The sequence below is a fragment of the Neofelis nebulosa genome, chromosome 15, assembly GCF_028018385.1.
Source record: "Neofelis nebulosa isolate mNeoNeb1 chromosome 15, mNeoNeb1.pri, whole genome shotgun sequence".
In the NCBI taxonomy this organism is placed as follows: Eukaryota; Metazoa; Chordata; class Mammalia; order Carnivora; family Felidae; genus Neofelis; species Neofelis nebulosa.
The window spans coordinates 1590847-1735025 of NC_080796.1; the positions used below are offsets into that span (position 1 = coordinate 1590847).

At 39.1% G+C, this 144179-nt stretch overlaps 3 protein-coding genes, 2 long non-coding RNA genes and 1 pseudogene across 5 annotated transcripts in view; 2 read left to right on the forward strand and 4 right to left on the reverse strand.

Annotated features, from left to right (window-relative positions):
* Nucleotides 1-5400: 5400 nt before the first annotated feature.
* On the reverse strand, nucleotides 5401-7013 carry LOC131495969 (uncharacterized). Its single transcript, XR_009254224.1, has 2 exons — nucleotides 6962-7013; nucleotides 5401-5555 (listed from the first exon to the last, which is right to left on the reverse strand). It is a non-coding gene; the product is annotated as an uncharacterized LOC131495969 (long non-coding RNA).
* Nucleotides 7014-11631: 4618 nt separating this feature from the next.
* On the forward strand, nucleotides 11632-12155 carry LOC131495991 (uncharacterized). The gene is made up of 2 exons (XR_009254246.1): nucleotides 11632-11946; nucleotides 12030-12155. It is a non-coding gene; the product is annotated as an uncharacterized LOC131495991 (long non-coding RNA).
* A 547-nt stretch (nucleotides 12156-12702) lies between these two features.
* Nucleotides 12703-46253, reverse strand: LOC131496445 (ankyrin repeat domain-containing protein 26-like). The gene is made up of 7 exons (XM_058701995.1): nucleotides 46102-46253; nucleotides 42145-42215; nucleotides 41721-41814; nucleotides 15660-15950; nucleotides 14903-15120; nucleotides 13429-13657; nucleotides 12703-12726 (listed from the first exon to the last, which is right to left on the reverse strand). Exons 1-7 carry the CDS (start codon nucleotides 46192-46194, stop codon nucleotides 12703-12705), a joined length of 1020 nt encoding a protein of 339 aa, XP_058557978.1. The 5' UTR covers nucleotides 46195-46253.
* Nucleotides 46254-46359: 106 nt separating this feature from the next.
* LOC131496446 (ankyrin repeat domain-containing protein 26-like) lies at nucleotides 46360-70125 on the reverse strand. Its single transcript, XM_058701996.1, has 5 exons — nucleotides 70011-70125; nucleotides 50948-51161; nucleotides 48704-48881; nucleotides 48333-48470; nucleotides 46360-46548 (listed from the first exon to the last, which is right to left on the reverse strand). Exons 1-5 carry the CDS (start codon nucleotides 70123-70125, stop codon nucleotides 46360-46362), a joined length of 834 nt encoding a protein of 277 aa, XP_058557979.1.
* On the forward strand, nucleotides 55079-57953 carry LOC131495876 (dnaJ homolog subfamily C member 10-like; annotated as a pseudogene).
* Nucleotides 70126-84751: 14626 nt separating the features above from the next.
* Nucleotides 84752-144179, reverse strand: part of LOC131495881 (uncharacterized) — a 199036-nt gene continuing 139608 nt past the window's right edge. The window contains exons 25-28 of the mRNA XM_058701054.1: nucleotides 123875-123947; nucleotides 91232-91361; nucleotides 90862-90923; nucleotides 84752-84920 (exon numbers count right to left, since the gene is read on the reverse strand). Coding sequence (XP_058557037.1) covers nucleotides 84873-84920; nucleotides 90862-90923; nucleotides 91232-91361; nucleotides 123875-123947 — 313 coding nt within the window. The 3' untranslated portion in view covers nucleotides 84752-84872. The remainder of the gene's footprint in view (nucleotides 84921-90861; nucleotides 90924-91231; nucleotides 91362-123874; nucleotides 123948-144179) is intronic.

Below are 144179 nucleotides of genomic sequence, written 5' to 3' on the forward strand. Positions count from 1 at the left end.
GAAGTCTCCTACTATTATGGTATTACTATCGATGAGTTTCCTTATGTTCGTGATTAATGGATTTACATATTAAGGTGCTGTCACATTTGGCGCATAAATGTTTACAATTGTTAGGTCTTCTTGGTGGATAGACACCTTGATTATGACATAATGCCCTTCTGCATCTCTTGATACAGTCTTTATTTTAAACTCTAGATTTTCTGATATAAGTATGGCTACTCTAGCTTTCTTTTGTTGACCATTAGCATGATAGATGGTTCTCCATCCCCTTATTTTCAATCTGAAGGTGTCTTTAGGTCTAAACTGAGTCTCCTGTAAACAGCATATAGATGGACCTTGTTTTCTTATCCATTCTGTTACCCTATGCCTTTTGATTGGAGCATTGAGGCCACTGACATTTAGAGTGAGTACTGAAAGATATGAATTTATTGCCATTATGACGCTTGTACACTTGGAGTTTCTGGTGGAGTTCTCTGCTCCTTTCTAATCTTTGTTGCTTTTAGTATATATATATATATATATATGTATACATATATACATATATGTATATGTATGTATGTATGTATGTATATATATATTTTCATCTTTTCTTCCCTCAGAAAGTCCCCCTTAAAATTTCTTGCAGGGCTGGTTTAGTGGTCACAAATTCCTTTAATTTTTGTTTGTCTGGGAAACTTTTTCTCTCTATTTTGAGTGACAGCCTTGCTGGATAAAGAATTCTTGGCTGCATTTATTTTTTTTATTTGTTTAATGTTTATTTATTTTTGACAGAGAGAGAGAGAGAGAGAGCATGAGCAGAGGAGGGGCAGAGAGAGAGGGAGACAGAGAATCCGAAGCAGGCTCCAGGCTCTGACCTGTCAGCACAGAGCCCGACAGGGGGCTCGAACTCACAAACTGCGAGATCATGACCAGAGCCAAAATTGGACGCCTAACCGACTGAGCCACCCAGGCGCCCCTGCATATTTTTCTGATTCAGCACACTGAATATATCCTGCCACTGCTTTCTTGCCTGCCAAGTTTCTGTGGATAGGTCTGCTGAAAACCTGATCTGTCTTCCCTTTTAGGTTAGGGAACTTTTTTTTTTTTCCTTGCTGCTTTCATGATTCTCTCCTTGCCTGGGTATTTTGTGAATTTGATTATGATATGCCTTGTTGGTCGGTTTTTGTTGAATCTAATGGGGGTCCTCTGTGCTTCCTGGATTTTGATGTCTGTGTCTTTCCCCAGGTTTTGTAAATGTTTTCCGCTATCATTTGCTCACATAACCTTAATAACCCTATTTCTCTCTCTTCCGCTTCTGGGACCCCTATGATTCTGATGTTGTTCCTTTTTAATGAGTCACTGGTTTCTCTAATGCTTACATCATGCTCTTTTGCCTTCATCTCCCTCTTTTTTTTTCTGCTTCGTTATTCTCTATAAGTTTGTCCTGTATATCACGGATTCTCTGTTCTGCCTTGTCCATCCTTGCTGCCACTGCATCCATCCGGATTGCAGCTCAGTTATATTATTTTCAATTTCATTCTGGCTATTTTTTACTTCTTTTATCTCTGCAGAAAGGGATTCTAATCTATTTTCGACCCCAGCTAATATTCTTATTATCGTGATTCTAAATTCTGGTTCAGACATCTTGCTTGTACCTGTGTTGGTTAAATCCCTGGCTGTGGTTTCTTCATGCTCTTTCTTTTGGGGTAAATTCCTGCTGAATTCTGTGGTTCAGGTTGTGCAGATTGTTGTGTTAGTCCTCCGATCAGTGTTCTAGGTGTGTAGGATGGTTTCGTGTTGGCCTGGCTGTATTTCATGGATGGGAGACACACACACAAAACTTCCATGTTGTTCCGCCATCTTGGCCCCTCCCCCCATTCACAAATATTTTAAAAACTTATCTCAGGGTACCTGGGTAGCTCAGTCGGTTAAGCATCCAACTTAGGCTCAGGTCATGATCTCACAGTATGTGAGTTTAAGCCCCACGTGGGGTTCACATTGGGCTCGCCACTGTCAGCGCAGAGCTTGCTTCAGATCCTGTCTCCCTCTCTCTCTGCCCCTCCCCTGCTGGCTTGCTTGGTCTCTCTCAAAAATAAACAGTTAAAAAAATTATCTCAATAGATGTGAAATAAACATCTTTTAACATTCAATATTCATTCATGACAGAACTTAGAAAACTAGTATTATAAGGGAACTTCCTTAATATACTTGTAGCAGAAAGACCCTAAGTGACCCCATAATATCTGCCCTTTAGTGTTGTCACCTTTTCTTTATAAATCTTTTCGCTTAAGATCTGTGACTTGACTCTAGCTATTAGAATATGGCACATGTAAAGGAAAATTGCAGACATAATTAATTCAGTTAATTCAGAGTTAATCCAAAGGAGGATTATGCTAGGCAACCCTGATCTAATCACGTGAACACCCTTCAAGGAGGACTGAGCCTTCGCTGAAGTGACATTCTCCTTGCTGGCCTCCTAAACTAAGCGGCCGTATTGAGGAAGTCTGCGTGGCCAAGAACAAGGAACAGCCTTGCTCTAGGCTGAATATTTGTGTCCCCACAAATTCCCAAATTCATGTGTTAACTCTTAATGTTCAACGTGATAGTATTTAGAAGTGGGGGATTTGGGAAATGATGAAGTCACGAAGGTGGAGCCCTCATGAATGGGATTAGTGCCCTTATAAAGGAGGGCTGTGAGAGCTCCCTTGGCCCTGTGCCAAGCAGGAAGACCAGCGTCCATGAACCAGGAAGCAGGCCGTCGCTGTACACTGAATCTGCCAGTGCCTTCATTTTGGACTTCCCAGCCTCCAGAACTGTGAAAAATAAAACTTTTTTTTTTTTTTTCATAAGCCTATGGTATTTTGTTAGAGCAGCCCAAAAAGACTAAGACAAGTGTCTGGGAACGCTTAGGACCTAAGCCTCCAACTAGCCTCCAACTGGCAAAGAGCTGTGGAAATGAGTCCAGTCATACGGTCACAAGGAAATTCTCTTATAAACAAACTCAATGGGCTTGGAAGCAGATTCTTCCCCGTTGAAGCACCCAAATGGGGAAGCGCAGTCTAGCAGACACCTTGAGTACAGCCTTGTGAGAACCTGAACAAAGGACCCAGCTAAGCCATTGCTTAGCTTCTGGCCCATAAAAATGTGAGATAAATGCGTGTGGCTTTAAGACACTGTGTGGATGGTGATCTGTTGTAAACGGCAAGAGCAAACTAAGAGACTAATAAAAGACGCACACTTTTAAAAACCCCACTATCTACATAGTTATAGAAAACTACTTTTACATGTTGCAATTTCAAGAAGACATGAACACTCACTATCCTCACATTTACTCAACGTCATTCTTGTAGTAGGAAAGAAAAAAAATGAAAGCTCTAGGAATTGGAAACAAAAATGCCACTATTTATAGATTATATGTCACTGCATGTACCAAATCCAAAAGAATCTGCAGAAAAAACACTCGAGTAAGAAACAATATATTGTGGGGAATAAGCTTAGATAATTAAAAGACTAGTTGTTTGGAAAAATCAGTATAAGAAATGTCTTTCCTTACAAACTGTTGGCCGATTCGATGCAATTCCAATGAGAACCGGCTTTGGAGAGCTTGCCAAGTTGATTATAAAAGACCCGTGGAGCCCTTCTTCCTTTCTTCTTTCTCATCCCCAACATTTTAGTTCCCAGTCCTAGAAACAGAGGCATGGAGTTGTGCGGGTCCAGAGTGAGGTGTTAGAGCTTAGAATGGGGAAGGCATTATGTGTAGGACAGTCACCCTGCACAGTGTTGGAGCTCAAGTGAGAGCATCCCTGAAAAGTGAATGGTATAGAATAATGAAGTATCACAGACTGAACAGGGTAGGGAGGCATCTGCACAGGGGAAGAATAGCCCAGTGGGGGTTTTCAGAACCTGCAGGGGGGCAAGTCATCTGCAGAAGAGGTGGCCTGGCACAGGGTGTCTGAGAAAGGAGATATTTACATGTCTCAAAGTACTTCCCCATAAAATACTAAATAATTGGAAAGTGGAAAGTTAACATTCCAGGCGAGAAACCTGGCAGATACTACCTCCGGTGGCCAACATTAACATCACCAGTATGGGGACAAATCAAAATTGTAGGTCACATGATAGGATGCAAAGAGTAGGTTGTAGTGATACTCTTGCTAAACATGTATGGTCTGAATTTTACCATAAGGAAGCCTAAGAAAAATCCACATTGAAAGACATTCCACATTACTGGAATTTACCCGTCAAAAGGTTAAAAGTCATGAAAGTCGAGGAAAGACAAAGGAACTGTTCTGGAGTGAAAGAGACCAAGACACACAATTCAATACATGGCTCTAAACAGGACCTTCCTTGGTATAACGTATACTACAGATAAGTGACCAAACTTAAAAAGAATTATGAGGAATAAATGATAGAATTATACTGAACCCTTGAACAAAAGAGTTTTAATGGGTGCACTGACTACACACAGATTTTTTTTTTCAGTACTGGAAATGTAATTTCTTTTATAATTTTCTTCATGGTATTATTTTCTGTAGCTTACTTTAAGAATATAGTATGATACGATAATATACAAAAGATTACTGGTAGTAGTAGTGGTTAAGTCTTTGGGGGTCAAAAGTTGTTCATGGCTTTTTGACTGTGGGGGGGCGTGGTCAGAGCCCTTAACCCCGTTGTTAAAGAGTCGAGTGTATTAGAGTTAATGTTCTGATTGTGAAGGTTGTGTGGTAGTTATGTGGAATGTACTGACTTGTAGGATTTAAATGCTACAGGAATCAGGCATCCCATTAGCAGTTTACTTGCAAATGGCTCTGGGGCGGGGGGGGGGAGGTTTTTTTGTTTTGTTTTCTCTAATTTTTCTTGTCTCTAACTTTGTTTCCAAAAAGCAAATCAAAAATAAATGAATGAATAAATAAATAAATAAATAAATAGAAAAGTTGAAAAGCCTTAGGCAAATTTTATTTCTCCATGTGGAAAGAGCTACGAATCAGTGTTTACAATTAAAATTATAGATAGGTTTTATGGTAGTATAAAAAAATTGTAATATGTACAAACATTGGCAATAGGCATAGCAGGAATATATCAACATAATGTCTAAATCTTTAGGCCCACATATAGTCATAAAAATTGGAAAATACAAAAAGCCATCCATGAACACTACTGAAGTATTAATGACAACTTGGTTGTTTGGGTGCTGTTCAAACCGCTGGTAGTGGAGTGGTCTGATGTATGTAAAACCCTCTAGTGCTGGTTTCCACGTACAAAATGTGCTTAAAAGTTAATGAGATGCCAAGAAACATAGTTTAAAATATTATAAAGATTTTCATTACACACATATGAAACAAAAATATTTTCCTTTAATCAAGACTTTGCTGTATAGTGTGTTCAATTGCGAAGCAATGAAAATGTTTTGTAAGCATCCAGTAAATTTTTTCTATTTATTTTTCAAATTGTATAATTTTTGTTCAAAATCTGTACATATTCTCGTGACGCTTTCCATACTGGATCTTGATTTAGAATTGAATCATCAGTAGATACTAAAGGATTTCTACAGGATCCTCATTCAAATTTGGTAGCAGCTGAAAAGGAAAAGAAAGAATTATCTTCTTTCTCCAAAATACTTTTCACTACAAGTGATTAAAAAAAAAGAAAAGAAAAGAAAAGAAAAGGAAAGGAAAGGAAAGGAAAGGAAAGGAAAGAAAATAGAAAAAAAAAGTTGGGGCCTTTATGAGTGTTAAGAAAAATGAAAAATACCTATGTACAACTGCAATATGAAACCCAAGATTAGTATTAAATATATTTTGCTCAGGGTTGCACACTGAATTAATTGCTATTGTGGATAAATGTCAGAGTTTCTGTTTTTTTCATTACAAGACGAAAGTACAAGATGAGGACACAGTCCACCCTGAACAATCATAAACTATAAACCGAAAAATCAAACAGGCATTTCCAAACAGAGCCAAGTGTACAGATATAAGTGACAGGTATGAAACACAGCACTACTGGAACATACGGAAGGGACATCCCAGTTTTGTGTCAATATTGTCTGCTCTTTGGTGAAGGTGATATGTCAGCTGATACCTGAAGGATAAGGAAAAAGTATGCTAGGTAGAGGGAAGAAGCACATACAAAGAGCTAGAAGTGAGGAAGAACACTTGTGCAATTAATTATGAGTAGTTTAGTTTGACAAGGTGCTAGAGCAAAGCAGCAGAGTAGGGCAAACAGTGAGAGACAAGGCTGAATCATCTGGCAAGAAGCAAACTGATTTGGGTGTTTTCATTCCATGCTAAGGAATTTGAAGTTTTACCCAAGGGCAAGAGCAATGACAAAATCAATGAGTGAAGATTGAAACCCGTTACCTGTCAATGACAGCTATATGACCTCTAATTACTTAACCAAGCATTACTAAGATTACTTTGGCTTTTGGGTCTTCTATCACTAGCAGAAACAACAATTTGATAAAGCAACCTTTTCTGAGACTTGTGCAGGTTGACAGTTCCATAGGGATGGCACCAGTGAAGGAAGATTATCGCCAGAAATAATAACAGATATATAGACTTACGGAGATTGAAAAAACTTCTTTAACGTTTATTTATTTTTGAGAGAGAGACAAACCACAAGCGGGCAGGGGCACAGAGAGAGGGAGACACAGAATCTGAAGCAGGCTCCAGGCTCCGAGCTTTCAGCACAGAGCCCTCTGTGGGGCCTGAACCCACCTGAGCTGAAATCAGTCGCCCAACCGACTGAGCCACCTGCTTGCCCCTAGACTTGTGGGAGATTTTAAAAGAGCTATGACACATGAGGACTAAATGAGGAAGAAGTGTGTTCTTCATTATGCTCATGCTTTTACATTTTTTATTAGCTATGTACAAAAAAATGTGAATGTAGTATCTATTATCCAAACAATGGAAAGGGATGCCATTTACTATTTATATTTTATTTCAGAAATCAATGATATCTAACTTCATACATTTTGGCAACATACCTTCTTCTAGTGCTCTGGTTATTCTTTTCTCCAACTCCCGCTGCGTCTGAAATAAGGCAAATATTATTTAGAATGTGCAAGGTAAGCAAAAGACATGGTAGGAATTATATATAGCTTAGGACATGTGGTCTTGAAATAATACTTGTAGAGATTAAACCAAAGTTAGGGATTGCTTAAACAGAAAAACTATCACATGAATAAAATAAATTCCTACCTATTTTATTTTAGTTTTAGATAACGGAGAACAGATACATACATACACGCACACACATATGTATACATATATACGTGTGTGTGTGTGTATACGTATATAATGTGTATGTTATATATATAATATATTATGTGTATTATATTAATATATATAATGTGTACATTATATATATATATATATATATATATATATAATGCTATTTAAGTGAGTCTGATAAAAAGCACAATTAATATTGATCTATTGAATATGTATAATCTCTGAAAAGTGATGTTGGATATTACTGGTACAAAAAAGTTTAAATAAGAATCATATTGTATACTGAATTATTACTTGGAAATGATTAGAAAAACTGCCATTTATGAAAGTTTAATCAGTTTTTTACCTTAATGAATTGTTCCTTAAAATGGGCTTTCCATTTTTTCACTTGTAGAAAAACAAAATTTTTTTTTCCAACGTTTTTTTATTTATTTTTGGGACAGAGAGAGACATAGCATGAACGGGGGAGGGGCAGAGAGAGAGGGAGACACAGAATCGGAAACAGGCTCCAGGCTCTGAGCCATCAGCCCAGAGCCTGACGCGGGGCTCGAACTCACGGACCGCGAGATCGTGACCTGGCTGAAGTCGGACGCTTAACCGACTGCGCCACCCAGGCGCCCCTAGAAAAACAAAATTTGAAGGAATGCTTTTTGCTGTTAATTTTTCAGGACTGACTCTTAAATACATATAAAATGAAGAAAGTGGGACTGTCTTACTGTCATGTGGAAATTCTACTGGCAAAAATTGAGTAAAAACGTTTTGGTATCTGTATTATGACTAAAACACTTATTTCCTTTCATATGCACACAAAGATTTCAGAAAATCTCTTTGAAGAAAGGAAAAATAGAGGGTTACAACAGTTTCCAAATTTAGCTTCTGATTTATAACTTTCTCCATTAGAGATAAGGAAAACAGTATACAATTTTCAATTGTAACTTTGTTTCCTTTCTCCAAATTAGGACCAAGTTTTGAAACACTTGACTTATTAAAGTTATGGTTATCCACTTATGAAATGTGTACGAATATTTCCAACTACAGGTGACCCATGAATAACACAGGGGTGCGGTACAGTCAAAAACCTGTATATAATTTTTCATCCCCCCAAAACTTATTACTAATAGCCTACTGTTGACCGGAAGCCTTACCGGTAACATAAACAGTCGATTCATACATGTTTTGTACAGTAGAATAAGCTAGGGCAAAAAATGACATTGAGAAAAATGGAAGGAAAAGGAAATACACTTACAGTACTGTACAGTATCCAAAAATAATCCATGTGTAAGTAAAGTAGACCCGCACAGTGCAAAACCATGCTGGTCAAGGGTCAACTGTATATTACAACTGTTCCTGTCGAGAATGGTCTTATTTAGATCTTTCTTAGACAAGGTAGCCTCTCCCTGAATGCCCCAAACGGGCTCCAAAATAGTGTATAGGACATAATCAACAATGCGGTGATAAGGATTCAAATGTCTACAAATTCGGGTGTGAGGACAAATGTTTTGGCTGACATGTTTCCCAATATTTTCAGAGACTGTTTTCCCTAATACCTTTTTTTAATTGAAGTATAGTTGACATAACAATGTTACACTAGTTTTTCAGTATACAAATTCAGATTGGACAATTGTATACACTATGCTATGCTTGCTACCATATGTGTAGTTACCCTCTGTCACCATACAACATTAATACAGTATTATTGACGATATTCCATATGCTGTATTCTTCATTCCTGTGACTTATTTACTTTATAACTGGGAATTTGTACCTCTTACTCCCCTTCATCTATTTTGCCCATACCTCTCTACCCACCTCCCCTCTAGCAACCACCAATTTGTCCTCTGTAGTTATGATTCTGTTTGTTCACTTGTTTTGTTTTTTTTATATTCCACATGTAAGTGAAATCAGATGGTATTTATTTGTCTTTCTCTGATTTATTTCACCCAGCATAATACCCTCTATGTCTATCAATGTTGTCACAAATGGCAAGATCTCATTCTTTGTGATAGCTGAGCTATATTTCATTGTATACACATTACACATTGTCTTTATCCATTCATCTCTCCATGGACACTTAGGTTGCTTCCCTATTTTGGTTATCGCAAACAATATTTCCATAAACATAGGGATGCATACAACTTTTCAAATTAGTGTTTTCATTTTCTTTGGGTAAATACGCAGCAGTGGAATTAATGAATATCTATTTTTAAGTTTTTGAGGAACCATAACACTTTTCTGACAATAGCATTATATTCAGGCCTTATAAAATGAATGGGACAACATTACTATACCAGACTTATAAAATTAATAACTCAATACCAGATGATGGGGGAAGGCTTTATTCAAACAATTTTATATTACATTAATAAATACGATATAAAATATAAACCACGTTTTTTATATGACATGACTTAAGGAGCTACCAAGGTAATGTTGCATCTTTTCCCCAAAAGCTCTTTTCCTAAATATTTACCTCTGTGACCTTTATCTTTATATCTAGGTAAAAACTGTGTTTCGATGGTGAAATAGCTTTCAAGTCCATGAATAAGAACACATGTGTACTTTTATGTATACCTTTCCATTGATCAGAAATATAAGAGTGTGAGAAAATTACACACAGAATGACTATATATCAGCAAATTTTAATTCAAAGAACATTTTTAAAGGATTTTTAATTAGAAGGATTTTCTCATTAACTGTTAGCATTCAAATATGGCCCATAGAAATCTAAGGTTCGGTTGGGGACACTGCAGGATTGAGGGGCAAGGAAGTCACAGCCGTAGTCTCCATCTCTCCTTTAGTTAGACAGCTCTACTTCTCTCTGTTTTACACAATACAGTTTAATGCAAAAAAAATACATTCTATTCTTTGAAAAAAATTATTTTGAAGGTATAAAAGTCACCAATTTAGTCAAAGTCCCGAATTTTGCATAATAGACAAAAAGGGCTCAGAGAGAATGCACTTTGCCTGAGGTCATGAATCCAACTAGATGCAGACCAGGACTACACTTGTGGTCTTACCAAGCCTAGAGTTCTATGCCAGTTACTTCCTCATAGTCAGGAAAAATATGTGTATTTTAAGTATAACTCAGAGAAAATGAATGCATAAAACGTTGCCATGTGGCTCAGTAATGCTTAGGTATGAAGCACACAATAGTAGCTCTCTAACTAAATTACAAATTTTAAAGTCATGAGTGAAAATAAAGGAACAGAAATTATGTTAACTCCTTTTAGTAGCTGTCAATTTTTAAGCACAACTTTTTAATTTTTTTTAATTTTTTTTAACGTTTATTTATTTTTGAGACAGAGAGAGACAGAGCATGAATGGGGGAGGGTCAGAGAGAGGGAGACAGAGAATCTGAACCAGGGTCCAGGCTCTGAGCTGTCAGCACCGAGCCCGATGCGGGGCTCAAACTCACGGACCCCAAGATCATGACCTGAGCCGAAGTCGGCCGCTTAACCGACTGAGCCACCCAGGCACCACAAGCACAACTTTTTTAAACCACAGGACAGAGAACTTTAAAGAGAAAATCTTTAGGTGAAGCAAGCAAGCTGAAACTGAGTAAATTCTTCCTGAAAGGATTATTTATTCCTTCCAAAGAAAATTTGATTTATCAAAATCAATCAACAAATGAGTGAACCCATGGTGTGGTTATTTATAGCAAAATTTGAAACCCAACACAGATTTCTCTTTCCCTTCTAGCATGCTTCTGCCTAACCTCTCATCATTCGTTGGTATGTACAAAAGACACAATTCACTTTATTTATATTTTAAATCCAGTCGGAATTTATAGGTGAACCTTCACTTCTCACGTGTGGACTTATCTCTCTCTCCCTCCCGACGGGAAGGGAGACTTACCTAACGGGTGAATTTGGGAGAAGGAGCTAAGCAGTGCTTATGTGTTTCTGAATCTCCTCTTTGAAAAGATGTGCCTGCCCACAGTAACATGAATTTGGGTCTTCTCTCAGCTCTGTGGTAAGCACCCGGCCCCTGGGGTGGGGGTCAAGCATTTGTTTCCTCAATTTACAAATGTGTGGGGAAGTGCCCAATTTGGGAGGAAGCCCAAAGTGGCTAACATAACCTAAATCATATCCTCCAATTTGTTAGTGTGTATTAGTAATAAAGCTACTAAGTTTATCTCCATCTCCCTGTCTCCTGTGTTCTGAATTTAGAAAGAGAAGAGCAGGGTTACTTGCCGCCTACCCAGTGTCACCTGTCACAGCTCCACCGAGAAAAATGACTAGACAACACTTACAGAAACATTCTCTTCTTCCTTGACTTCATAACTAACGTACATTGTTCAAAAGCAACGCCCACTCGAAAGAGAGAAAAAGTTGAAAGGAACCATTTTAGGAACAAACATAGAAAGTCAGACAAACCGAGGACACAGAGGAGTACATTCCAAATGAAAGAACATGAAAAAACCTAAGAAAAAAAAACTAAGTGAAACAGAGATAAGTAATGTACCTCATAAGAGTTCAAGGTAACGGTCATGAAGATGCTCAGTGAACTTGGGAGAAGAATGAATGGATCCAGTGATAACATCAGAAAGAGATAGAAAATATAAAAAAGAACCAATCAGAGCTGAAGGATACAATAACAGAAATGACAAATACACTAGAGGGAATCAACAGCAGATAAGAAGATGCAGAAGAACAGATCAACAATTTGCAAGACAGGGTAGTAGAAATCATCCAAGCCGAAAAACAAAAAGAAAAAAGAATTTTAAAAATGAGGCTAGGTTAAGGGACCTGTGGGACAACATTCAGAAATCATCGAAGCCGAAAAACAAAAAAGAAAAAAGAATTTTAAAAATGAGGCTAGGTTAAGGGACCTGTGGGACAACATCCAGTGTAATAATACTTGCTTTCAAGGGGTTCCAGAAAAAGAAAAGACAAAGGGGCAAAGAACTCATTTGAAGAAATAAAAGCTTCATTTTAAAAATTCAAATATTTGCTTGATTTAGCTATTTATAAAATGGTCTACAATCACTCATCAAGATAGTTTATAAAAATAGAAACAAAGGTGGTATAAGTCAAAAAAAAAGGAAAAAGAAAAAAGAGTGCCATACATAAGAAAGCAATTAAAGATGTATTTTCGTGTAAGAAAGTAGCAACACTTTTAACTTAAAAGAGAAATTTACCTTTTTAGTGTTACAAGTTGATTTAATTCATAAAAAGGACTTACCATGGATTCTTTTTTTTTTTTTTTTAGAGTAGCCTCCATGCTTAGCGTAGAGCCCAATGCAGGACTTGAACTCATGACCCTGAGACCAAAACCTGAGCTGAGATCAAGAGTTAGACACTGAACTGACTGAGCCACCCAGGCACCCCCATGGATTCTTTTAAATAGTAAACATTCATATGTCGTTAAGTGTTTGGAGGACGATCATTCACTGACATACAGGGTTGGACAAACTGGATTATAGCAAAACTTTCAAATGTTAGTGAACCACTGCCAACTGAAAATAAGTCCAAGCATCTAAGTGTACCTGTGGTTAGCAGGCAATAACATTTACTTTCTAAAATCAAGTTTAAATGAAAGCTTTTCAAGAAATTTAACATGGGTAAGTTTAGTTATATTTACTGAATACAGTTAATGCTAGGTGTCTCTTGTGGCACACCTGGGTGGCTCAGTTGTTTTTAGTGTCCAAATCTTGATTTTGACTTAGGTCATGATCTCATGGTTTTGAGACCGAGCCCCACATTCGGCTCTGTGCTGAGCATGAAACCTGCTTGGGATTCTCTTTCTCCCTCTCCTTTTGCCCCTCCCCTTCATGCATTCATTCATTCTCTTGCTAAAATAAAATAAAAATAAGTATCTCTTAGAAATGAGAGATCAAGGGACTAATATATATATATATATATATATATATATATATTAATATTATATTAATATTATATAATTATAGAATTAATATTATATATTAAGATTATATTAAATATTATATATAATATATTATATTATAATATATTATACATATTATGTTTTATTATATTAAAATTATATTAATATTATATAAATATAATATTATATATTATACTATATATATATATATATATATATATATATATAATTTACCTCAGTTCTTTCTTAGCACATATAATGCTGACTTTTACTTCGTATGGGCTAGTTACTTAAACAACTCAGAATTTCGCCAAATTAAAAGCAACAACTATATCTGATATCTGAAACCCAAACTAAAACAGATAATATAACTAACCTTCCACAAAGAAGTCTCCCTGTCGTCATATGACGGCCGTGGGTTTAAGGTAGGAATCACTAAGTTTCCTCTTGGAGTAAGGTTTCCATTGAGCACTAAATTATTTTCAAAATGTCCACAATATGGTGGTTCCAGGCCTGGGCTCATAGTAAGGGTCCTGAGTAAAGTTTGGTGCTGCTGTCTCTCCACAAGAAGTTTTGTATTGCTCTCTGACAGTCTCTCATTAGTCCTGTGAAGAGTAAAAAACACGAATACATTTTCTTTTTCCCTAAATCATTCCTAAATGACATACATTTTTTTAAGTTTCCATAATAGTAAATAGCATTTGCCATTGAATAGTGTTTTAACACCGAACATGTGACGGAGCACACGTACTATCTAAAATTATACTTTTAAAATTGTTCTAAAGAAATACTTATGTTTCCAGGGGGATTCCTTACTAACAATTCAAATTAGGGAAGGGAGAGAAGTGGTTATCAGTGATGTACATGGCTTAACAAATAATACTTGCTGTCTTCTGGAGTGGCTGTACTGACAGGATCCTTCAGGATGCCATTATATATACATACTTATATTTAGTAAACCTGTTTACAGATATAAAACTAAACCATCCCTCAAAGACATTTTCAAGCGTTTGCTTTCACCACTCTTGTACATTTCACTTATTATCTCAAAGAAACTGAGCATTTGACACTGAGGAATCATTGAGACCAACAATCTCTAGGGGAGATAGTAGATGACAGACGTGTGATCAGAAAGAACTAAAACAGCTACAGAGGCAATTAGCTTATAACAGTTACCAAGGCACTGGAGGCAGAATCTGCCCTTTCTGTCTTCCGTCTTCCACATGCCTCCCTCCCACCATGGTGCTCTTTTTAGCCATTTTGGGAATTATACTACCCTTCAGGCCTGTGTGAGTCTTTCTGTATTTCACCTGGATGCCTTTATGTAAAGTATAAAAAGCATAAAGGATGGTTTGCCTCAAGGCCCACTCTAGTAATCATACCAAAGATCACAATCAAGAGAATAAATGTACCAAGCTGCCAGGATGAGTAGTAGTAGTACTTGACCTTTTAGGTTAAAGATGTAATCTTCCAAAAAGAAACTCATCGACATTTCTATTTAGGGTAATTCGGACAAGCAATTTTATAATAATATACTTCTAAATGAGAAAGCTTCGAACAATCCACTTAAAGACTAGCAGATCCGATCAATGGAAAATATACAAGGCGGGGAGTGCGGGGGTGGGGGTGGGGGAAGAGGTCCTGTAAACCCGAAAAAAAGAGGAGGGATGCAAACTGTCCTGGACTAACATTTCAAAGGTAAGTTCACTTAGAAACCTCATTTTCCAAAATGACACGATCTAGTTGGCTTTCACTTCCTACTCATCTCATGATCTTGGCTCCACAGAAATTATGCTTTAGAGGCAAATTAATAAGCTAAATTTCTTGTCTATGATTCTGTTTTGACTTACCTGTTCAGCTTATTTCTCAAGGACTTTCTAACTTTTAATTCTTCTAGGTAGAGTTGCCTGTAGGTTTCCAACTCTGTTTTAGTCGAATCTTCTTGAGACATCTTCATTGTAGAGAGCTGAGATTCCAGATCTTTAATTCTAAGTTCCATTTGACTTCTCGTTGAAGCATGAGCATTTTCTCTTACCTGGTCCAAATTTTCTCGAGCTGCTGCTTGTGCCTAATGAAAAAAAAATTTACAGGATAGTTTCAAAATAGGTATAATCTGAATAATTAATTATACCTGTTTCCTTTAGTTCGGAGTCAATGTTTCAGAGAGAAATTTTAAATGCAAAAAAGCTCAAGTGTAAAATATTTATCATTAATGTCAACTGAATTAAATATGATTTATAAAATTAAAGTTCAATCATTCCTGTATTAGTATTCACACAATCTGATAATTCAAATAATAGAATCAATGAGAAAATTTTAAAAGTCAACAATAAACTTAAGAATAATCCAAGTACAGTGCAATTTTTAAATCATAATTTTTCTTTTCCTCTTAATAGTGAGACTAGTTGTTTAAATCATCATTTTTTCTTATCCTCTCGATTTTGTAGGAATAATGATGAAAACTGAAATCTTTAAAGGGAGGAACAAATGCCTCCAGAAATCTACAAATTACCATAAAGCAAGTAGAGGAAACCCCTACAATACATCTATCCAAAATGTAATTTGCAGTGAAATGAATTACAGCACATTACAGATCAATTAATTAACCTGTAAAAACAGGTTGACTTCGTGTAATTTTTCTTCTATGTCCAGTCGTGCTCTTTCTTCAATCTCCCGTTTATACTGTTCCACTTGACTGCGTTCTACCATATTCATTTCCATAAATTGTTTCAATTTTACTACTTCTTGCTGTAACTTCTTGTTGTTGCTCTCTAGTTTTTCACGTTCTTCTTCGAAAGCTTTCATTGATAATAACTCTTGTTGAAGAACTTGATTTTTTGCATCCATGTGTAGACATTTTGAAGATGTAGTTTCCAGTTCTGTTGTAAGGACATCAGCCTGCATGAATAAAACACTATAGTTTTGAGGGGAGTGAAAAGAGTCTAACTCAAAACTACTATGAATTTTTTTTCAGATTTTAAGTAATCTCTACGCCCAGTGTGAGGCTTGAACTCACAATCTCAAGATCAAGAGTAACTGAGCCAGCCAGGCACTCAAATTTTTAAATAAACTCATTTGCAATGAAATGTTACTTGTCTTAGAATGTGGAACCTTAAACAACTCAGAAAATCAAGGGCCAAGTTAAAGCCATCAGGTGTTACTGAAATAGATCTTTGCTATCATTCTCTTTTGTACACAACATTTGCACTTGATTCTATACTTTTATTTTTCTATGATTTTTTCATATCTTTCTTTCATAAAATAAGTCCCCTCTTAGGAGAAATTCTCTTAGCCCTTCCCCCATCTTAGCACTCTATAATTTTAAAAGAATTTTTAGCAATATAATATTGACTTATGTATGCCCAAGTCAAAAAGTACGTCCCAAGATAAGACTCTGGAAATAAGACTCTAATTCATGAATCTAGAAGTAATGATTCTAATGCCACGACCTGTTTCTGAACTGCAAATGTTTTATGCTAATTTGAAGTGCATTCCCAGGAGAAATGATTCTCCAGGATGTGTTAAGAAATCACATCTCCCAGTATAAAACTTTAATTGGATGATCCACATATGTTTTTGAGGCAAAAAAAAATAATTCTATACTGTTATCTTGTAATCCTTTGTTACTTTCTAGAAAATAAGAGATCATACTAAACAAAAACAACAACAACAAAACTGGCTGGAGTTTCAGTGATGCTGAGTTGGGAAGGACTTCCATCCATTCTATATGACTGGTAAGACAAGGGGAGTGGATGTGGTGGTTTTATAAATTCGTTGATACTTCTGTGAAAATCACTCCCCTTAAATATATGCTGGCTTCAGTAACTGGTTTCTAGTGAACAGAATATGCAGAACTGCTGTGATTTTAAAGGCCCGCTTAGAAAATGTGATACAGCTTCCATCTGACTTTCTTTCTCTAGGGAAGCTCACCCTTAGAACGCAGCCACCACGTTGTGAGGAATCCCAGGCTACCTAGTGAGTCTTCGTGTAGATACTCCAGCTGAGACTAGCCAACGTCCTAGCCAAAGGCCAGCCTCAACAGCCAAACACGTGCGTGAACAAGCCTTTAGATGATTCTAGTCTCCAGCTTCCAGTTATGCCAGCTGATGCCAAATGAAGAAGAAATGAGTTGCCCTACTCTGCTTTGCCTAAAATAAGATTGGTGAACAAGAGAAATGCTGTTTTGAACTACTGGTTTTGAGGTGGCTTAGTATGCGGCAGTAAATTGCTACCACAGATACTGACATTAAAATGGTGTGCTGCTATTCAAAAAAACCTAAAACTAAACTTCCTTTGAACCAGGAGGTAGGCTGAACCTGGAAAGATGTAGAAAAGCATAAGAATGAGACCCAAAAAGGGCCTCCACAAGACTCTTAGTGGAAACCTGATGGCCTGTGAAGAGGCTGACAGCAAGGGTTTCTAAGCAAGTGAAGAAAATGACACTGGAGGAAAGGGAAGTCATGCTACAAAATACCTGAAAGTAAAACGGATAGGAAAGAGAAACTAAAGAAAGACTATGCAACTTAAAGGAACCAGGACTGACTGGGTTCAAGTATCTGTTTCTCATTTACAGCCTCTCTACATGTTGAACTGTCAAATAATGCTAAAATAAAGAAATGGCTTTTGGGTTAAGAGAAAATCCAGGGTGCTACCAGGAAAACAGAAAGATCTAAGGTATGCCTCCAATTTCTTTAAGGATCTTAAGAGTATAAGATTTTTTTAAAAGTGGGTTCCACACCCAACATGGGGCTTAAACTCAGCACCCAGAGATCAAGTGTCACATGCTCTACCAACTGAGCCAGCCAGGAGCCCCAGGAGTAGACGAATTTTAAAGGCATTGTCCTAAAAGAGCTTCACAGGAAACCTGAAGCAAAAAGCTTATCTCAAAAGGACTTGGGAGGGTCGCTTTGCTAAAACACGGCATGAAATCCAGTAATATTTACAGAAAACTAAAAAAAGGTAAGAGATTTATGGTAGCAAACATACTATTTGCTACCTTGGACTAAAAGAGACCAAATAGTGCAAAATGAAAAGAGGCCTTTGGGTCTTAGAAGTCCCACAGGGAGGAAGCAGGATAAAAAAACGGCTACAAATACACCTTATGAAAAGGAAGGAACCAAGAGCTCAAGGAGTAAAGAAAGGGAAGAGACAGGAGAAAGTATTCCCGTGGTTAGGATTAAGTCCTAACATAAGAACTGACAGCAGGCATCAGGCTATATTTCCAAACTCTTATGGACTAGGGTGCTTCCCATCTTCTTTTTCTGAATGGGTGAGTCTTCAGCAGTTGACTAGAATGTTGCATTTGTGAGTGGTAAATAACTGTCGCTTTCATTCTCAAGTCCTCATATTGAGAACACTTGCACTCAAGGGGCTATATTTTAGATACCATAACCCAGGCAGCTTATCCCCACTGCACCTGATTAAGATGGTAAGATCTCGGACTCAAGCCCTGAACCTGAGGCCATGATAACTGAGACTTGCAGGAGGTATTGGAGGGGGAGGGGAGTGAATGTATTTTTCAGGTGGGAGGAATACAAACATTTGTGGCCAGTGGGTAAATTATACTGCTTTTTCAAGGTGTCCATAGGTTTTAAATATTAATTCCACTAAAAAAAAGACCATGGAACAACTTTAGTGACTTGCTCCTAATGAACAGAATATGTGACTATGATCCTGTGTGTATTCCAAGCCTAGGTGACAAAAGGCGATTCTGCCTTGCTCTGTATCTCAGGCTGCTTACTTGGAATCTAGCTCCCCATTTAGTGAGGAAGCCTAGGCCACAAAGAGGGTCTAGGTGTGTCAGTTTAAGTGTTTCTGCTGCCTCCTGAACTGAAGTCCCAGGCAACAGCCAGCATCAACCACCAGACGTTAGTGAACAAATCTTCAAGTGGATCCAGCCCCAAACCTTTCAGTTGCCCCACCTGAAGCTGAGCGGGGCAGAGACTAGCTGTCCTGGCCACACTTTTCCTAACAGATTTGTGAACAAAAGAAATCTAACCTTTGGGCAGTTTGTTAAGAAAAAAAACAAAAATGATAAATTGAAATGTGGATGAAAAAAAAAAAAGAGATAAGACACATAAACTTGTATAGGAGAAATTGGTCTCCATTAAAGTAGGATGTAATAAATGTTAAGATTAATTTACTAACAACCAATGGTGCTAATGAGAAGAAGCAGATAACTAGAAGCAAGATCTAAGAAGTTTTTCTCTCAGTTTTTCCCCAGCTAGGATCATATTAGCTGCTCATTTTCCATATATGGCCTTTATTATGTTGAGGTATGGTTCCTCTAAGCCTACTTTGTTGAAGTTTGTAACATAAATGGATGTTATAGTTTGTCAAATTATTTTTCTGCATCTATTGCAATGATATGACTTTATGCTTTTTTGAAAATTAATATGATATATCACATTCATTGATTTGCAAATATTGAACCACCCCTGGAAACCAAGGATAAATCCCATTTGGTTATAGTGAATGATTGAATGAGTTTTTTAATGTTTATTTATTTTGGAGAAGGAGCACAAGCAGGGGAGGGACAGAGAGAGAGGGAAACACAGAATCTGAAATAGGCTCCAGGGTCCAAGCTGTCAACAGAGCCTGACACTGGGCTCAAACCGACGGACCATGAGATCATAACCTGAGCTGAAGTTGGATGCTTGCCTCACTAAGCCACCCAGCTGCCTCTGCCCTCGGTGAATGATTTTTTAATGTAGTGTTTAAATGTTCAGTTTAATGTAGTGTTTAAAAGTTCAGTTTGCTTATTTTGTTGAAGATTTTTGCATGTTCATCAGAGATGCTGGCCTGTAATTCTCTCTGTGGTGTCTTTATCTGGTTTTGCTGGCATAGAATAAATTTGGAAGTTTCCCTTCCTTTTATGTTTTTCTGGAACAATTTGAAAAGGACAGGTTAAACTTTTTTTTTTTTTTTTTTTGTATTAGCTCTTCTTTACATGTTAAAATTTACGTCTGAAGGCATCTGGTCCTAGACTTGTGTTTGTTGAGAGTTTTTTTTATTCCTGATTCAGTTTCCTTGCTGGTTATTGATTTTTTTTTCAAATTTTCTATTTCTTCTTGTTTTACTTTGGTAAGTTATATATTTCCAGGAATTTATTCAGTTCTTCTAAGTTGTCCAACTTGTTGGCATACATTTTTTCACAATATTCTCTCATAAATGTTTGTATTTCTGTGGTGTTGGTTCTTATTTCTACTCTCACATTTGTGGTTTTATTTATTTTGGTCTTTTCTATTTTCTTGTTGATTACTCTGGCTAACACCTTATCAGTTTTATTAATTTTTACAAAGAACCAGCTCTAGGTTTCATTGATCTGTTTTAGTATTATCTGTTTTTTTGTTTCTCTATCATTCATTTCTGCTTTAATCTCTTTTTTTAAATTTTATTTTGAGAGAGACCACACATGAGTGGGGGATGGGCAGAGAGAGAGAGAGAGAGAGGGAAAAAGAGAAACCCAGACAGGTTCCATGCTGCCAGCAGAGAGCCCAACATGAGGCTCGATCTCACAACTGTGAGATCATGACCTGAGCCAAAATCGAGAGTCAGACACTTAACCAGTTAAGCCACCCAAGGGCCCCCTGCTCTGATCATTATTACTTGCTTTCTTATGCTGGCTTCAGGCTTCATTTGTTGTTCTTTTTCTAGCTCCTTTAGGTGTAAGGTTAGGTTGTTTGAAATTTTTCTTGCTTCTTGAAGTAGACTTATATTGCTATGTACTTCCCTCTTAGGACCACTTTTGCAGCATATCAAAGGTTTCAAACCATTGTTTTGTTTTGTTTTGTTTTTTTTCATTTCCATTTGTATACATGTATTTTTTTAAGTTTCTTCTTGTATCTCTTGCTTAACCCATTCCAGTGTAGTAGCACGTTATTTAACCTGCATGTATTTTTTTTTTGATCAATTCTTGAGAATAGTCCATGTACAGTGGAAAACAAGGTGTATTCTGTTTTAAGATGGAATGTTCTGAAAAAAAATCTCTTAAATCCAATCTGGTCCGCTCTGTCATTCAAAGCCATTGTTTCTTTTTCTTTTTTTTAATTAAATATATTAAATTTATTGTCAAATTGGTTTCCATAGAACACCCAGTGCTCATCTCAACAGGTGCCCTCCTGAATACCCATCACCCATCCTCCACTCCTTCCCACCCCCCATCAGCCCTCAGTTTGTTCTCAGTTTTAAAGCGTGTCTTATGCTTTGGCTCTCTTCCACTCTAACCTCTTTTTTTTTTCCTTCCCCTCCCCAATGGATTCCTGTTAATTTTCTCAGGATCCACATAAGAGTGAACACATATGATATCTGTCTTTCTCTGTATGGCTCAAAGCCATTGTTTCTTTGGTGATTTTCTGTTAAGATGTATTTTTTGGTGATTTTTTTGTTAAGATCTGTTGATGTAAATGGGGTGTTAAAGTACCCTATTACTGTCTTATTATCAATTAGTTCCTTTATGTTGGTTATTGTTTTATGTACTTGAGTGCTCTCATGGTGGGTGCATAAATATTTACAATTGTTAGATCTTCCTATTGGATTGTACCCTTTATTATGATACAGTAGCATTCTTTGGCTCTTGCTACAGTCTTTGTTTTTGTTTTATTTATTTTGAGAGAGACAGAGTTGGGGAGGGACATAGAAAGGGGGAGAGAAAATTTCAAGCAGCCTCCATGCTGTCAGCCTGGAGCCCAACATGGGGCTCAAAGCCACCAGCCAGAAGATCATGACCTGAGGCAAGACCTAGTCGGTCGCTCAAATGACTGAGACACCCAGGTGCCCCACAGTCTTTGTTTTAAGGACTCTTTTGTCTAACAAAAGTATCGCTATTTTTTCTTTTAACGTGATAAATTTTTCTCCATCCCCTCGCTTTCATTTTTTTTTAATAGAATTTATTGTCAACTTGGCTAACATACAGTGTGTATAGTGTGCTCTTGGTTTTGGGAATAGATTCCCGTGGTTCATCACTTATAGACAACACCCAGGGCTCATCCCAACAAGTGCCCTTCTCAATGCCCACCACCCACTTTCCCTTCTTAGCCACCGCCCCCCATCAACCCTCTATTTGTTCTCTGCATTTGAGAGTCTCCTATTTTGCCCATCTCCTTCTCTGTTTGTAACTATTTTTCCCCTTCCCTTCCCCCACGGTCTTCTGTTACGTTTCTCAAGTTCCACATAGGAGCAAAAACATATGATATCTGTCTTTCTGTGACTTATTTCACGTAGCATAAAACCTTCTAGTTCCATCCACATTGCAAGAGATAGCACGATTTCACTCTTTCTCCTTGCCAGGGAGTATTTCAGTGTATATATAAACCACATCTCTGTATCCATTCATCAGTTGATGGGCATTTAGGCTCTTTGCACAATTTGGCTATTGTTGAAAGCACTGCTATAGACACTGGAGTACATGTGCCCCTACGAATCAGCACTCCTGTATCCTTTGCATAAATTCCCAGTATTGTTATTGAGGGGTCGTAGGGTAGTTCGATTTTCAATTGTTTTGAGGAACCTACGCACTGTTTTCCAGAGCGGCTGCACCAGTTTGCATTACCACCAACAGTGCAAGCATCCCCTCACTTTCAATGTGCAGGTGACTTTATGTCTAAAATGAGGTTTTTATAGGCAGCATAGAGATGGGTCTTGTTTGTTAATCCATCCTGTCACCCTAGGTCTTTTGTTTGGAGTGTTTATTCCATTAATATACAAAATAATTATTGACAGGTATGTATTTGTTGTCATTTTACTACTTGTTTTGTGGTTGTTTCTGGAGAGTTTCTCAAATCCTTTATTGTTTTTCCCTCTTTGATGTCTTTCTACTTTGCTTTAATGATATATTTGGATTTCTTTCTCTTTATTCTTTGCATGGTTATTAGTGGGTTTTGGTATATGATAAGCACTAATTTGTATATCACCTCTTCTGCGTGTAGCAGTCTATATTAAGTTGATGGTCACTTAAGTTAGAGCTCATTTTTTTTCTCCTCCCCATGTTTTGATAAGCTATTATATTGTATATCCTTTTTTGGGGCATTCCTTGACGATTTTTTTTACAGAAATATACATTTTTTACTGCTTTTACATTTCCTGCCTTTATACTGTCACTTTTGATCTCTCCTTTCCACTCAGAGTCCCCGATAATATTTCTTACAGGCTGATTTAGTGGTCACAAACTCCTTCCATTTTTGTTTGTCTGAGAAATTCTTTATCTCTCCTTCTATTATGAATGATATCTTACTGGATAGAGTATATTTGGCTGCAGATTCTTCTCATTCAGCACTTTGAATATATCATGCCATTTCCTTCTGCCTTGCAAAGTTTCTGTTGAAAAATCTCCCGCTAGCCGTGTGGGTTTTCCCTTGGAAGTGAATGACTTGTTTTGCTGCTTTTAAGATTTGTAGCAGTGGGGCGCCTGCGTGGCTCAGTCGGTGAAGCATGACTTGATCTTAGCTTAAGTCGTGACCTCGCAGTTCGTGGGTTTAAGCCCTCCAGTGGGCTCTGCACTGACAGCACAGAGAGTGCTTGGGATTCTCTCTCTCTCTGTCTCTCTCTCTCTGCCCCTCCCCTGCTTGTGTCTGCGTTCTGTCATGGAAATAAAAAAAAAAAAACAAAAAAGAAAACACTAAAAAAAAAAGATAGCAGTATATTTTGCAAATTTAATTACATGTCTTGGGTATTGACTTTGATGGAAGTTCTTTGTGCCTCCTGGATCTGGATGTCTGTTTTCTTCTCCACATTATGGATTTTTTCAGTTATTGTGTCCTCAAATCAATTATCTGTCCCCTTCTCTCTGTCTTCTTCTTCTGGGACTCCTGTCATATGAATGTTTTTACATTTGACGGAGTCACCGAGTGCCTTAAGTCTATTCTTGCATTGGATAATTCGTCTTTGTTTCTTCAGCTTCACTACGTTCCATTACTTTGTCTTCTAGGTCATTAATTTGTTCCTCTGCTTCTTCCAGGTTGCTGTTCATTTTTACTTCCCTGTTCATCTCTGATTCTTCAACTCATATTTTATGTCTGTGGTAAGGGTCTCTTGGATGTCTTCCATTCTTTCCTCAAGTCCAGTGAACATCCTTATGATCATGGTTTTAAATTCTCCATTAGGTGTGTTATTTACATCTGTCCCATTTAGGTCTCTGGCCATGGCCTTATCCTGTCCTTTCATTTGGGATAAATGCCTCTGTCTTTTCATTTTGTCTAAGTATCTGCCAGCTTCTGTGTGTTAGAGAAGCCAGTTATGTCACCTGCTCCCGAAAGTAATGGACTTAGGAAAAAGATGTCATGTAATGCCCAGGGTCTAGCACTTCAGGGAGTGTCACCAGTGTGTGCTGCATGCGTTCTGCTGTTGTGTTCTGGCTATGCTATCCTTCAAGCCAGTCGTCTGCAGAGGCTCTCCTTGCCTGGTCTTGTGAGTGTTTCATCCCTGGCCTGAATGAAGCGGGTTTTAACTAGGTGTGCTCTGGTCTGCTTATGAAATGAGACCTGTCACCACCTCTCCTGGAACTGAGGCCAAGGGAAACTCTCTGGTTGGGAGATGTGGTGTGGGCAGGCATTTGTCCTGGTCTTCTGGGGGAGGGGTCTGCTGTGCTGGGACTCAAGCAAGAGTGATTGAGAAAGGTAGTTCCACCAGAGTGCAAGGGGGTGGCGTTTGGTGTAAGCAAGTTAGGTAACCTGTGTTAGCAATGCACTGCTTCTTACAGGTGGCTTTATGTTTGTGGTGAGGGGCAGGAGAAGGAGATGGTGCCAGCCAGCGGCTTTGTTCCTACAGACAGGTCTCTCTGAACTTTGCCTCTGAGGGACGTGCTCTGAGAAGAGCAAATAATCTCCCCACTGTGTGCCCCAGGCACTCTTCAGACCACTGTACCCATGCTATATGCTCCCACGTTGTTTGCCTGCCCTCTTCCCAAGAGCAGTGCAGTACCTCAGGGCACTAAACCAGCTAAACCGGATGCCCTTTAAAACTCCAGACTTTACGCACTACTGATTGCAAGAACTCACGAAATGCAGCCCCTCATTTTCCAAGCCAGTGGCTATGGGGAAATGTTCTCTTTGTGCATTCCCCTGTTCGTTTCTCTCTCTCACCCTTACCCACAACCTCGACTCCCTCCCCTCTGCAGCAGCCAGGATCTGTTTCTCTTCTAGATGACATTTCTGCATCAAGGACCTTCTTTGATGTGGCCTCTTCTCTCCCTTTTGTTGTGGAGTTTGTTCTGTCAGTCTTCAGGTCGATTTCTGGGGTATTTAGGGTGAGCTGATTGTTATCTAGTTGTATTCGTGGGATGAGGCAAGCCTAGAGTCCTCCTACTCCTCTGCCTTCTTCCTGTCTCTAAGATCTTTTTCTAAGATTCCCTTCAACTCCAACAATTCTTACAAGTATGCAGGAATGCCTCTTTAGAATGTCCCCTCAAGTTAAGGTAGAAGCACAGAGACATACGATTTGAAGCACAATAGTTGAAAAACTAGAAAGAGTCAATTTGATAACCAAAATTGGGCCTTTGGTCTGATTTCAATTAAAGGAAATAGGCAGCTTTGAGTATTTTTTAATCCATTGAATACTCAATCTTCATTCTCCTTTCCTCAGTGAGGAAATAAAGAGAATGTCATGGAATCATTTTTCATCTTTTCAGTAGCAAAACAAATGTACTGTCCTTTAGCACTACTTAAATTAACTCCACATTCTCCTTTACCTTACTCCAACCTTCTTTGTGTGGGGAGGTAAGATCACTCCATCTATGTGTTGTCCCACAATGCTTCTCCATATCATACAAGATGGCTTCAAAAGTTTGTTGTCATTCAAACTACCAATCTAGTATTTGTCTCTGATAAATCAACTTAATACTACCGCAATTTGTACAGCTGTATTATTTGAATGATATAATGTTTATTCCATTAATTATACGCTGAGCTAAAACATATAGCTAAGCATATCTTTCTATTCAATTGAAAGAAGGGGAAACAGGCTACTGTGTTTTCCAAGAATGTAGGATCTGTGCCAAGAACAGGATTAACACCAGTGTTACACACAAGAACCAGGTCAGAAGAGGATCTCATTGTGAATTGCAAGATGCTGGGTTAGCAAGATTGCTTAACAGGAAAGAGGAATAGCCTAGAGTTAATCTTTTCCTTCCTAGATGGTGAAAACTATGGATGAGTCTATGCATTATAATGAGATAATAAAGTATAATGAAGTAAACGGTAGACTGAGTCAAGAGATCCTATGGCCAAGATTTGATGGAAATGAAAGTGGGCAGCACTGACTGAGACACTAAAAGTTTGCACAGGCGGGGAACCTGGGTGGCTCAGTCAGTTGAGCCTCAACCTCTCAGGTCATGATCCCAGGGTCATGGGATCAAGACCCCTGTCAGCCTCCACACTAAGTGTGAAGCCTGCTAAAAATTCTCTCGTCTCTCTCTCTCTCTCTCTCTCTCTCTCTCTGTCTCTCTCCCTCTCTCTCTCTCTCTTTCTTTCCCTACACACCCCCTCATCCTGCTTGTGCCCGCTCTAAAAAATATATAAATATAAATATAAAATAAATAAATAAATAAATAAATAAATAAATAAATAAATAGAAGTCTGAACACACTAAAGAAAGAGCATTTTATCTTTTTGAGCCTGACTTCACATCGAGTCATGGGGTCAGCAAGGCAAAGGCTGGCGAAAGGGTCCTTCAAGAAACAAAAATCTCTATAGGAGCAAAGTTCAGTTCTACTACATTGACTTTTTATTATTACATAAGTGACTGGTAATTTGCAAGATAACACAGAAAACGTTTTCATAAAATTTGTTATGGTACTGGCATAAGGACAGACATATAGATCAATGTATTAACATTGAGAATCTAAACATAAACTCTCACATTATAGTGAACTGATTTTCCACAAGGGTGACAGAAAATTAAATGGAATAAAACTAGTCTTTGTAACAAACGGTACTGGGACAAATGGATATCCACATGCAAAGCAATAAAATGAGACCTCTACCCCATAGCATATATACAAAATTAACTTAAAATCTAAGAGCTAAAATGATAAAACTCTTAGAAAAAAGCTTATGTGTGTATGTTTGTGACTGGATTTGACAATGATTTCTTACACATGACACCAAAAGACAAAAGCAGATTAAGTTTACTTCACCAAAATTAAAAACTATGCTTCAAATATCACCATCAAGAAAGTGAAAAGGCAAGTGACTAAATAGGAGAAAATACCTGAAAATCCCATATCTGCTAAGGGATTTGCATGTAGGACATTTAAATAACTCTTCCAATAATGAAAAGACAATCCAATATAAAAACGGGCAACAGAATGGATTAGTTCTTTAAAGACGATACAGAAATGAACAATAATCACGTTAAAAGGGAGATGTTTGGGGTTCCTGGGTGGCTCAGTCAGTTAAGCTTCTGACTTGGGCTCAGGTCATGATCTCACGGTTCGAGGGTTCGAGCCCCGCATCGAGCTCTGTGCTGACAGCTGGGAGTCTTGAGCCTGTTTCAGATTCTGTGTCTCCCTCTCTCTGACCCTCCCCTGTTCACGCTCTGTCTCCCCTGTCTCAAAAATGAGTAAAACGTTAAAAAATAAAAAAAGAAGATGTGATATATATATATATATATATATATATTCCATGAAGTATTACTCAGCAATCAAAAAAAAAAAAAAGGAATCTTGCCATTTGCAACTACGTGGATGGAACTGTAGCGTATTATGCTAAGTGAAATTAGTCGGAGAAAGACAAAAATCATATGACTGCACTCGTATGAGGACTTTAAGAGACAAAACAGATGAACAAAAGGAAAGGGAAACAAAAATAATACAAAAACAGGGAGGAGGACAAACACAGGAGACTCATAAATATGGAGAAAAAACTGAGGGTTGCTGGAGGGGTTGTGGGAGAGGGGATGTGCTAAATGGGCAAGGGGCATTAAGGAATCTACTCCTGAAATCATTGCTTCACTAAATGCTAACTAATTGGGATGCAAATTAAAAAAAAATAAAACTAAAGATACAACAAAAAGAGTAACACCCCCCACCCCACCAAAACTTTTCTCAACCCAGGAAGCCTCTGGTTGGGGATTTAGGAGATAAGGACCTTCTAGAGAAGTCAGAGCTATGGACTGAGTTGTCTGAAAGCTATCTAAGTTTTTGTTTCACAGGGAAGACCTTAAAATGGCAGATAATTTCATGCCATAACCTTAATTCCTTTCTATAGGGATACACAGAAAATCCCTCGTTATTGTTTAATAAGCTTCATCAGTTTTGGATATCCTTACAAATTTTAGTTTTTGAGACCTTAAAGATTTCTTTAGGACACAGTAGCAGGACAACGCCTAGCACTCTCATTCATAGAAGACTGATCAACAGAGAGTCATGTTACTCGCATGAAAAGTTCCCTGTTACTATGTGACTCATTTATAAGACATCTGAAAAGAAAATAATTTTCAATGTCTCTTCAGCCACAAAAAGGACCAGTCAACAGAATGTTCTAATTCCCCTGACGGGTATAGCTGTCTAATGAAACTTGCATGTATATTATATAGCTTTTGTGACTGACAGAAACGAGTTGGTCAGTGTATCTACCTCATTGCTCCCACTTAGGATTTACAATGAGAATCCTACAAAGGAGGGTGAGAGTGCGAGGACATTAAGTGTTCTTCTTGGAAAACAGTTGGGGTTTCACTACATATCAATAAATGAGAATCCTGAGTGGCACATTAGTCTTTTCTGAGATTGAATTGTGAAATCTCTGAAAGGCTGATTAACTCAAGTGAGTGGAAAAAGAAAATGAGCTTCTGAACTTGCAATGGTAGGAGCACTATGTTACTAGGTAAGACCTTGACAGAGCAGCCATTTCTCCTTTTTCACTGCCATTTCTTTTCCTTTACAAAATCCAACAAAGAGAAAAGTCCATTCCTTTGAGAAGGACGTTTGCATAAAGACCTGCTAGTCATTCTTGATGAAGAGAATAAATTGCAAACTTGTAATTACAAATTACAACAAATCATCATTAAAATAACCCGTTCTCAAACTCTCACTGAAGGGTTGAGACTACAAGAGAAAGTCAGAATTCAAGATGACATGATCACTCAAATTGTGCGGAAGTTTGAAACACGCTGAAAAATATTAGCAGGGACTCTCACACATTTGTATGCCAACGTTCACAGCAGCATTATTAACAGTAGCCAAAAGGTGGACTAAACCAAACGCTCACTGTAGTATATATATAATGTTGCTTTTTTAGACTCTCACAATGTTTTTATGAAAATCTCACTATAAACATCATTACTTTATGAGTTCAATCAACTTTATCTCTATAGAAAAATTCCATTGCTAGTAGCCAGCAGGAACAATATCAACCTAATATTTTGATCAGTGAGATTTTCCATATGATCCAAAACATTCTTATGTACTACACCTATTGAAATAAGGATTCCTTTTCAGTAGGACAGACATCAAGAGACTGACTTACTAAACTTGTCCTTAATAAGTTTCTCGGAAGATTGTGAATTTGGGCCGCTTGCTGATTGATGGTTGCTTCTGGCCTGGCATGTTGCACTTCTAGCCTAAAATGCAGATCTTAAGGTAATTATTATCATACATAAATTTACAAATATAGCATACAATTTCTGAACAAATGAGGGGATTACAGAAATTCTTAAAATTGTATCAAGAGGAAGATTTGGCAATTGAGCCATTTTCTCGTTGTCTTTTGTGGATAAGGTGCAAAATTGAGATAAAATGTGCCACAATTCTGCATTTCCAAATAACTCAAAGCTGGAATTAGTATCCAGTTTAACAAGGATATACTGGCATAACTAATACATTTATCATACTACATTCCTTATCTGCTTTATAAAAATCAAGCTATTTTCTTTGAGGATTAAATTATACTTTTCCATATGATCTTACGTCTTCTCGGCATATCTTATGGCCTCTGCATGTTGATCCTTTGCTTCTTGCAACTAAAATAAGGAAGAAAATATAATTTTAACTACTGACAATCTAGTAGACCACCATCACCTGTTTCTGTAACTAAATGTTTTTTTTTTTACTTTAGAAGAGAGAGAGAGAGAGAGAGAGAGAGAGAGAGAGAGAGAACACGCACAAGTGGGGAATAGAGGCAGAGGTAGAGACAGAGAAAATCGTAGGCAGGCTCCAAGCTCAGGGTGAAGCCTGATGTGGGGCTCGGTCTCATGACCGCTCTCATGATGTGGGGTTTAGGATCATGACCTGAGTGGTCACCGTAATTCTAAAGCACGGCAACTTCTGACATTAAGTCCTTGCCCCTTGCTATCTGTGTTTTGAATTGCTCTTAAGGCTTCAAAACCAGATTCTCTAATTCACATTTCCAGCTTTGGCCCCTTTACCTAGGCCATGTGTACTTTTTGCTCTTCCATCTAGATGCTCATAGACAACATCCTCAACCGCACACTCAAAAATCATTACTTGACATGGAGTACCTTTGTAGACAGCTAATCGTGTACATTTTATTTGACGTCTTTTCAGTGTTACTTTGAGTGTGTCTTTCTTTTTGAGTCTTAGGGGGCACCCTTACCCTTAGGATGCTGACCAGCATACTTTGTCTCGCTTTTCTTTATAACACGACATTTATCACAAGGGCTGGATGATCACTTGTTTGTCTTTGTTTCCTTTTGAGTAATTTCTTAGTACATAGAGATTTCAACATATGGAAGTCTTCTGAAGTTCCTTTCAGACGCATACTTGACAATATTGTTAGGAAGGTTAAGTTGGCTAGAGCTACCTCTTCTTCCCAATCCAGATTCTTCACCTCAAAATTGTGTGCATCAAATGTCTTCACCCAGGTATCCCCTGGTATGGGGATTCAGGAGATGATAAGGACCTTCTAGAGAAGTCAGAGCTATGGACTGAGTTGGCTGAAAGCTATCTAAGTTTTTGTTTCACAGGGAACACCTTAAAGTGGCAGACAATTTCATGCCATAACCTTAATTCTTTTCTATGGGAATCTACAGAAAATCCCTCGTTATTCTTTAATAAGCTTCGTCAGTTTCAGATATCCTTACAAATTTTAGTTTTTGAGACCCTAATGATTTCTTCAGGACACAGTAGCAGGACAATGCCTAGGACTCTCATTCATAGAAGACTGGTCAACAGAGAGTCATGTTACTCGCATGAAAAGTTCCCTGTTACTATGTGACTCATTTATAAGATGTCTAGAAAAGAAAATAATTTTCAATGTCTCTTCAGCCACAAAAAGGACCAGTCAACAGAATGTTCTAATTCCCCTGACGGGTATAGCTGTCTAATGAAACTTGCATGTATATTATATAGCTTTTGTGACTGACAGAAACGAGTTGGTCAGTGTATCTACCTCATTGCTCCCACTTAGGATTTACAATGAGAATCCTACAAAGGAGGGTGAGAGTGCGAGGACATTAAGTGTTCTTCTTGGAAAACAGTTGGGGTTTCACTACATATCAATAAATGAGAATCCTGAGTGGCACATTAGTCTTTTCTGAGATTGAATTGTGAAATCTCTGAAAGGCTGATTAACTCAAGTGAGTGGAAAAAGAAAATGAGCTTCTGAACTTGCAATGGTAGGAGCACTATGTTACTAGGTAAGACCCTGACAGAGCAGCCATTTCTCCTTTTTCACTGGCATTTCTTTTCCTTTACAAAATCCAACAAAGAGAGAAGTCCATTCCTTTGAGAAGGACGTTTGCATAAAGACCTGCTAGTCATTCTTGATGAAGAGAATAAATTGCAAACTTGTAATTACAAATTACAACAAATCATCATTAAAATAACCCGTTCTCAAACTCTCACTGAAGGGTTGAGACTACAAGAGAAAGTCAGAATTCAAGATGACATGATCACTCAGATTGTGCGGAAGTTTGAAACACGCTGAACAATATTAGCAGGGACTCTCACACATTTGTATGCCAACGTTCACAGCAGCATTATTAACAGTAGCCAAAAGGTGGACTAAACCAAACGCTCACTGTGGTATATATAAAATGTTGCTTTTTTAGACTCTCACAATGTTTTTATGAAAATCTCACTATAAACATCATTATGAGTTCAATCAATTTCATCTCTATAGAAAAATTCCATCGCTAGTAGCAAATAGCAACAATATCAACCAAATATTTGGATCAGTGAGCCTTTCCATGTGATCCAAAACATTCTTATGTACTACTCCTAGTGAAATACGGATTCCTTTTCAGTAGGACAGACATTAAGAGACCGACTTACCCAACTTGTCTTTAACAAGTTGCTCTGAAGGTTTTGAATTTGGGCGGCTTGTTGTTTGATGGTTTCTTCCTGTCTGGCATTTTGCACTTCTAGCCTAAAATGCAGATCTTAAGATAATTATTCTCACACATAAGTGTAAAACAATACCATATAATATCTGAACAAATGAGGGGATTACAGAAATTCTTTAAATTGTATCAAGAGGAAGATTTGGCAATTGTGCCATTTTTCTCGTGTTTTGTGGATAAGGTGCAAAATAGAGATATAATATCCCCAATATTGCATTTCAAAATAGCTCAAAGCTGGAATTTGTATCCAGCTTAACAATAATATACTGGCATAACAAGTATATTTCTCGTACTACACTGCTTATCTGCTGTATAAATAAGGTATTTTCTGTGAGGTTTAAATTATACTTTGCATATGATCTTACGTCTTCTCCGCATATCTTATGTCCTTTGCCTCTCGATCCTTTGCTTCTTGCAACTAGAATAAAGAAAAAAAATAATTTTAACTACTGACAATCTAGTAAAACACCATCACCTGTTTTTGTAACCAAATGTTATTATTTTTTTTTTTTTACTTAGTGGGGCACAGAGAGAGAGAGAGAGAGAACGCCCAAATGGGGAAGGGAGTCATAGGGAGAGACAGAGAAACTCGTAAGCAGGCTCCAAGCTCAGGGTGAAGCCTGATGTGGGTCTCGGTCTCATGACCGGTCTCATGATGTGGAGTTTGGGATCATGACCTAAGCAGAAATTAAGAGTCAGGACGCTCAACCAACAAAGTCACCCAAGTGCCCATGTAACTGAAATCTTATTGGACCCAGCCACACTCGCCCCTACACGCTGATTGATGGCTACTTTTAGGTCATAACAGCAGAGTGGAGCTGCTACAACAGAGACTGTGGCCTACAAAGCCGAAAATGTTTCAATACTCTTCCAGAATAGTTTACCAAACTTACTCTCTTACAAAAACATAACGTTGTTAATGTTTATAAATTATATATGATCAGATAAATATACAAATGTATCTACTGGTCAAGTGGAGGAAATATAGGAAATTACCTTATGGTAAACATTTCTGTTCTCACATTACAAGCACTGCATCAACTATGATTTTAAATATTCACATAGGTGAATGACATTTCTATTCTCGTGATTATGAAACTGAATATGCTATTTTCAGTGACAACGAGATATTTCAGGGAAGAGTTTGACAAGCAGTATCCTAGTAGGAGCCAGAAAGCCTGGGTCTGAATTCCCAATTCTGCTGGATATGAGCTCTATGACCTTGAGCACACTCCCTAATATTTCCATGTCTCAGTCTTTGCATCTGTAAAATGAAGGTAATGACAGCACCTACTGGGGCACCTGAGTGGCTCAGTCGGTTCAGCGTGTTGCTTTTGATTTCTGCTCAGGACATGATCTCAGGGTCATGTGATTAAGCCCCACATCGGGCTCTACGTGGACAGCAAGGAGCCTGCTTGGAATTCTGTCTCTCTCTCTCTCTCTCTCTGTCTCTCTCCCTCTTTCTCACTCTCCCTACCTTCCCCTCCCCACAATCTGTCTCTCTCTCTCTCTCTCTCTCTCTCTCTCTCTCAAAATAAGGAACCTTAAAAAAGTGATCTCAAAATAAATAATAATAGTATCTACCTAACTGGGATCTTGGTAATATAAATTTGGGAAATAATACATGAACAACTTAGAAGGGTACGTGGCACATAGTCAGCTCTAAGTGTATGCATTTAGCATGATTACTGTCGCTGTATTTTGCGTTCCAATACAATGAGATAGTTTAGGCAGGTGGCATGCCAATACAAGTGGTCCCCTAGACAAATTATACTGAAGTTATTCTTCTTCATATCACCGCAAGTGGCAGCAAATGGGGAGGATGAGGCCCAGAATCTCTCCTCAGTACTTCACACAACTTTCGCCAATGCCACTAGCAAACAGTACTTTTTTTTCCTCTTATAATACTTTCAACTAACATCCTCTCTATACCCTCAGTGGACAATGCTCACGAAGTACAAATAGCACCGCCTAGACTGAGTAGTAGATGCTTTACATGACCATCAGAGGGAAGGGAAAGCCACTGATATGGAAATAATGGAGTCTTGCTAAACCAAAGTTCCTCGGGGCGCCTGGGTGGCGCAGTCGGTTAAGCGTCCGACTTCAGCCAGGTCACGATCTCACGGTCTGTGAGTTCGAGCCCCGCGTCAGGCTCTGGGCTGATGGCTCAGAGCCTGGAGCCTGTTTCCGATTCTGTGTCTCCCTCTCTCTCTGTCCCTCCCCCGTTCATGCTCTGTCTCTCTCTGTCCCAAAAAATAAAATAAACGTTGAAAAAAAAAAAAAAAAAAAAAAAAAAACCAAAGTTCCTCAATCATTTCATGCCCATACTGTTTACATTAGGCTGCTTTAGCAGGTACTCTGGTGAAGAGATTAAGGCTTTGTGGTGATAGCATATCAGAAAAGCTGGCCCCAGAGCTTTGCATCTGGTAAAGTGCTACACATCTGTAAATCCCAGCACCAGCTGTATAAGGAAGAAAGATTTCAATTTCTCCTTTTCTATTAACCATTTGCTTAAGTTGGAATCTTTCTCCATCTATCACGCTGCTTCTCCCCTTGCAGTGGACTCGAACATTCTTTAATGAATCATCTCATCTACAGATTCAAGTTTTCTTCACTTATTTCCTTCTTTTACACTAAAATCTAACTTTCAATCCAATCATTCCACTAAGAAAATTTGAGGGTCATAAAGGACCTTTTTTTAAAAAAAAATTGTTAAAGTCTTTATTCTGCTTCACTTCTCAGCAGCAGCTGAGAAAAATGATCATGCCATCCCTCTGCGCTTCTATCCCCACCTTATTTCTGAAGGACGGCAACCCCTGACATTAAATCCTTGCCCCTTGCTATCTGTGTTTTGAATTGCTCTTAAGGCTTCAAAACCAGATTCTCTAATTCACATTTCCAGCTTTGCGCCTTTACCTAGGCCATGTGTACTTTTCGCTCTTCCGTCTAGGTGCTCATAGACAACATCCTCAACCGTCCGCTCAAAAATCATTACTTGACATGGAGTACCTTTGTAGAAGGCTAACCGTGTACATTTTATTTGGACTCTTTTTGGTGTTACTTTGAGTGTGTCTTTCTTATTGAGTCTTACGGGACACCTTTACCCTTAGGATGCTGACGAGCACACTTTGTCTTGCTTTTTTTTATAACACGACATTTATCACAAGGGCGGGATGATCACTGGTTTGCCTTTGTTTCCTTTTGAGTAATTTCTTCGTCCATAGAGATTTCAACTTACGGAAGTCTTCTGAAGTTCCTTTCAGACGCATACTTGACAATATTATTAGGAAGGTTAAGTTGGCTAGAGCTACCTCTTCTTCCCAATCCAGATTCTTCACCTCAAAATTGTGTGCATCAAATATCTTCACCCAGGTATCCCCTGGTATGGGGATTCAGGAGATAAGGACCTTCTAGAGAAGTCAGACCTATGGACTGAGTTGGCCAAATGCAATCTTCAGTGTTTGATTCACAGAGACCTTAAAGTGGCAGGTAATTTCATGCCATAACCCTAATTCCTTTCTATAGAGATGTAGAGAAAATCCCCCATTATTCTTTAATAAGCTTCATTAGTTTTGGATATCCTTACAAATTTTAGTTTTTGAGACCTTAATGATTTCTTTAGGACACAGCAGGACAATGCCTAGCACTGTCATTCATAGAAGACTGATCAACAGAGTGTCCTATTACTCGCATGAAAAGTTCCCTATTACAATGTGACTCATTAATAAGACGTATAGAAAAGAAAGTAATTTTCAATGTCCCTTCAGTCATAAAAAGGACCAGTCAACACCATGTTCTAGTTCTGCTGATGGGTATAGCTGTCTAATGAAACTTGCATGTATATTATATAGCTTTTGCGACTGACAGAAACGAGTTGGTCAGTGTATCTACCTCATTGCTCCCACTTACGATTTACAATGAGAATCCTACAAACGAGGGTGAGAGTGGGATGTCATTCACTGTTCCGCTTGGAAAACAGTAGGGGTTTCACTACATATCAATAAATGAGAATCTTGAATGGCACATTAGTCTTTTCTGAAATTGAATTCTGAAATCTCTGAAAGGCTGATTAACTCAAGTGAATGGAAAAAAAAATGAGTTTCTGATCTTGCAATGGTAGGAGCACTATGTTACTAGGTAAGACCCTGACAGAGCAGCCATTTCTCCTTTTTTACTGGCATTTCTTTTCCTTTACCAAATCCAACAAAGAGAAAAGGATATTCTTTGGGAAGGACGTTTGCATAATGACCTGCTAGTCATTGTTGATGAAGAGAATAAGTTGCAAATTTGTAATTATAAATTACAACATATCATCATTAAAAGAACTCTTTCTGAAACTCTCACTAAAGGGTTGGGTTTACAACAGAAACTCAGAATGCCAGATGAAATGATCTCTCAAAGACTGGGGACGTTTGAAACATGCTGAAAAATATTAGCAGGGACTCACACATCTGTATGCCAATGTTCACAGCGCCTTTATATACAATAGCCAAAAGGAGGACTAAATCAAATGCTCTCTGTGGTATATATAAAATGTTGCTCTTAGATTCTCACAATATTTTTATTTAAATCTCACTACAAACATCATTACTTTATGAATTCAATCAACTTCATCTATATAGAAGAATTACATCACTAGTAGCAAGAAGAAACAATATCAACCAAATATTTTGATCAGTGAAATTTTCCATATGATCCAAAACATTCTTATGTACTACTACTAGTGACATAAGGATTCCTTTTCAGGACAATCATTAAGAGATCGACTTACCAAACTTGCCTTTAGCAAGTTGCTCTGAAGATCTTGAATTTGGGCCGCTTGATGTTTGATGGTTTCTTCTTGCCTGGCATTTTTAACCTTTAGCCTAAAATGCAGATCTTAAGATAATTATTCTCACACATAATTTTAAAACTGTATCGTGTAATTTCTGAACAAGTGAGGGTATTACAGAAATTCTTAAAATTGTATCAAGAGGATGATTTGGCAATTGTGCCAATTTTCTCGTTGTGTTTTGTGGTAATGGTGCAAAATTGAGAGATAAGATGCCAAAATTTTGCATTTCAAAATAGCTCAAAGCTGGAATTCGTATCCAGCTTAACAATGATATACTCGCATAACTAATACATTTCTCATAGTACACTCCTTATCTGCTTTATAAATAAACAAGTTATTTTCTGTGAGGTTTAAATTATACTTTAGCATATGATCTTTAATCTTCTCAGCGTATCTTACGGCCTCTGCATGTCGTTCCTGTGCTTCTTGTAACTAAAATAAAGAAAAAAATAATACTTTCAAATACTGTCAATCTAGTTGAACACCATCACCTGTTTCTGTAACTAAATGGTTTTTTTTTTGTTGTTGTTATTTTGTACTTGAAAGAGAGACAGAGAGGGAGAGAGCACACACAAGTGGGAAGGGAGTCAGAGGGAGAGACAGAGAAAAAGGGAAGCAGGCTGCAAGCTCAGGGCAAAGCCTGATGTGGGGCTCGGTCTCATGACCAGTCTCATGATGTGGGGTTTGGGATCATGAGCTGAGTGGAAATTAAGAGTCAGGACGCTCAACCAACTAAGCCGCCTAAGCACCCCTGTAACTAAAATCTTATTGGACCCAGCCACACTCTCCTCTACATGCTGAATGATGGCTACTTTTAGGGCATAACAAAAGAGTTCAGCTTCTACAACAGAGACTATGGCCTACAAAGCCGAAAACATTTCAATACTGGTACAGAACAGTTTACCAATCTTACTCTCCTACAAAAACATAACATTGTTAATGTTTTTAAATTATATATGATCAGATAAAAACACAAATGTATCTACTGGTCAAATGGAGGAAATATAGGAAATTACCTTATGGTAAACATTTCTGTTTTCATATTTCAAGCACCATATCAACTATGATTTTCAATATTCACATAGGTGAATGACATTGCTGTTCTCGTGATTATCAAACTGAACATGCTGTTTTCAGTGACAACGAGATATTTCATGGAAGAGTCTGACAAGCAGTATCCTAGTAGGAGCCAGAAATCCTGGGTCTGAATTCCCAATTCTGCTGGTTATGAGCTGTATGACCTTAAGCACACTACCTAAAACTTCCGTGTCTCAGTCTCTAAATCTGTAAAATGAAAGTAATAACAGCACCTACTGGGGTACCTGAGTGGCTCAGTCGGTTCAGCGTGTTGCTCTTGATTTCTGCTCAGGACATGACCTCAGAGTCACGTGATTGAGCCCCACATCCAGCTCTGCGTGGATAGCGAGGAGCCTGCTTGGCATTCTCTCTCTCTCTCTCTCTCTCTCTCTCTCCCTCTCTCTCTCTCTCCCTACCTGCTCTTCCCACAATCTCTCTCTGTCTCTCTCTCTGTCTCTCAAAATAAAGAATCTTATAAAAGTGATCTGAAAAATAAATAATAATAGGATCTACCTCACTGGGATCTTGGGAATATAAAATTAGGAAATAATATGTGAACAACTTAGAAGAGTACGTGGCACATAGCTCTAAGTGTATGCCTTTAGCATGATTACTGTTGCTGTATTTTGTGTTCCAATACAATGAGATAGTTAAGGCAGGTGGCATGCCAATACAAGTGGTCCCCTAGACAAATTATACTGAAGTCATTCTTCATACCACCGCAAGTGGCAGCAAATGGGGAGCATGAGGCCCAGAATCTCTCCTCAGTACTTCACACAACTTTCACCAATGCCACTAGCAAACAGTACTTTTTTTCCCCACTTATAATACTTTTAACTAACTCCCTCTCTATACTACTCAGTGGACAATACTCACGGACTACGGTACAAATAGCACCTCTTACATTGAGTAATAGATGCTTTACATGACCATCAGAGGCAAGGGAAAGCCACTGACATGGAAATAATGGAGTCTTGCTAAACCAAAGTTCCTCAATCATTTCATGCCCACACTGTTTACATTAGGCTGCTTTAGCAGGTACTCTGATGAGGAGATTAAGGTTTTGTAACAACATATCAGAAAAGCTGGCCCCAGAGCTTTGCAGTTGGTAAAGTGCTACACATCTGTAAATCACAGCACCAGCTGCATAAGGAAGAAAGATTTCAATTTCTCCTTTTCTATTAACCATTTGCTTAACTTTTGAAGCTTTGTCCATCTATCACGCTGCTTCTCCCCTTGCAGTGGACTCGAATATTCCTTAATGTATCGTCTCATCCACAGATTCAAGCTTTCTTCACTTATTTCCTTCTTTTACACTAAAATCTAACTTTCACTCCTGTCATTCCACTAAGACATTTTGAAGGTCATCATGAACACCTTATTTTTTTTTAAATTTTATTAAGGTCTCTATCCTGCTTACTTCACTTTTCAGCAGCAGGTGAGAAAAATGACCATGCCATCCCTCTGCTCTTTTAACCACACCTTATTTCTGAAGTACGGCAACCCCTGACATTAAGTCCTTGCCCCTTGCTATCTGTGTTTTGAATTGCTCTTAAGGCTTCAAAACCAGATTCTCTAATTCACATTTCCAGCTTTGGCCCCTTTACCTAGGCCATGTGTACTTTTTGCTCTTCCATCTAGGTGCTCATAGACAACATCCTCAACCGCGCACTCAAAAAATCATAACTTGACATGGAGTACCTTTGTAGACAGCTAATCGTGTACATTTTATTTGGACTCTTTTCGGTGTTACTTTGAGTGTGTTTTTCTTATTGAGTCTTAGGGAGCACCCTTACCCTTAGGATGCTGACCAGCATACTTTGTCTCGCTTTTTTTTATAACACGACATTTATCACAAAGGCGGGATGATCACTGGTTTGCCTTTGTTTCCTTTTGAGTAATTTCTTCATCCATAGAGATTTCAACTTACAGAAGTCTTCTGAAGTTCTTTTCAGACCCATACTTGACTATATTGTTAGGAATGTTAAGTTGGCTAGAGCTACCTCTTCTTCCCAATCCAGATTCTTCACCTCAAAATTGTGTGCATCAAATATCTTCACCCAGGTAGCCCCTGGTTTGGGGATTCAGGAGATAAGGACTTTCTAGAGAAGTCAGAGCTATGGACTGAGTTGGCTGAAAGCTATCTTTTTGTTTCACAGGGAACACTTTAAAGTGGCAGATAATTTCATGCCATAACCCTAATTCATTTCTATAGGGATCTACAGAAAATCCCTCGTTATTCTTTAATAAGCTTCATCAGTTTCGGATATCCTTACAGATTATAGTTTTTGAGACCTTAATGATTTCTTTAGGACACAGCAGGACAATGCCTAGCACTCTCATTCATAGAAGACTGATCAACCCAGTATCATGTTACTCGCATGAAAAGTTCCCTAATACAATGTGACTCATTAATAAGACGTCTAGAAAAGGAGTAATTCTCAATGTCTCTTCAGCCACAAAAAGGACCAGTCAACAGAATGTTCTAGTTCCCCTGACGGGTATAGCTGCCTAATGAAACTTGCATGTATATTATATAGCTTTTGTGACTGACAGAAACAAGTTGGTCAGTGTATGTACCTCATTGCTCCCACTTACGATTTACAATGAGCATCCTCCAAACGAGGGTGAGAGTGGGATGACATTAACTGTTCTTCTTGGAAAACAGTTGTGGTTTCACTACATATCAATTAATGAGAATCCTGAATGGCACATTAGTCTTTTCTGAGATTGAATTGTGAAATCTCTGAAAGTCTGATTAACTCACGTGAATGGAAAAAAAAAATGAGTCTGAACTTGTAATGGTAGGAGCACTATGTTACTAGGTAAGACCCTGACAGAGCAGCCATTTCTCCTTTTTCAATGGCATTTCTTTTCCTTTACAAAATCCAACAAGGAGAAAAGTCCATTCCTTTGAGAAGGACGTTTGCATAATGATCTGCCAGTCATTGTTAATGAAGAGAATAAATTGCAAACTTGTAATTACAAATTACAACAAATCATCATTAAAATAACCGTTCTCAAACTCTCACTGAAGGGATGAGATTACAAGAGAATGTCAGAATTCAAATTCAAATGATCACTCAAAGATTGGGGACGTTTGAAACACGCTGAAAAATAGTAGCAGGGACTCTCACACATCTGTATGCCAACGTTCACAGCAGCATTATTAACAGTAGCCAAAGGTGGACTAAAACAAATGCTCAATGTGGTATATATAAAATGTTGCTTTTTTTAGATTCTCACAATGTTTTTTATGAAAATCTCACTATAAACATCATTACTTTATGAGTTCAATCAACTTCATCTATATAGAAGAATTACATCACTAGTAGCAAGTAGGAACAATATCAACCAAACCTTTGCAGCAGTGAGATTTTCCATGGGATCCAAAACATTCTTATGTACTACTACTAGTGAAATACTGATTCCTTTTCAGTAGGATAGACATTAAGAGATCGACTTACCAAACTTGTCTTTATCACGTTGCTCTCAAGATATTGAATTTGGGCCGCTTGATGTTTGATGGTTGCTTCTTGTGTGGCATTTTTAACCTGTAGCCTAAAATGCAGATCTTAAGATAATTATTCTCACACATAAATTTAAAACAACATCACATACTTTCTGAACAAATGAGGGTATTACAGAAATCCTTAAAATTTTGTCAAGAGGAAGATTTCGGAATTGTGCCATTTTTCTCATCGTGTTTTGTGGATAAGGTGCAAAATTGAGAGATAATATGCCACAATTCTGCATTTAAAAATAGCTCAAAGCTGGAATTTGTATCCAGCTTAACAATGATATACTGGCATAACTAATACATTTCCCATACTACACTGTTTATCTGCTTTATAAATAAACAAGTTATTTTCTGTGAGGCTTAAATTATACTTTTGCACATGATCTTTCTTCTCCGCAGCATATCTTACGGCCTCTCCATGTCGTTCCTGTTCTTCTTGCAACTAAAATAGAGAAAAAATAATTTTAACCACTGAAAATCTAGTAGAACACCATCATCTCTTTCTTTAATTTTTTTTGACTTGAGAGAGAGAGCATGCAGAAGTGGGGAAGAGAGACAGAGGGAGAGACAGAGAAAATGGTAAGCAGGCTGCTAGCTCAGGGCAAAGCCTGATGTGGGGCTCGGTCTCATGACCAGTCTCATGATGTGGGATTTGGGATCATGACCTGAGTGGAAATTAAGAGTCAGGACCTCAGCCAACTAACCCGCCCAAGTGCCGCTTGTAAGTAAAATATTTTTGGAGCCAGCCACCCTCTCCTCTACATGCTGATTGATGGCTACTTTGAGGTCATAACAAAAGAGTTCAGCTTCTACAACAGAGACTATGGCCTACAAAGATGAAATGTTTCAATACTCTTACAGAATAGTTTACCAACCTTACTCTCCTACAAAAACATAACGTTGTTAATGTTTTTAGATTATATATGATCACATAAATGTACAAATGTATCTATTGGTCAAATGGAGGAAATATAGGAATTTACCTTATGGTAAACATTTCTATTTTCATATTCCAAGCACCACATCAACTATGATTTTACATATTCACATAGGTGAATTACGTTCCTATTCTCGTGATTGTGAAACTGAACACACTGTTTTCAGTGACAAGATATTTCATGGAAGAATTTGAGAAGCAATATCCTAGTAGGGGCCAGAATGCCTGGGTCTGATTCCCCAGTTCTGCTCATTATGAGCTGTATGACCTTGAGCACACTACCTAAAACTTCCATGTCTCAATCTCTGCATCTGTAAAATGAAGGTAATAATAGCACCTACTGGGGCACCTGAATGGCTCAGTCGGTTCAGTGTCTGGCTCTTGATTTCAGCTCAGGACATGATCACAGGGTCATGTGATTGAGCCCCACATCGAGCTGTGCATGGACAGTGAGGAGCCTGCTTGGGATTCTCTCTCTCTCCCTTTCTCTCTCTCCCTACATGCCCTTCCCCAAAATCTCTCTGTCTCTCTGTCTCTTTGTCTCTCTCAAAACAAAGGACTTTAAAAAAGTGATCTCAAAATAAATAATAGTATCTACCCCACTGGGATGTTGGGAAGATTACATTAGGAAATAATAGATGAACAACTTAGAAGGGTACGTGGCACATGGTCAGCTCTAAGTGTCTGCATGTAGCATGATTATTGTTGCTGTAGTTTGTGTTCCAATACAATGTGATAGTTTAGGCAGGTGGCCTGCCAAAACAAGTTTTCCCCTATACAAATTATACTGAGGTTATTCTTCATTCCACCGCAAGTGGTAGCAAATGGGGAGCATGAGGCCCAGAATCTCTCCTCAGTACTTCAAAAAACTTTGCCAATGCCACTAGCCAACAGTACTTTTTTCCACTTATAATCATTTTAACTTACTTCCTCTCTATACCACTGAGTGGAGAATGCTCACAGACTACGGTACAAATAGCACATCCTTGACTGAGTAGTAGATCCTTTACATGACCATCAGAGGCAAGGGAAAGCCAATGACATGGAAACAAACGAGTCTTGAGAAACTAAAGTTCCTCCATCATTTCATGTCCATACTGTTTACGTTAGGCTGCTTTAGCATGTACTCTGATGAAGAGATTAAGGGTTTGTGGTAAAAGCATATCAGAAAAGCTGTCCCCAGATATTTGCATTGGTAAAGTGATACAAATCTGTAAATCACAGTTCTGGCTGTGTAAGAAAGAAAGACAAATTTAGCATGCTTTTTCATAGTGAGAGGGGAAAAAAAACCTAAACATTTGATTGAACATTTCTCCTCTATTTGATTAAGTGCTTTCATTAATAGTTTTACTTCTATAAGTGTGTGTGTGTGTGTGTGTGTGTGTGTGTGTGTATAGAGATATACACACATTTTTTAACGTTTATTTTTTGATACAGAGCACGAGTCTGAGTGGCTCAGAACGTGAGGGACACAACGGATCCAATGCAGGCTCTGCTGACAGCAGAAAGCCCGATGCAGGGCTCCATCTCAAGAACATGGAGATCATGACCTGAGCCAAAGGCAGACTCTGATAGGACTGGAGCCAGCCAGCACCCCTCAATTTAGTATTTCATTTCTTAGCATACATTTAGAATAAAAGCTTTGTTATACCAATGTTTCCAAGAAGAATTTATTGATACGGCATAAAGTACTTAATTTTATCGGAAAAACTGTTAGGTTAAAATATTTTCAATTTATACAAGGATAAGTACCACACGTATCAAATATTACTATCCCTTAAATTTATACTTAGGAAGACGGAATTACCTGTCATGAAAAAATAAAAATAATGTCAAATAAAGGACTAAATTGTTCTGCACAGGCTAGATGACAAGTGTCAAGAGAGTTAAAGCTAATGGGAGTTAGAACAGTCAGAGAAAGTTCATTGGAAAGGAGACTGTGAGCCAAGTCTGAATAACATAGGTTTACTCAAGGGGAACAGAAACTAAAAAGACAGTAAGGACAGCATGAGTAATGGCTGAGAGATGGTGAAATCAACCCAATTAACTCAGAGGATAAAATCTGATGGCAGAGACATTAAAAACGGATGTCCACACAAGAACTACATAAATGTTCATAAGCAGCAGTATTAATAGGCAAGAAGTGGACACAACCCAAAGGTCCATCAACTGATGAATGAACAAGGGCCTTAACCCACAATGGAGTACTGTTGACAATAAAAAGAAATGAAGCACTGATATAAGCTGTAATCAACACAGATGAACCCAGAAAACATTAAGTAAAGGTAGCTAGTCCCAAAGGACCACACGTTGTGTGACTCCATTTATATGAAATATTCACAAGAGGCAACGCCATTGAGAGACCAAGTAGTAGACTGGTGGTTGCCTGAGGCTGGGGGCAACGGGGAAGGGTTTCCTTTCAGGGTGAGGAAAACATTCTACTTGATGGCAGTGATGGTTGCACGAGTGTACACAGAGACAGTGAACTGTGCGTGGCAAATGGGTGATTTTTATGGTATGTGTATTGTACCTCAAAATAGCTTTAAAAAAACCCAATGGCAGGACACAGAGAATGTTCTTAATTCTCGCTTTTGGGTGTCCATACTACACATGATCTGAATATTTCCGTGCTTTGACAATATGTCTAAAAGGCAAAGAAAATGAAGGAAATGCCGAAGTTCAAGTGGTTTGTTAAGTGATCTTTCTGTACATGTCATCCTGAAATCAATATGCATTCTTCTCAAAAGTGAAGATGAGAACTAAGACAATTATCTGAAACATTCCATTAAACATTATCTTCTGATTTGATCCAGCTTGCCTCATCGTAATAGAGATATCATTAAAAAACATTGTTTAGTAGGGGACAAAAGTCTCTTAGGACACCTGGGTGGCTACGTCAGTTAAGTGTCCAATTCTTGCTTTCAGCTCAGGTCATGATCTCATGGTTCATGAGACTGAGCCTCACACTGGCTCTACACTGACAGCATGGAGCCTGCTTGGGATTCTCTCTCTCTCCTCTCTCTGCCCCTCCCCTGTTAACACACACGCACACACTCTCTCTCACTCTTTTTCTCTCAAAATAAATAAATAAAATGTAAAAAAAAATTTAAATTAAAGAAAGAACGAAAAAAGTCTCTCAATTTCTGTGAGGAAGGATACAAAAGCCTCAACTTTCCTAAAAGTATTATAAGAAAATAATGTATAACACAAATAGGAGAAGGAAAGGCAGAAGTTTACAAAATAAATGCATTGTAAAGATACTAAAATCATAATAAATTAATTATAATGAAAATACCAAAGAAAGCGGTCCATGGAAATTGGTATCCTAAAACACTTTATATTATTTAACCAGCTATAAGTTAGCTGTTGACAGGTTACATTTACTACATACCTGACTTCTGATTTGAGCTAATTTCTTCTTGAGATCCCGTGTTTCATCTTCCAGACAAAGATATGATGCAACCTCTGGGGAAGCCTCTGACATAGACTGTTTCTTCAGAGTATCAGCCAGTTCTTGTTGAAGTTGTCTTGCAACTACCTAATAAGACATTTCTGTTACTGATTTTCTAAATCATCTTATCATTAAATTATGTTAATAATAGACAACTCTCACATACGTACTTTGAGAAATATCAACACACACATCAACTCACCGTCTTTTTGTAACACATACACATTCCTGTTCACTGAATTCAGTTAAAGACACAAAAGGTATTATCTCCCTGCCTAGTTCTGATTTTTTTATGGTGTCTCTTTCCAGTCTTAGCACGACAATTTCATCCTGCAACATGTGGTTTTTATGTAACCGATCTTGTGTTTTCTCCTGATTATCAGAAAGCTAAGTAAAACCAAGCACATTTTCAGATAGCACTCAATAAAATGGCAGTATCATGATTTTCTTTGAAATTAAAGTATAATCTGTGTTTAAACAATGAAAAGGTTGCAGGGGGTGCCAGTGTGGTTCAGTTGGTTGAGTGTCTGACTCTTGATTTTGGCTCAGGGAATGATCTCACATTCTGTGGGTTCAAGCCCCGCATCAGGCTCTGTGCTGACAGTCAGGAGCCTGCTCAGGATTCTCGCTCTCTCTCTCCCTGCCCCTCCCCTTCTTGCATTCTCTCTCTCTCTCTCTCTCTAATGAATAAAGAAACATGAAAAGAAAGAAAGAAAGAAAGAAAGAAGAAACAAAGAAAGAAAGAAAAGAAAAGAAGGAAGGAAGGAAGGAAGGTTACAGTAAGTGAATATCCAACTGGAAAAAAATAAAGTTGGCTCCAAATCTCAAATTTTAGACAAGCATAAGTTCCCAAAAGTTCAGAACTTTAACTGAAGATAATGAAGGCATGAAAGTTAAAAAGTCTTTGTGAGAAAAGTGTTCAGAATCTCAGAATTGGAAAAGCCTTTCTCTGATTTACAACAAACCAGAAGGCCTAAAATAAAAGATTAATAAATCTGACTATACTTAAAAATTGAGTTTACAGTAGGTATCGAACACAGCGACCCCACAGTACAATCCTTAGCTCTGCATATACTCGGACAGATTAAATTTCCTAAAAGTCTTCTTTCCTGAGAATATTTCATAGATATCTACTTTGCTACCATTTCTATAGTCAGTTATAAGAATTATATCTATTGATAACTGAAAAATCTAGGCACTGTACTATAATAGAAACACTTCTACATACATCAATGAACTCATTTGGTTATCACAATTCTAGAATGGAGAGATTAAAACGGTGAGCTGCAGGACTCTCCCCAGGTCTTCTCACTCCACAACTAGTGTTCTTGCACCAACCACTGCCACTTCTCTAGTGTAAATACACAAGTACGAAAGAAGTCTTGTATTTCAAAATACTCATAGGAAATAAGGTGAAATTTATACATCTCTTAGAAAACCATGAGATTATTTACTGCTGTAATAACTTGCATTTCCTCTTCATGTTGAAAACAGTAATAAATATAAAAGAGGGGAAATACACTCAGCTATTTTATTAGGAATAAAATACCTATCAATAAATTATCATTAAGTATATACCACAGCATACCATTGTTATCAAAAGTTCCTTGTAATGAAATAGGATGCTACTTGAAGCAAAACTGTTACTTTTCTCAAAAGTAGGAGACTTGATACCGAACATATGATCAGTGAACTGGCTACACTTGTCCTCCTGTCCATTAGCAGAAGTGTTCAACTAACCTATTAATATATCAAGGCAGTGAAGTAACTGTTCAAAACTAAAACGCATGTTGCTAGTAGCAATAGTATTGAGATTAGGGAAAGCTCATCGATTCCTACAGAAAGTAATAAAAGCCTCTCCTTTGGATGAGGACATTATGAATGTCACTAATTGTTGCAGACAAATGCATTTAATCAAGAATATTATTTTATCCAGCGAAGCAGAAATGCCACCATCCCCCATGCCCCTCCGCAAAATATATGTGCTTTTAAAATCCTCTATAGTTTCCATGATGAACAGAGTTCAGTTTCATATATATATATATATATATATATATATATATATATTTATTTATTTATAAACACACACGGAGTAAAAGTAATAATAACTAAAACATAGAATGTATACAAATACATACACACATGTACTTCAAAATAACTAAAGAAGATACCTTAGAACTAGTTTTCTTATGAGCCATTTCTAGCTCCTTTTGCTTGTAAAGATGATTGTTTAGACTTCCATCTGGTAAGACTCTGGCCTTCTGATCTGGAGAAAGTTGCCACTGAGTGTCACTGCGCTCTTCTACAACCTGGAGACACATTTCATTATGATTCTGGTCTCATACCGTTAAAAAAAAAAAAGGTCAAAAGCTGAAGTGGAGAACTTTAAAAAAAATGTTCAAAAGAACATAATCCCATGTTTTAATTTATTTTAAACCTAAATAATATATCTTGAGTCAAAGGGATACTATAAAATATATGTGTATAATATTACACTATGTAATATGGATGGAAATACAGTTTTTATCAAAAACTGATTTACCTGATTTTTGGTGGCCTTCAATTCCATGTTTAGCGTTCTAAGAGCGAGTTCAACTTGTTGTTTTGTTTCAACTTCTTTCTTATATTCGTCTTCTTTTCTTCTTAACTTTTCCCTAATATTTTCATATAACATATCAGCATTTCTTCTTTCTTCTTCTTCTTCTTGTTTTAAGGTACATCTGCAATTACATGTGCTTCTTTTAAAATTTGCTTTGTTAGACATAAAAAGTTCATTTTATGATCTGGTTCCACATAAGTTGGCTTATTATCCAAATGAAAAATTTCTATGTTTTCCGATTGTTTTCCTTGTAGGGCTCATGTTTTTAATTTGTCACTTCAATCTCTTCCAAACCATATATACAGTTGAAAAAAAGCCAGGAGAAAGCATTATGCAACTTCGTTAGTTTTAGTCAGTAATAACTCTGGTAGATGTTGTAGGAAAGGAAGTTTGAAATTATTCAGGAAAGTTAGAGTTGAAAATTACCCCCTTTCCCACAGGTATAATTATTCCTCCATAGGACAGATAATTCAGTTTCTCATTAAAAAGAGAAGTTACTGGGGCGCCTGGGTGGCGCAGTCGGTTAAGCGTCCGACTTCAGCCAGGTCACGATCTCGCGGTCCGTGAGTTCGAGCCCCGCGTCAGGCTCTGGGCTGATGGCTCGGAGCCTGGAGCCTGTTTCCGATTCTGTGTCTCCCTCTCTCTCTGCCCCTCCCCTGTTCATGCTCTGTCTCTCTCTGTCCCAAAAATAAATAAAAAAAAAAAAAAAAAAAAAAAAAAAAAGAGAAGTTACTGTTTATAAGCAAGTTTATCAATTCACTGGAAATAAAATTTCCACTTGACGGAACCTTACAGGTACCTCCAAAAATGATGTGCAGTGTAAGAGAGCATCTGTGGATGTTGTTTACACAACATACACGTGCAGATTACTGTCATCCAAGACTATGCTGACGAGTCTAATATCTGTTGCCTATACTTTTTGTTTCTTCTTCCACAACACTTGCAACTTACCTTGTTGAGGGTGATTACCTACTTTACGAATCACTTAAACATCCCTTTTAGAACAACACAGGATACGTATTGATTAAGTAAACAATAAAGAGTAATATGACCTTTCAGCATACACTCTTGAATTAATGTTATCTACCTATGACAGAGATGTTGAAAAAACTTATCAGTAATCACTTTCCGTGATTACTTTTTTTTAATGTTTATTCATTTTTGAGAGAGAAAGGGAGGGCCCATGCAAACAAAGGAGGGGCAGAGAGAGAGAGAGAGGGAGGCAGAAAATCCGAAGTGGGCTCTGCACTGACAACACACAGCTCGATGTGGGGCTCAAACTCACGAACCCTGAGATCATGACCTGAGCCAAAGTCGGACGCTTGACTGACTGAGCCACCCAGGGGCCCCCATTTTACTTTGTTTAAATTTTTTATTGAGAGAGAGATGACTCAAGTGAACGAGGGCAGAGAGAGACAAAGAGAGACAGAATCCCACGAGGGGCAGACAGAGAGGGAGAGACAGAGTGAGAGAAGAGGAGCTCACCCGAAGCGGGGCTCCTGCTCACCCAAAGCAGGGCTCGAGCCCACCCAAAGCAAGGCTCAAACTCACAAGATCATCACCTGAGTCAAAGCCAGATGCTTAACCAGCTGAGCCACCCAGGCACCCCCACTTTACTTTTTAACCCCTGCATGTTAAGAAGAAAACGGATTCAATTTTGGCAAATTTTACTCTCTTGAGAAAAAGGACCATTTTATACTCTGTTAGTAGGTACAGAAAGTAATATAAACTTTCCTGAGAACAACTTAAAAATATGGATCAAAGACCTTTTTAAAAATGTTTACACTTTAACCAGATTACACTATATTGAAGAATTGATTCCAAGTAAGTAAGCAGACATGTAGAAACAGATTTATATAAAAGACATTCCTGACAGCATTAATTAAAATACTGAAAGATGAAAAACAAGCATAATTCAATCTCTTAAATAATGATGTTTCTTGGACTATGGTGGACTTTTATAGGGCCATTAAAATTGTGATTTGGAATATACATTAAAGTATTAGAAGTATTCACTGTTAAGAAGTTGCTGTGTTATTGCCAAGAATCACACACCTCACAACACTAAACAAGTATTCTTTCCAGGAAAATCCCATAAGGTAAGTCAGCAATTAGAAAACTGCCCCTACACATCTGTAGTATAAAAGGAAACAGTTGAAATATTTCCTTAAAGCCAAGATGCTGTACCTCAAACTGCAGAATTCACGTTCCCATTCCACTTTTTGATGTTCTAACCGTGATATCATGTCTTTGGCTTCTCGTAGCTCGTTTTGTAGTGCACTAACCACTTTGTCCATTTCTGTCATTTTTCCCATAAGAAGTTTACAGTGATTTTTGTTAAGTTTCCTTAATTTCTCATAAGAAACACATATATCTCGGATTTTCAAGAAGCCAGCATAATCTGCATCAGAGAAGAAACAGAAATAAAATAGATGAGTACTTTTTGCATATACAGGCCTGTGCATCTTCAATTCACTCATTCACACATTGAATAAATATATACCTTCCATGGAAGATGTTATACTCAGCTCTACAGATACAATAGAGAAGACCCCTGGCTCTCGATTAGCTTAAAGTCTAGTGAAGGAGAAAGACAACTCAAATGGTAATTCTAAATTCAGATAGTTCCTATTAGAAGACAGAGTTCTGTGATCATAACTTGATCTAGATTGGGCCCAAGGAAGATAGATGTCCCTGAGGAAGAGATAACTATACTGAGGAATGAAGGATGAGCAGGAGACAATTAAGCAAAGGAGGAAGACAAGCACTCTCGACAGTCTAGAGCATGTGCCGAAGTTCCACTGTAATCTGCTTCTGGCCAAGATGGGGTAACACGTACTGATTGATCTTCCTACCTGAAGCAAGCAAAAACAAAACAGACAAAATACAATTTTAACATGATTTTCAAGACACAGAACTTCAGACAATGAAGGACAATGATCCCTGAAAACAAAACACGTTAGCCTAACGCGTATGCCCAAGCTCACTGCCTTGAGGGAGTTTTCAGGCTACGACACAAGAGACATATATTATTTAAGTAGATTTCACCAGAGTCCTTGAGTCAAGGTGGCAAAACTGAGAGTCTGGTGAAGTCAAGGCAGATAGAGACGACAGGTCAGCATCCAAGAGAGGAGAAAGCAGGACACAGAAAGAACCCTGGGCATCTGCACAGGGTCCCCTTTGGCTATTCGGCAGAGTAACAACCAGTGCATACATGGAAGGAAGTCATCAAGGGAAAAAAAATCTGAAAAGAGTAGAGGAAACACTGCCTGGTGCTCCCACAGCACGAGGGACAGTATCTATTCACATTAGCTAAGATAGAAAAACTCATAATTTGCCATAGGCTGATCACCACTCTGGATTCAGCCAATAATTCGTAAGAGCAAGACTAAAGGATCCAACTGTTTGTAAGTAACTTAACTATATCTCCAAACAAAGCATGAAAAGATAACTAGAGGCATGGAAGGTATTGATTTAAAAACCAAATAGCACTTACAGAGATGTAAATTATGTTAGCCATGAACAATACGATGGGTAGGAATAAACACATATTAGACCTCACAAAACAAAAGACTGAAGTTTAACATAGGAAACTTGGGAGAAAACTTCAACTGGGAAATATACAATTGCCCAAAGAGGCAGGGGACAAGGACAGGGAAAAAAAATGGCCCAAATCTACCTAAACCTCAGGAACACTATAATCCCACTGACCCAGGAAGGATATGTCTAGGAAAGAAGAAATGGAAGTCAACTCTTGTGATTTGCCTAAACTCTATGCGATGTGGTATAACGTTACTGGAAGGGAGACTGTGATGCTGAAACCATAGACTATAAACCCTAAACCGACCACTAAAGCAGCAAAACTGAGAAGTTCTAGCTAGGAAGCCTAAATAAATAAATGAATAAATGAATACATGAATGAATAAATAAATAAATAGATAAAACTGAATCATAAAAATTACTTGATTAAAAGAAAGCGGAAAAAGAAGAGAACGGGAACAAGGAGCAGATAGGACAAATGCAAATCAAACAGCATGATGACATATTCAAATCAACTATCTCAAAAATCACAGTAAATGGCCCTTTGTAGCAACCTGGATGGAACTGGAGAGTGTGATGCTAAGTGAAATAAACCATACAGAGAAAGACAGACACCATATGTTTTCAGTCTTATGTGGATCCTGAGAAACTTAACAGAAACCCATGGGGGAGGGGAAGGAAAAAAGAAAAAAAGAGGTTAGAGTGGGAGAGAGCCGAAGCATAAGACACTCTTAAAAACTGAGAACAAACTGAGGGTTGATGGGGGGTGGGAGGGAGGGGAGGGTGGGTGATTGGTATTGAGGAGGGCACATTTTGGGATGAGCACTAGGTGTTGTATGGAAACCACTTTGACAATAAATTTCATATATTGAAAAAAAAACATCACAGTAAATGAAAACGGTCTAAAAGCCTCAACTAAAACGCAGACTGGCAGAATGGATAAAAAAGGAAGACTCAACTATATGCCACCTATACAAAATGCACTTTAAATGTCAAGACAGAAATTTGTTCGAAAGACAGAAATATGATATACCACACTAACACTTGACCAAAGAAGGCTGAGCTAGAGTGGCTATATGAATAGCAGACAAAACAGTTTCAAGCAAAAAAATTATTACCAGCAATAAACAACAGGTCATTGTATAATCATAAAAGGGTCAATTAAGAGCAATCTTAAATGTTCATGTATCTGTTAATAGCTTCAAAGTATATGAAACAAAAATTGATACAACTGAAAAGAGAAACAGGCAAATTCACAATTATAGTCTGATATTTCAATAGGCTCAACATCAGCAAGGGCATAGTAGACTTGGCCGCCACTATTCTTCTCAAGGATCTATGGAACACTTACCAAAAAAGACTATGTTCTGGGTCAAAAATAAATCTTAATAAAAGGAAGAAGTCAAGAGGCCTGAACTCATAATAGTGTGTTCCCTGACCACTAAGCAATCAAATCAGAAATCAAGCACAAAAATATCTCTGGAAAATACTCAACTATTTGTGAACTACAGAACACATCAAAATATCCCCTGGGTCAAAGAAGTAATGAAAAAAGAAAAAAAAATTAGAGAGGATTCTTAACTGAATGAAAATGAAAACATAGTAGAATTTGTAGAGTCCTGCTTTAGTAGCACTCACATGAAGACTTATAGCACTGAATGTATACATTAAAAAAGAAGAGGGAAGTGCGGTGCTCCTTGCTGCCTTTGTGGCTCCTCCCCCAGCTTCCCAAGGCACCCTGCCCTGCCCCGCCCCACCCTGGCAGTGGCTGGAGAGCAGGTGCTTTGTTCACACGCCCACAGCAGGACTTGGGTGGGTGGGGGCAGGGTCCGCTACCTGCCGGGATTTGAAGGTGGGGGAGTAGCTGTAGGAGGCGACCCCATTAGACTGAGGTGGGCATGGGCCGGGCCCCAGGCTCTGCTGGAGCGGGAGGTGGCGGCGGTGGCAGAGGCATGGCCCTTCTGGAAGGGAGAGCCCAATGCCTGTGCACCTGTCTCCCCTCCTTCCTCTCTGCCCCTGCCATGGGTTTTGTGTTCTAGCTCCCCACCTTTTTCTCACTACCTACATCATCAGCCTTCTGACTTCGCTTCCCAGCTTCTTGCGACCCTTTCTCTTACTTAAGCCTCAGTTACTCGGGCTCTTTTCACCCTAGTCCTGCCGGAGACTTCATATGCCAGCAGTCTCTTTCATGGGATGCCCCCATCCTTCCCCTCTCCCCACATCCTATTCTGGGCTGATGGCAGCCAGAAATCCTTCCTATTGCATTTACCGGCGGTTTCTACCTGGCTCTGAAGCGTGGCGCAGATCAAGTCCACCACACCCATGCTGAGAACGACCCCTAGGAGAACCACTTGTCCCATGGTGGTATTGGACAATATGTTCTCAATTTTCCTCTGGTTGCTTATTTTAGTCTGAATATTTGTTACCTCCACCTCTATACTTTACAAACGTATGTTTTGGTTGCATGACAAGGAGTTAGAAATGAGCCAGAGACCATTCGCAGGTAAGGAGAAGATTTAGACATTTAGGATTAAAGGAAGAAAGGAGAAACAGAATGTTAACAAGGTTAGATTCCTGAAAGTATTTTGATATCTTTTGTGATCTGAGGAAGTGGAGATTACTGAGCCTACACAGATTGACATTTTGGGAAAATTTCATGATGATTGATTCGCTCTTGGGGTAACGCGAACACAAGTTCTCAAACCTGCATGTTCTCTCAGTTGGAACCAGCTGTATATCTGAATGTTCACTTTCATCAGAACATGTATCAGAGAAAGAATGGGAGTCTGCTTCAACGAAAATGACTACCTCCGGGACCTGAAAAGGGTCATTCTGTTTCCTAATAGTGTATATGACCATTTTAGTGGGCACAGATCAGGAATTTTACAGTTTACTTGGAGTATCCAGGACTGCAAGCAGTAGAGAGATAAGGCAAGCTTTCACGAAGTTGGCATTGAAGTTACATCCTGATAAAAAACAAAAAACAAAAAACAAAAACGAATAACCCGGGGCGCCTGGGTGGCTCAGTCAGTTGAGCCTCCAACTTCCGCTCGCTCAGGTCATGATCTCACAGGTCGTGTGTTAGAGCCCCACGTCGGGTTCTGTGCTGATGGCTTGGAGCCAGGGGCCTGCTTTGGATTCTGTGTCTCCCACTCTCTCTGCCCCAACCCACTTGCATTCCGTCTCTGTCTCTCCCAATAGTAAATAAACACTAAATAAATAAATAAATAAATAACCAACCAACCAACCAACCTACCAACCAAATGAACAATCCTAACGTACAGAGTGATTTTCAAAAATAAATAGAGCATATGAAGTACTCAAAGATGAAGATCTGTGGGAAAAGTATGACAAATACGGAGAAAAGGGACTTGCAGATGATCCAGAAGGTGGCCCGTATGAAAGCTGGGATTATGATTGTTATGATTTTGGTATTTATGATGATGATCTTGAAAGCATGACATTGAATAGAAGAGAATTGGATGCTGCTGTTCATTCTGGAGAACTGTGGTTTGTGAACTTTTACTCCCCAGGATATTCACACTGCCATGAATTAGCTCCCACATGGAGAGACTGTGCTAAAGAAGTAGATGGATTACTTCAAATTGGTGCTGTTAACTGTGGTGATGATAGAATGCTTTGCCGAATGAAAGGAGTCAACGGATCTCCCAGCCTCTTCCTTTTTAGGTCTGGAACGGCCACAGTGAAATATCACAGGGACAGATTAAAGGAAAGTTTGGTGAGTTTCACCATGCAGCGCGTTAGAAACACAGTGATGGAATTACGGACAGGAAATTGTGTTCACTCCATAGAAACTGCTTTTGCTGCTGGTATTGGCCAGCTGATCACTTTTTGTTGCAAAGGAGGAGATTGTTTAACTTCATAGACATGACTCAGGCTCCCGGGCATGTTGGATGGTCTGGTTAATGTAGGATGGATGGACTGTGCCACCCAGGACAAACTTTGTAAAAGTCTGGATATTATGACAAGTACCACTGCCTATTTTCCTCTGGAACACATTAAATAACAGAGAGAAAAGCAGCGTTTTGTTCCTTAATTCATTGGATGCTCGAGAAATATATTTGGAAATCGTGCATAGTCTTCCAGATTTTGAGCTAATTTTGGCAAATACACTAACGGATCGATTGGCTCATCATCGGTAGCTCTTATCATTTAGTTTCGGAAAACATGAAAATCGAAATGATCCTGAGTTGAGGGAACTAAAAACTCTACTCAAAAGTGATCATATTCAAGTTGGCAAGGCTGACTGTCCCTCTGCGCCAGACATCTGTAGTAATCTCTCTGTATTTCAGCCATGTCTAGCAGTATTTAAAGGACAAGGAACCAGGGGCGCCTGGGTGGCTCAGTCGGTTGAGCGCCGACTTCGGCTCAGGTCACGATCTCGCGGTCTGTGAGTTCGAGCCCGGCATCGGGCCCCTGTGCTGACAGCTCGGAGCCCGGAGCCTGTTTCGGATTCTGTGTCTCCCTCTCTCTGACCCTCCCCTATTCATGCTCTGTCTCTCTCCGTCTCAAAAATAAATAAACGTTAAAAAAAAATTAAAGGACCAGGGACCAAAGAATATGAAATTCATCATGGAAAGAAGATTCTATATGATATACTAGCCTTTGCCAAAGAAAGTGGTAATTCTCATGTTGCCACACTTGGACCTCAAAATGTGTCTGCCGATGACAGGAACCGTGGCTTGTTGATTTGTTTGTGCCATGGTGTCCACCATGTCAAGCTTTATTGCCAGAGTTATAAAAAGCATCAAAGCATCTGCGTGGTCAGCTTTAGTTTGGTACACTAGATGGTACGGTTCACGAGGGACCCTGTAACACGTATAACATTCAGGCAGATCCAACAACAGTGGTATTCAACCAATCCGAGTTTCATGAATAAGAAGGACATCACTCTGCTGAACAACAGATCTTGGAATTCATAGAGGATCCTAGGAACCTTCAGTGACCTCCCTGACACCCACCACTTTCAATGAACTAGCTAAACAAAGAAACCGTGATGAAGTCTGGATGGTTGACTTCTACTCCCATGGTGTCATCCATGTCAAGTCCTAATGCCAGAATGGAAAAGAATGGTCTGGACACTAACTGGACAGTTACTTTTGGCAGTATAGACTGCCAACAGTATCATTCTTTTTGTGCCCAAGAAAATGTTCAGAGATACCCTGAGATAAGATTCCCCCCCCCACAAAACCAAATAAAGCTTTTCAGCATCACAGTTACAATGGCTAGAAGAGAGATTTGGGGTACGGGATTCCCACCTCAAGCATCCACAAATCTAATGACTCAGACTTTCGATGAAAAAGTTATACAAGGGAAAAATCGGGTGATTGAATTCTATGCTCCTTGGTGTGGACCTTGCCAAAATTTTTCTCCAGAGTTTAAGCTCTTGGCTAAGATGATGAAAGGAAAAGTGAAAGCTGGAAAAATAGACCGTCAGGCTTAGGCTCAAACATGCCAGAAAGCTGGCATCAGAGCCTATCCGACTGTTAAATGTTATCCCTATGAAAAAGCAAAGGGAAACATTTGGAGAGAGCAAATAGATGCCAGAGATGCAAAAGCAATTGCTGCCTTACTAAATGAAAAATTGAAAAATCTCCACACTCATGGAGAGAGAGATAAGGATGAAGTTTAATGATGCAAAGATGAAGAAAAAAGAGAAAAGGAATTCTAACCCATGACATCAGAAGAACATCTTTGTAGGATGTTGCTACATTCTGGGTCAGAATAAAGGAACATTATCTCGGAATTGTAATTGCACCATCTGAATTCTGTACAACATTGGTATAAATGAAGGGTCTGCAAGCTTTTTCTGTAAAAGGCCAAACTGTAAATATTTTAAGCTTTGTAGACCATGTACTTTTGTCACATAGTACTTTGTTTTTGCTTTCTTTACAACCCTTTAAAAAATCTAAAACTTTTCTTACCTCAGGGCCATACACAAACAAGTCAAGCCACTTTCAGTCCACGGGCCATAGATTGCTGACCCCTGGAAATGATACTAAACCTGCCTGGCTCAACCAGGAGCCTGCACTGTCAAGTACATACATGTCTAGGGTCTATTCCTTAAAGTTTTGTGGCTGGCCTGAAAGGAAATAATTTGGTATTTATTTACCTGTCTTAAAAATTGTGTGAAATGGATTGTGGCCATAGTGTAATTAAACACACACACACACACACACAATGTGGCAAGCAGATAGCCTATTTTCATGGTGTATTATATTAAAGAGATTTTCTTCTTTTTTCTTTATAGGTTGAAGAACTGATTATAAGTTTTCACAATTGAGAAAAATTTTGGTAAAATAATGCCAATAGATTTCTACACTATCTAGAAGAAGAAGAAGAAGAAGAAGAAGAAGAAGAAGAAGAGGTGGTGGAGGAGGAGGAGGAGGAATGAGGAGGCACAAGAAGACAGAGGAGGAGGAGGAAGGAGGAAGAGGAGGGAAGGAGAACAAGGAGATGGAGAGGGAAAGGAAGAAGAAGAAGAAGAAGAAGAAGAAGAAGAAGAAGAAGAAGAAGAAGAACAACAACAACAACAACAACAACAACAACAACAACAAGGAGAACGAGGAGGGAAGGAGGAGGAGCAGAAGAAGAGGTGGAGGAGGAGGAGGAGGAGGAAAGAGGAGGCGGAAGAAGACAGAGGAGGAAGAGGAAGGAGTAAGAGGTGGGAAGGAGGACAGGGAGATGGAGAGTGAAAGGGAGAAGGAGAAGAGGAGAAGAGGAGGAGGAGGAGGAGAAGAGGAGAAGAAGAGGAGGAGGAGGAGGAGGAGGAAAGAGGAAGGGGAAGTGGAGAGAAGGAGGAGAGGGAGAGGGAGACAGAGTGGGAAAGGGAGAAGAAAAAGTAGAAGAAGAAGAAGAAGAAGAAGAAGAAGAAGAAGAAGAAGAAGAAGAGGAGGAGGGAGGAGAAGGAAGACGGAGAGGAAGAAGAAGGAGAGGAAAAAGAAGAAGAGGAAGAAGAGGATGAGGAAAAAGAAAGGTCTGAAATCTATGACATTTCCACCTTTTGAAAATAGAAAACCAAAACAAATTAAACCCAAACCAAACAGAAGAAAGGAACTAATAAAGACAAAAATCACATGAAAAAAAGCAGAAAAACGATAGAGAATAATCAATGAAACCAAATGCTTTCAGGAGGTGAAAAAAAAAGGATCAATTTCTACCAAGACTGATCCCAAAATGAAGAGAAACAAGGGAAGTATTAACAATATAACAGAGATTAGTAATGTAACTAACATTACTGGAGATTCACAGATACTAAAAAAATCACAAAGTAATATTATCAACTTTATATAATTAATTTGACAACTCAGATGCAGTGGGTAAATCCCGTGAAAGACAGAAATTATCAAAGCTCAATCAAGAGTGAAGGGTGCCTGGCTGGCTCAGTTGGGAGAACATGTGACTCTTGATCTCTGGATTGTGAGTTCAAGCCCCATGTTGGGTGTAAAGATTACTGAAATGAAATGAAATGAAATGAAATGAAGTGAAATGAAATAAAATAAAAAAATAAAATAAAATAAAATAAAGGAAAAAAAGAACAGATAAACTAACTAACTCTATATGTATAAAAGAAACTAAAGTCTTAGATAAAGATCTTTCCACAGAAAGCAATTCCAGAGCCAAGGGGCTACACTAGTAAATTCATCCAACACTTTAGGAAGAAATGTTATCTATTCTACACAAAGTCTCCCCCCAGAATGGAGAGGAGAAATATTTGTCACCTCATTCTATAAGGCTAGCATTACCTGAGACCAAAACTAGACAAAGATACTATAAGAAAGAAAATTCTGTCATAAGCATGGGAGTCCAATTTCTGAAGAAACCATCCACAAATCAAGTCTAACACTACATTAAAGAGGGGGGTGTGTCAACAGGGCAGAGAAGTAGGGGGACCTGAAATGACCACATCCCTCAAACACAGCAGTGAGGCAAGAAGATGTGGAAATCTAGGAATCCGGGCTACAGAGTGACACAAACATCTCCAGGGGCCCATGGGGACAACTTGCCAGGTCAGGGAGATTTTTAATCTATTCTTTCTGCACCTCTTCTGTATCTCCTTCTTATTTTCCTTTCTCTCTCTCTCTCTCTCTCTCTCTCTCTCTCTCTCTCTCTCCCCTGCCTGGTCAATTTTTTGTCTTCTTCTCTTTTCCTTTGCCCCTGTCATTTCTCCCTTTGTATGAGATAAGGCATCTTCCATCACCACCCCCCGTGTTTAAATTCTTTTCCAAGGTTACATTATGAACAAATCTAAGCACACCTGCTGGAATGGCCAACCCACCAATATGAGTAGGGAAATAAAGCAACCAGAGTCACAAAAACAGAGAGCATGAAACACACTCCAAAGATACCTGTTGAAGGGCCAGGCCCTGGATAGTATATGACCCCTTTTAAAAATAGTAGTGCTCACAGGTGCAGGACACATGACAACTAGGAAAACACATAAAGTACCGAACACTGAAGAAATGGAAGAATTCTCCTCAAAAGAAACTCCAGGAAGAAATTAGAGCTAGAGAATTGCTCAAAACAGATATAAACAATGTATGGTTCAAGAATTTAGAATAATAGTTGTAAGATTAACAGCTGAGCTTACAAAAAAGCATAGAAGACAGCAGAGAATCTATTGCTGCAGGGATCAAGGAACTAAGAAATAGTCACAGCAATTAAGAAATACTGTAAATAAGATGCAAAATAAACTAGATGCAGTAACAGCAAAGATGGAGGAAACAGAGGGGAGAATAAGTGACATAGAAGATGAAAGTATGGAAAATGACGAAGACAAGAAAAGGGGTGATAAGAAAATATTAGACCATGAGGGGAGTATTAGAAAACTAAGTGATTCAATGAAATGTAATAATATCCAGATCATAAGAGTTCCAGCGTAAGAGAGAGAGAGAGAGAGAGAGAGAGAGAGAGAGAAAAGGGCAGATGGTTTACTGAACAAATTATAGGTGAGAACTTCCCTAATCTGGAGAAGGAAGCAGACATCCAAATCCAGAAGGCACAGACAACTCCCTTCAGATTCAACAAGAATAGGTCTTCTCCACAGCATATCATAGTGAAACTGGCAAGTTACAAAGAGAAAAGAGAATTCTGAAAGCAGCAAGGGACAAACGGGCCTTAACCTACAAGGGTAGACACTTATGGGTAGTAGCAGACCTGCCCGCTGAAACTTGGCAGGCCAGGAGGTGACGGTAGGAAAAAAGTCCAAGTGCTGAATAGGAAAATATGCAGCTAAGAATCCTTTCTCCAGCAAGGATGTCATTCAGAATAGAAGGAGAGATAGGCTTTCCCAGAAAACCAAAAACTACAAGAGCTCATGACCACTAAACCAGCCCTGCAGGAGATCAGAGACTCTGTGAGTGGAATGTTGTCAAGGCTACAAAGGACCAGAAACATCACCACAAGCATGAAAACTCCAGACAACACAATGTCATGAAATCCATATCTTTAAATAATCACTCTGAATGTGAAGGGACTAGATGCCCTTATCAAAACACATAGGGTATCTGAATGGATTAAAAAACAAACAAAATCCATCTATATGCTGTCTACAAGAGACTTATTTGACACAGGAGGACACCATTAGATTGAAGGTTAGGGGATAGAGTACCATGTATTATGCTACTGGAAGTCAAAAGAAAGCTGGGGTAGCCATACTTAGATCAGACAAATGAGATTTTAAACCAAAGACTCTAACAAGAGATGGCGAAGGGGATTATATCATAATTTAGGGATCTATCCATCAAGAAGAGCTAACAATTGTAAATGTTGGTGCTCCCAACTTGAGAGCCCCCAAATACATACATTGATTAATCACAAACCGAAGCAATCTTATTGATAATCATATGGAGATTGTAGGTGACTTAAATACTCCCTAACAACAATGGACAGATCACCTAGGCACAAAATCGGTAAAGAAACAAAGGCCCTGAATGATACGCTGGACCAGATGGATTTGACAGATCTATTCAGAACTTTTCATCCAACAGTAGCAGAATACACATTCTTCTCAAGTGCACGTGGAACCTTCTCCAAAACAGATCACACAGTGGGTCACAAAACAGCCCTCCATAAATATAAAAGAACTGAGATCATACCATGCGTATTTTCAGATCACAACACTATGAAACTTGAAATCAAACAAAAGAAAAAGTTTGGGAAGCCTCTAAATGCATGGAGGTTGAAGAACATCCTACTGGAGAAAGAATGGGTCAACCAGACGATGAAAGGCAAAATTAAAAAATATATATACGGGCAAATGAAAATGAAAACATGACAGTCCAACCCCTTCGGGATGCAGCAAAGGCAGCCCTAAAAGGAAAACACATCGCCATCCAGGCCTTTCTCAAGAAATAAGAACAACCCGAAATACAAAATCGAACCTCACACCTAAAGAAAGTAGAAGAACAGCAAAGAAACCCTACAGCCATTAGAAGAAATAATAAAGATTAGAGCATATATAAACACTATAGAATCCAAAAGAAAAACCTGCAAAAAAAAAAAAAAGTAGAACAGATCAATGAATCTAAGAGCTGTTTTTTTTAAAGAATAAATAAACTTGATAACCCCCTAGCCAGCTTTCTCAAAAAGAAAAGAGAATCCGAATAGATAAAATCACGAATGAAAAAGGAGAGGTCACAATCAACACCACAGAAATACAACTATTAGAGAATACTACGAAAATGTATATGCCAACAAACTGGACAACCTGGAAGAAATGGACACAAACCTAGACAACCACACATTACCCAAACTTAAATGGGAAGAAATAGAAAATTTGAACAGACCCATAACCAGCAAAGAAATTCAATCAGTTATCAAAAATCTCCCAACAAATATGAGTCCTGGACCAGAAGTCTTCCCAGGGGAATTCTACCAGACATTTAAAGCAGAGTTAATACCGATTCTTTTCCAGCTGTTGAACAAAGAAATGGAAGAAAAGCTTCCGGACTCTTTCTATGAAGCTAGCATTGCCTTGATTCCCAACACAGATAGAGACCCCACTAAGAAGGAGAATGACAGGCCAATATTCCTGATGAACATGGATGCCAAAATTCTTAACAAGATACTAGCAAATCCAATTCGGCAGTATATGAAAGAATTCTTCACCATGATCAAGTGGGATTCATTCCTGGGCTACAGGGCTGGTTCAATATTCGCAAATCAATCAAAATGATACATCACCTTAATAGGAGAAAGGATACGATCATTCATATGATCCTGTCAATAAATACAGAAAAACATTTGACTGAATACAGCATCCTTTGTTAATAAGAAACCCTCAAGAAAGTTGGGATACAAGGAACATACCTTAACATCATAAAAGCCATATATGAGAAGCCTGCTGCGAATATCCTCAATGGGGAGAAACAGAGAACTTCCCCTCTACCCTGCCCGCCGAAGATAAGGAACACAAAAGGGACGTCCACTCTCACCAGTGTTGTTGAACATACTGTTGGAAGGCCTAGCCTCAGCAATCATACAACAAAATGAAATAAAACACATCCAAATTGGCAAAGAAGAAGTTAAACTTTCACTTTTCATAGATGGCATGATACTCTACATGGAATACCTAAAAGACTCCACCAAAAAGCTGCTCCAACTGATACATGAATTCAGAAAAGTCACAGGATACAAAATCAACACACAGAAATTGATTGCACTTCTATATACCAATAATGAAGCCACAGAAAGAGAAATCAAGAAACTGAGCTCATTTACAATTACACCAAGAACCATAAGATACCTAGGAATCAACCTAACCAAAGCTATAAGAGATTTGTATCCTGAAAACTATAGAAAACATATCAAAGAAATTAAAGAAGACACAAAGAAATGGAAAAACATTCTATGCTCATGGACTGGAAGAAGAAATATTGTAAATATGTCGATAACGACCCAAAGCAATCTACACATTCAGTGCAATCCCAATCAACGTTGCACCAGCATTCTTCTCAGAGCTAGAACAAACAATCCTACAATTTGTATGGAACCACAAAAGATCCCAGATAGCCAAAGTAATGTTGAAAAAGAAAACCAAAGCTGGAGGCATCACAATCCCAGACGTTAGCCTCTACTACAAAGCTGCGATCATCAAGGGAGTATACTATCGGCACAAAAAGAGACGCAAAGGCGAATGGCATAGAATAGAGAATCCAGAAATGGACCCACAAATGTATGGCCAACTAAACCTTGGCAAAGCAGAAAAGAGTATCCAATGGAAAAAAGATAGGCTCTTTAAGGTTAGAGTGGGAGAGAGCCAAAGCATAAGAGACTGTTAAAAACTGAGAACAAACTGAGGGTTGATGGGGGGTGGGAGGGAGGGCAGGGTGGGTGATGGGTATTGAGGAGGGCACCTTTTGGGATGAGCACTGGGTGTTGTATGGAAACCAATTTGACAGTAAATTTCATATATGAAAAAATAAAATTAAAAAAGAAAACTAAAAAAAAATGCTTAATATATTACCAATGTCTGATTTTTAACCTTTACTTTCATGTTTTGATTCAGTTGCTCCAAGTGCATATTTGACTCTTCAATAAACAAAGGTATCCTCCTTTAAATTAAAAAAAAAAAAAAAAAAAAGATAGGCTCTTTAGCAAATGGTGCTGGGAGTGCTGGACAGCAACATGCGGAAGAATGAAACAGGACCAGTTTCTTACACCGTGCATAAACTCAAAATGGATGAAAGACCTCAATGTGAGAGAGGAAACCATCAAAACCCTAGAGGAGAACACAGGCCACAACCTCTTTGACCTTGGCTACAGCAACTTCTTCTCAACACATCTCTGAAGGCAAGGGACATAAAAGCAAAACTGGACTCTTGGGACCTCATCAAGGTAGAAAGCTTCTGCACTTCAAAGGAAACAATCCACAAAATTAAAAGGCACCAACGGAATGGGAGAAGATATCTGCACATGACATATCAGGTAAAGGATTAGTACCCATACTCTAGAAAGAATTGGCCAAACTCAACACCGAAAAACAAATAATCCAGGGAAGAAATGGGCAGAAGACATGAATAGACACTTTTCCAAAGAAGACATCCAGATGTCCAACAGGCACATGAAAGGATGTTCAACGTCGCTCATCATCAGGGAAATACAAATCAAAACCACATTGAGATACCACCTCACACCGGTCAGGGTAGATAAAATTAACAACTGAGGAAACAACAGACATTGGTGAGGATGTGCAGAAATGGGAATTCTCTTGCACTGTCGGTGGGAATGCATGGTTGATGCCGCTGCTCCAGAAAACAGTGTGGAGGTTCCTCAAAAAATTAAAAATAGAATTACCTTACAACCCTGCAATTGCACTACTAGGCATATATCCGAGGGATACAGGAATGCTGATTCATAGGGGCAAATGTGCCCCAACGTTTATACTATCAACAATCACCAAATTATGGAAAGAACCGAAATGTCCATCAACTGATGAATGGGTAAAGAAGATGTGGTTTATATATACAATGGATATTACTTGGCAATGAGAAAGAAAGAAATCGTGCCATTTGCAACAACATGGATGGAACTGGAGGGTACTATGTGAAGTGAAATAAGTCAGTCAGAGAAAAACAGATATCATATGTTTTCACTCATATGTGGATTTTGAGAAACTTAACAGAAGAACATGGGGGAATAGAAGGGGGAAAATAGTTTCAAACAGAGAGGGAGGCAAACCATAAGAAACTCTTAAATACAGAGAACAAACTGAAGGTTCATGGAGGGGTGGGGGAAAGGGGAGAGTAGGTGATGGGCACTGAGGAGGGCACTTGTTGGGATGAGCACTGGGTGTGGTATGTAAGTAATGAATCATGGGAATATACTCCCAAAGCCAAGAGCACGATGTATACACTGTACGTTAGCTAACTTGACAATAAATTATATTTCATTAATTAATTAATTAATTAAACTACAGCAATGTGTGTGTGTGTGGGGGGTAATCTAACAATACACTAAGGGATAATTTGTTGTTACCAAATGGGGTTTATCCCAGAAACGCAGAGTTGGTTTAAGATTCAAAAACCGTATCTATCTCCGTAGATAAAATATGTTCCTTGTCAAAATTCAACATCCATTCCAGATAAAAACTTTCGGCAATCCTGGAATACAAGGGAACTTCAATATGATTTAAAACAAAACAAAACAAGTCTTGATAACTCTACAGCTAACGTTATATATAATGGTGAAAAACTGAATGCATTTCCTATAAGATCAGGAAGAAGACAGGAATGACATTCACTGAATGACTTCTTTTGTTCAGCACTATACTAGCAGTTCTAGCCAATGCAATCAAACAAGATAAAGCAACAAAGGACATCCAGATAGAAAATGAAGTGAAACTGTCTCTATTAGCAATCACACGGTCTCAAAATAGAAGTTGGCAAACTCCAGCCTATGGGCCACGTTACTTGTTTCGGTAAATTAAATTTTATCAAAATACAGCCATGTCCATTAATTTATGCAGTATCTATTGGCTGCTCTTATAGTACAATGGAAAAGCTGATTAGTTGTGACAGAGAATGTATTGGCTACAAGTCTACAGTATTTATCATTGCTAGTAAAATAGTTAAAAATCAATTTTTATGACCTTTGCTTATGTAGAAAATCTGACAGCATTAAGAAAAATGCTACTAGAATTAATAAATGAATTAATCATGGCACATGCATGACTCAGTCGGTTTAGTGTCTGTCTCTTGATTTCAGCTCAGTCTATGATCCCAGAGTCATGGGATGGAGCCTGATGTCAGGCTCGCACTGAGCATGGAGACTACTTAAGATTCTCTCTCTCTCGCTCTCTCTCTCTCTCTCTCCCCCCCTCTCTCTCTCTGTCTCTTTCTCACTCTCTCTCTCTCTCTCTCTCTCTCTCTCTCTCTGCCCCTCTCCCCTGCTCATGTACTCTCTCTAATATTAAATATATCTATACATATAAATTGATCAAGGTTGGAGGATACAGAATCATTACACAAAAATCAACTATATTTCTATATATTAGCTATAAAGAATCAAAAATTAAAATTTTGGGGTATCTGGGTGGCTCAGTTGGTTAAGCACTGGGCTCAGGCTCAGGTCATGATCTCACCGTTGGTGCGTTCAAGCCCCACGTCGGGCTCTGTACTGAGAGCTTGGAGCCTGGAGCCAACTTCAGATTCTGTCTACCTCTCTCTCCGCCCCTCCCCAACTCATGCTCTGTCTCTCTCTCAAGAGTAAACATTAAAAAAAATTAAATGTAAGATATATTATTTACAACTGCACTGAAAATAAAAAGCAATCACAGTTAATATCATAAAAGACAGAAAGACCTATACATTAAACACTACAAAATATTACTGAGAAAATTTTAAAAGGCCTATATCAAGGGAGAGATATATACTCTGTTCAGGGGTTAAAAGATTCAATATTGTCAAGAAGTCAATTCTCCCCAAATAAATCTGTAGATTCAACATAATCTAAACTTAAATTCCAGAAGACCACCAGAGTTGGTTTTTGTTTGTTTGTTTGTTTGTTTGTTTGTTGTAAGAAACAGACAAACTGAATCTAAAATTCACGTGGAAATGCAAAGGATCCAGAGTAGTGGAAGAACCCTGAAAAGAACAGAGCAGGAAGACAAACACTACCTGATTTCAAAAATCCTTATAAACTGGCAGTGATTAAAACAGCATAATATTGGTACAAAGATGGACAAAGAGATCAATGAGACAGAATAGAGCACATACTTAAACCCTCACATATGTGGCCAACTGATTATGACAAAGGAACAATGGCATAAAGTGGAGAAAACACAGCCTTTTCAATAAGTGGTGCTGGAACAACTAGATATCCATATGCAAAAGAATGAACTTGTGTCCATACTCTGTATCTCAAATAAAAAAGAATATAAAATCGGTCATAGATCTAAATGTAAGACCTAAAACTATAAAACTTCTAAAAGAAAGCATGAGATAAAAGCTTTGTGACCTTGTGCTATGCAAATATTTCTTAGATATGAAAACCAAAAGCAACAATCATACAAGAAAAAATGAATGTGTAAACTGGACTTCACCAAAAAGAAAAACTGCTCTTCAAAAACACTGTTGAGACAAGGAAAAGTCACAGAGTGGGAGAAGAAAAACCTTGCAAAGAAAAGAGAGGTGAGAAAGGAACTGTATCTAGCTCTTTCCACCATCTTTCTGTGCCACCATCATGATGCATGTGAATGTCGTGGCAGATGCTCCCCAAAGCATAACAATACTGAAAAGAGAAGCAAACTCCAGGTTCTTACTAGGCCATGCTCCAAAGACATTGTCCATTTTCTAACTGTGATGATGAAGCATGGTTACACTGGTGAATTTAAAATCATTGATGATCACAGAGTTGGGGAAATTGTTGTGAAACTCACAGGCAGGTTAAGCAAGCATGGAGTGACTGGCCCCAGAATTGATGGACAATGCAAAGATCCAGAAAAATGGCAGAATAATCTGCTCAGTTTGGTTTCATTATACTGACCACCTCAGCTACAGTCATGGACCATGAAGAAGCAAGATGAAAACACACAGAAGGGGAAATCCTGGGATTCTTTTTCTAGGGATGTAATACATATGTGCAAATAAAATGCCTCAGTGGAAACAACAACAACAACAACAACAACAACAACAACCACAAAAAAAAAGAAAACAAAATAAGAAGGAACTGTGTCTAGATTATACAAAGAATTCTGAAAACTCAACAACTAAGAACACAAACAAACAAATTTTTAAAACAACCAAAGGTTTGGACAATTCAAAGAAGATACACAGATGGCAAACAAGCACATGAAAATATGCTCACCATCATCCGTTATTAGGGAAATGTATATTGAAACCATAGTGAGATATATACTAAATATCCATCCGAATGGCTAGGATTTAAAAAGCTGACAATACTAAGTGTCCATGAATATGTATGTAGGAATTGGTGCTGACACAGACTGCTGGAGGGAATGGAAAACCATACTACTCCTTTAGAAAACAATTTGGAAGCTTCATAATAAGGGAATATAAAGGGACATGAGATTTTTAAGGGTGATGAATATGTTAACTGTCTGGATTATGGTTATCGTTTCATACGTGTAAACATATGTCAAAACTATCAAATGACACACTTCATATATGTGCAGTTTACCTAACTAAAGCTGTTGGAAACAAAAAGCTCTTTCAGAGGAAGAACGTCTAAAACATTGGATAAGACACAGACGGAAAGAAGGATGTAAAACCATACAAGATGAAGCCAGAGGACTGTGGCCTTTAACCTAATAGCAATGAGAAGTAATAGCTATGCTTTAAGCAAGGGGGTACCATGATGAAAGACACATTTTTTAAAACATATACTAATCATGGTTGCAGTGTAGACCAAGGTCCTGGGAGGTAGAATGGCAGGGAAAACAGTCCTGAGGTTATTTCAGTCATCTAGGAGAAAAATAATGACCTGACCTGGGTGAAGGCACAGAAGAGAAGCAGAGTTAACAAACACATTAGATGTGCCATTCCCACTAAGAAAGGTACAGTAGAAATGATGGCTCTTTGGCTGAGAGGATACAATAGTGCTCCTTTTATTTTAATATAAAACATATTTCTGAGATGAGCAGCTCTATAATACAGCAGTGCTCTATGGTGCAGTAGTAGGCAAGGTGTGCACATATTACTACAGCAATATACGTAAAAAGGCTTCCTACCTTTACAATCCATGCCAAGTTGTTCAATCAGCAACATGAAATTCTTAGAGTAAGGCAACTCACAATGCTCTGAAGCTGTTTCAGATGACTGAATGAAGTCAACAAGGTCATCCATAGAGGTAATTTGCTTTTTGACCTACCAATGAATAATACCATTTCAAAATGTCCCCCACATATTTATAAAATATACTAGGTGTAGAGAAGTGATAAATAGCCATCTTTTTATAAAAGCAAAAACAGGGGCACCTGAGTGGCTCAGTCGGTTGAGCATCCGACTCCATTTTGGCTCAGGTCATGACCTCAGGGCTCCTGAGTTTGACTCCCACGTTGACCTCCACAATGACAGCATGGAGCCTGCTGGGGATTCTCTCTCCCCCTCTCTCTCAGCCCCCCCCCCCACTTGTGCGTGCTCTCTCTCAAAATACATTTTAAAAATAAGTGAATGAACATTTAAAAGCGAAACCATAGAGACTTTTTAAAAGAACGGATTTTTATCAAAAAGACACTGTTATCCATAGCTAGTATTTCTAAGTAACTTTTTCACAGCAAATGTCTCTACAACAAAGGAAGATTTTCTATTTTTTCACTACATCTTTCATAAAGTAATTTTTTGCCACTGAACAATATTCCTAACAAATATGTATCAAAATGATATAATAAAATAAAAATAAAATAAATAATAAATAAAATAAAATAAAATTACATTGTCTCTTTTGCTTACCTTGTTCTTTTTCTTAGAAATTTTCTTTGCAGGTCTGAAAAAACCCAACAATTCTTTTCAGGCAAATATTAAATACTTAAAATACAAAGCGTATCTAAACCTATTGTTTCTGATATAAAATCTCTGCATTTGAATCTAATTTTCTACAAAGGGGATTAAACAACAGAGTAACATTAAACAACATAGAAAACATTCTACTGCTAATATTAACAAAGGATTAGGTGTATCCAGTTCTCGTATATGTGCTGCTGAAGCAAGCACAACAAAGTACTAACGTTAGGTAATAACTAACAAAAGCAAAGGAAAATCCTAATGCTACTTGCATTATTTGATAGGAATGATACCATTGTTTGTGTTGTTGTCGTCATTTTACTAAAAATAAGCTTTTACTGGCACTAAAACCTACTTGGAAAGTGCAAGTTAACTCCCTATATGAAAGAACCCCTTTTTAACAATCATGATATTAACGTGTTGAAGACTCACTATGCAGCTACTCTCTAGGCATTACTATGAGCCCTTTACATGTCTTCAAGGTATTTGAAGCCCCACAACAATCCTATGAAGTAGGTTATTATATTAGGTATTTTACACAGGAAGAAAATGAGGCACAGAAAGTCGAAGTGACTTTCCCAAGAAGACCTCGTCGCTGGCCAAGAACAGACCCTGAATTCAAACCCAGGAATGTGCCTTCAAAGCATGTGTTTTATACTATGTGGTTAAAGTAATACTCCAGTGTTTCTAACTAATATGACAGCAAATGAATCTATATTATGATTCGATTTCTAGCTATAGTGATACATAACAATTTCTGAATCTTACACATTTTTTAAGACACTTTATACTTGGCAAGATGGGAAATCTACTTTCAATAAACTAAAGATTTGCTTCTTCTTAGAGAAGTTCCTCAACAGGCATTCATTCATTCATTACTGTTTATTCCCACATTCAACACATACTTATTGAGCATACAATCTGTGTCAATGGCACTGTTGGTACAGGAAGCATGGTTTTGGTAATTTAGAGCTCTCTAGTCCAAAAGGAATAATCTGTTATGGATTACTAGTTTCTTTTCCAATTGTAAATAAACAAAATCTTCCCCTTTCCCCAGAACCTAAATAATATTAACTTAATAGAACCAGATACTTTAAAGTCCCTAACAAAATCATAGCTATTTGTGATATTATCAAAGGCACTGCATATCTAAAAGCATCAAGGAAGGATTAGTTTTATTCAGAATGGCCTCAGTGTTTGCATACATTTATGATAAGGGTGTGTGTGTGTGTGTGTGTGTGTGTATACAAATATATACATATAGAACTTATACACATATACTTATATATACATATATAAGAAATTATACATTTAATTTGTATATTATGCATATACATATACATATAATATATATATTATACATAGAATATACATATAATAAATATACATATACATACATATAAGAAATTATATAGCCATATATATATAAATATATATATATAAATATATATATGTAAATATATATATATAAATATATATGTATAAATATATATATATATATGTAAATATATATATATATATACACTTGCATACATACATATATATTTTTAAATCTGCATATTCAATTGTATGAGAATACCCCATTGTGGAACCAATTCAGAATAAACCAACTTCTTGCACAAAATCACATGAATAAGTGTACTAAAGACAATTACTATAATCTTTAAAAGATAATGTAATACAATCAACAAACTTCCTAATGTTTCGAAGTGCAAACAATATTAAATTAACTAACCATGTCTATCTCTATTGATCATTTCCAACAGAATACATACTCTAAAAGCTCCCATCTTAAAATAAAAAGAGAAAGAAAATGCCTTTGCAATTCACATTCTTTTTCAGTTATCATCCATTTCTCTATTACCTTTCCCAATTAAAATGCTCTAAGGAGTTGTTTACACTTACTCATCTTCCATGCTTCCATGGTGACTACTGAAACTGCTCCTTGACAAAGTCACTTACCCTCATCACAACTTTTCAAGCAGTGTGTTTGATATGTTGAGTATTTCTTGCTTTAGCTTGGACCTACCTGCACTACAGCATTTTATTTCCACAAAAGGTAATCACTGCTAAAATTCCTTCACAGGCACATAAAGAATTTATAGATTTTACCTGCTTTCATGCTGATCCTTTTCACTGAAATGGCTGCCATCATTCTTTTGTAGTGGACCACCAGTTAGGGAATCTGCCTTCTGCAACACTGGTGTGATCACAGATCCTTTTGATGTCCCTTTTTCATTTTCACCTTTCTTTAACTTCTTCATATGTAAACCAGGTTCCCTCCTTAAAAAAAAAACAAAGCCATAAAAAAGCCAAAGTTTTCTAATAATTTTACTGATAAAGAATAAAAAGACAATTTTCATCAAGTTCTGAATTTTACCCATCTGACTTAATTTGATTAATTCAGAGAACAGTGTTGAAGTACCAACTGTACAAAAGGAAATACTCATCTGTTGCTTCAAACACAGGTAAATATACAATTAGAATACAATGTGATTTGGGGCGCCTGGGTGGCGCAGTCGGTTAAGCGTCCGACTTCAGCCAGGTCACGATCTCGCGGTCCGTGAGTTCGAGCCCCGCGTCAGGCTCTGGGCTGATGGCTCGGAGCCTGGAGCCTGTTTCCGATTCTGTGTCTCCCTCTCTCTCTGCCCCTCCCCCGTTCATGCTCTGTCTCTCTCTGTCCCAAAAATAAATAAAAAACGTTTAAAAAAAAACAAAAAAGAATACAATGTGATTTGTAAGAATTGACATGTGAAAAGCTGTAAGTGAGGACGAGAAAGGCTTTACTGAAGAGGGAAAATAAACAGCAGAGGTCACCAGGGAAAGAAACGGGAGAAAACCATTTTCTTAGAGATTAGAATGTGAGCACAAAGATTACACAGATGGCATCCAGGTGCCTTGAAAGGAAAAAGTATAAGCTTATAGGAACTTGGAAAAAAAACCATAAAATACATGGAAGCAAGTAGTAAGAGATCAGTCAGGAAAGAAACTCTGAAGAACCTTGAAGGTTACACTAAAAAGTTAGAGTTCATTTCCTAAAGGCAGTGACTCTGAGACATGGGAGTAATAACTAGATGTGTGCTCTATTTTTGGCTTTGCTTTTAAATATAAGAATGCTTAATTTCAACAAAGTTTTAAAGTAGCAGGAGGTCCATATAACATGAAAGAAGAAATCAGGGAAATATCTTAGGGGAAAAACTACTTTTAAAATACCCATATGTCAGAGCGATATCAGTATCATAGCTGAACAAGATGTACGTTGTTGCGTCTCCCCACCTACAACAAACTGGCATCTCATCCACCCACGGGCAAAACTGCCTTTGCAGGAGCTGTGGGGATCTAGCACTATATTCCAAGGGACCGAGGAAAAGTCTTGCCTACCCGTGCATCAGGTAACAGGCAGACATACTACAGTCTAATCTGTGGACCTAGCAATAGCCCATAAAGCGCCTCCAGCCCCTCCCTCTCAGCCACATCGGTGAGCCCCTCCCTAGAAAACACTCTCTAAGATAATCACCCGTGGATGAAAGAGCCTTTTTGGAAAACCAGGTGTCCTACAGAGAATTTCCAGCATCCCACTTGGAGCAAAAAAAATCAGGTTTGGACACACTGAAGAGGTAGTCATTAAAGATTGGAGGAGGTGACTGCTACTTCAAATGCAAAGACAGCAATGCAAAACTGCAAAGAATATAAAATATCAAGGAAATATTATACCATCAAAGGATCACAATAATATTCCAGTAATCAATCGGAAACACAGGGAGACCTGTAATTTAATCAAAAGAGAATTCAAAAATAGCAGTTTTAAGGAAACTCAGTGAGTTACAAGAAAAACACAAAAAGCCAATTCAATAAAATCAGAAAAACACTCTATGAATAAAATGAGAAGCTTAACAAAGAGCTGGAAATAGTAAAAGCTAACTAAACAAAAATCCTGGAGCTGAAGAGTATAATGAAGGAGATGAAAAAAGCAAGAGTGATCACTGACAGGAAATGGGTCAAGCAAAAAAAAAATGTGAATTGAAAGACAGGAACTCTCAGATTATCCAGTCAGCAGAGAACAAAGTCAAAAGAATGAAAAAGAGTGAGGAAAGACTATGTGACTACAAGTGAACCCTCATAAGGCTATTAGCAGTTTCTCAGCAGAAACCTTACATTCCAGGAGGCAGTGGGATTACATATTCAAAGTGCTAAGAGAAAAAAGACTACCAATCAAGAATACTTTACTCAGCAAAATTATCCTTCAGAATCAAATCGAATAAATACATTTGATACACCGCATTAACAGAATAAAAAAAGTCATATCATCATCCCAGCATGGGAGGAAAAAGCATTTGACCAAATTCAACATCTTTTCAGGATAAAAACTCTCAACAAAGTGGGTACTGAATTATCACACCTGGACATAATGAAGCCCAATATGATAAGCCCATAGCCAACATCATATGCAGTGGTAAAAAACGGAAAGTTTTTACTCTAAGTTCAAGAACAAGGCAAAGTTGCCCACTTGGCCACTCCTATTCAACAGGATAGAGGAAGTCCTAGCCAAAGCAGTCAGGCAAGAAAAGGAAATAAAAGGCATCCAAATCAGAAAAGAAGAAATAAAACTGTCTTTTTTTGCAGATGACATATTCTTATATATAGAAAATCCTGAAGATACCACCAAAAAGCTGTTCCAAGGATGAAGGATACAAAATCAACATTAAGATGCAGGGGTGCCTGGGTGGCTCAGTCAGTTAAGCTTCTGACTTCGGCTAAGTTCATGATCTCGTGGTTTGTGGTTCAAGCGCCTTATTGGGCTCTGTGCTGACAGTTCAGAGTCTGGAGCCTGCTTTGGATTCTCTCTCTGTCTCTGTCTCTCTCTCTCTACCCCTCCCCTGTTAACACTCTGTCTCTTTAGCCTCTACTACAAAGCTGTGATCATCAAGACAGTATGGTATTGGCACAAAAACAGACACACAGACCAATGGAATAGAATAGAAACCCCAGAGGTGAACCCACAAATGTATGGCCAACTACTCATTGACAAAGCAGGAAAGAGTATCCCATGGGAAAAAAAGACAGTCTCTTTCTTCTGGGAGAACTGGACAGCCACATGCAGAAGAATGAAACTAGATGTCTTTTCTTACACCATACACACAAATAAACTCAAAATGGATGAAGGACCTGAATGTGAGACAGGAAACCATCAAAACCATAGAGGAGAAAGCAGGAAAAAAAACCTCTTTGACCTCCGCTGCAGCAATTTCCTACTTGGCACATCTCCAAAGGCAAGGGAATGGAAAGCAAAAATGAACTATTGGGACCTCGTCAAGATAAAAAGCTTCTGCACTGCAAAGGAATCAATCAACAAAACCGAAAGGCAACGGACAGAATAGAGAAGATATTTGCAAATGACATATCGGATAAAGGAAGGGCTAATATCCAGAACCTGTAAAGAGCTCACCAAACTCCACACCCACAAAACAAATAATCCAGGGAAGAAATGGGCAGAAGACATGAATAGATACTTTTCCAAAGAAGACATCCAGATGGACAACAGATACATGGGAAGATGCTCAACGTCACTCCTCATCAGGGAAATACAAATCAAAACCACACTGAGATACCACCTCACACTGGTCAGAGTGGCTAAAATGAAAAAAATCAGGAGACTACAGATGCTGGCGAGGATGTGGAGAAACAGGGACCCTCTTGCACTGTTGGTGGGAATGCAAACTCTGGAAAACAGCGTGGAGCTTCCTCAACTAAGTAAAAATAGAACAACCCTATGACCCAGCAATAGCACTGCTGGGAATTTACCCAAGGGATACTGGAGTGCTGATGCATAGGGGCACATGTACCCCAATGTATACAGTAGCACTTTCAACAATCGCCAAATTATGGAAAGAGCCTAAAAGTCCATCACCCGACGAATAGAGAAAGAAGATGTGGTTTATACATACAGTGGAATGATACTTGGCAATGAGAAAGAGTGAAATCTGGCCATTTGCAACAACGTGGATGGAACTGGAGGGTATTATGCAAAGTGAAATAAGTCAGGCATAGAAAGACAGATACCATATGATTTCACTCACATGTGGATCCTGAGAAACTTGACAGGAGACCATGCGTGGGGGGGGTCGGGGGAAAAAGTTACAGAGAGGGAGGGAGGCAAACAATAAGACTTGTAAACACTGAGAATAAACTAAGGGTTGATAGGAGGTGGGGGAGAGGGGAAAGTGGGTGATGGGCATTGAGAAGTCACCTGTTGGGATGAGCACTGGGTGTTGTATGGAAACCAATTTGACAATAGATTATATGTAGTAAAAAAAAATGACAAAATCAGCATCAAGAGATCAGTTGCATTTCTAAACAATAACAATGAAATAGCTGAAAAAGAAATATAAGGAAAAAATCCCCTTCCCCAAAGCATCAAAAAGAGCATAATACTTTGGAATGAATTTAATCAAGGACTTTCTGAAAGATAGGTACAGTAAAAACTACAAGACATTGGTAAAAGAAACAGCAGACACAAACAAATGGGAAGATACCCTGTTGTTTATGGATTCGAAAAATTAGTATCATTAAATATCCACATTACCTGAAACCACCTACAGAGTCAATGCAATCCTTGTCAAAATTCCAATGACGTTTTTCACAGAAATAGGAAAAGCATTCCTCAAATGTGCAAGGAACAAGAAAGACCCCAAATAGCCAAAACAATCCTAAGAAAGAAGAACAAATCTGGAAGCATCACACTTGCTGGTGTCAAACTATTACAAAGTTATGGTAATAAAAAACGTATGAAGTTGCACACACACACACACACACACACAAAACAAAACACAAAGATGAATGAAACAGAATCAAGAACCCAGAAATAAACCCATGCATAAAGTCAACTAAAAACCCGTGCATAAAGTCTCTTTGTTAAGAGACCCAAGAATACTCAAAAGAGAAAAGGTAATCTCTTCAATACATGATGGTGAGAAAACTGGATATTAACATGCAAAAGAATAAAACTGTGCCTCTACCTTACACCACTCACAAAAGTCAACCCAAACGCAAATAAAGACTTCTATATAAAGTCTTAAATCATAAAACTCGTAGAAGAAAACATAGGATAAAGGCTCCTTGACATAGATCTTACCAATGATTTAGGATAGGACATCCAAAGTACAAGCAATGAAAGCAAAACCAACCAATGCAATCAACAATGTTTCTGCACAGCAAAAGAAACAAGCAACATGACGGAAAGGCAACCTATGGAAAGGATGGAAACATTCGCAAGCTACAAATACGATAAACGTCAATATCTAAAAATGTGTAAGGAATTCGTACAATTCAACAGCTAAAAATAAATATAATTAAAAACTGGGCAAGGCACCTTAAAAGACGTCTCTCCTCAAAACATATTCAAATGGCCAAGGGTACATAAGAAAGTGCTCGATATCACTATTCATCAGGAAAATGCAAATCAAAACTGCAGTATATAGATATCACTTTGACCTATTAAAATGGCTATTGTCAAAAAGACAAGAGATATCGTTGGCAAGGATGTACAGGAAAGGAATTCCTTGTACTCCTGTAGGACTGTAAATTGGGACAGCCACTATGTAAAACAGTATGGTGGCTCCTCAACAAACTAAAAATAGAACCTCCATATGAGCCAATAATCCCATTTCTGGGTATATATCTTAAAGACATGACATCCTTACCTTGGAGAAATATCTGCAGCCCTATGTTTATTGCAGCATTATTTACAATAGTCAAGAAACAACCTAAGCATCCATCAGTGGATCCATCGATTAAAAAATATGGTATACATTTACAATGGAATATTTTCAGCCACAAACAAGAAGGAAATCCTGCCATTTGTGGCAGCATGAGTGAAACTTGAGGGCTTTATGCTTAGTGAAAATAAGTCAGACACAGGAAGTCAAACACTGTATGATCTGACTTATATGTGGAATTAAGAAAAAAATGCGTGAAAAACAGAACAGACTGGTGGTTGCCGGGGTTAGGAGGCTTTGAGAAATGGGTAGATATTGGTCAAAGGGTACAAACTACCTGTTACAAGATTAATAAATTCTGGGGATTTAATGTGCAGGATGGTGATTACAGTGAACAATACTGTATCCTATCATTGGAAAGTTGCTACAAGACTAGATCATCACAAACAAGAAATGATATTTATGTGAGATGATGGAAGCATTAACACTATTGTGGTAAGCATTTGACAATATAAAAGTGTATCAAATTAATACAGGTACACCTTACAGTTACACAGATGTGTGTTACTTATATCTCATAAATCTGGAAAAACTTCAAAAATTCAAAAGTACTCATATGTCATTATCTATCGCTCAAAAATAAAAATCATCTGATTAGTTATGCTTTTGTTTAAAAAAAAAATGGTTTGCGGCGCCTGGATGGCTCAGTTCATTAAGTGTATGACTTTGGCTCAGTTTGTGATCTAAGGGTTTGTGGCTTCGAGCCCCACATCGGGCTGTGTGCTGACAGCCCAGAGTCTGGAGCCTGATTTGGAATCTTTGTCTCCCCCTCTCTCTGCCCCTCCCCAACTCTCACTTTGTCTCTCTCCAAATGAATAAACATTAAAAAAATTTTAAAAAATGATTTGTTAACTTTTGTATACTTTTAGCCTAATATCTAATCCTAATAGAAAAAAATGGGGGATTCCCCAAAAAGAAAATTATAATTCTGTTTTCATGGACTAAATGCATGCAACAGAATATTATTACCATACAGCTATGTACATTTCCAAAAAATAATGAAATTTCCCACAGATTATTTAGGACTTAAACATGAGCCCCGAAGAGCACCAAAAACAAAAACAAAACTAACAATTGTTTTTTTTTTTTCTTTTTTTTTTTTTTTTTAATTTTATTTTTGGGACAGAGAGAGACAGAGCATGAACGGGGGAGGGGCAGAGAGAGAGGGAGACACAGAATCGGAAACAGGCTCCAGGCTCCGAGCCATCAGCCCAGAGCCTGACGCGGGGCTCGAACTCACGGACCGCGAGATCGTGACCTGGCTGAAGTCGGACGCTTAACCGACTGCGCCACCCAGGCGCCCCTGTTTTTTTTTTTTCAAAAAAAACTGTTATACAGATAACTTTTCTCATGGAAATAACATCCAAGAAAAGAAGAATCTTTCTGAAAGCAATTATCAAACAATTCCTCTTGACTCAAACTTCAAAAATGAATCTGTAATTATAGAATTTGAAATAGCTTTCATTTTGAACCCAGTCAATAGAAGCAACCTTTAAGTAGAAAACATCTGGTGAAAGCCACCTCAAACTTAGAAAAAACAAAACAAAACAAAACAAAAAGAAACCCTAACACGTAGCTGTGGTAACAAGAAGCCACCAGAATCAGTTTTAAATGTGTTAATCAATGTGCACCAGCCCTACTCGCCAACCAATCCATTTCAGCTCCTTCCTTCTGAAAGACAGCGAATAAAGGACAAAAATCACTCCAATACACATGCTTCAGCGTGCCAACCAATCCACAACAGTCTCACCCAAATAAGCATGGTGCTTCAGATGATGACAAACCATTTAATTTTCTGAAAGTTCCCCAATCCTTAAACTCCACTCTTCCCCAAACCCTGTATAAGAATAGCAGACTGCTCTGTTAGAAAAGACTACACCTAACCAGCATAGCTCGCTCTTATTTGGAAGTGATCAATTCCAACTTCATCTTTTTATTTCAGATATTGAGGGTTCATAATCCTTTGGCAAGAATTTTTAAAGTCCTATAAAAAATTGCCACCATATTTTAGTTTCCTTAATAAATATAAAGGAAGTTTGCTATTCCTTTGATACATTTCACCATAATGAAAACTAACATAAATACAACTAAAAGAATAAGTAGCAAGTAAACACAATATTGGGTCCCCCAAAATCCAAAAACTGTATATAACTGGCAGGTTTAGTTGTCAGAATGAACCCACGCCAAACTTTGTCAAAGTGGGGACTAGTATTAGGTTAAAAAAATTACACACAAGTTAAACTCCGTTCACTCAGTAAACATTATTGAATAAGTACTATATAGACTAGAACATTTTCTAGGCATTGGGGACATGGCAATGAACAGATAACAATCCTACTCATGAGTGAAGTACACATACAATAACAATAAGCTACACAGGCAAAATATACAGTATTAGAGGAGAAAAACGAAAGCAGAGAAATCACATTTTGATGTGTTATAGGGAAAAGGGTAGTTGAAGTACTAGTCAGGATGGCCAAGAAAGGCCGTGCTGAGAAAGTGACTTTTAAGCAAAAACCTGAAAGAAAAAACAAACAACAAAGGAAAAATCAAGCCATGAGGTATCTGAGGGAAAGCATTCCAGACAGAGTTAACAGCAAGTACAGAAGTATGTCCAAAGTACTTAAAGAGTAGTGAGAAATCAGTATGGCTGGACAGAATGAAAGGGGTAGAAAAGAGTTCAAATCAGAGAGAGAGAAGGAGACACCTGATCATATACAGGCCTTGTCGGCATTAGGAAGAGTTTGGGCATGTACTCTGAGTGAAATGGGAGGCAATTCGGCTTGGAGCAGAGGAAGGACACAATCCGACTTATGTTTTACTAGATCCAATGTGTTTAGAATTAACAGAAATCGGAAAAACAAAAGGAAGAAACAAACAAACAAGAAGACCATTTAGTTACCTATTACACCAATATAAACCACAGATGACAGTCTATTGGTCATGGAAGATGTGTTTGGATTCTGGATATATTTGAAGGAAGACGTGACAAGATTTGCTGACAGATGAGATGTGATGTGTATGAAAAAGAAAAAGAAAATAGAAGGAAAAAGTGAAAGGAAAAGAAAAAAAGACAGGAGTCAAAGATGACACCAAGTTTTTTAGCAGAGCAACTCATAGAACTGTTATTAACTCAATTAGGAAAGACATGAAAGGCAAATATTAAGAAGGAATATCAGGAGTTCAATTTGGTACATGTTAAGTTTGCAATAGCTATCCAGAAAAAGATATCAAGTAGGCAGTTTGATATGCGGGCCTGGAATTATGGAGAGAGATCCGGGATGGAGATATAAACTTGAGGATCATTAGAATATACAAGATAGTAAAAGTCAAGAGAAGGAAAATCAAAGGCAAATTCCTGGAAGACATCAATGGGTTAAAAGGTGGGGGACGAGGAGAAACAAGCAAATCAGGCTGAGGTGTACAGACTAGAAAGGCAGCGGGAAAATCAGGTGAGTGAGTGATATCCTACAAGCAACATGGAGACAGAATTTTGGAGGAGAGAGTTTTCCATTGGGTCAAATATTGCTGAAAGGTTAAGTAAAATGAGATGTATGAAATTATGTTTAGATTTATTAAAGTGAAAATCGGTGGTAACCTTGAAAAAACAATTCTGGAGGAATGAGAGGGAAAATTGCTACAATGAATTCAAGAGTGGATGGGAGGGAGGGAAATCAGGATCAAAGAGTGAAGAAGGCTCTTGAAGGATTTCGTAGCTAAGCGGAATGGTCATGGTTGATCTAATTTTCTATTGTTGCTGTAGTTTTCAATTGTTACATAATGATTAGGTAGTATTTTTGTAATATTTGGAAGTCTTAAAAATTGCATATATGTAACAGTAGTTTTTTTTTTTGTTTGTTTGTTTGTTTTTTTTTTTTTTTTTTTGCTTTTTTGAAATACCAGACCAAGGTACTAAATAACTCACAAAATTATACACTGAGAAGACTCCTTAAAAATTTTCTAGATATATGATATTATATAAGCTGATTACCATTTTTCTCATGCTTAGAAAGACCACAGAAAAACTAAGTTTCAAGGGCAGAATTTCATGCTTGATAAAAATTATTGAACTCTAAGGGCACCTGGGTGGCCCAATCCACGAAACATCCATCCTTTGATTTTGGCTCAGGTCATGATCTCTATGTTCTCTAGCATCGAGTTCTGTACTGACAGCATGGAGCCTCCTTGGGATTCTCTCTCTCCCTCTCTCTTTGCTCGTCCCCCACTCATGTGTTCATGCTCGCTCTATCTCTCTCTCTCAAAATAAACAAACATTTTTAAAAAGTCACCCAACTCTAGGATATTTTACACTATCCAAAGTAATTATTCATATTAAAATTTTATACACAGAAGAAAAGGGGTTGTGAATGCAGAAAATAGTCCTACTTTGTAAACTGAATTGTCACAAATGGTATAACATGAAGGTACTGTTGAAAAATTTGGTGTGGTTCATGTTGAAATATATTCTCTACAAAGGCAGGATAATGGCATTCAAGCAAGGTACCTTTATAAAAATGATTCATTGCATTACCAGCATCTTGGTTTATAGCACAGGGGTCATGAAATGTTTATATAGAATATGAGACATGTTGCCACATGAATCCTCTTGACAATATTCAGATTAAGTTGAGGGTCCGACGTTGGAGCACTCATGCACTGGGAAACAAAACCAAAAATCTAATAACTAGGAATTTTGTTGGTAGACTGCCAGTGTAGCAGGGAACTTCTGTTTGCAATTCAGTAGATATTAAAAGTATTCTAACAAAATGTGCATAAGACATGACACCAAACCAAACCAAATGCTTTAAATATACTTTGTTAAACCATCAGTACACATAGACCTAAAATCATTTTTTATTTTTTATTTTTTTTATCGTTTATTTATTTTTGAGACAGAGAGAGACAGAGCATGAACGGGGGAGGGTCAGAGAGAGGAAGACACAGAATCTGAAACAGGTTCCAGGCTCTGAGCTGTCAGCACAGAGCCCGACGCGGGGCTTTAACTCTCGGACCGCGAGATCATGACCTGAGCCGAAGTCGGCCACTTAACCCACTGAGCCACTCAGGCGCCCCTAAATTCATTTTTTAAAATGGTCACATGCTCCATTACTTTATAGAAGTGAAACTTTACTTCCTTATTAATGAATTGATATTTAGCCTATCTCTGGGGCACCTAGGTGGCTCAGTCTGGTGAGCATCTGCCTGTTGATGTTGGTTCAGGTCATGATCTTGTAGTCGTGAGATCGAGCCCTGTGTTGGCCTCTGCACTGTTAACGTGGAGTCTGCTTGGGATTCTCTCTCTGTCCCTCTCTGTCTCTGCTCCCCCTCGATGCTTCGGCTCCCGAGTGTGCACATTCTCTGTCTGTCTCTCAAAATAAGTCAATAAACATTTAGACAATCCCCAAATGTTTGATATGGGAATGCTATAATAAATATCCTTCACATATACATGTAACATATTTATATAAGTAACCTTAATATATCTGTTCTATTTTGTATATGTAATAATTATAATAAATGCCCTTATAGTGTGGTGTGTGTGTGTGTGTGTGTGTGTGTGTTTGCACGTGCAGGAGCATGTGCTTGCTTATAGAAGTCACGTATTTCAGAAGGACCCAGTCCTGGCAATGAAACCATTAGAATAAACGGATGACCTACCTGAAATATTTTTCTCACGTTATATTATTTATTTCTGACAGTGACAGAGACAGAACACAAGCAGGGGAGGGGCAGAGAAAGAGGGAGACACAGAATCTGAAGCAGGCTCCAGGCTCTGCTCTGTTAGCACAGAACGTGATGCAAGGCTCAAGCTCGTGAAGTGCAAGATAATGACCTGAGCCAAAGTTGGATGTTTACCTATCGGTGCCATCCAGGTGCCCGACATATTTGAAATTTTGAAATACACTGCTAAATCACCTTTCAGAAAGGAGTTACCAATTTCATCCAGCCACAGGGTCTAAGAAGGTCATTTTCCTCACATTTCCTAACTTGGGTTATTTTTTAAAATAAAATATTATTACTATGACTGCAAAAATCACTATCTCACTGGTATTCACATTTTTCTCATTAGCACGTAGGATGAAATATCTCCACAAAAAATACAAAATTTGTTCATCATGAACATTAACTCAAACTAGGAAAGTTTGTTGCATAGGAAAATAACAATTACCTACTATTTAAATATTGCTATAGGCTTACCTATCAGAATCTTTATTTTCTGTAATAGGCAATTGATGGTTATCAGTTTTTCCATTCTGTCTTTGTGGAATTAATCCAGCAGCCGCAGCATCATGTATGTTTTCTGATACTTCTATGTCACTTCCTCTGTGCTTCTTTTTCTTCAACCTTTAATGGAACTTGATACTAAAGGTAATTGTTACTTTAGTCAATAAAAAGAAATTTTTTTCATTAACTTTATCAGTTGACACTTAGTTTGTCATAAATTCAATGGAGGAAAATATTTTGTGTTTACTTTATCATTACAAGTAATTGTAATTTTTATAAACTCGGCTTCATTTCTGATGGAATTTTAAAAAAGCAGAAGTTACCAAAATTTCTAAAAGGGCTTTCTTAATTTTGTACTCTTATTCATATCCACACGTTGCTACTGAGAATTCCCCACCCATCCCCACCCCACCTGACCAAAAGATACAAAGAAATAAAAAGACAAGAGACAAAATTTGTCCTTTTCTATCCTTACCACCTGGGTTTAACACAACAGCCAGATTTAAAACATGTGACATGGAGGTGCTCCTGTAACAATACCAGGAAGCTTTCCCCTTTCTGCATGGAGCTATTCTTTCCCTGACTGCCTTTTACAATTCTTTTTCTTTTGGAACTTAAGGTTCTCAAAAAAAGTGACAGTGTCCCCTAAATTTATGAACCAAAGTTTGCCACAACACAAAAGGAACAAAGTGAAATGGACGTTAGGGTGGAATTCTGTGAAATTAGTAATGCTCTCCAAATCTCACATTCAATAACCATAAAACTTTATAGGGAGAGGGTATAAAAGTAATGATCACCTTTAATCCCATTTGCTACTGATAATGCGAGTAAAACTCAAAAAAGTTAAACGATTTGTCCCAAGTTCCTAAAGTGTCATTAGCTAGCATTTTATGGCACCAAAAGAGACGGTATAATTCTTGAATGCTGAATCAGAGAAATGACCACAAATTCATTAAATTAGTCAGATGCATGAAAAGTGTGACTTTGGCACAGTAAATTAATACCTTGATAGGGGACAAGGAGATTAGCTACTTATTCTTTTTAAAGGAGGGTATCTTTAGGTTTTGTCTAAATAGACAAAGTCCACACATCTCAAAACTCAGTTTTCTCCCCTACAGTTAAATACTGAAGGTTTGCTGAAGGCTTATGCTACCTACATGGTAAAAATCATACAGGCCAAAAGGTATCATACGCTATTGAACATAAAGTGAAGGTTTGACTCAACAGAAACATCTGAGAATGAGATTAAAAAATGTGAAAAAAGGGGTGATAACACAAATAGCTGTTATTAAGCCTATCTCAAAGGGGTCATGTTGAAATTCTAAGTTCCAAGATTTTGAGTAAAGCAGACAAGACTGCCTATATTTGTGGGCAATAAGCTTAGGAATTCCCTGAGCCTGCACTGATGGGTTAACCAGGCATAGAAAATTACAAAGCCATAGGATGCTCACACCCAAGTTTCGGTAAACAATATTAGGTATCTAGGTATAGAGAGGGCGGGGCAAAGTCTCCAAGACCAAGGTGTGAGAGGTAAACAAGATTAGATATTCAGGAGGACACACTCCCCAATTTAGTACTATGGCAGAAAGCTGCTTTCACAGGAAGGAAGGACCAAATGAGGTAAACAGGTAAGTAGGGCTATAGGCTGTAGGCTGCAGGGTGAAGATGCCCAGAGGGGAGCTAATTAGCAAAAGAAAGGTGCCTTGTGGATCCTGGGGTAGCATCTGTCTTCTCCCCTAGACTAGCTAAGATAAACAGAGAAGCTGCCTCAGGTCAGCTGTTAACAACCATCTACCAGGCACCAGGATTTTGTTTTATATTGACCCTAACACCTAACACCCTATATCTTGAAACCCCCTTTCCCTCATGCCCATGAGTTCATGTTCACAGATTGATTTTCTCTTTGTGCACGTCCATCACCATGTTTGGAAGCCTTCTGATCCTATTAAAAACAGAGCAAGGACCCTTAATCCGGGCTCGTGTGTTCTCTGGGACATTAGCTGTCTCTCCCATTGTAATCCTGCATCCCACTGCTGTCTTGCTAGACAAGCAAGAACCCTAGACCCAGAGTCTACAGACACATACTGAAGCAATACATAGATTGCTTTAGCTGGGAATGTGTTTGTATTCCTTCTCTTAGTTATTGCAAATTCCTTCTCATTTTATTGTTTATGGAAAGGCAATTTATATTTAAGCCAATATATTAAAAAAAACAACAACCTGGAGATAATTATGTTTTTTAAGCAGTTTCTTTATGGTTATTCTGGTTCGTGAGGTCACATGGTACTTATATAGCTAAGTTAATTTCCCAGTTCTTATACTACTTGGAAGACTGACACAGAAACTTTAAGGTAAACAAATCACAAGAATGTTTCCCTGAACTCCTATTTGTTAGATAGCAGAAATAATCTATTTCCAGACACAATTACTTATTTAGACAATTCCATTGTATGCACACTCTTGTTCTCTTGAATGGAAAATCGGAATCGATCAGATAATTGTTAAAGAGAAAAAAAAAAACAAGAGTAACAGCAAGGCAGACCTCCTTCTCTTTTGGAGGTTGAACTTTCTCTCTTTCCAAAGACAGGAACTCTACTTGAGACATGCCTATCTCATTCTTAAACCTTTGCATATCTTGATGTAATTCTTCACTTAGATGTACTTCAGATGCTGGAAAACTAGATGCTGAAGAAGAACTCACAATTTCTAATTCAGAATCAATACTTTTATAGTTATGAGTACTGTCATTATCTGCATATAATGGCTTCTGGAAAAAAGTCTTGTACTGGTTTTGTTTTCTCGTAAGTGTTTGTGACAGCAGAAATATCATGCTTTTTTGTTTGAACCATGTGTTTCATCACATGACAGCAGGCAAGCCACAAATGAAAAAGGCTCTCTGAATCACTAGACTGAGGTCTAATTTACAATCGGTGGTATTTTGGTCCATATTTTTTGCCATTTGCATGTCAAACTCTCTTGGCCTTCTTTCACTTTATTTTTTTTTTAATTTTTTTTTCAACATTTTTTATTTATTTTTGGGACAGAGAGAGACATAGCATGAACGGGGGAGGGGCAGAGAGAGAGGGAGACACAGAGTCGAAAGCAGGCTCCAGGCTCCGAGCCATCAGCCCAGAGCCTGACGCGGGGCTCGAACTCACGGACCACGAGATCGTGACCTGGCTGAAGTCGGACACTTAACCGACTGCGCCACCCAGGAGCCCCAACCTTCTTTCACTTTAAATGTAACTAGTGGGTTCCTTGCTTTTTTATTTTCTATATCATTTTAAAAACCCTCATTGTTGTTAAAAAGGTGCTCAATGTCTGGTTTGTTCTCATTTCCATAGTCTGATTTACTTTCTTTCTTTCTTTCTTTTATTTGAAATTTATTGTCAAATTGGTTTCCATATAACACCCAGTGTTCATCCCAACAGATGCCCTCCTCAATGCCCATCACTCAGCCTCCCCTCCCCTCCCATCCCCCATCAATCCTCAAATTATTCTCAGTTTGTAAGAGTCTCGTATGTTTTGGCTCTCTCCCTCTCTAAGGTTTTTTTTTTTTTTCACTTCCCCTCCCCCACGGTCTTCTGTTAAGTTTCTCAGGATCCACAAAAGAGTGAAAACGTATGGTATCTATCTTTCTCTGTATGACTTATTTCACCTAGCATCACACTCTCCAGTTCCATCCATGTTGCTACAAAAGGCCATATTTCATTCTTTCTCATGGCCAAGTAGTATTCCATTGTGTATATAAAGCACAATTTCTTTATCCATTCGTCGGGTGATGGACATTTAGACTCTTTCCATAAATTTGGTGATTCTTGAAAGTGCTGCTATAAACATTGGGGTACAAGTGCCCCTACGCATCAGCACTCCTGTATCCCTTGGGTAAATTCCTAGCAGTGCTATTGCTGGGTCATAGGTTAGGTCTATTTTTCATTTGTTGAGGAACCTTCACACTGTTTTCCAGAGTGGCTGCACCAGTTTGCATTCCCACCAACAATGCAAGAGGGTTCTTGTTTCTCCACATCCTCCCCAGCATCCATAGTCTCCTGATTTGATCATTTAGCCACTCTTGACTGGTGTGAGGTGGTATCTCAGTGTGGTTTTGATTTATATGTCCCGGATGATTTGCTTTCATTTAAAGAAAGCTTAGAAGATCACTGGAAAGCATATTCTGGGGACGCAGAGTATGAATGAGAGAGAATGACATTTTCAAGACTAGGCTCTTTTTGTTCAGGAAATGCCTGAAATACTACCGAGACAGACACTCCAAATGCATCTTATTCCTCACAATCAAGTACAGTATTTGTCCAATTCGAAGGTATTTCCTTTCAGTTGGATCCTCCTTAGAGTGACCCCGTGGTGGTTCTTCTTCAAGATGAGTAGGAATGCTGTATTGTTAACAAATTTCACCAAACTTCAGCTTTCACTCACTGGTGATGAGTTTTAAGCTATTTTTCCAGTCTAATTTGCCTCATTTGATCCACATTTCCTCAAAGTTTTGCATAGAAGCATGTCTTAAATATAGACATATATCATGCTCCCTATCACATTCCTTATTCATTTCTGGTCCTTGAGTCATTCTCTGCAGTTGCAAAAACGGATGGTAATTTCCTTGTTTTGATTTTCACATGTCTTTTCTGCCAGGATACATGTTTGTAAAAACACCTTGTCCTTAAGTAATCAAGTACGGACAAAGAAAAATGAGAAAATAATTACAATTGTACTGTTAACTTTCTTCATCTATGTTTAGCTGTTCCCAAGTCACTGGATTGTAACTTCCTGTAAGAAGTGAAAACTAACTTGCCTTAGCCTAAGACAGAAGAAAAATATGAACTCATAAACTTAAGCTTGTCAGTTTTTGGAACTAAACAATTCATTACGTGTTAAATCGACCAAAAAATAAGTTAGATGATTTTTACTGTTACAAACCTTAAAAACTATTTAGCTTACCATCCCTTATAACGAGCACTAAAGTGTATTTGAGTACTTTTTAAAGATTAATAACTAGAGAATTAGAAAACTTTAAATTATTAGCAGCCAAATCAATTAATATCAAAGAGAAAGAAATATGCTGGCAGTGTGAATCAGCTTAAGATTCTCTCTCTCACCCTGCCCTCACTTACCCACGTGCTCTGTCCTCACTCTCTCTCTCAAAAGTAAGAATTAATAGAAAAAGAAACCATAAGCAACAGAAAATACATTTACATGATGGTACTCTATTTATTGAAAAAATTTGTGTGTAAGTTGATTCCCACAGTACAAACCCACATGGTTCAAGGGTCAACTGTATACATATATGATGTCTCTTCTAAGAGATTACCAGAACTTAACATAGTGTCAAATTAGAAAATCAAAAACCCATTCCTACTTTCCCATTCTTTTCTGGACCCTACGACCATTTTATTGGCCTTCAGACATCTTCACATTTAAAACAAATATTCTTGGGGGTCTGGGTGACTTAGTCGATTAGGTGCCCAACTTTGGCTCAGCACATGTTCTCACAGTTCATGCGTTCAAGTCCTGCATTGGGCTCTTTGTTCTCAGTGCAGAGCCTACTTCGGATCTTCTGTCCCCCCACCCCACTCTCAACAATAAACAAACATTCACCAAACAAAGTATCCTCAATATTTAGTAAGTCACTAAAAGCCACTGTGATCATTTTGTCTTCTATTTCTATAGCACCCTTTACAGGTTACAAAACGTTGCCACATTTGTTCATTACGCATAACCAAGAGGTGGGTATTGGTGCCATTTTTAGGAAGGAGGTCATTGACCTTGAGGCAAGTTTTTCCAAGATCCCACAGCAGGAAGTGACGGAACCAAGATGCTAGCATGTCTTTGATTTCAAATACAGTGCTTGTAGCATTATGCATCAGCAGCCTGGGCCTAAGAGATCAGGACTTTTTTACCTCCTTCCCTAGTTGTCATCTTAGAATAGGTCATCATTACTTTACTTATATCACTACAAGTATGACTGCGATGTTATTTTAATCATTCAAAAGTCAAAGTCAAAGCATCTCTTGGATGTTTTAACATCGCTCCATGACTATACTTAAAAATAAGCAGAAGAAAGTACCTCAGGAAGAGAAGGTGATTCTACATCTTCCTCTTCTCCTAATTCTAATGCTGACATGATATCTACAGAATAGGGTCACAGATAAATTAATGAAAACATGTGTTACTATGAATTATAAACACATACACAAGTCTATCTCCATTCATGAATATTTCAATAAAATAAAAGCAATAGCAGAAAAGATGTTCAGGGTGTTCAAGATTTTCTGGAAGTAAAAGGGGGTAGTACTTGGGATACTTCTAAAGAAAGATAGCAACAGAAAAATACCTTCACTAAAAAAGGATAATATATTTGGAACTACATACTTTCATATTTTTTTCAACTAGAATTTAATCATAGGAAAACAACTCACAGAGATTCACTAGCTTACCACTTCTATAATTTTTATGCACTCCACCAGCAGAAGTCAAACTGTCATTAACTGTTTGCTTGGGTGGCACATTTTCAATAATACCAACACCATCTCCCTTTGCTTCCATTGCTGACTTTGCTGTTCCTTCCTAGAAAAACAGCACAAAACAAAAACCCAACTTCAGAAAAATATCACATTGATTCATTTGGTCATGCACTCACCCACTCAGAAAGACAAGCCCATACGGTATCTGTCAAGTCATAGCCACGATCTGGGGAAGAGCTGGAAATATAAATAAAAGACAGAATCTGTTCTATACGGTAGTAGTGGTAGAGATGCATGAAAACAGGTAAGGACAGAAAAATACCATCCACTAGTTCTGCAAGGGAAGTGAATAACGTACAGTGAACGCACAAAGGAGAAAACACTTACATTTGGGAAGCTCAGCAAATGCTGGGAATATAGGGCTGTATCTTAAAAGACAGACAAAGTGCACAGGGAGGGTGTGAAGGGCATTCTATAATGGCAAAAGAATCAAGTATGAAAAAATATAGTAAGTGAAAACACCTATGCAATATGGCAAAACTGGAACAGAGTTATTGGGAATGGGATAGACAGGGAGATATTACTAGAACATCAGGACGAAACCAAAAAAAAAAAAAAGAGCAGTGTTATGCTAGAACATGAATTTTCACCTTCAGGTAATGGGGATCCATTGAATAAGCAGAGAAGTGACATCGTCACAAGTATATTTTAGAAAGGTCACTCTGGCAGCAATGTAGGATGAACGTAAAGGAAGCAAAACCAGAAGAGTACATCAAAATTGTAGGTGAGCGAGTGAATTACAGGAATAACATATGAAAAATGGTAAGCAGGAACAAAATATCGAATGTGGTGAGTGACTGGATGCGGCGATTTCAGGGAAGTTCGGAGTCCAGGACGTTTCCTGTTCAAAGGCTGCTATTTATTAGGCTAGGGAACACAAATGACAGAGCAGATTACAAAGAGTCAGGAAAGAGGAAAGGGAATGGGTCAGAAACAATGTCTTTAAACTAAGGCATATTAAATTAAAAGTACCCAGGGGATTACCAAAGAAAATGTTAGGGCCGCCTGAATGCCTCATTCAGTTAGCACCTGACTCTTGATTTTGGCTCAGGTCATGATCTCGCAGTTCATGCGTTCAAGCCCCCCATCTGGTTTTGCGCTGACAGTGCAGGGTCTGCTTGGGATTTTCTCTCTCTCCCTCTGTCTCTTTTCACCTCCCCACTTATGCTCTCTCTGTCTTTCTCTACAATAAATTAATAAACTTTAAAAAAAGAAAAGGACAGAAAATTCAGATCAATACACTTCCTGTAAGAAAAGCACATCGTAAATATCTATAAAACATATTAAACTTATATAATAATGCAAACCTACACAGAAGTGTGAAATTGCGAAAAGGAAAATAAAAGGAGGTGGGAGGAGGAAAGATGGCAGAGGAGAGTGATCAGAATTTCCCTTGACCCTCAAACACAGCAGTATTGAGGTCACAACTCTCGGAATACCAGGAATAAAGGCTGCAGAGGGACAGAAAAATCTCCACAGGTGCAAAGACACAACTTGGCGGGACAGAAGGGCGTGTATGCGGATTGGGAGAAATAAAATGGTCCGCAAAGGCATGGAGGGGGGGAAGCCCTTTGGTGGAGAAATGAAAGGAAGGTAGAGAGAGAGGCTGTGGGAAGTGTACTTGGATATAAGAAAACCTGTCCGGACCAGAGACCAATGAGAGGCCCAGAGAGCCAATTCTACTTGGCAAAACAGCCTTAGAAGCTAAAAAACAGAATTTTCGAGGTTGCCAGACTTTCTCTAGAAAATAGCTGCCACCTCCCATGCCTGGTGGGGAGGGAGCCGCCCCTAGGCTCTCTGTGAAACACTGGGAGAGAACACCTTGAGTATGGTGGAAAGGGGAGGTATTGCCCTGCCCAAGGAAAAAAGACTCTGCAGGCACGAGCCAGAGGACTTTTGTCAACTGGGCAGAGTGGTCCTACTCCAAAACGAGGTCTGAGTAAAGCGGGATCCTATAGGGTTTTGAATCCCAGCTCAGTGGTCAGGGAGCACAGGAGAATTTGCACTAAGGCAAGCCGGGCCCCCAGGATATTCTGTGAGGACAGCGTAAACAGTGAGCTTTGAGACACATCCTGTGGGCAGGAGAGATTGGGGTGTCGCCATTTCTCTCCCCATAACCAACATCGTGGGGCTTCAGGGAATGGACAGTGAGCCTCAGTGGAGGCAGGTCAATTCCACAAAACCCTGCCTCTTTGTGCCTCATAACTGCACTCTATGGGAGTGAGACGGACACTGATGGGACCAGACAGCCCCTCCCGTAGACCAGCACAGCCACCTGTCACAGGCACCAGTAGACAACTCTCCTCTGGTTTTCTATCTTTGTTTGTTCTCATTTGAATTATTATTCTTTTTATCTTTTTATTTTCTGTCTTAATGTTTATTTATTTATTTTGAGAGAGAAAGTGATCCTGCTTAGTGATCAAGCAGGAGAGGTGCAGAGAGAGGGAGAGAGAAAGATTCCAAACAAGATCCATGCTCCCACTGCAGAGCCTTATTGGGGTTAAGAACCCACATACAACGAAACATGACCTGAGCCAAATTCAAGAGTCGGACGCTTCACCTACTGAGCAACCCAGGCCCACATCTTTTCTTTCCTTTGGTTTCACTTTCTCCTATTTTCCCTTTTTTCTCTTTCTACTCTCCTCTTTCCTCTTCTCCCTTTGGAAACAGCCTAGTAGTCTCGAGTTGACATGGGTCAAAGCTAATTATATATCTACATATATGTATATATATATGTATATACATATATGTAGATATATCTTTATATTTTTTCCCTTTGTTCCTGTGTTCTGGTTCTTTGTTTGTTTGCGCATTTTCTGTATAACTTTCTAGATCTCCTTCTTCATTTTCCTCCCTCTCTTTCTGGATTAAGCCATATAGCTCCTTTGAGTCACTACCTTGTCTTTTTTTCCACTCCAGTCATTTCTCCTTTTGTTTGGGCTAAGAATTCTTCACCAAATTCTTCTCCTTTTTTCCAGGATTACTTCAACAAACAAACCAAAGCACACCTAGTGGAAGGCCCAAACTGCCACTCCAAGTAGCGAGAACAGCAGCCAAAGACGCACCAAAAGAGTGCACACAACACACTCCAAAAAACATTTGTTCAACTTTTAGGCCCTGGACAGTGTAGGAGCTCTTTTTAATATAGTAGTACTCACAGGTGTGGGACACAGAATAAGCCATTAAAACACATAAAGGGCAGGAATCTAGCCAAAATGATGAAATCGACAAATTCTGCTCAAAAAAAAAAAAAATTCTGGGAAGAAAGGACAGCCAGAAAAGTGCTCAAAAGAGACAGAACCAATATATGTGAGCACATTTTAGGAATGACACTCATGAGACGCATGGTTGCGCTTGAAACCACGCATAGAAAACAGCAGACAATCTACTGCTTCAGAGATCAAGGACCTAAGGAATCGTCACCATGAACGCTGAAAATGAAATGGTGTAAAGGAGATACAAAGTATACTAGATGCAGTGACAGCAAGGATGGGAGAAGCAGCAGACAGAATTGGTGAAACAGAAGATACAATTGTGGACAAAGATGAAGCAGGGAAAGGAAAGGAAGGAAATGACTAGATCCTGAGGCAGGCCCTAGAGACCTATGTGATTCAGTGAGATGAAATATTAGCCACATCCTAGGAGACCCAGAAGAAGAAGAGTGAGAGAAAGGGGCAGAAGGTTTGTTTGAACAACGTATAGCTGAGAGCCTCCCTCATCTGGGGAAGGAAACGGGCATCCAAGTCCTGGCGGCACAGAGAATTCCTTTCCAAATCAACAAACCCAGGTCAACACCACGACATGCCATAGCAAAACAGGAAAACTACAAAGATAAGGAGAGGATTCTGAAAGCAGCTAAGGACAAACGGGTCTTATTCGACAAGGGAAGACACATAAGGATAGCAGCAGACCTGTCCAAAGAAACTTGGCAGGGCAGAAGGGACGGGTAGCAAACGGTCAGTGTGCTGAATGGGAACAAATGCGGCGAAGAATTCCTTCCCCAGCAAGGCTGTCATTTAGAACAGAAAGAGAGAGAAAGGCTTTCCCAGACAAACAAAACCTAATGGAGTTCATGACCACTAAACTAGCCCTGCAGGAGATCCTAAGGGGCGAGTCTGTGAGTGGAAAGCAGCAGAGACTACAAAGGACCAGAGGCCTCACCAAAGGCATGAAACCTTCAGATAACACAATGGCACTAAATCCATATCTTTAACTAATCACTCTGAATGTGAATGGACTCAATGCCCCAATCAAAAGACACAGGGAATCAGAATGGATAAAACACAAAACAAAACCAAACAACAAGATCCATCTGTATGTTGTCAGCAAGACACTGATGTTAGACCCCAGGACACCTCCAGATTCAAAGTGAAGCTATGGGGAACCACCTATCATGTTACCAGAAGTCAAAAGAAACCTGGAGTCACCACACTTCCACCAGAAAGACTAGATTTTAAACCAGAGACTGTAGTAACAGATTCAGAAGGGCATTGGATCATAATTAAGAGGTCTATCCATCAAGAGGAGCTAACAATTGCAAATGTTTATGGCCCCAAAGTGAAACGCCCACACATATGTATCGATTAATCACAAACATGATTAAGTGTATACATACAAATACCATGATTGTAGACGACGTTAAGACTCCACTCATGGCAACAGGCGGGTCGTCAAGGCAGAAAATCAGTAAGGACACACAGATCCAATGTGTCATTGGACCAGATGTATTCAGATATACATAGATATATATTGGCCTAATATATACATTTATATACATGGATATCAACACCGATATATTAAGATCTTTTCATCCAACAGCGGTAGAATGCACATTCTTCTTAAGTGCACATAGAACATTCTCCAATGTCTCCAAGTGACATCCTGGGTCACAAAACAGCCCTCCACAAATATAAAAGGACGGAGATCATACCTTGCATATTTTCAGATCACAGCCTCGAGCACTTGCTCATTCTTTCTCTCTCTCCCTCCCTTTCCAAGAGAAATACAAACATTACAAAAACATTTAGCTCAGCCCCTTCCAAGAAACAGAAAAACAAGAATAATAAACCTTGTGGGGCAATGAGTCCTGGATGGAAACCACACACCGACAGTAGAATTCCATAACCAATATGTTGACAATGGAGTTGACAGAAAGTGATGTACTAAAAGAACAGACACTAAAGAAATAGTTTCTGCAAGGACAAATTAGGGTAGGGGTAAACCATTAAAACAGAGCCTGGTGCGGGGAACACGTATGTGGCACAGTCAGTTCAGCATCCACCTTCAGCTCATGAGTCATGATCTCACGGTTTGTGGGTTTCAGCCCCACGTTGAGCTCTGTGTTGACAGCTCGGAGCCTGCAGCCTGCTTTGGATTCTGTGTCTGCCCCTAACCCGCTTGCACTCTGTGTCTCTCTCTGTCTCAAAAATAAATAAACATTAAAAAAATTTTTTTTAAATACCGTAAAAAGCATGGGGGTTGAAGAGGGAAAAAGGAAAAAAAAAAATAACACGTGACCAATCAATTAAGCATGAGCTTAAGACAAAAAAGAAAAGGAAAAATGTGAGCAAAGGGAGGTAAGTGGAAACAACATACATTTTTCAACAGGTACGTAAGTAGGATTGGGAATGTACTATGAACAATAGTCTCTTTTAAACCTTTTAAAGATATATGTCTCTATATATGTGTGTGTATATATATATATATATATATATATATATATATATTTATATATATGTGTGTGTGTGTATGTGTATATATATATATATATATATATATATATATATATGTGTGTGTGTGTTATATAAGTGTAAATGTATACGTGTATATATGTGTATATTTTATATATCTCTATATCTATCTATATCTATATCTATATCTATCTATCTATACAATATTTACGTAAAAGAGAGGCTTTGATTCACAGTATATCCATAATAATACTGACTCTTATCACTCTACAGTTATCTGGTTATAAATACTGTAATGAAGAATTTAATTTTTTTCAGTATAAATACATTGTTCAATTCTTGGCATCTTTCGCTTCTGAAGAGCTAGAGATTATTACTAGACTAAGAAAAGAACAGAAAAAGAGAGGTTCCTAACAAGTCAACATTCACTATGGAGAACGAATTGGGAATGAGAATTCTAGGAAGAAATGGGAACCCCCAAAGGATGTATGTAATGGGACACAGATGGGGTTAAACAAACAAAGGCTGAGGACTTTTTCTCTGCAATTCTAAGCTCACAATGGGAGGATACTAAAAATAGACTGTAACCTTCTTTCTTATGTAACTCCTGATTTCCTCAATAGAATTCATTTGCGTGTATACATGTTAAACACTAAAACGGAATATAAACTGAAGCCTGACTTTCTAAATTCACATATTTAATTGTGATATATCATGCGTATTTTGTTACTTTTCAAACTCCATTCTACGGAATTCCATTTCCCTACTCATTTATTCACATTCAAAAACCATGGCATTGCTTCTTCCAAGCAAGACTTTATTCTAGCAGCTCCAGGAGTCAAACAAGTGTGTTTCCTAACCTCCAGGAGCTTATCAAGATTTAGGGGCTTTGAAATGAATACTGAAATAAATATCACATGTCTGAAACTTTAAATTTTAGAATCGGACACAAGGACTAGGAGGAGATAGTTTTCAAAGCTACAGTATGAAACATTTCTGAAATTAGAAATTTGACAACTTGGCTATGAAGAGCCTCTGCTCATAGAGCTACTCTTTTCAGCAAAATACGTATTCTTCGGGGAGATGCACCATTTTACCTTACTCTTCATGGAGTTATTTCAAAACTACAGGGGAACACCTTTGTAAGGTAAATGTTGAGAAATAATGTAAACACCTAAATTTCTACATTTTCTAATATGATTTTAGTCTAAATGTAGAACAAAGGATAGAGCCAAAGGAAAATCCTGTATCTCACCAAAATTAAACTTGCCCAGGGCGGGGGGCAACCAACAATAGATACTTGGACCCAATCAGGTTTCATTTAGGCATGAGTATTATCAGTCATGTTACTATCACAGTAAGAATCCTTATCCTTAAGCAATGTCATATTGCCTCCATTATGGGAAAGCTTTTCCCAATATAATTTGACGGTCATTATATATTTTCCAGCCCATTCTTTTATCAGCCTCCACCTGTAGGATTTACCAAAGTAAAACAAAACAAAACAAAACATTCAACGCGTCATGTATCTGTAAAGTCGTTTGTTCTTGCTAACTTTCCATGACACACATAAAATGATGATACACAGGCTCCTCTTAAATTTTCAGAGTGAATAAGGGAGAAAACTCAATTCAGAGCAGGAAAGTGAGTTTCACAGGAAGATACTTTACCTTGGTACCAAAATCTAAGTCTTGGCTAGCTGATGTAGACCATGAGTCATCAGGAACAGGTGTGTCGGAAAGCCTTTAGAGCAAAAAAATACAACAAAAACTTGTTCATTCATTTAAAAACAACATTTAGAGGGGCACCTGGGTGGCGCAGTCGGTTAAGCGTCCGACTTCAGCCAGGTCACGATCTCACGGCCCGTGAGTTCGAGCCCCGCGTCAGGCCCTGGGCTGATGGCTCGGAGCCTGGAGCCTGTTTCCGATTCTGTGTCTCCCTCTCTCTCTGCCCCTCCCCCGTTCATGCTCTGTCTCTCTCTGTCCCAAAAATAAATAAAAAGCGTTGAAAAAAAAAATTTAAAAAAAAAAAACAACATTTAGAAAAGTTAAGGGAAAGGTCAAGTATCTGTTTATTCCACGAAGTTTCTTGGTATCATTAAAAGTTGTCCTCTGGTGTTGTCATTAAGTTTTATTTTAATTCCAGTAATAGTAACATCCAGAGTTATATTAGTTTAAGTTGTACAATATAGTGATTCACCAACTCCATACTCACCCTGTGCTCATAATGACAAGGGCACTCTTTTCATCCCCATCATCTCTTTCATCCCTCCCACCACTCACCTCCTCTCCGCAACCATCCGTTCCTTCTCTGCAGTTAAGGCCTATTTCTTGGTTTGTCTCCCCTTTTGTTTCCTCCCTTTGCTCGTTTGTTGTTTCTTAAGTGCTACATGAGTAAAATCATATGGCATTTGTCTTTCCCTGACTTTGCTTACCATACTACACTCAGGCTCCATCCAGGTGATTGCAAATGGCAAGATTTCATTGTTTTATGATTGACTAATATTACAGTGTGTGTGTGTGTGTGTGTGTGTGTGTGTATGGATATACATATACACACACACATACATTCATATAGGGCTTCTTCTTCGTTCACTCATCTGTCAATGGACGCTTGCGCTGGCTGTTGGAAATAATGCCGCAATAAACACAGGAGTGCGTGTGTCCCGTGGAATTCATGTTTTTGTATTCTCTTGGGTAGTATCCAGTAGTGCAATTACTGGATCATAGGAGAGTTCTGTTTTTAATTTTTTGAGGAACCTGCATACTGTTTTCCACAGGGGCCGCACCCATTTGCATTTCCACCAACGGTGCAAGAGGTTTCCTTTGTCTCCACATCCTCACAAACACTTGCTTCTTGTGGCTTGGAGTGTAGCCATTCTGACAGGTGTGACGTGGTATCTCGTTGTAGTTTGGGGAGCATCTTTTCATGTGTCTGTTGACCATCTGTATGTTGTCTTTGGAAAAGTGTCTGGTGATGTCTACTGCTCATTTGTAAACTGGGCTTTTTTGGAGGGGGGTGATGTTGACATGTATCATTTTTTTAGACATTGTGGATACTAACCCTTTACTGGATTTGCAAAACATTTCCAAATTTGTTCTCCCATTCCAGAGGTTGCCTTTCAGTTTTGACGGTTTCCTTCCCTGTGCAAAAGCTTCGTAGGTTGGTATAGTCCCCATACTTTATTCTTGCTTTATTTCCCTTGGCTCAAGAGGCATAACTAGTAAAATGTGGCTACAGCCAAAGTCAGAGAAATGACGGCTTCAAGGATTTTTTATGGTTTCAGGTCTCACACTTAGGTTTTTAATTCATTTTCAGTTTCTTTGTGTGTATGGTACAGAAATTGGTCCTGGGTCATTCTTTGGCATGTGACTTGTCCAGTTTTCCCGACACCATTTGGTGAAGAGACTGCCTTTTCCGCACTGGATAGTCTTTCCTGTTTGTGGAAGATGAACTGACCATACACTGGTGGATTTATGTCTGGGTTTGCGGTTCTAGTCCACTGAGCTATGAGGCTATTTTGTACGCCAGTACCCACCATACTGTTTGGATTACTACAGCTTTGGAATACAACTTGAAAGCTGAGATTGTGATACCTCCAGGTTTCCTCGTTTTCAATATTGCTTTGGCCATTCAAGGTCTTTTGTGGTTCTATACAACGTTTAGGATTGTTTGTCTAGCTCTGTGCCAAATGCTGTTGGTATGTTGACAGGGATTGCATGACATCTGTCGATGGCTATGGGTAGTGTAGACACTTTAAAAATATTGGGGCACCTGGGTGGCGCAGTCGGTTAAGCGGCCGACTTCAGCCAGGTCACGATCTCGCGGTCCGTGAGTTCGAGCCCCGCATCGGGCTCTGTGCTGACAGCTCGGAGCCTGGAGCCTGTTTCCAATTCTGTGTCTCCCTCTCTCTCTGCCCCTCCCCCGTTCATGCTTTGTCTCTCTCTGTCCCAAAAATAAATAAAAAACATTGAAAAAAAAAACTTAAAAAATATGTATTCTTCCCATCTGTGAGCATCGGATGTCTTTCTCTTTCTTTCCGTCACCTTCAATTTCTTTCATCAGTGTTTTACGGTTTCCAGAGTACAGGTCTTTCACAATTTGGACCCTGTTTTAAAAAAGCTTTTGGTTCTCTATTTGGCCTCGACCTCTCCTAACCTGTGAAATCTCCAGGAAAGACCCAGTCTCAGTTTCCATAACCAAATGTGACAGGCAGGGAATGCTCTGAAATGGTTGAAAATTAAATGTATAAACGTTACCACAATGACGTCTCACCTCACATCTGTCAGAATGGCTCAGTTTCAACACACAGGAAACAACAAGGGTGGCTCAGGGTGTGGAGAAAAAACAACCCTTGTGCACCGGTCATGGGATGTAAATTGGTATTGCCACAGTGAAAGCCAGTATGGAGGGGCCTCAACAAATTAAAAACACGCATCCCATAGGATCCAGTGATTCCACTACTGGGTATTTATTTACCCAAGGGAAATGGAAATACTAATTTGAAAAGATATATGCACCCCTATCTTTATTATAGCATTATTTACAATAGACAAGATAGGGAAGCAACCCAAGTGTCCACCAATACATGAAGAGACCACACACACACAAGCACATACACACACACACACGCAGACACACACACACACACACACACACACACAATGAAATATTACGCAGCTCTAAAAGAGAATGAGATCTTGCCATCTGCCACATGATGGATATACCTAGATGGTTTGAGGCTAAGTGAAATAAGTCAGACAGAATAAGACAAATCCTATATGATTTCACTTCTGTGTAGAATGTAAAAAGGGGAATAAATGAACAAACAGAGCAAAAGCAGAAACAGACCCATAAATGCAGAGATTTGACTCTTGCCAGAAGGGAGGGGAGGTGGGGGGATGGACAAAATGGGTGAAGGGGAGAGGGAAGTTCAGGGTTCCAGTTATAGAATGAATAAATCACAAGGCTCAAAGGTACAGCATAGGGAATCTAGTCAGTGGTATCCTAATAGCCTCATACATTGACAGATGGGAGCTACGCTTATGGCGATCACGGTGAAACATCTAGAGTTGTTGCATCACATATTACCTTGTGTGTCAGGTAGATCTCCGTTTAAGGAAATATATCAAAGTTTAGGTTTCTATGTTATGAGTGGTAGGACTAACTAGAGATTGAAAGATTCAAAGTTCCCAAGGCCAACTTTGTTCCCACACTGGTCTTGCCTTATTTAGGTCCATAATAACTAGCAAGACATTCCAAGCCTTCAGGGGCATTCAGCTACCAAGGAGGGAGACTGTGATCAAAATGGTCCTGGTAGTTGTGCCTCTATTTCTCTATATGCTGCCTGAATATTTTCTTCCCTATGAGCTCCCACTGCTACATCACTCTTCGGCACAGTTCTGTGGCATTCCCCAACCTTTCAATCTTTAGCCTATGAAGCCATACACTCCTACAACAAGGATGGGCTCCAATGACCGAGGGTAGGAGCCATGTCCTGCTCCCGGAGAACAAGCGAATTGGGAGTCTCAGTCATCCACACAGTCACCTCAACATAGGCATGTTATCACCGATCCAGATGAAGCTCCCTTACTGATTTGACAAGTCAGTCCTACCCCTGCCCAGCACTACAAGTACATGGGAAGGGCATCACAGATTGAGGAAAAGAGGTGGAGTGAGGAGACTGCTTGCCTTGGGCCATACATCTCTGATGCTCGGAATCTCCACCACCCACCCCCAATCCCTTGAGAGGATCTAAGCCATCCTCCCTCAGTTGGGGTGGAAGTAGGGGATATCTTATTTCTATTTGCTGTAAACAGACTCTTCCCAGCAGCTCAAATGATCTTTAATCTCTCTCATCAGAAAATCTGAGGTATGCTCGCACCTTCAATGAAACCAACACACACAAAAGCAGAAACCTGGTCACCACCCTCTTGAACACTCTATTTGAATATGCCTTTCTAAACAACTCCCCGAATCCTGGGTCCTTCATTCCTGTCATTCACCTTTATCTCACTTGGCATAAACCCCCATATTCTGACATCTTTTCTCAAGCTCTTATTCCTAAACAACTCAGTGTTGTTCTCCTTGAAACCTGGTCTCCTCTGCTAATTCGATTCTTACCCTCCTTCATTGTATTCACTAGACCCCTCCCCAGCTTTCTATTATTAAAACAGTTGTCTGCGAGATGAAGACAAAAAAGAAGGAAGAAAGGAAAGAAAGAAAGAGAGAAAACCAGAATTTAAGTCGCATTTCTGTCACTTATCATATCCAAATAGGTCACTTCAATCTCTTTTGAGTTTCAAATTCTCCATGGAAACAACCATTGGGCAAGGAGGTGAAACATAGGTTGACATACCAGAGGGTGTTGTGAGGAATTAAACTCTGAGGTTCCCTAAATCTTGAGACTCTAAGTGCTTTTGATTTGGCCTCTGGAAAAATGGAGAGTCCTTAGCTGGCAGAAGTGGGAAAATTATCGGAAAAAAAAAAGAAATAGCAAGGAAACCAGAGAAGAAAGTCAAAAAGCAAAAACACAGTTCAAAAAAGTCACGGGGGAAAAAAAAACTCCAAAAAAACCCAAAAAGCTTCCTAGAACTACACAAGGGTACTAGCCCAAAGGGAAACCAGCCGGGGAACTTAGGCAACAGAGAATCATATAGCAATATCCTCGAAATAGAGGCTGAATTTAATTAATGTAACATGGTCTACAACTACATATCCTTCCCTTACAGAAAACTCATTTGTCTCAAGAAGAGGGGATACCACTACATCTAAGGAGCTGCCTGACATCTTGCTTATTATGTAAAAGCCTTGACACCATGGCCATAGCTGACATCCACCCTAAAATCTCGGACGGTAAAAACAAGGGACTAGTTACCACTGCACTAATGACTTTTGTTAGCGCTAGTGGTCAAATATATGAGGCCAAATGCTTGGACTAATCTGGGTTCTTAAGAAAACCCTAAATTAGGGTTGCGACACAATTACCTTTGACATTCTGAGCTGATCTGCCCTAGGATCTGTACCTTCATCTCAGTGCTGCTGAGGAACCAGAGAATGGATGTGGAAGCTTCACGGGCTGATGGGCAAAGCCCAACGGCTACCCATTAACTATGGAATCATGGTCGAGTCTTCAACCTCCCTGAACCACAGTTGCGAAAGTAATAAAAAGTAGGCTACAATAACACAGCTACTTTGCAAAGCTATACAATGACTATATAACTGAACAGATGTTACCCATAGGATATAGTGTCTGGTCCAGTGTAGAACACGCAACAACTGCTTTTGTTCTCTGCGTTCCCTTAGGAGACACATAATTTTCAGTTCATTCTTTCCCTTTCCTTTCCTTTCATTATCCGTTTCATTTCATTTCATTCCTTTATACTTTGAGAGTGAGTGCCCACAGAAATCAGGAAAGATATCCCAAGGAGTCTGTCAGCACAAAACCCGACGTGGGGCTTGAACTCACAAACCTGAGTTGAAATCAAGAGTCACACCCTTAACCGACTGAGCCACCCGGGTACCCCAGCAAATGTCATTTTTACAAATCTATAAAAATCCTACCTGGTTATAGAGTCTTCCTCAGCCTTCTCATCTGATCCTAAAGAAGAAAGCAAAATACATGTTAAATCAACAATCGAAAAATAGAGGAAATTACAAGTGTACAGCTTATGATTTGTTAAAAAGTATTGCTCTGGGACCACAGCAGGAAACCACACTACACTGAATGGTAATTATACCATTCGTAGGCTTAAAGCACTAAGAAATCTTACTTTCTCCTCTATATTGACCAAAAGCAAGAATGGGTTTTATCAGAATTTGACAGCTACAGGTGAACTGATGTTTACAATGGCCATCACTGACCGACTCTATGGCACTGGAGGAAACTGGTATCGTTAGGAGAATGATTATCATGAGCTGACAATGTCAGACTGAAACTAGCATGATTTTTCTGGACTTCCACTACTAGAGGAGTTGAGAGTACCTTTAGTTTGCTGTAACACGGCAGAACTTCCCCAGCTCTTCAGCAGACACTCTTCAGTTTTAGGAGGAAACACCCCCTCACAAAGTGTGCTCTATAGCTATTGTACTTTGCAGCATGGCCAAACCATAGCAAGCAGACGCTCCCTGGCCTTATTTCCAATGGCAAGGTAAGAAGGAAAGATTTGGCATTCCAGTTTGATAAAAGTTCTAACCTCTTGAGACTGTCTCCTTCCATTGCTAGAGAGTCTATCTAGACCCACCGCACATCACAGAGGAGGAGGATCCCAATGTGAGTGCTGTGTAGTGGTTCATGATGTCATTTTTCTCAACTCTCCCCATTAGGTGACACACATGGAGAGAAATCATACTTTCTTTCATGGAAGGCAGAGGTCATCAGATCCTCTACTGATGAGCAACTAAACAAAACAAAGGGCAAGGAATATCTTGAACGCCTACATTCAATTACCAGGATATTCTCACTTTCTGAACATTCAAAGACATCCACTCTATGATTCTAACTATAGGACACGTGGAAAGAGCAAGGCTATGGAGCTAAGGGTTGGCGTGAATGGAGGGAGAAACGGGCACGGCACAGAGGACTTTTAAGGCAGTGGAACTCTTTCACACGATACCACAAAGGTGGATTCACATCATTACACATTTGTTAAAACTCATAGAATGTATAACACCAAGGCTGAAAGTTAATGCAAATTAGAGACTTGGTCTCAAAACGAAGAGTTTGTGTCCATAGAAAATGCACCACTGTTGTCAGGGTGCCTGGGTGGCTCAGTTGGTTCAGCGTCCAACTCTGGATGTGAGCTCAGGTCATGATCTCACCGTTCATGGGATCAAGTCCTGCATCAGGCTCTGTGCTGACAGCACAGGATTCTTTCCCCCCTCTCCCTCTGCCCCTTGGCTGCTCACACGCATGCATGCTCTCTCGCTCAAAATTAAACCAAGGACCTGAAAGAAAAATCCTACTACAAACGGACCACTGTCATGCAAGATGTTAACAACAGGGGAGGCTAGGCGTGTACGGGAGCATGGTATGGTATATGCAGACTCTCTGTACTTCCTATTATATTTTGCTGTGAACTTAAAACTGATGAAAAAATCAGGCTTATTAAATGTATGAAACAACAAAAGCAACAAAATATGGTATCCATTGTAGCTACTCTTAGCATATACTTACTCACGATACAGTCATCTTGAACATTAAAATAGAGATCAAAGTAACACAATAGGGGTACTGTCTCCCATCTGGGAGTATATGAAAATACATAAACAAAACACAAAAATACAACAGTTATTTGTATTCGTAGGCAAGAAAACAATTGATGAATATGACCCAAAATCTTATACCTATAAACAGGGGCTCAGCACCATAGGAATAACACCTGGGTTTTCCATATAATTAAGAGATTTTCATTCTCATTTTAAATCAAAAATCATTATGTTGATCATACCTAAGCATCATAATGAAAGCTTAATCCCATAAAAAAAGATTATAATGACCTAATATGGCCCTCCCTAGGAATTTTTGTACAAATACCTACTTCATATGGATGATGAAACTGAAACCAGTACCATGGTAACCATCATATTACTTGCTAGTAAAATAAAATCTTAAGACAGCACCAAAAATTAAGTCAGGGCTATAATTCCTATGCAGAACAGGTTTCATCCAGCAGGCCAAAGATGGCTATCCTCAGAACATCCTTCTTGAATGACTGGCCCTTGGTGGTTCCCTGGGATCTTGGATTTAAGGAGGGTTCCCACCATTCCCTAGCTGTTGAAGAGTGGTTTCACTGTGCCTAAGTGCTGGTACAAGCTATGTCCTTAAGGCTGTACACTTGATTTCCTTGGTGGAAACCTGGAATTTTGGGACATGCGAAGGAGAAGATGCCTATGTGATTAGCATTTGATGAAAACCTCGGGCACTGAGTATCCATAAGCCTCGTACTGGCAGACAACATTTCACTTGTGCTGTCCTAATTTCATGCTGGAGGAATTTAGCACACCCTGCTAACTCCATAGAGAAAGGATTCCTGGAAGCCTGCGCTTGGTTTCCTCTGGCCTTCACCCCATGCACCATTGCTCGGTGCTGATTGGCCCTACTTACCTGTCCCCATACCAATCCACACGCATGACTACAACTATATGCTGAGTCCTGTGCGCTCTTCTAGTGAATAATCAAATCTGGGTGTCATTGGGATGCCTCTAACACAACTGCAATATATGCAATTTTATTATTTGGGTTGATGTCTTACACGTGGTTACAGTCAGAAGGCCATGTCACAGAATACCTTTCCTGGAATCTCTTTTCTTGGTATTGGCCTTGAAAATTCCTACATCCCTATAGATCCATTTGAAGAAAGGTTTAAAAGGAATAGATGAAATCATGATGTCAGAAATTGTGAAACAAGCAACAATCTTATTTTACTCCGAAAAAAAAAATAGAGAGAGAGAGAGAGAGAGAGAGAGAGCGAATCCTGGTGATTGCCCCTATGTTCAACCATATAAAAGTTCTCTGAAATATGAAAAATCAGTTAATTTTCTCCAACTAACTAAGACTTAGTTCATTTTTCTGGCAGATAGGAATCAAAGAAGTTCCAGGGATCATTCTACAACAATCAGAACTATCAGACAGAATATGAAAGCATACTACTGATTATAGTGTTTTTTTGTTTCTTTTCCTTATTTTCCTAGAACATTAAAAATATAGTTCACCTATTAAAGGCAGTTATTGGCAAAATAATCAAAAGTCACAAATACGGCATCCAAAATGTCAGATGAGTTATTCTGATGTCTCCCTATCTGACCCTCCTTCCAATTCTCTTATTTTGCCCTAATTGATTCTACCGAATGAAGTACCCCCATTTTATATGGCATTAATGTATATACATTTATCGCTGACTACAGATGCTTATGTTCATCCATGGTAGTTAGGACATATCTCTGCATCATCAGCTAGGTCAGTCCTTAATGTCTTGCCAACAGTGAGGATAACAGTAAGAGTGGGAACACTTGGGGATACGACTCTGACAAATTCTGGTACGAGAAGCTCACCTGATAGTGTTGCTGCATTTCAAATAGTCTGCTCTTCCCTTTAAAGAACTAGTGTATTTTACCACCTTCCAGTAGAAACACAATACACACTGGCTTACTTTCCTTCATTTACTCCCTGTAGTCTCGGCCATTCACATCATTCCCTCTTTGGCTCTTCTCTTCTTTCCTGAGGTTCCTTAGGCCTTCCAGTATCTTGAAAGGGAACTAGTCATTTAGCTCCTTTGTTGGCACTCTCAATTTAATCTGTTGCTGGCACCACATACGATATGCAACTTATCTCCTTTTCACATCTCTTTCTCTTTCCTATGCACTTAACAGGCCGTTTTCTTTAGATATTAGAATATATCAGTATTCCTGTTTTAAATCAACATTCTGTCAAATGACCTTTGCATAAAATACAGTTCTTACCTTCTACTTGTCCCCTTAATATACTTTGCCCTTTCTGATCCACAGCTCCAGAGGAATGAGGAACATATTTGTTGGGCTTCTCAGACATACTCTGTTAAAAGTAGCATCGGTAATGAGTTGCGTGAAGACTTCATAAGCCTTTTCCAAGAAAATATCTGAATTTATGATTTTAATAACAATCAGACTTACAAATAAGAAAAACGTATTGAACACCAAAACCTTTAAATACCAAACCTCATATATGCTCTCTTGATTCAGCGTACCATTGAATCTTCATTTGGCTATTGACTCTCTAAACGGATCATGGAAGGCCAGAATAAGTACTTTCAAAGGCAGAAGCCTGACTTGTGTGCAGATTTCAAAAAGGTACTAACAAAACACCTTCCTTTGCATTCCTGACCAAAATAAAAGGACATTTGAAATAAGTTTTGAAACAAATTCTTTAAAAGTGTACTTGCTATAAATGAAAACTCCTTCTAATAAAATGGCAGACATTTGTTTCAGTGTCAATTCATACCTCACATGATCAGAAACTTTGGAGTATATCATGTTGAGTATCAACAAAACACTGTTGTAGCTGCTGCTTCGTTTAGGTAAACAAAGGCTTGACCTTTTTCTGGACGAAAGAAGGGTTGGATCGAATGGCAAAGTAGTAAGAAAAACTTTTCTTAAAATCATGGTGAACTAGTAGCAAAAAAAATGTAGATATAGGTATGGGACTCTTCAGAATGTGTAGTAAGCATTCAAACGGCAAGTATAAGAACATTTATGTCTCAGTCACCTGAAATGTGCCAAGCACTCATTTCACTATGCACCTTTTCTGTTTTACACACAACAATAATGATTGTGATGATGGAGTGGGTCTTCCCACTTCTTGGTCACTCTAAGTAAGACATTGGAGTAAAATGATGATCCGTGGTCCTCTCTGTCCAGAATGTCCCTCGCCACGGTCTACACGACTGGTCCTTCTCATCTTTCACTTGGCACCTTTTGCCACCCTCAGATCTTTTCTGACTACCAAAATTCCCACTCCCACTCTCATCGTCATCCTCACTGCAAATGCCCCCAATATTCTCTCAACTAACATTGTCCATTTCCTATCGATGAAGCCTTTATAGTCACTTATAATGGATTGCTGTCGACTTACTTTTCTGCTCCGACCACAACAACCTAAACCCTCCACTTGTACACTCAGTAGCTAACTGCTTGGCACATACTCAGTATACAAGGACCAATTAATTAAGGTCAAAACATTTACACTAATCTCACTGAGTAGATCTCAAAAGTACCAAATCACTATACTGTTGACCCTTGAACAAAGCAAGGGTTACGGGCTCTGATGGCCATGCACTCGAAAATCCACAAATATCTTTTGAAACCTCAAAACCAAATCAAAAAAACCCAAAATTACTACTGAATTTCCTACTTTAAAAGCAATAACACTTAAAAATCAAAAAGTATATATGTATTGAAAACCAGAACATTAAAGCAGAAGGGCTTGTATATGCTCTCTAGGTCTCATCTACTTTTTCGGCCTCATTTGGCCATTGACTCCGTAAACTGAGCATGGAAAGTCAGGGTTAGGATAACGGAATGCTGAGCTTACCAACAATATACACAGTCGATTAATGCATGTTTTCCCTGTTATATGTATTACATACTGTATTCTTACACTATAAACTAAAGAAAAGGTTACTAAGAAAATCATAAAAAAGGGGTGCTGGGTGGCACTGTCGGTTCAGGGTCAGGCTCTTGACTTTGGCTCAGGTCATGACCTGAGTTCAATGCTGGCAGTGTGGAGCCTGATGAAGATTCTCTCTCTGCCCCCGCTTCCCTACTCACGTGCTCTGTCTTCTCTCTCTCTCACAAAACAAATAATTAAAGAAAAGAAAAACAAGACAAAAAAGAAAATCATAAGGAAGAGAAAATATGTTTACAGGATGGTACTGTATTTATTGAAAAAAACCTGTACGTATGTGGACTCCCACAGTGCAAACCCATCTTGTTCAAGGGTCAAATGTATACCTATATGACGTCTCCACTAAGAGTTTACTGGAACTTATTATAGCCCCAAATGAGAAAATCAAAAACGCATTCTAACTTTGCCATTCTTTTCTGGACACTAGGGCCATTTTATTGGCCTTCGAACACCTTCCCATTGAAAACAAGCATTCTTGGGGGGCTCGGGTGACTTACTCGATTATGGATATGAGAAAGCCTGTCCAGACCACAGACCAAGGAGAGATCCAGAGGACCAGTTTCTACTTTGCAAAGCAGCCTTAGAGGCTAAAAAACAGGATTTTCAAGGTTGCCAGACTTTCTCTAGACCAGAGCTACCACCTCCCATGCCTGGTGGGGAGGGAGCCGCCCCTAGGCTTGGTAGCAATCTCAGGGCTACACTGGGAGAGAACACCTTGAGTTTGGTGGAAAGGGGAGGTATTGCCCTGCCCAAGGGAAAAAGACCGTGCAGGCACGAGCCAGAGGCCCTCTGTCCACTGGGCAGAGTGGCGCAACTCCACTACCAGGTCCGAGCAAAGCAGGATCCTACAGGGTTTTGAATCCCAGCTCAGTGCTCAGGTGGCGCAGGGGACTGTGCAGCAAGGCAAGCCGGCTCCCCAGGCTATTCCGCGAGGATAGCCTAAACAGTGAGTTTTGAGACACCTCGTGTGGGCAGGAGAGATTGGGGTGTCGCCATGTCTCTCCCCATGACCAACATCGTGGGGCTTCAGGGAATGGACAGTGAGCCTCCGTGGAGGCAGGCCCATTACACCGAACCCTGGCTCTCTGTGCCTCGTAACTGCTTCTCTGTAGGAGTGAGACTGACACTGATGGGACCACACAGCCCCTCCTCTGGACAAGCACAGCCACCAGTCCCAGGCACCAATAGACAACTCTCCTCCGGGTTTCTATCTTTGTTTGTTTGTTTGTTTGTTTGTTTGTTTTCATTTGAGTTATTATTTAGTCTTTCCTTTTCTTTTTTAATGTTTATTTCTTCATTTTGAGAGAGTGAGTGAGTGATCAAGCAGAAGAGATGCAGAGAGAGGGAGAGAGAGAATCCGAGCAGGATCCATGCTCTCACTGCAGAACCTGATGGGGGTTTTGAACCCACCAACAGCGACAACATGACGTGAAGCAAATTCAAGAGTCGGACGCTTCAGCTACTGAGCCACCCAGGCGCCCATCTTTTCTTTCCTTTGCTTTCCCTTTCTTCTAAAAGAGCACCTTTTTTCTCTTTCTACTCTGCTCTTACCTCTTCTCCCTTTGGAAACAGCCTAGGAGTCTCGAGTTTACATGGGTCAAAACCAATTATATATCTACATATATCTATATATCTTAATATATACCTATATATCTATATTTAGAGATATATATAGATATATAGATATATCTATAGATAGATAGATAGATATAGATAGATATATTTTTTTACTTTGTTCCTCTGTTCTGGTTCTTTGTTTGTTTGATTGTGCATTTTCTCTATACTCTTCTAGATCTCCTTCTTCATTTTCCTCCCTCTCTTTCTGGATTAAGCCCTATAGCTCCTTTGAGTCACTGCTTGGTCTTTTTTTCCATTCCAGTCAGTTCTCTTTTTGTTTGGGCTAATGATTCTTCACCACCTTCTTCTCCTTGTTTCCAGGATTACTTCAACAAACAAATCAAAGCCCATCAGGTGGAAGGCCCAAACCGCCACTCCAAGTAGCGAGAACAGCAGCCAAAGACGCACCGAAAGAGTGCACACAACACACTCCAAAACACATTTGTTCAACTGCCAGGCCCTGGACAGTATAGGAGCTCTTTTTAATATAGTAGTACTCGCAGGTGTGGGACAGAGAACAAGCTATTCAAACACATAAAGGGCAGGAATCTAGCCAAAACGACGAAATCGAAGAATTCTGCTCAAAAAAAATTCCGGGAAGAAAGGACAGCCAGAAAAGTGCTCAAAAGAGACAGAAACAATATATGTGAGCACATTTTAGGAATGACACTCATAAGATGCATAGTTGCGCTTGAAACCACGCATAGAAAACAGCAGACAATCTACTGCTTCAGAGATCAAGGACCTAAGGAATCGTCACGATGAACGCTGAACATGAAATGGTGTAAAGGAGATACAAAGTAAACTAGATGCAGTGACAGCAAGGACGGGAGAAGCAGCAGACAGAATCGGTGAAACAGAAGATACAATTGTGGACAAAGATGAAGCAGGGAAAGGAAAGGAAGGAAATGACTAGATCACGAGGCAGGTACTAGAGACCTACGTGATTCAGTGAGATGAAATATTAGCCACATCCTAGGAGTCCCAGAAGAAGAAGAGTGAGAGAAAGGGGCAGAAGGTTTTTTTGGAACAACTTATAGCTGAGAGCTTCCCTCATCTGGGGAAGGAAATGGGCATCCAAGTCCTGGCGGCACAGAGAATTCCTTTCCAAATCAACAAACCCAGGTCAACACCACGACATGACATAGCAAAATTGGAAAAATACAAAGATCAAGAGAGAATTCTGAAAGCAGCTAGGGACAAACGGGGCTTAATCTGCAAGGGAAGACACATAAGGGTAGCAGCAGACCTGTCCAATGAAACTTGGCAGGGCAGAAGGGAGGGGTAGCAAATGGTCAGTGTGCTGAATGGGAACATATGTGGCGAAGAATCCCTTCCCCAGCAAGGCTGTCATTTAGAATAGAAGGAGAGAGAAAGGCTTCCCCAGACAAACAACACCTCATGGAGTTCATGACCACTAAACCAGCCCTGCAGGAGATCCTAAGGGGAGAGTCTGTGAGTGGAAAGCAGCAGAGACTACAAAGGACCAGAGGCCTCACCAAAAGCATGAAACCTTCAGATAACACAATGGCACTAAATCCATATCTTTAACTAATCACTCTGAATGTCAATGGACTCAATGCCCCAATCAAAAGACACAGGGAATCAGAATGGACAAAACACAAAACAAAACAAAACAAAACAACAAGATCCATCTGTATGTTGTCAGCAAGACACTGATGTTAGACCCCAGGACACCTCCAGATTCAAAGTGAAGCTATGGGGAACCACCTATCATGTTACCAGAAGTCAAAAGAAACCTGGAGTCGCCACACTTCCACCAGAAAGACTAGATTTTAAACCAGAGACTGTAGTAACAGATTCAGAAGGGCAGTGGATCATAGTTAAGGGGTCTATCCATCAAGAGGAGCTAACAATTGCAAATGTTTATGGCCCCAAAGTGAAACGCCCACACATATGAATCGATTAATCACAAACATGATTAAATGTATACATACAAATACCATGATTGTAGACGACTTTAAGACTCCATTCATGGCAATAGGTGGATCACCAAGGCAGAAAATCAGTAAGGAAACACATATCCAATGTGTCATTGGACCAGATGTATTCAGATATACATAGATATATATTGGCCTAATATATGCATTTATATACATGGATATCAACACCGATACATTAAGATCTTTTCATCCAACAGCAGTAGAATGCACATTCTTCTTACGTGCACATAGAACATTCTCTAATATAGATCACATCCTGGGTCACAAAACAGCCCTCCACAAATATAAAAGGACTGAGATCATACCATGCATATTTTCTGATCACAAGGCTCAGACACTTGCAATCAACCGCAAGAACAAAAACTGGAAAGCCTCAAAATGCTTGGAGATTACAGAACTTCCTACTCAATAAAGAATGGTTCCACCAGGCGATTAAGGAAGAAATTAAAAACCATATGGAAGCAAATGAAAATGAAAACACGCAATCCAAACTCTTTAGGATGCAGCAAAGGCAGTCCTTAGAGGAAAATACATTGCAATCCAGGCCTATCTCCAGAAGCAATGATGGTCCCAATACAGAAACTAACTTCACTCCTAAACGAACTAGAAACACAGCAGCAAAGAAAGCCCTACGTCAGCAGAAGAAGGGAAACAAAACAGAGTAGAGCAGAAATAAATCCTATAGAATCCAAAAACAAGGTTGCACACATGAATCAATATAAGAGATGTGTTTTTTTTAAATAAACAAAATTGATAACCCCTTAGCCACACTTCTCAAAAAGAAGAAAGAGAGGCCCAAACAGATAAAATCACAAATAGAAGATGAGAAATCACAACCAACACCACAGAAATACAACAAGGATCCGAGGATACTATTAAAAAGTATATGCCAACAACCTGGACAACCTGGAAGACATGGACAAATTCCTAGACACCCACACACTACCAAAAGCCAAACGGGAAGAAATAGAAAACGTGAACAGACCCATAACCCTTGAAGACATTCAATCAGTTATTACAAACCTCCCAACAAATAAGAGTCCTGGGCAGGATGGCATCCCAGGGGAATTCTCCCAGACCTTTAAAGCAGAGTTAATCCTTCTTATTCTCAAGCTGTTCTAAAAAATAGAAATGGAAGGAAAGCTTCTGGACCCCTTCTATGAAACCAGCATTACGTTGATTTCCAAAGCAGACAGAGACCCCACTAAAAAGCAGAATGACAGGCCAATGTCCCTGATGAACATGGATGCAAACCTTCTCAACAAGATACTAACAAATGTAATGCAACGGTATATTAAGAGTATGATTCGCCCGGATCAAGTGCGATTCATTCCTGGGCAGCAGGGCTGGTTCAATATTCACAAATCAATCAACATGACACGTCCCATGAAGAGAAGAAAGGATAAGAACCATATGATCCTGTCAATAGATGCAGGGAACGCATTTGACAAAATACAGTACCCTTTCTTAATACAACCCTCAAGAAAATCAGATAGAAGGAATAGACATTCAAACCCTAAAAGCCACATATGAATGGCCCACAGCTAAAGCCTCCTCCATGGAGAAACACTGAGAGCTTTTCCCCTGAGATCAGGAACATGAAAAGATTTCTACTCTCACCACTGTTGCTTAACATAATGTTGGAAGTCCTAGACTCAGACATCACACAACAAAATGAAATAAAAGGCATCCAAGTTGGCAAAGAAGAGGTCAAACATTCACAGTTGGCAGATGACACGATATTCTATGTGGACATCCTGAAAGCCTCCCCCCAAAACTGCTAGAATGGACACATGCATTCAGCAAAGCTACAGGATAAAAATCAATGCACCCAAATCAGTTGCATGTCTATACACCAGTCATGAAGCATTAGAAAGAGATATCAAGGAATCGATCCCATTTACCACTGCACCAAACCATAAAATATCTAGCATTAAACCTAACCAAAGAGGTAAAAGATCTGTATGCTGAAAACTATAGACAACTTATGAAAGAAACTGAAGAACACACAAAGAACCTGGAAAATATCCCATGCTCATGGGTTGCAAGAACAAACATTTTTAAAATGTCAATACTACTCAAAGCAATCTGTACATTCAATGCAATCCCAATCAAAATAACAGCAGCATTCTTCACAGAACTAGAACAAACAATCCTAAACTTTGGAGAGAACCACAAAAGACCGAGAACAACCAAAGTAAGGTTGAAAAAGAAAACCAGAGTGGGGGAGGCATCACAATCCCGGACTTTAGCCTGTACTACAAAGCTGGACTCCTCAAACGCACCATATTAGCTCCAAACAAGCACAGAGGCCAATGGAATAGAATAGAGAACCCAGAAATGGGCCCACAGATGTGTGGCCAACTAAGCTCCAACAAAGCAGGAAAGAGGAACCAATGCAAAAAAGACAGTCTCTTTAGCTAATGGTACTGGGAGAACTGGACAGCAACATGCACAAGAGTGAACCTGGACCACTTTCTTACACCTTACACAAACATAAACTCCAATGCATGAAAAAGCTAACTGTGAGACAGGAAACCATCAAAATCCTAGAGGAGAAAACAGGCAACCACCTCTCTGACCTTGGCTGCAGCAATTACTTACTTGACATGTCTGCAAAGGCAAGGGAAATAAAAGCAAAAGTGAACTTTTGGGACCTCATCAAGATACAAAGCTGCCACAGAGCAAAGGCAACAATCAACAACTTTAAAGGCAACCGACGGAATGGGAGAAGATATGTATTTGCAAATGGCATATCACATAAAGCGTTAGTATAAAAAAGTCTACAAAGAACTTGCCAAACTCAACACCCAAAAACCAAGTAAGCAAAGAAAGGGGCAGAGGACGTGAACAGACACTTTTCCAAAGGAGACATCCAGATGGCCAACGGACACATGCAAAGATGCTCAACATCACGCATCATCCAGGAAATACAAATCAAACCCCACTGGGATAACACCTCAATCAGTCAGAGTGTGGTGGTGAAATTCACAACTCTGGAAATAACAGATGTTGGCGACGATGTGGCGAAATGGGAACCCTCTTGCACTGTTGGTAGCAATGCAAATGGGTGCAGCCACTGTGGAAAACAGTGTGGAGGTTCCTCAAAAAATTAAAAATAGAATTACCCTACAACCCAGCAATAGCACTATTAGGCATTTATCCAAAGGATACAGGAGTGCTGATTTGTAGGCGCACATGTACCCCAGAGTTGATAGCATTTCTATCAACAATCGCCAAATTATGGAAAGAGCCCAAATGTCCATCAACTGATGAATGGCTAAAGAAGAAGTGGTGGTCTATCTACAATGGAATAATACGACCTGGCCATGAGAAAGAATGGAATCTTGCCATTTGCAACACTGTGGAAGCAACTGGAAGGTATAATGCTAAATGAAATAAGTCGGTCAAGAGAAAGATATTGTATGTTTTCACTCATATGTGGAATTTGAAAACTTCACACAAGACCATAGGGGAAGGGAAAGAAAAACAATGGTTACAAATACCTAGAGGGAGGCAAACCATATGACGCCCTTAAAAGACAGAGAACAAGCTGAGGGTTGATGGGGGTGGGGAGTTAAGGGGGTGGAAAAAAGGGATGGTGGGCATTGAGGAGGGCACATGTTGGAATGAGCCCTGGGGTTATCTGGAAGTGATGAATTCGAGGAATCTACTCCCGAAGCCAAGACTACACTGTACACACTATGTATTCCCTAACTGGACACTAAATTGTAAAATAATAAAAATAAAGAATAAATAAAAAATAATAATGAATACAGGGGAGGGGCGCCTGGGTGGCTCAGTCAGTTAAGTCTCCGACTTTGGCTCACGTCATGAGCTCTTGGTTCATGAGTTCGAGCTCCGCATCAGTCTCTCTGCTGTCAGCACAGAGCCTGCTTTGGACCCTCTGTACCCTCTCCCTACCCCTCCCCTTCTCCCTCACTTTCTCTGTCTCAAAAATAAACAAACACTAAAAATATTGCTAAGGAGTAAAAATAATATAATCACAAAAGCAGGGGAAAAAACATGAGATTCAAGATTCCAACTCCATATTCCAACAGTAGTTTTAAGGATGTAAAATATGCTTTTACTAATATACACAAATAGTCATTTCTGTAATGAATGGCATTAAGAGTCATAAAATGTTTTAACTGTGAAACACTAATTCAGGATTTTATAAGAATACTACTTTTTAAAAATTAATCTTGGGACGCCTGGGTGGCTCAGTCAGTTGAACATCCAACTCTTAGTTTCAGCTCAAGTCATGATCCCAAGGCCGTGGGATCAAGCCCTGCGTCAGGTCCACAGGAAGCATGGAGTCAGCTTGCGATTCATATGCTCCCTCACTCTCTATCAAGAATCAACATTTTAAAAAATAGTAAAATGAATAAAAAAGTTAATCTTAAGGGACAAGACTTAAAGTATAGAAGAGAAATACAGGATTACAGAATTTTGAGCATTTTCCAGGACTACCACGATTTCTAAGAAAAATATAAAAACCGATTTTAAACTTCATATACTTTTATTATTCCACTGGGAACAGCATATGAAGAACTCTAATTTCCTGTCTACACCATATAGGAAGGTGGTTAAGGACCCAAGAAGGAATCTAGCATTAAGCAACTAATACATTTATGATCATCCAATTTGAAGATTTTAAAGTCTTCCAATACATGTTTGATTATCAAGGAAGACTGAACATTCCCAGGAGGAAAGAAGATAGGGACCAAAAAAAAATCAACTCAGCAGTCTTTCTCAGTTTTAGACATGAAAGAATTTACATGCTAAATTGAACAACTATGAGTACTAAAGTTTCCCCTGAATAATATAAAATGTATCTTGGGGTGCCTGGGGGACTCATTCGGCTAAGCATCCGACTTCGGCTCAGGTCACGATCTCATGGTTCCTGAGCTCGAGCCCCGCGTGTCAGGCTCTGTGCTGACAGCTCAGAGCCTGAAGCCTGCTTCAGATTCTATGTCTCCCTCTCTCTCTGCTCTTCCCCCGCTCATGCTCCATCTCTCTCAAAAATAAATAAATATTGTTTTAAAAATGTATCTATAGTTGGAACTCTTCAAAAAAGTAAAAATCACCTCCTACAATGAATTTTGCATACCCCTTTGGCAACCTTTCCTGCCTTATGATTCTGTCATGACAGAGCTCATATTAGACAGAAATCTATACATGTTGAGTTCATTCATTTGGTATGTGTGTATGTGTCTATTCTATGCAAATACTATTAAAAAAAAGAGTGGCACCTGGGTGGCTCAGCTGGTTAAGCGTCCAACTTGATTTTGGGTTTGACACTAGCGGCACAGAGCCTGCTTAGGATTCTCTCTCTCTCTCTCTCTCTCTCTCTGCCTCTGTCTTACTCTCTCTCTCTCAAAATACATAAACAGTTGAAAACTTAAAATTAAAAAAAGATAAATCAGAATGCAGAAAACATATTTCATATATTTTTTTCTTTCAGAGTGTGGCAGATTAAGTGGCACCTGGGTGGCTCAGGCAGTTAAGCATCTTGATTTGGGCTCAGGTCGTCATCTCCCAAACCGGTTTGTGAGTCTGAGCTATGCGTCGAGCTCTGTGCTGACAATGAAGAGCCTGTTTGGGATTCTCTACGTCTCTCCCCTCTCTACCTGTCCCTACCCTGCTTGCTCTCTCTCTCAAAATAAATAGCTAAAAAACAAAAAAACAAATTCAGTGTTGCAGCTTCAAATTTAGTTTTTCATTTTACAGATAAAGAACCTTATTGACCTCACCAGAAATTTTATTTAATGAAAAGAATAAATGTTTATTTCCTCTCTTTCTCTCAAAAACACCTAAAATATACCAAGATTTTACCACACGCTAAGTTAACTTAGAAACCCCAAGAAAGACAATAGCCAAAAAGTGAAAATTCGCAATCAACCTGGTATGGACTAAAACAGATTTCACTCTGCATTCCTTAGAAACACAGGTTTTGCTAAACTAAATCTAGGATATCACCTTTATTAAACTGAAAGGCAAGGGCAAAAATTTCTTTCGGTTCTTCACAGAAATCAGGTGTAAGTCATTCGGAAAAGTCTAAGCATTATTTTGGTTGTTACCTGGCTTTTTTTCCCTTAATTTGCACTTAAAATATTTCCTCCCACATTTTATAATTTAAAGAGCATCTGCTCTGCCTTAATGCCACTATTGCTGCTGTGATTTTATGATCCTTTCTCTCAACTCTTCATACTTTAAGTTCATCTCGCCCTTCTAAAATGAATTCTTCCCCTTCACCCCCCTCCTCATCTCATATGCATTGAGCTATTCTTTCCAGCTGCCTTCTCCTTCTTTGCTTCCATAAAGGCATACCCGAGAATTGTCTACTCCCACCAAACTTTCTAAATGTCAATCCTGTACCTTCCTCTCTGTTGTCATTACACTGATTTCTATTATGATCTTGAGGACTTCCGTTTCTTCCTAAGATCCTTTTCATCATTATAAGGAGCAAGAGGATGGTATGGGGTGGGGGCAGTATAAAACGAAACAACTTACCTTTGCAAGACCAAGGACAGCTAACGTCTTGAGAGAAGGTTTCAGAAGAGATTTAGATGATGGTAAAACAGGAACAGGATCGCCATAAACTCTGACTGGTGGTTTGGAAAGAGTTTCAGCCATATTTTTATTTTCAGAATCAGGATTGTTGTCCTCAGATAAGGTTCCATCTTTTGGTTTCATAGTACCACGTTTTGGTCTCACTTAGTAGAAAACAAAGTAAAGAGGACATGAAAATATCTGTAACTTCAAATTAGTGAATAACACAAGAATGGACAAGAATTAGTGAATAATACAAGTCTTCCAATAGCTTACTGTTTTTAATGAATTGCCAAGAGGAATGCAGGAGCTTTGCTATGCGTGATTTCAGGACATTCTAGAAAAGAATTAATAGCTTTAAGGATTACAAGAATCCAATTCAATAAAATCATTGTAATATTCACCATTACCAAATGAGCACCATTACACAAGGAACACAGGCTTTGGAATCATTCAAATGTAGATTCACATCTCAGTTATGCCGTTAACTATTTATTACCAGTCTCCATTTCCTTATGTGGTGAGGATTAAAAGAGATCTCATAAGTAGTCCCAAATGTTACTCGCCGTACCTATAACTGATTAATATTGGGTAAATACTTTACCAAAGTAACCTCAGATAAACAATGAACCCTAGGTAATTGAAAGCATGTTGAAAAAACTAACACTAAGAAATTTAAATATGTTATCTTGTGAAGTGTTTGCATGATTTAGACTAGCATGAACTATCTCTTGTAAGAGAAAATATACAAACGTACTCTTCAGTAGTATCTTATGTTGGTAAGTTGGAATTGCAAACAGTTTAAGTGGCTTCTGTTTCTCAAAACACTAAAGACAAATATGACTATTTAAATGTAGTTCCTTCTGGGACGCCTGGGTGGCTCACTCAGTTAAGTGACCAACTTTTCTTTTATTTATTTATTTATTTATTTATTTATTTATTTATTTATTTTTTATTTTTTTTAAATGTTTTTATTTATTTTTGAGACAGAGAGAGACAAAGCATGAACGGGGGAGGGGCAGAGAGAGAGGGAGACACAGGCTCCCTCAGAAGCAGGCTCCAGGCCCTGAGCCATCAGCCCAGAGCCCGACGCGGGGCTCGAACTCACGGACCGTGAGATCGTGACCTGAGCTGAAGTCGGACGCTTAACCGACTGAGCCACCCAGGCGCCCCAGTGACCAACTTTTCATGTCAGCTCAGGTCATGAACTCAAGGTTAGTGGGGTTCAACCCACACATCGGGCTCTGTGCTGACAGCGTGGAACCTGCTTGAAATTCCCTCCTTTCCTCTCTGTCTGCCCCTCCCTACTAGCACTTGCTCATTCTCTCTCTCTCTCCCTCCCTTTCCAAGAGAAATACAAACACTATAAAAACATTTAGCTCAGCTCCTTCCAAGAAAGAGAAAAAAGAATAATAAACCTTGTGGGGCAATGAGTCATGGATGAAAACCACACACAGACAGTAGAATTCCATAACCAATATGTTGACAATGGAGTTGACAGAAAGTGATGTACTAAAAGAACAGACACTACAGAAATGTTTTCTGCAAGGAAATATTAGGGTAGGGGTAAACCATTAAAAAAGAGCATGGTGGTGGGAACACATAGCTGGCTCAGCCAGTTCAGCGTCCAACTTCAGCTCATGAGTCATGATCTCACGGTTTGTGGGTTTGAGCCCCACATTGAGCTCTGTGTTGACAGCTCCGAGCCTGGAGCCTGCTTTGGATTCTGTGTCTCCCTCTGTCTCTGACCCTACCCCGCTTGCACTCTGTCTCTCTCGCGCACTCCATAATAAATAAACTTAAAAACATCAAAAATATCTTTAAAAGCATGGGGGGAGAAGAGGAAAAAAGGAAAAAAAAATGAGACATGACCAATCAATGCAGCATGAGCTTAAGACAAGGAAGAAAAGCAGAAATGTAAGCAAAATGAGATAAGTGGAAACAACATACATTTTTCAACAGGTACATAAGTAGGATGGGAATATAGTATGAACAATAGTCTCTTTTAAACCTTTGAAAGATTATATATATATATATATATATATATATATATATATATATATATTTATATATATATTTATATATATATCCTATATGTAAAACAGAGGCTTTGATTCACAGTATATCCCTAATAATACTGACTCTTATCACACTACAGTTATCTGGTTATAAGTACTGTAATAAAGAATTTAATTTTTTTCAGTATAAAATAAATTGTTCAATTACTGGCATCTTTCGCTTCTGAAGAGCTAGAGATTATTACTAGACTAACAAAAGAACAGAAAAAGAGAGGTTCCTAACACGTCAACATTCACTATGGAGAACGAATTGGGAATGAGAATTCTAGGAAGAAATGGGAACCTTCAAAGGATGTATGTAATGGGACACAGATGGGGTTAAACAAACAAAGGCTGAGGACTTTTTCTCTGCAATTCTAAGCTCACAATGGGAGGATACTAAAAATAGACTGTAACCTTCTTTCTTATGTAATTCCTGATTTCCTCAATAGAATTCATTTGCGTTTATACGTATTAAACACTAAAACGGAATATAAACTGAAGCCTGACTTTTTAAATTCACATATTTAATTGTGACATATCATGCGTATTTTGTTACTTTTCAAACTCCATTCTACAGAATTCCATTTCCCTACTCATTTATTCACATTAAAAAACTATGACATTGTTTCTTCCAAGCAAGACTTCATTCTAGGAGCTCCAGGAGTCAAACAAGTGTGTTTCCTAACCTGCAGTAGCTTATGATGTAGGGGCTTTGAAGTGAATATTTAAATAAGTATCAGATGTCTGAAACTTTAAATTTTAGAATCGGACACAAGGACTAGGAGGAGATAGTTTTCAAAGCTAGTGTATGAAACATTTCTGAAATTAGAAATTTGACAACTTGGCTGTGAAGAGCCTCTGCTCATAGAGCTACTCTTTTCAGCAAAATACGTATTCTTCGGGGAGATGCACAATTTTAACTTACTCTTCATGGAGTTATTTCAAAACTACAGGGGAACACTTCTGTAACGTAAATGTTGAGAAATAATGTAAACACCTAAATTTCTACATTTTCTAATATGATTTTAGTCTAAATGTAGAACAAAGGATAGAACCAAAGGAAAATCCTGTATCTCACCAAAAATAAAACTTGCCCGGGGCGGGGGGCAACCTACAATAGATACTTGGACCTAATCAGGTTTCATTTAGGCATGAGTATTATCAGTCATGTTACTATCACAGTAAGAATCCTTATCCTTAACCAAATGTCACATTTCCTCCACTATGGGAAAGCTTTTCCTAATATAATTTGACGGTCATTATATATTTTCCAGCCCATTCTTTTATCAGCCTCCACCTGTAGGATTTACCAAAGTACAACAAAAGAAAAGAAAAGAAAACAAAGCAAAACATTCAACACGTCATGTATCTGTAAAGTGGGTTTTTTCTTGCTAACTTTCCATGACACACATAAAATAATGATACACAGCCTCCTCTTAAATTTTCAGAGTAAATAAGGGAGAAAACTCAATTCAGAGCAGGAAAGTGAGTTTCACAGGAGAGAACTTTACCTTGGTACCAAAATGTAAGACTTGGCTAGATGATGTAGGCCATGAATCATCAGGACCAGGTTTGTCAGAAAGCCTTTAGAGCAAAAATATACAACAAAAACATGTTCATTTATTTTAAAAGAAAATTTAAAAAGTTAAGTGATAGGTCACCTATCTGTATATTAAACCACGATTCTTGGTATCATTAAAAGTTGGCCTCTGGTTTTTTACATTAAGTTTTATTTTAATTACAGTAATAATAGCATCAAGTGTTATATTAGTTTATTAATATAGTGATTCACCAACTCCATACTCACCCCATGCTCATCATGACAAGGGCACTCCTTTATCCCCATCACCTCTTTCAGCCCTCACACCACTAAACTCCTCTCTGGGAACCATCTGTTTGTTCTCGGCAGTTAAGAGCCTATTTCTTGGTTTGTCTCTCCCTTATTCTTTCCCTTTGCACTTTTCTTGTTTCTTAAGTGCTCATGATTAGCATCACATGGTATTTGCCTTTCCCTGATTTTCCTTAACATACTACTCTCAGTCTCCATCCAGGGCATTGAAATGGCAAGATTTCATTGTTTCATGGTTGAGTAATATTCCAGTGTGTGTGTGTGAGTGTGTGTGTATGTGTGTGTGTGTGTATACATATCCACACACATACATACATATAGGACTTCTCCTTCTTTCACTCATTTGTCCATGGACGCTTGCACTGGCTATTGGAAATAATGCTGCAATAAACACAGAGGTGCATGTGTCCCATGGAATTCGTGTTTTTGTATTATCTTGGGTAGTATCCAGTAGTTACTGGATCATAGGAGAGTTCTGTTATTAATTTTTTGAGAAACCTCCATACTGTTTTCCACAGGGGCCGCATTTGCATTTTCACCAACAGTACAAGAGGTTTCCTTTGTCTCCACATCCTCGCAAACACCTGCTTCTTGTGTCTTGGAGTGTAGTCATTCTGACAGGTGTGAAGTGATATCTCGTTGTTCTTTTGGGGAGCATTTTTTCATGTGTCTGTTGACCATATGTATATTGTCTTTGGAAAAATGTCTGGTTATGTCTTCTGCTCATTTTTAAACTGGGCTTTTTTGGAGGGGAGGATACTTACTCGTATCAATTTTTTATCCTTTATGGATACTAACGCTTTACTGGATTTGCAAAACATTTGCAAATATGTTCTCCCATCCCAGAGGATGCCTTTCAGTTTTGAAGGCTTCCTTCACTGTGCAAAAGCTTTGTAGGCTCATGTAGTCCCCCAAGTTTGTTCTCGCTTTATTTCCCTTGGCTCAGGAGACATAACTAGTAAAATGTTGCTACAGCCAAAGTCAGAGAAATGACGGCCCGTGCTCTCTTCAAGGATTTTTTTTTTATGGTTTCAAGTATCACACGTAGGTCTGTAATTCATTTTGAGGTTATTTGTGTGTATGGTACAGAAATTGGTCCAGGGTCATTCTTTGGAATGTGGCTTGTCCGGTTTACCCAACACCATTTGGTGAAGAGACTGCCTTTTCCGCACTGGATAGTCTTTCCTGTTTGTGGAAGATGAACTGACCATACACTGCTGAATTTATGTCTGGGTTTGCGGTTCTAGTCCACTGAGCTATGAGGCTATTTTGTACGCCAGTAGCCACCATACTGTTTGGATTACTACAGCTTTGGAATACAACTTGAAAGCTGAGATTGTGATACCTCCAGGTTTCCTCGTTTTCAATATTGCTTTGGCCATTCAAGGTCTTTTGTGGTTCTATACAACGTTTAGGATTGTTTGTCTAGCTCTGTGCCAAATGCTGTTGGTATGTTGACAGGGATTGCATGACATCTGTCGATGGCTTTGGGTAGTGTAGACACTTTAAAAATATGTATTCTTCCCATCTGTGAGCATCGGATGTCTTTCTCTTTCTTTCCGTCACCTTCAATTTCTTTCATCAGTGTTTTACGGTTTCCCGAGTACAGGCCTTTCACAATTTGGACCCTGTTTTAAAAAAGCTTTTGGTTCTCTATTTTGCCTCGACCTCTCCTAACCTGTGAAATCTCCAGGAAAGACCCAGTCTCAGTTTCCATAACCAAATGTGACAGGCAGGGAATGCTCTGAAATGGTTGAAAATTAAATGTATAAACGTTACTACAATGACGTCTCACCTCACATCTGTCAGAATGGCTCAGTTTCAACACACAGGAAACAACAAGGGTTGCTCAGGGTGTGGAGAAAAAACAACCCTTGTGCACCGGTCATGGGATGTAAATTGGTATTGCCACAGTGAAAGCCAGTATGGAGGGGCCTCAACAAATTAAAAACACACATCCCATAGGATCCAGTGGTTCCACTACTGGGTATTTATTTACCCAAGGGAAATGGAAATACTAATTTGAAAAGATATATGCACCCCTATCTTTATTATAGCATTATTTACAATAGACAAGATATGGAAGCAACCCAAGTGTCCACCAATACATGAAGAGACCACACACACACAAGCACATACACACACACACACACGCAGACACACACACACACACACACAATGAAATATTACGCAGCTCTAAAAGAGAATGAGATCTTGCCATCTGCCACATGATGGATATACCTAGATGGTTTGAGGCTAAGTGAAATAAGTCAGACAGAATAAGACAAATCCTATATGATTTCACTTCTGTGTAGAATGTAAAAAGGGGAATAAATGAACAAACAGAGCAAAAGCAGAAACAGACCCATAAATGCAGAGATTTGACTCTTGCCAGAAGGGAGGGGAGGTGGGGGGATGGACAAAATGGGTGAAGGGGAGAGGGAAGTTCAGGGTTCCAGTTATAGAATGAATAAATCACAAGGCTCAAAGGTACAGCATAGGGAATCTTGTCAGTGGTATCGTAATAGCATCATACATTGACAGATGGGAGCTACGCTTATGGCGATCACGGTGAAACATCCAGAGTTGTTGCATCACATATTACCTTGTGTGTCAGGTAGATCTCCGTTTAAGGAAATATATCAAAGTTTAGGTTTCTATGTTATGAGTGGTAGGACTAACTAGAGATTGAAAGATTCAAAGTTCCCAAGGCCAACTTTGTTCCCACAATGGTCTTGCCTTATTTAGGTCCATAATAACTAGCAAGACATTCCAAGCCTTCAGGGGCATTCAGCTACCAAGGAGGGAGACTGTGATCAAATGGTCCTGGTGGTTGTGCCTCTATTTCTCTATACGCTGCCTGAATATTTTCTTCCCTATGAGCTCCCACTGCTACATCACTCTTCGGCACGGTTCTGTGGCATTCCCCAACCTTTCAATCTTTAGCCTATGAAGCCATACACTCCTACAACAAGGATGGGCTCCAATGACCGAGGGTAGGAGCCATGTCCTGCTCCCGGAGAACAAGCGAATTGGGAGTCTCAGTCATCCACACAGTCACCTCAACATAGGCATGTTATCACCGATCCAGATGAAGCTCCCTTACTGATTTGACAAGTCAGTCCTACCCCTGCCCAGCACTACAAGTACATGGGAAGGGCATCACAGATTGAGGAAAAGAGGTGGAGTGAGGAGACTGCTTGCCTTGGGCCATACATCTCTGATGCTCGGAATCTCCACCACCCACCCCCAATCCCTTGAGAGGATCTAAGCCATCCTCCCTCAGTTGGGGTGGAAGTAGGGGATATCTTATTTCTATTTGCTGTAAACAGACTCTTCCCAGCAGCTCAAATGATCTTTAATCTCTCTCATCAGAAAATCTGAGGTATGCTCGCACCTTCAATGAAACCAACACACACAAAAGCAGAAACCTGGTCACCACCCTCTTGAACACTCTATTTGAATATGCCTTTCTAAACAACTCCCCGAATCCTGGGTCCTTCATTCCTGTCATTCACCTTTATCTCACTTGGCATAAACCCCCATATTCTGACATCTTTTCTCAAGCTCTTATTCCTAAACAACTCAGTGTTGTTCTCCTTGAAACCTGGTCTCCTCTGCTAATTCGATTCTTACCCTCCTTCATTGTATTCATTAGACCCCTCCCCAGCTTTCTATTATTAAAACAGTTGCCTGCGAGATGAAGACAAAAAAGAAGGAAGAAAGGAAAGAAAGAAAGAAAACCAGAATTTAAATCTCATTTCTGTCACTTATCATATCCAAATAGGTCACTTCAATCTCTTTTGAGTTTCAAATTCTCCATGGAAACAACCATTGGGCAAGGAGGTGAAACATAGGTTGACGTACCAGAGGGTGTTTTGAGGAATCAACCTCTGAGGTTCCCTAAATCTTGAGACTCTAAGTGCTTTTGAAATGGCCTCTGGAAAAATGGAGAGTCCTTAGCTGGCAGAAGTGGGAAAATTATTGGAAAAAAAAAAGAAATAGCAAGGAAACCAGAGAAGAAAGTCAAAAGGCAAAAACAGTACAAAAAAGTCACGGGGGAAAAAAAAACTCCAAAAAAACCCAAAAAGCTTCCTAGAACTAGACAAGGGTACTAGCCCAAAGGGAAACAAGCCGGGGAACTTAGGCAACAGAGAATCATATAGCAATATCCTCGAAATAGAGGCTGGATTTAATTAATGTAACATGGTCTACAACTACATATCCTTCCCTTACAGAAAACTCATTTGTCTCAAGAAGAGGGGATACCACTACATCTAAGGAGCTGCCTGACGACATCTTGCTTATTATGTAAAAGCCTTGACACCATGGCCATAGCTGACATCCACCCTAAAATCTCGGACAGTAAAAACAAGGGACTAGTTACCACTGCACTAATGACTTTTGTTAGCGCTAGTGGTCAAATATATGAGGCCAAATGCTTGGACTAATCTGGGTTCTTAAGAAAACCCTAAATTAGGGTTGCGACACCATTACCTTTGACATTCTGAGCTGATCTGCCCTAGGATCTGTACCTTCATCTCAGTGCTGCTGAGGAACCAGAGAATGGATGTGGAAGCTTCACGGGCTGATGGGCAAAGCCCAACGGCTACCCATTAACTATGGAATCATGGTCGAGTCTTCAACCTCCCTGAACCACAGTTGCGAAAGTAATAAAAAGTAGGCTACAATAACACAGCTACTTTGCAAAGCTATACAATGACTATATACCTGAACAGATGTTACGCATAGGATATAGTGTCTAGTCCAGGGTAGAACACGCAACAACTGCTTTTGTTCTCTGCGTTCCCTTAGGAGACACATAATTTTCTGTTCACTCATTCCATTTCCTCTCCTTTCATTATCCGTTTCATTTCATTTCATTCCTTTATACTTTGAGAGTGAGTGCACACAGAAATCGGGAAAGATATCCCAAGGAGGCTGTCAGCGCAAAACCCGACGTGGGGCTTGAACTCACAAACCTGAGTTGAAATCAAGAGTCACACCTTAACCGACTGAGCCACCCGGGTACCCCAGCAAATGTCATTTTTACAAATCCATAAAAATCCTACCTGGTTATAGAGTCTTCTTCAGCCTTCTCATCTGATCCTAAAGAAGAAAGCAAAATACATGTTAAATCAACAATCGAAAAATAGAGGAAATTACAAGTGTACGGCTTGTGATTTGTTGAAAAGTATTGCTTTGGGACCACAGCAGGAAACCACACTACACTGAATGGTAATTATACCATTCGTAGGCTTAAAGCACTAAGAAATCTTACTTTCTCCTCTATATTGACCAAAAGCAAGAATGGGTTTTATCAGAATTTGACAGCTACAGGTGAACTGATGTTTACAATGGCCATCACTGACCGACTCTATGGCACTGGAGGAAACTGGTATCGTTAGGAGAATGATTATCATGAGCTGACAATGTCAGACTGAAACTAGCATGATTTTTCTGGACTTCCACTACTAGAGGAGTTGAGAGTACCTTTAGTTTGCTGTAACACGGCAGAACTTCCCCAGCTCTTCAGCAGACACTCTTCAGTTTTAGGAGGAAACACCCCCTCACAAAGTGTGCTCTATAGCTATTGTACTTTGCAGCATGGCCAAACCATAGCAAGCAGACGCTCCCTGGCCTTATTTCCAATGGCAAGGTAAGAAGGAAAGATTTGGCATTCCAGTTTGATAAAAGTTCTAACCTCTTGAGACTGTCTCCTTCCATTGCTAGAGAGTCTATCTAGACCCACCGCACATCACAGAGGAGGAGGATCCCAATGTGAGTGCTGTGTAGTGGTTCATGATGTCATTTTTCTCAACTCTCCCCATTAGGTGACACACATGGAGAGAAATCATACTTTCTTTCATGGAAGGCAGAGGTCATCAGATCCTCTACTGATGAGCAACTAAACAAAACAAAGGGCAAGGAATATCTTGAACGCCTACATTCAATTACCAGGATATTCTCACTTTCTGAACATTCAAAGACATCCACTCTATGATTCTAACTATAGGACACGTGGAAAGAGCAAGGCTATGGAGCTAAGGGTTGGCGTGAATGGAGGGAGAAACGGGCACGGCACAGAGGACTTTTAAGGCAGTGGAACTCTTTCACACGATACCACAAAGGTGGATTCACATCATTACACATTTGTTAAAACTCATAGAATGTATAACACCAAGGCTGAAAGTTAATGCAAATTAGAGACTTGGTCTCAAAACGAAGAGTTTGTGTCCATAGAAAATGCACCACTGTTGTCAGGGTGCCTGGGTGGCTCAGTTGGTTCAGCGTCCAACTCTGGATGTGAGCTCAGGTCATGATCTCACCGTTCATGGGATCAAGTCCTGCATCAGGCTCTGTGCTGACAGCACAGGATTCTTTCCCCCCTCTCCCTCTGCCCCTTGGCTGCTCACACGCATGCATGCTCTCTCGCTCAAAATTAAACCAAGGATCTGAAAGAAAAATCCTACTACAAACGGACCACTGTCGTGCAAGATGTTAACAACAGGGGAGGCTAGGCGTGTACGGGAGCATGGTATGGTATATGCAGACTCTCTGTACTTCCTATTATATTTTGCTGTGAACTTAAAACTGATGAAAAAATCAGGCTTATTAAATGTATGAAACAACAAAAGCAACAAAATATGGTATCCATTGTAGCTACTCTTAGCATATACTTACTCACGATACAGTCATCTTGAACATTAAATTAGAGATCAAAATAACACAATAGGGGTACTGTCTCCCATCTGGGAGTATATGAAAATACATAAACAAAACACAAAAATACAACAGTTATTTGTATTCGTAGGCAAGAAAACAATTGATGAATATGACCCAAAATCTTATACCTATAAACAGGGGCTCAGCACCATAGGAATAACACCTGGGTTTTCCATATAATTAAGAGATTTTCATTCTCATTTTAAATCAAAAATCATTATGTTGATCATACCTAAGCATCATAATGAAAGCTTAATCCCATAAAAAAAGATTATAATGACCTAATATGGCCCTCCCAAGGAATTTTTGTACAAATACCTACTTCATATGGATGATGAAACTGAAACCATTACCATGGTAACCATCATGTTACTTGCTAGTAAAATAAAATTTGAAGACACCACCAAAAATGACGTCAGGACTATAATTCCTATGCAGAACAGATTTCATCCAGCAGGCCAAAGATGGCTATCCTCAGAACATCCTTCTTGAATGACTGGCCCTTGGTGGTTCCCTGGGATCTTGGATTTAAGGAGGGTTCCCACCATTCCCTAGCTGGTTAAGAGTGGTTCACTGTGCCTAAGTGCTGGTACAAGCAATGTCCTTAAGGCTGTACACTTGATTTCCTTGGTGGAAACCTGGAATTTTGGGACATGCGAAGGAGAAGATGCCTATGTGATTAGCATTTGATGAAACCTCGGGCACTGAGTATCCATAAGCCTCGTACTGGCAGACAACATTTCACTTGTGCTGTCCTAATTTCATGCTGGAGGAATTTAGCACACCCTGCTAACTCCATAGAGAAAGGATTCCTGGAAGCCTGCGCTTGGTTTCCTCTGGCCTTCACCCCATACACCATTGCTCGGTGCTGATTGGCCTTACTTGCCTGTCCCCATACCAATCCACACGCATGACTACAGCTATATGCTGAGTCCCGTGAGCTCTTCTAGTGAATAATCAAATCTGGGTGTCATTGGGATGCCTCTAACACAACTGCATTATATGCAATTTTATTATTTGGGTTGATGTCTTACACGTGGTTACAGTCAGAAGGCCATGTCACAGAATACCTTTCCTGGAATCTCTTTTCTTGGTATTGGCCTTGAAAATTCCTACATCCCTATAGATCCATTTGAAGAAAGGTTTAAAAGGAATAGATGAAATCATGATGTCAGAAATTGTGAAACAAGCAACAACCTTATTTTACTCCGAAAAAAAAAAAGAGTGAGAGAGAGAGAGAGAGAGAGAGAGCGAGAGCGAATCCTGGTGATTGCCCCTATGTTCTACCATATAAAAGTTCTCTGAAATATGAAAAATCAGTTAATTTTCTCCAACTAACTAGGACTTAGTTCATTTTTCTGGCAGATAGGAATCAAAGAAGTACCAGGGATCATTCTACAACAATCAGAACTATCAGACAGAATATGAAAGCATACTACTGATTATAGTGTTTTTTTGTTTCTTTTCCTTAATTTCCTAGAACATTAAAAATATGGGGCGCCTGGGTGGCGCAGTCAGTTAAGCGTCCGACTTCAGCCAGGTCACGATCTCGCGGTCCGTGAGTTCGAGCCCCGCGTCAGGCTCTGGGCTGATGGCTCGGAGCCTGGAGCCTGTTTCCGATTCTGTGTCTCCCTCTCTCTGACCCTCCCCCATTCATGCTCTGTCTCTCTCTGTCCCAAAAATAAATAAAAAACGTTGAAAAAAAACCATAGTTCACCTATTAAAGGCAGTTATTGGCAAAATAATCAAAAGTCACAAATACGGCATCCAAAATGTCAGATGAGTTATCCTGATGTCTCCCTATCTGACCCTCCTTCCAATTCTCTTATTTTGCCCTAATTGATTCTACCGTATGAAGTACCCCCATTTTATATGGCATTAATGTATATACACTTATCGCTGACTACAGATGCTTATGTTCATCCATGGTAGTTAGGACATATCTCTGCATCATCAGCTAGGTCAGTCCTTAATGTCTTGCCAACAGTGAGGATAACAGTAAGAGTGGGAACACTAGGGGATACGACTCTGACAAATTCTGGTACGAGAAGCTCACCTGATAGTGTTGCTGCATTTCAAATAGTCTGCTCTTCCCTTTAAAGAACTAGTGTATTTTACCACCTTCCAGTAGAAACACAATACACACCGGCTTACTTTCCTTCATTTACTCCCTGTAGTCTCGGCCATTCACATCATTCCCTCTTTGGCTCTTCTCTTCTTTCCTGAGGTTCCTTAGGCCTTCCAGTATCTTGAAAGGGAACTAGTCATTTAGCTCCTTTGTTGGCACTCTCAATTTAATCTGTTGCTGGCACCACATACGATATGCAACTTATCTCCTTTTCACATCTCTTTCTCTTTCCTATGCACTTAACAGGCCGTTTTCTTTACATATTAGAATATATCAGTATTCCTGTTTTAAATCAACATTCTGTCAAATGACCTTTGCATAAAATACAGTACTTACCTTCTACTTGTCCACTTAATATACTTTGCCCTTTCTGATCCACAGCTCCAGAGGAATGAGGAACATATTTGTTGGGCTTCTCAGACATACTCTGTTAAAAGTAGCATCGGTAATGAGTTGCGTGAAGACTTCATAAGCCTTTTCCAAGAAAATATCTGAATTTATGATTTTAATAACAATCAGACTTACAAATAAGAAAGACGTATTGAACACCAAAACCTTTAAATACCAAACCTCATATATGCTCTCTTGATTCAGCGTACCATTGAATCTTCATTTGGCTATTGACTCTCTAAACGGATCATGGAAGGCCAGAATAAGTACTTTCAAAGGCAGAAGCCTGACTTGTGTGCAGATTTCAAAAAGGAACTAACAAAACACCTTCCTTTGCATTCCTGACCAAAATAAAAGGACATTTGAAATAAGTTTTGAAACAAATTCTTTAAAAGTGTACTTGCTATAAATGAAAACTCCTTCTAATAAAATGGCAGACATTTGTTTCAGTGTCAATTCATACCTCACATGATCAGAAACTTTGGAGTATATCATGTTGAGTATCAACAAAACACTGTTGTAGCTGCTGCTTCGTTTAGGTAAACAAAGGCTTGACCTTTTTCTGGACGAAAGAAGGGTTGGATCGAATGGCAAAGTTGTAAGAAAAACTTTTCTTAAAATCATGGTGAACTAGTAGCAAAAAAATGTAGATATAGGTATGGGACTCTTCAGATTGTGTAGTAAGCATTCAAACGGCAAGTATAAGAACATTTATGTCTCAGTCACCTGAAATGTGCCAAGCACTCATTTCACTATGCACCTTTTCTGTTTTACACACAACCATAATAATGATTGTGATGATGGAGTGGGTCTTCCCACTTCTTGGTCACTCTAAGTAAGACATTGGAGTAAAATGATGATCCGTGGTCCTCTCTGTCCAGAATGTCCCTCGCCACGGTCTACACGACTGGTCCTTCTCATCTTTCACTTGGCACCTTTTGCCACCCTCAGATCTTTTCTGACTACCAAAATTCCCACTCCCACTCTCATCGTCATCCTCACTGCAAATGCCCCCAATATTCTCTCAACTAACATTGTCCATTTCCTATCGATGAAGCCTTTATAGTCACTTATAATGGATTGCTGTCGACTTACTTTTCTGCTCCAGCCACAACAACCTAAACCCTCCCCTTGTACACTCAGTAGCTAACTGCTTGGCACATACTCAGTATACAAGGACCAATTAATTAAGGTCAAAACATTTACACTAATCTCACTGAGTAGATCTCAAAAGTACCAAATCACTATACTGTTGACCCTTGAACAAAGCAAGGGTTACGGGCTCTGATGGCCATGCACTCGAAAATCCACAAATATCTTTTGAAACCTCAAAACCAAATCAAAAAAACCCAAAATTACTACTGAATTTCCTACTTTAAAAGCAATCACACTTAAAAATCAAAAAGTATATATGTATTGAAAACCAGAACATTAAAGCAGAAGGGCTTGTATATGCTCTCTAGGTCTCATCTACCTTTTCGGCCTCATTTGGCCATTGACTCTGTAAACTGAGCATGGAAAGTCAGGGTTAGGATAACGGAATGCTGAGCTTACCAACAATATACACAGTCGATTAATGCATGTTTTCCCTGTTATATGTATTACATACTGTATTCTTACACTATAAACTAAAGAAAAGGTTACTAAGAAAATCATAAAAAAGGGGTGCTGGGTGGCACTGTCGGTTCAGGGTCAGGCTCTTGACTTTGGCTCAGGTCATGACCTGAGTTCAACGCTGGCAGTGTGGAGCCTGATGAAGATTCTCTCTCTGCCCCCGCTTCCCTACTCACGTGCTCTGTCTTCTCTCTCTCTCACAAAACAAATAATTAAAGAAAAGAAAAACACGACGAAAAAGAAATTCATAAGGAAGAGAAAATATGTTTACAGGATGGTACTGTATTTATTGAAAAAAATCTGTACGTATGTGGACTCCCACAGTCCAAACCCATCTTGTTCAAGGGTCAAATGTATACCTATATGACGTCTCCACTAAGAGTTTACTGGAACTTATTATAGCCCCAAATGAGAAAATCAAAAACGCATTCTAACTTTGCCATTCTTTTCTGGACACTAGGGCCATTTTATTGGCCTTCGAACACCTTCCCATTGAAAACAAGCATTCTTGGGGGGCTTGGGTGACTTAGTCGATTAGGCACCCAACTTTGAAATTGCGAAAAGGAAAGTAAAAGGTGGAGGGAGGAGTTAAGATGGCAGGGGAGGGGATCAGAATTTCCCTTGTCCCTCAAACACAGCAGTATTGAGGCCACAACACTTGGAATACCAGGAATACAGGCTGCAGAGGGACAGAAAAATCTCCACAGGTGCAAAGTGAAAGCTTGGCGGGACAGAAGGGTGTGTATGCGAATTGGGAGAAATAAAATGGGTAGCACAGGCATGGAGTGGGGGAAGCCCTTTGGTGGAGAAACGAAAGGAAGGTAGAGGGAGAGGCTGTGGGAAGTGCATTTGGATATGAGAAAGCCTGTCCGGACCACAGACCAAGGAGAGATCCAGAGGACCAGTTTCTACTTTGCAAAGCAGCCTTAGAGGCTAAAAAACAGGATTTTCAAGGTTGCCAGACTTTCTCTAGACCAGAGCTACCACCTCCCATGCCTGGTGGGGAGGGAGCCGCCCCTAGGCTTGGTAGCAATCTCAGGGCTACACTGGGAGAGAACACCTTGAGATTGGTGGAAAGGGGATGTATTGCCCTGCCCAAGGGAAAAAGACCGTGCAGGCACGAGCCAGAGGCCCTCTGTCCACTGGGCAGAGTGGCGCAACTCCACTACCAGGTCCGAGCAAAGCAGGATCCTACAGGGTTTTGAATCCCAGCTCAGTGCTCAGGTGGCGCAGGGGACTGTGCAACAAGGCAAGCCGGCTCCCCAGGCTATTCCGTGAGGATAGCCTAAACAGTGAGTTTTGAGACACCTCGTGTGGGCAGGAGAGATTGGGGTGTCGCCATTTCTCTCCCCATGACCAACATCGTGGGGCTTCAGGGAATGGACAGTGAGCCTCCGTGGAGGCAGGCCCATTACACCGAACCCTGGCTCTCTGTGCCTCGTAACTGCTTCTCTGTAGGAGTGAGACAGACACTGATGGGACCACACAGCCCCTCCTCTGGACCAGCACAGCCACCAGTCCCAGGCACCAATAGACAACACTCCTCCGGGTTTCTATCTTTGTTTGTTTGTTTGTTTGTTTTCATTTGAGTTATTCTTTTGTCTCTCCTTTTCTTTTTTAATGTTTATTTCTTTATTTTGAGAGAGAGAGTGAGTGATCAAGCAGAAGAGATGCAGAGAGAGGGAGAGAGAGAATCCGAGCAGGATCCATGCTCTCACTGCAGAACCTGATGGGGGTTTTGATCCCACCAACAGCGACAACATAACGTGAGCCAAATTCAAGAGTCGGACGCTTCAGCTAGTGAGCCACCCAGGCGCCCATCTTTTCTTTCCTTTGCTTTCCCTTTCTTCTAAAAGAGCACCTTTTTACTCTTTCTACTCTGCTCTTACCTCTTCTCCCTTTGGAAACCGCCTAGGAGTCTCGAGTTGACGTGGGTCAAAACCAATTATATATCTACATATATCTATATATCTTAATATATACCTATATATCTATATTTAGAGATATATATAGATATATAGATATATCTATAGATAGATAGATAGATATAGATAGATATATTTTTTTACTTTGTTCCTCTGTTCTGGTTCTTTGTTTGTTTGATTGTGCATTTTCTCTATACTCTTCTAGATCTCCTTCTTCATTTTCCTCCCTCTCTTTCTGGATTAAGCCCTATAGCTCCTTTGAGTCACTGCTTGGTCTTTTTTTCCATTCCAGTCAGTTCTCTTTTTGTTTGGGCTAATGATTCTTCACCACCTTCTTCTCCTTGTTTCCAGGATTACTTCAACAAACAAATCAAAGCCCATCAGGTGGAAGGCCCAAACCGCCACTCCAAGTAGCGAGAACAGCAGCCAAAGACGCACCGAAAGAGTGCACACAACACACTCCAAAACACATTTGTTCAACTGCCAGGCCCTGGACAGTATAGGAGCTCTTTTTAATATAGTAGTACTCGCAGGTGTGGGACAGAGAACAAGCTATTCAAACACATAAAGGGCAGGAATCTAGCCAAAACGACGAAATCGAAGAATTCTGCTCAAAAAAAATTCCGGGAAGAAAGGACAGCCAGAGAAGTGCTCAAAAGAGACAGAAACAATATATGTGAGCACATTTTAGGAATGACACTCATAAGATGCATAGTTGCGCTTGAAACCACGCATAGAAGACAGCAGACAAACTACTGCTTCAGAGATCAAGGACCTAAGGAATCGTCACCATGAACGCTGAAAATGAAATGGTGTCAAGGAGATACAAAGTAAACTAGATGCAGTGACAGCAAGGATGGGAGAAGCAGCAGACAGAATCGGTGAAACAGAAGATACAATTGTGGACAAAGATGAAGCAGGGAAAGGAAAGGAAGGAAATGACTAGATCGTGAGGCAGGAACTAGAGACCTACGTGATTCGGTGAGATGAAATATTAGCCACATCCTAGGAGACCCAGAAGAAGAAGAGTGAGAGAAAGGGGCAGAAGGTTCGTTTGAACAACGTATAGCTGAGAGCTTCCCTCATCTGGGGAAGGAAACGGGCATCCAAGTCCTGGCGGCACAGAGAATTCCTTTCCAAATCAACAAACCCAGGTCAACACCACGACATGCCATAGCGAAACTGGAAAATTACAAAGATAAGGAGAGGATTCTGAAAGCAGCTAGGGACAAACGGGTCTTATTCGCCAAGGGAAGACACATAAGGATGGCAGCAGGCCTGTCCAAAGAAACTTGGCAGGGCAGAAGGGACGGGTAGCAAACGGTCAGTGTGCTGAATGGGAACATATGTGGCGAAGAATCCCTTCCCCAGCAAGGCTGACATTTAGAATAGAAGGAGAGAGAAAGGCTTTCCCAGACAAACAAAACCTAATGGAGATCATGACCACTAAACCAGCCCTGCAGTAGATCCTAAGGGGCGAGTCTGTGAGTGGAAAGCAGCAGAGACTACAAAGAACCAGAGGCCTCACCAAAAGCATGAAACCTTCAGATAACACAATGGCACTAAATCCATATCTTTAACTAATCACTCTGAATGTCAATGGACTCAATGCCCCAATCAAAAGACACAGGGAATCAGAATGGACAAAACACAAAACAAAACCAAACAACAAGATCCATCTATATGTTGTCAGCAAGACACTGATGTTAGACCCCAGGACACCTCCAGATTCAAAGTGAAGCTATGGGGAACCACCTATCATGTTACCAGAAGTCAAAAGAAAGCTGGAGTCACCACACTTCCACCAGAAAGACTAGATTTTAAACCAGAGACTGTAGTAACAGATTCAGAAGGGCATTGGATCATAATTAAGGGGTCTATCCATCAAGAGGAGCTAACAATTGCAAATGTTTATGGCCCCAAAGTGAAACGCCCACACATATGTATCGATTAATCACAAACATGATTAAGTGTATACATACAAATACCATGATTGTAGACGACGTTAAGACTCCACTCATGGCAACAGGCGGGTCGTCAAGGCAGAAAATCAGTAAGGACACACAGATCCAATGTGTCATTGGACCAGATGTATTCAGATATACATAGATATATATTGGCCTAATATATACATTTATATACATGGATATCAACACCGATATATTAAGATCTTTTCATCCAACAGCGGTAGAATGCACATTCTTCTTAAGTGCACATAGAACATTCTCCAATGTCTCCAAGTGACATCCTGGGTCACAAAACAGCCCTCCACAAATATAAAAGGACGGAGATCATACCTTGCATATTTTCAGATCACAGCAATGAGCACTTGCTCATTCTTTCTCTCTCCCTCCCTTTCCAAGAGAAATACAAACATTACAAAAACATTTAGCTCAGCTCCTTCCAAGAAAGAGAAAAACAAGAATAAAAAACCTTGTGGGGCAATGAGTCCTGGATGGAAACCACACACAGACAGTAGAATTCCATAACCAATATGTTGACAATGGAGTTGACAGAAAGTGATGTACTAAAAGAACAGACACTAAAGAAATCGTTTCTGCAAGGACAAATTAGGGTAGGGGTAAACCATTAAAAAAGAGCCTGGTGTGGGGAACACGTATGTGGCACAGTCAGTTCAGCATCCACCTTCAGCTCATGAGTCATGATCTCACGGTTTGTGGATTTCAGCCCCACGTTGAGCTCTGTGTTGACAGCTCGGAGCCTGCAGCCTGCTTTGGATTCTGTGTCTGCCCCTAACCCGCTTGCACTCTGTGTCTCTCTCTGTCTCAAAAATAAATAAACATTAAAAAAAATTTTAAAAAATACCGTAAAAAGCATGGAGGTTGAAGAGGGAAAAAGGAAAAAAAAAATTACACGTGACCAATCAATCAAGCATGAGCTTAAGACAAAAAAGAAAAGGAAAAATGTGAGCAAAGGGAGGTAAGTGGAAACAACATACATTTTTCAACAGGTACATAAGTAGGATTGGGAATATACTATGAACAATAGTCTCTTTTAAACCTTTTAAAGATATATGTCTCTCTATATGTGTGTGTGTGTATATATATATATATACACACACATATTTATACATTTATACATATAAATATATATATTTATATATATATGTGTGTGTGTATGTGTATATATATATGTATATATATGTATGTATATATGTATATGTATATACATATATATGTGTATGTATATATATATACACATACACATTTATACATATATAAATATATATATTTATATATATGTGTGTGTATATGTGTATATATATATGTGTGTGTGTATATATATATATGTGTTTGTGTGTGTGTTATATAAGTGTAAATGTATATGTGTATATATGTGTATATTTTATATATCTCTATCTATATCTATCTATATCTATATCTATCTATCTATCTATACAATATTTACGTAAAAGAGAGGCTTTGATTCACAGTATATCCATAATAATACTGACTCTTATCACTCTACAGTTATCTGGTTATAAATACTGTAATGAAGATTTAAAAATTTTTCAGTATAAATAAATTGTTCAATTCCTGGCATCTTTCGCTTCTGAAGAGCTAGAGATTATTACTAGACTAAGAAAAGAACAGAAAAAGAGAGGTTCCTAACAAGTCAACATTCACTATGGAGAACGAATTGGGAATGAGAATTCTAGGAAGAAATGGGAACCCCCAAAGGATGTATGTAATGGGACACAGATGGGGTTAAACAAACAAAGGCTGAGGACTTTTTCTCTGCAATTCTAAGCTCACAATGGGAGGATACTAAAAATAGACTGTAACCTTCTTTCTTATGTAACTCCTGATTTCCTCAATAGAATTCATTTGCGTGTATACATGTTAAACACTAAAACGGAATATAAACTGAAGCCTGACTTTCTAAATTCACATATTTAATTGTGATATATCATGCGTATTTTGTTACTTTTCAAACTCCATTCTACGGAATTCCATTTCCCTACTCATTTATTCACATTCAAAAACCATGGCATTGCTTCTTCCAAGCAAGACTTTATTCTAGCAGCTCCAGGAGTCAAACAAGTGTGTTTCCTAACCTCCAGGAGCTTATCAAGATTTAGGGGCTTTGAAATGAATACTGAAATAAATATCACATGTCTGAAACTTTAAATTTTAGAATCGGACACAAGGACTAGGAGGAGATAGTTTTCAAAGCTACAGTATGAAACATTTCTGAAATTAGAAATTTGACAACTTGGCTATGAAGAGCCTCTGCTCATAGAGCTACTCTTTTCAGCAAAATACGTATTCTTCGGGGAGATGCACCGTTTTACCTTACTCTTCATGGAGTTATTTCAAAACTACAGGGGAACACCTTTGTAAGGTAAATATTGAGAAATAATGTAAACACCTAAATTTCTACATTTTCTAATATGATTTTAGTCTAAATGTAGAACAAAGGATAGAGCCAAAGGAAAATCCTGTATCTCACCAAAATTAAACTTGCCCAGGGCGGGGGGCAACCTACAATAGATACTTGGACCCAATCAGGTTTCATTTAGGCATGAGTATTATCAGTCATGTTACTATCACAGTAAGAATCCTTATCCTTAAGCAATGTCGTATTGCCTCCATTATGGGAAAGCTTTTCCCAATATAATTTGAGGTCATTATATATTTTCCAGCCCATTCTTTTATCAGCCTCCACCTGTAGGATTTACCAAAGTACAACAAAACAAAACAAAACAAAACATTCAACGCGTCATGTATCTGTAAAGTGGTTTGTTCTTGCTAACTTTCCATGACACACATAAAATGATGATACACAGGCTCCTCTTAAATTTTCAGAGTGAATAAGGGAGAAAACTCAATTCAGAGCAGGAAAGTGAGTTTCACAGGAAGATACTTTACCTTGGTACCAAAATCTAAGTCTTGGCTAGCTGATGTAGACCATGAATCATCAGGAACAGGTGTGTCGGAAAGCCTTTAGAGCAAAAAAATACAACAAAAACTTGTTCATTCATTTAAAAACAACATTTAGAAAAGTTAAGGGAAAGGTCAAGTATCTGTTTATTCCACGAAGTTTCTTGGTATCATTAAAAGTTGTCCTCTGGTGTTGTCATTAAGTTTTATTTTAATTCCAGTAATAGTAACATCCAGAGTTATATTAGTTTAAGTTGTACAATATAGTGATTCACCAACTCCATACTCACCCTGTGCTCATAATGACAAGGGCACTCTTTTCATCCCCATCATCTCTTTCATCCCTCCCACCACTCACCTCCTCTCCGCAACCATCCGTTCCTTCTCTGCAGTTAAGGCCTATTTCTTGGTTTGTCTCCCCTTTTGTTTCCTCCCTTTGCTCGTTTGTTGTTTCTTAAGTGCTACATGAGTAAAATCATATGGCATTTGTCTTTCCCTGACTTTGCTTACCATACTACCCTCAGGCTCCATCCAGGTGATTGCAAATGGCAAGATTTCATTGTTTTATGATTGACTAATATTACAGTGTGTGTGTGTGTGTGTGTGTGTTTGTATGGATATACATATACACACACACATACATTCATATAGGGCTTCTTCTTCGTTCACTCATCTGTCAATGGACGCTTGCGCTGGCTGTTGGAAATAATGCCGCAATAAACACAGGAGTGCGTGTGTCCCGTGGAATTCATGTTTTTGTATTCTCTTGGGTAGTATCCAGTAGTGCAATTACTGGATCATAGGAGAGTTCTGTTTTTAATTTTTTGAGGAACCTGCATACTGTTTTCCACAGGGGCCGCACCCATTTGCATTTCCACCAACGGTGCAAGAGGTTTCCTTTGTCTCCACATCCTCGCAAACACTTGCTTCTTGTGGCTTGGAGTGTAGCCATTCTGACAGGTGTGACGTGGTATCTCGTTGTAGTTTGGGGGAGCATCTTTTCATGTGTCTGTTGACCATCTGTATGTTGTCTTTGGAAAAGTGTCTGGTGATGTCTACTGCTCATTTGTAAACTGGGCTTTTTTGGAGGGGGGTGATGTTGACATGTATCATTTTTTTAGACATTGTGGATACTAACCCTTTACTGGATTTGCAAAACATTTCCAAATTTGTTCTCCCATTCCAGAGGTTGCCTTTCAGTTTTGACGGTTTCCTTCCCTGTGCAAAAGCTTCGTAGGTTGGTATAGTCCCCATACTTTATTCTTGCTTTATTTCCCTTGGCTCAAGAGGCATAACTAGTAAAATGTGGCTACAGCCAAAGTCAGAGAAATGACGGCCTGCGCTCTATTCAAGGATTTTTTATGGTTTCAGGTCTCACACTTAGGTTTTTAATTCATTTTCAGTTTCTTTGTGTGTATGGTACAGAAATTGGTCCAGGGTCATTCTTTGGCATGTGACTTGTCCAGTTTTCCCGACACCATTTGGTGAAGAGACTGCCTTTTCCGCACTGGATAGTCTTTCCTGTTTGTGGAAGATGAACTGACCATACACTGGTGAATTTATGTCTGGGTTTGCGGTTCTAGTCCACTGAGCTATGAGGCTATTTTGTACGCCAGTACCTACCATACTCTTTGGATTACTACAGCTTTGGAATACAACTTGAAAGCTGAGATTGTGATACCTCCAGGTTTCTTCGTTTTCAATATTGCTTTGGCCATTCAAGGTCTTTTGTGGTTCTATACAACGTTTAGGATTGTTTGTCTAGCTCTGTGCCAAATGCTGTTGGTATGTTGACAGGGATTGCATGACATCTGTCGATGGCTTTGGGTAGTGTAGACACTTTAAAAAATATGTATTCTTCCCATCTGTGAGCATCGGATGTCTTTCTCTTTCTTTCCGTCACCTTCAATTCCTTTCATCAGTGTTTTACGGTTTCCCGAGTACAGGCCTTTCACAATTTGGACCCTGTTTTAAAAAAGCTTTTGGTTCTCTATTTTGCCTCGACCTCTCCTAACCTGTGAAATCTCCAGGAAAGACCCAGTCTCAGTTTCCATAACCAAATGTGACAGGCAGGGAATGCTCTGAAATGGTTGAAAATTAAATGTATAAACGTTACCACAATGACGTCTCACCTCACATCTGTCAGAATGGCTCAGTTTCAACACACAGGAAACAACAAGGGTTGCTCAGGGTGTGGAGAAAAAACAACCCTTGTGCACCGGTCATGGGATGTAAATTGGTATTGCCACAGTGAAAGCCAGTATGGAGGGGCCTCAACAA

Bases quoted from the DNA above. Each gene is read 5' to 3' on its own strand.
- LOC131496446 (XM_058701996.1), bottom strand. From the start codon at position 70,125: ATGGATGACCTTGTTGACTTCATTCAGTCATCTGAAACAGCTTCAGAG. The intron at 48,882-50,947 runs GTACAGCATCTT...ATGTAATTGCAG, and splicing joins CGTGAATTCTGCAGTTTGAG to ATGTACCTTAAAACAAGAAG. The intron at 48,471-48,703 runs GTAAATCAGTTT...ATGTGTCTCCAG, and splicing joins TGAAGGCCACCAAAAATCAG to GTTGTAGAAGAGCGCAGTGA.
- LOC131496445 (XM_058701995.1), bottom strand. From the start codon at position 46,194: ATGTCAGAGGCTTCCCCAGAGGTTGCATCATATCTTTGTCTGGAAGAT. The intron at 42,216-46,101 runs GTATGTAGTAAA...TCTCTATTTTAG, and splicing joins TAGCTCAAATCAGAAGTCAG to TTGCAAGAAGAACAGGAACG. The intron at 13,658-14,902 runs GTAAGTCAAAAC...TACTCTTCACAG, and splicing joins TTGAGAAATAAGCTGAACAG to GACTAATGAGAGACTGTCAG.